Source organism: Salmo trutta, chromosome 5 (genome assembly GCF_901001165.1).
Source record: "Salmo trutta chromosome 5, fSalTru1.1, whole genome shotgun sequence".
Classification (NCBI taxonomy): domain Eukaryota; kingdom Metazoa; phylum Chordata; class Actinopteri; order Salmoniformes; family Salmonidae; genus Salmo; species Salmo trutta.
The window spans coordinates 16,564,797-16,708,975 of NC_042961.1; the positions used below are offsets into that span (position 1 = coordinate 16,564,797).

The 144,179-nt window shown below is 42.5% G+C and overlaps 4 protein-coding genes across 6 annotated transcripts in view; 1 reads left to right on the forward strand and 3 right to left on the reverse strand.

The window, feature by feature from the left end:
* The window catches only part of LOC115193756 (phosphatidylinositol 3,4,5-trisphosphate 3-phosphatase and dual-specificity protein phosphatase PTEN), an 18,442-nt gene extending 11,479 nt beyond the window's left edge, over positions 1-6,963 (reverse strand). The window contains exon 1 of one of the 2 annotated variants that reach the window (XM_029752714.1): positions 6,111-6,963. In XM_029752714.1, the coding sequence (XP_029608574.1) occupies positions 6,111-6,189 (79 nt within the window). In that variant the 5' untranslated portion in view covers positions 6,190-6,963. The remainder of the gene's footprint in view (positions 1-6,110) is intronic. The other variant, XM_029752713.1, reaches the window with a different exon arrangement.
* A 14,675-nt stretch (positions 6,964-21,638) lies between these two features.
* On the reverse strand, positions 21,639-39,510 carry LOC115193757 (bifunctional 3'-phosphoadenosine 5'-phosphosulfate synthase 2). Its single transcript, XM_029752715.1, has 12 exons — positions 39,221-39,510; positions 29,394-29,508; positions 29,010-29,245; positions 28,699-28,837; positions 28,179-28,297; positions 27,824-27,937; positions 26,307-26,418; positions 25,857-26,062; positions 25,512-25,647; positions 23,401-23,669; positions 22,942-23,171; positions 21,639-22,751 (listed from the first exon to the last, which is right to left on the reverse strand). Exons 1-12 carry the CDS (start codon positions 39,245-39,247, stop codon positions 22,610-22,612), a joined length of 1,845 nt encoding a protein of 614 aa, XP_029608575.1. The 5' UTR covers positions 39,248-39,510; the 3' UTR covers positions 21,639-22,609.
* A 141-nt stretch (positions 39,511-39,651) lies between these two features.
* LOC115193758 (multiple inositol polyphosphate phosphatase 1) lies at positions 39,652-58,277 on the reverse strand. The gene is made up of 5 exons (XM_029752717.1): positions 57,604-58,277; positions 49,674-49,868; positions 45,837-45,934; positions 43,288-43,418; positions 39,652-41,215 (listed from the first exon to the last, which is right to left on the reverse strand). The coding sequence occupies exons 1-5, from the start codon at positions 58,184-58,186 to the stop codon at positions 40,837-40,839; spliced, it is 1,386 nt and encodes a 461-aa protein (XP_029608577.1). The 5' UTR covers positions 58,187-58,277; the 3' UTR covers positions 39,652-40,836.
* An 11,251-nt stretch (positions 58,278-69,528) lies between these two features.
* LOC115193759 (phosphatidylcholine:ceramide cholinephosphotransferase 1) lies at positions 69,529-112,719 on the forward strand. 2 transcript variants are annotated; one of them, XM_029752718.1, is made up of 6 exons: positions 69,529-69,798; positions 107,137-108,000; positions 108,329-108,446; positions 110,666-110,819; positions 111,326-111,492; positions 111,596-112,719. In XM_029752718.1, the coding sequence occupies exons 2-6, from the start codon at positions 107,387-107,389 to the stop codon at positions 111,770-111,772; spliced, it is 1,230 nt and encodes a 409-aa protein (XP_029608578.1). In that variant the 5' UTR covers positions 69,529-69,798; positions 107,137-107,386; the 3' UTR covers positions 111,773-112,719. The 2 variants fall into 2 exon arrangements, with proteins under 2 accessions (XP_029608578.1, XP_029608579.1); XM_029752719.1 differs by lacking the exon at positions 69,529-69,798 and adding an exon at positions 95,998-96,505.
* The last annotated feature ends 31,460 nt before the right edge of the window (positions 112,720-144,179 follow it).

The following is a 144,179-nucleotide window of genomic DNA, read 5'->3' on the forward strand; positions in this document are numbered from 1 at the left end:
ATGAACACATTTGCCAATATCCAATGTAACTTGACCAAAATGTTAATGAAACTAGCAAGAATATGATGCCCTATGTCAGATAGGCGTAGTATCTACCAAATTCCAGCTATGGCATTAAAATTCAAGAGGAACACAATACATTGCATTAATTCAATAAAACACAGCAGCGATTTTATTATAGTATTTGCATAATGCCAAGCTACTTGCCTGTGGCCTTCAGCATATGAGCCTGTCTATTACATAGAGTAACATAATCATTTCCATTAATGCCTCAAAGACCTAATTAGGAACCAAATGCAGGCCGTTCTATACCACATAATGGGTTACAACCTCCACCTCTGCCTTTGGTCCTACTGGCAAAATCATTCCACTCAGACTATTTTAAGTGTTTTTAAAAAGCTCCAGAGCTCCTAGGGGAGCTACGGCCCAGGGCACGGGGGGCTCGGCATTCTGCAGCTAGGAGGAAACGCACATACAGGACCCCCGACGGAAGCTCCTCTAACAACCAGACATTTCAGGAACGCCTTTTCTCTCTGGCGTTTTCAGCTGTCCTGCCACAGCTCTGTGCTCTAGCTAACTCCACACGGCTGGGCAACAGAAAAAAAAGAGTAGAGGGGGAGAGAGTTGAAAAGAGAAAATGAGAGGAGCAGGCAGAGAGCAAATGATATGGGAAGGGTGGGTAAGAGTAGAGGAGAGAATGTGGGGAAGAGAGCAGGAAAGAAAGAGTGCTATGGAAAGGTGGTTGGTTAGAGAGATGGGGACTCAGGCAGCATTGCTGATACAAGATCACTGGTGCTCTATTATAAGGATTATTCCCAGAACCCTGATACTGCATTATAGGGATATAAACGGTTAACTGTTAATCGGTTAGCCGCCGAAAACACATTTGACTAGTCATGCTTATCGGTCTTTATGTTAATTTGCATAATTTAGTGGAATTAAATTGGCGCGTGTGTATTTCTGTTAGTTGTCATGCATGTTATTTATTATCCAGGCTGTATCACATCCGGCCGTGATTGGGAGTCCCATAGGGCGGCGCACAATTGGCCCAGCGTCATCTGGGTTTGGCCGGGGTAGGCAGTTATTGTAAATAAGAATTTGTTCTTAACTGACTTGCCTAGTTAAATAAAAGGTTAAATTATTTATCACACATGCACAGCATACAGAGCCTAGTTTTGAGGAGCGGAATGGCCCATCACCTGTCAGACAGCGCGAGAGCAGACCCTTTAAAAAAGCTGGTATTGGAATTAAACATGCTTTTATAAACCCAGTCATTGTGCAACAAATAATTCTCAATGCAATGGCGTGTTAAAAACTGTTTTGATGGCCACAATTAAAAAGAGCTACTATTTATATATCTCAACTCTTAATTCAAGTGCACCTCCTACTCGCATGCATAGGCTACAGTCAACGGTAGGCAGGCTATCAGCTCGTCACCCACCACATTGCAATGTGAGCTTAAGGCAGTATAATTGCTTGAAACCTGAACATTTTACTTAACTTTAAATAATGTGGAATTTCTTACTTTGCTTCAAATTAGCCTAGCCAAAATCCAACCATAGAAACACGCATGCAATTATTTGATAAATACTTCCTCATGCCATTAAGCAGCATTTCTCTCCTCTTCTATTGGTTTTCAGAACTTTCTTTCATTGTCCAGAAGCCAAAGGCACAATCCTAGTCATATTAGCAACCCATCCTAGTTGTTGCTATTAGATTCTCCCTCTTTCTAAGTTTCTAATGGAGATGTTCATCTGTCACAAATGGATCTGCTCGCATTAGGTGCGTTGCTTAGAACGGTGTTCACGCAAATTGCATTTTGACAAATGTATTAAAAATAAAGTATTATTACCTGCTTCACTACAGCTGTTGAACGTTCAATAATAACCTTTTGACTGTAAAACGGAGGGCTTGCTTTTGTTGCAAATTTTCATTAAGCTCATAATGAAATATGTCAGCTCCTTGTATGCATGCATAGTATTTTCTGTTGGTCACGTTATTTTCCTGTTTGGATGTTATTTTTTCTACAGTTTGACTGGTTAACCGAAATGTCCATCCCTACTGCATTACATAACTGCAAAGAGCTCATATTGTTTTAAGACACCATGCCAAATCCGATAAAAAAAGTTTGCGTCCAAAAGTGCCTGAATTTAGATCAGCAGAGAGGGGACTCACACTGACTGGCTGTTGCTTATCAACAGAGGAATTACTGGGGTTGAATGACACACCCCTCTCGCTCCCATGCGTCTATCTCACAAGCAGAAAACCCCACAGAAACTGACAAATCTGATATCAATATCTCAATAACAGCATCTTTACACGATTAGCCTGTTATCCATTCATCTGTGGTTTCTTCTACTGAATGGGTGCAGGGAATAATGACAAACTGAGTTGAATTTACATAAAAGCCTTTCTCCAGTGAGTGGTGTCCATTCAAAACAGAATAGTGGCATTTGACACTTTCAATGTGGGGTAAGCTTAATGCTCAGACAGTGACCAGTTTTCCTATTAGTCACATGTAAGTATCAATTTTAAAACAAGATAGAAAAGTAAAGCAAGACCCCCTTAACCTGTGCCGCAACTTACATCAATATGGTCTCTACATTATAATACTGTATAGCCTGCCACAACCAGTGGATTCAAACAGACTGTGGGACAAGTCGTTTTGATTTGCTCAGACCCACAAGTAACTGAACAAATGCCTCACTAAACCGTCACAGGTATTGCCATTAGGGTGAACACCTTCCTACCACACCATAGATAAAAAAGGACTATACAGGCCATTACAGTCCCTAGATTTTTTGCAAAGTGCACAAAAAACTGCTCCAAATAAACATTGTGCACATAATCCATGTCAGAGAAAACTATACAATTAACACAATCCCTGTATCCACTCTTCCCACCATCTCTCCCCCAAACCCATACAGTTCACTCCCTTAAACTCGTCTTCAATATCAGGGCCAGGTTGGCCAGGTATGAGATGTGCTGCAGCATGGGACTACCATTCTCACCACCAGCATACTATGGGTTAACAAAATCAGTATAGGCCTAGATCACAAATGTCACTTGTCAGAAAACATGAGGATGTTCTGAAGTTAACCTCAATAAATTAACAATATCCAATCATGCAGATTCCATTTGGACTTTATTAGCATTAGATCTTCTCAATTTAAGAATTTTCAGGAAGTGGTGCATCAGTGTGAATGTTATTTGTAAAAAGTATATAGTAATTCATTGAAAAGCTAGACGTCGAAAATTGGCATGCTGAATTAATAATTTGCATAAAGATAACATGAACTGAATTGAGGCTCTTTCGGCATTAGCAAGTTTTCAAATGTTTTTTTTTTATCCAAGGTTGCCAGATATGTTCCCTATACCCTAAGGGAACCTAATTTAGATCACGTTTGACAGCTAGCTAGCAGCACATGCTGCATGATTGCCAAAATCATGAGACCATATTTAGTTTCTCAATCTGGTTAACAGGGGTTTTCGAAAGGTGCATTGCACCGTCTTAAACATTCAAATCGATTGCTTCCCAACATGTCCAATGATTAAATCTGTGATACATTGGCCTTTGGGCCAACATCCCAGAACTGTCAGGCTGCGTTTACACAAGCAGCCAAATTCAGATATATTGCCCATAATTGGGTAAAAGATCAGAATTGGGCAGCTTATGTAAATGCAGTCTCTGTGTTCGCAAACCAAGTTTGCGGTTGATTAGCTGGCCAATAGGTTAGATAGTTTGCTAGGTAGCTAAAATTATGCCTCATGTAATCTATATTTCATCTAAAAGAAGAAAACATTGTTACAGCAGCCAACCAGCTTCCCTGCACTGTCAAATAAGTCAAGTTTTACTGTAGCAAGCAAACCAAATGTTAGTTTACATTACGGAAGGTTGGCTAACATCAGTGGTGGAAAAGGTACTCAAGTGTCATACTTGAGTAATTTTCTATCAAAGATATCATTACTTTTACTCAAGTAAAAGTCACCCAGTGAAATACTAAAGGTATAAAGGTATTTGATTTTTTAAATATAATTAAATATCAAAAGCAAATGTAATTTCTAAAATATACTTAAGTATTGAAAGTAAAAGTAAAAATAATTTCAAATTCCCTATATTAAACAAACTAGATGGCACAATTCTTGTTTTTTAAATTAGGGATTACAAGGGGCACACTCCAACACCTAGACATAATTTACAAAAGAAGCAGTGTTTAGTGAGTCTGCCAGATCAGAGGCAATAGGGATGACCAGGGATGTTCTTTTGATAAGTGCATGAATTTTACTATTTTCCTGTCCTGCTAGCCATTCAAAATGTAATAAGTACTTTTGGGTGTCAGGGAAAATGTATGGAGTAAAAAGGATATTATTTTCTTTAGGAATGTACTGAGGTAAAAGTTGTCAAATATATAAATAGTAAAGCAGATATCCCCAATAACTACTTAAGTAGTACTTTCAAGTATTTTTACATAAGTGCTTTACACCACTGGCTAACATTAGCTATCTAATAGCAAAGTAGTGTCTATATGGACAATTTGTAGCCAACAAAGTTGTGTAATAATGACTGGCTGCTAACCTGAACCTAGCTAGCAAGCTAAATTGGTCAAATAATGTGTTGGCTAATGTTACTCGTAACACAATTTACCGTGCCTTCAGAAAGTATTTATACTCATTTTGCTGTGTTACAGCCCGAATTCAACATTTATCAAATACATTTTTTTTCTTTACACAATACCCCATAATGACAAAGTGAAAACATGTTTTTAGAAATGTTTGCAAACGTATTGAAAACAAAATACAGAAATCTAATTTACATAAGTATTCACACCCACTCAATACATGTTAGAATCACCTTTGGCAGCGATTACAGTTGCGAGTCTTTCTGGGTACGTTTCTAAGAGCTTTGCACACCTGGATTGTACAATATTTGCACATTAGTTTAAAAATTCTTCAAGCTCTGTCAAGTTGGTTGTTGATCATTGCTAGACAACCATTTTCAAGTCTTGCCAAAGATTTAAGCCGATTTACATCAAAACTAACTAGGCCACTCAGGAACATTCAACGTTGTCTTGGTAAGCAACTCCAATGTACAGTTGGCCTTGCGTTTTAGGTTATTGTTCTGCTGAAAGGTGAATTTGTCTCCCAGTGTCTATTGATCAGAAAACCAGGTTTTCCTCTAGGATTTTGCCTGTGCTAATGTGTTGTTTGCCCCAAACGTAACACTTCGTATTCAGGACATAGTTCATTTCTTTGCCACATTTTTGGGATATTTAACATCAGCTTTTTTATTTGTACCCATCTACCAATAGAGGTCCTTCTTTGCAAGGCATTGTAAAACCTCCCTGGTCTTTGTGGCAGAATCTGTTTGAAATTCACTGGGTGACTTACAGATAATTGTGTGTGGGGTACAGCGATGAGGTTGTCATAAAAACGTTTGTGCACACAGAGGGAGTCCTTGCAACTTATGTAACTTAAGCAAACGTTTAATCCTGAACTTATTTAGGCTTGCCATAACAAAGGGGTTGAATACTTATTGACTCAGACACTTCAGCTTTTCATTTTTTATTAATTTGTAAACATAATTCCACTTTGACATGGGGTATTTGTGTGTAGGCCAGTGACAATCACAATGCAATACATTTTAAATTCAGGCTGTAACAAAAATGTTGAAAAAGTCGAAGGCTGTGAATACTTTGAAGGCACTGTACCTGATAATGACAACTAGCTAGCTAACTTGCTAGTAAGTGGGGCTAACTAGGTTTTTATTTATTTTTTATTTAACCTTTATTTAACCAGGTAGGCAAGTTGAGAACAAGTTCTCATTTACAATTGCGACCTGGCCAAGATAACTAGCTACTATCCAGTAACTAGCTATAAGATAGCTAGTTACTGGATGTCATACATACTTGCTTCAGACATTTCTGCGTGCTCATTTGACAGATCCACCATATTTCAAACATGCTTTCCGGCTTATCAAAAACAGCCAGTTACCTTAACTAGCTAACGTTAGCTAGCAAGCAATCATCGCTATTGAATTGATACAATATGCATACTCACGTGACTAGTTTACTGTATGATAAACTAACGTTAGTTATTTAAGAAAAGGATACACGTTAAATCCAAGTCGAACCCATCCTCCTGGAATCGCCTTTTGTTCCGGCTGACCATTAATTTTATCTTCGCAGCCATTGTAGCTAACTTAGTGACAGGAGTCTATTTATGAAAAATTATGAAAAAGTATCGTTGCTTTCGCTTGATTTGCCTCTCGATCGCCCTTTGCAGCTCCTTTCTCGCAATGACAAGCTAGCACAGCTAGCAGTGGTAGTCGTTGTGAGTAGGATTAACTAGCTAGCTAGAATGTCTTCTCTGGATCATAAAGACGGGCCTTGCTCTGCTCCTCCACGCAGGCCCAACTTCCCCAATCCTGGAATTTGTTTTCAAATCCCCCCTGAAAAATACATACAATTCTCCTCCCGCCTAACCGTATGGTATAAGAGATGGTCCGAACCTCTTGATCTACAGTAGCCGCCGTGATTGACCGGACAGCGAGGAGAGAAAACTCTCCGGCGCTCGAATTTGAAGACTAACGTTTCTCTCGGAAAGGACAGCAACAGTATCCACTCGTAGCTAACGTTAGCAAGCTACAGTATAGTAACTAACTAGCTAACGTTACCCCCTTTTTAAAAAATCCAAAAACCTCCTAGCGAATCAACATCGTCGTGAATTATTTGCTAATATACACCGGAAAAAGTGACAGGCTCCACCGTGCATTTATATTGTCTATACAGGAATCAAATTTGTGCACAGATTCGTTTGACAGATAGCTATGTCCCGGGGATCATCTTTTCGCGTTTCTCTCCAGCTGAATTCTCAAGCTTCCATCATGGCTTCCAACGGAGGAAAAAAATGTAGAGCAGGCTAGGTTTTTAAAACAAATATCCTACCGCCGCAAATATATAGTTCTAGAGCGAAATCAAAAACCCTTTCTTCCTATCAAATAAATAATTGTTGATTCTCAGAATAGCTATTTATTTGCATAAGTTTTATATCGTAGTCAGTGTATTGTCAATTTACGTTTTTTGTAGTCGGCTAGTTCTTTTGTTGGCCGCGGAAGGACACAATCAGAGCGCATGCAAGTCTCTGTCAATGTGATCACGTGTTTTTGTAATTAGGGAAGTTTCCAACATAATGTCACTTTTTTCGGTTTAAATTGGGTTATGCTATTTCAGTGTGACGGACAAGCATATTTGTTCATGTCATCATATAAAACAACTGATAGAAGTCAGATACACCATTTTAGTATATTATTTCTAATTTCCTAGTTTGCCTTATTGAATTTATCCATGGGGTCCATTAATTGACTTTGAGACAACCAATTGCCAGTGTGTGTGTGTGTGTGTGAGTGTGAGAGACAAGGGTGGGGTGTAGAAGTCTGTCAAACATTCATTAGGCACAAAAAACACCAAACATGATCTGTAAAATTCAAAGGCTCAGACCAACTCTCCCTGCCTGAAGCTTGGGATGAAAGGCCATTTGTTTGTAGTAAAACACATCTGAAGGCTAGGACTTAAGGGGAAACATCCACTTCCACTCAGTGCCATGAAAATACCAGTACAGTGCAATTAATTTTTTCCAAGACATGTTGTCACTCACCATGTGTCTTGATTTGACTGGATCAAATGGAACATACTGTTTAGTTGTTGATGACTCATATTTGATGTTTCTACTTATTTAGACAGGCTTTGGTACACATTTTGGTGTTGACCTAGATAAAAATGGTGCCCTTGAATTGAAGCATCTCCTCTTCTGAGATATCTTCTGCCTAGGCATACGTTTCATATGTCGCATACCGCCCCAACAGATCCACAGATGACGCAATCTCTATTGCACTCCACATTGCCCATTTCCACCTGGACAAGATGAACACCTACACTCCCTAGTCTTTGCCGATGACGAGCATATCCATAACATGATGCAGCCACCACCATGCTTGAAAATATGAAGAGTGGTATTCAATGATGTGTTGTGTTGGATTTGCCCCAAGCGTAATGCTTTGTGTTTAGGACAAAAAGTTAATTTCTTCACCACACTTTTTGCAGTATTACTTTAGTGCTTATTGCAAACAGTCAAGATGTTTTGGAATATTTTTATTCTGTAAAGACTTCCTTCTTTTGACTCTGTCATTTAGTATTGTGGAGTTACTACAATGTTGTTGATCCATACTCAGTTTTCTCCTATCATAGCCATTCAACTCTGTAACTGTTTTAAAATCACCATTAACCTCATGGTGAAATCCGTGAGCAGTTTCCTTCCTCTCCGGCAACTGAGGAAGGACGTCTGTATCGTTGTAGCGACTGGGTGTGTTGATACACTCTCCAAAGCGTAATTAATAACATCACCATGCTCAAAGGGATATTCAGTGTCTGCTTTTTTTTTTACCCATCTACCAATAGGTGCCCTTCTTTGCGAGGCATGGAAAACCTTGTTAAGTACATTTTTACTCATGAATGTATTTAGGCTTGCCATAACTTTGGGTTTGGAGCGAGCAGTCACACTTTGCTTCGCTCCACGGGTAATATTACACTTCATTACATTACAACAGTTTGATTTGTTTGATCTGAGCAATTTTTCTTAGCTAGCTACATAGCCGTCTTTGTATCAAAGATAATTGTGTAGTTTAGAGTAATTAGAGTATTATCGAGGTTAGTTATTTTCGTCCTAACGTAGTCAACACTGCTAGCTAGCTAATCAACACTGCTAGCTAGCCAACTAGCTAACTTCTACCGACTAGCAGCACTGTAGAAACTATTACATTACAACGGAACGACTTGATTAGTTTAGTGTTAGTGTTAGTGTTAGTTAGCTAGCTACATAGTTGTCTTTGCTGTCTTTGTATCTAAGATAATTGTGTAGTTTAGAGTAATTATCGAGGTTAGCTAGCCAGCCGCGACGCCGTTGTCCAGACTCCAGACTTAGTCATCATCAAACCCACTGCTAGCTAGCCAACCGTTACCGACTAGCAGCGCTGTAGATACTAATACATTACAACGGAACGATTTGACTAGTGCAGTGTTAGCTAGCTAGCTACATAGTTGTCTTTGTCATAGCTTGATAATTGTGTAGTTTAGTAATTATTGAGGTTAGCTAGCCAGCTATTTCCGTCCCCCGCGACGCCATTTTTCCAAAAGTAGCCAACTATTACCGACGAGCAGCACTGTAGAAACTAAATACATTACAAAGGAACGTCTTGATTAGTGTTCTGTTAGCTAGCTACAAAGTTGCTTTTGTATCATGACAAGGTGTAGTACTGAAACTATCGAGGTTACCTAGCCAGCTACACGTTCTAACAAAGTCAACAACGCAGCCACTGCTAGCTAGCCTACTCCACCAGCCAGCAGTACTGTATCATTTTCGTCACTTTAGTCAATAAGATTTTTGCAACGTAAGCTTAACTTTCTGAACATTCGAGACGTGTAGTCCACTTGTCATTCCAATCTCCTTTGCATTAGCGTAGCCTCTTCTGTAGCTTGTCAACTATGTGTCTGTCTATCCCTGTTCTCTCCCCTCTGCACAGGCCATACAAACGCTTCACACCGCGTGGCCGCTGCCACTCTAACCTGGTGGTCCCAGCGCGCACGACCCACGTGGAGTTCCAGGTCTCCGGCAGCCTCTGGAACTGCCGGTCTGCGGCCAACAAGGCTGAGTTCATCTCAGCCTATGCTACCCTCCAGTCCCTAGACTTCCTGGTGCTGACGGAAACATGGATTACCACAGATAACACTGCTACTCCTACTGCTCTCTTCTCGTCTGCCCACGTGTTCTCGCATACCCCGAGAGCATCGAGCCAGCGGGGTGGTGGCACAGGAATCCTCATCTCTCCCAAGTGGACATTCTCTCTTTCTCCCCTGACCCATCTGTCTATCTTCTCCTTTGAATTCCATGCTGTCACAGTCACCAGCCCATTCAAGCTTAACATCCTTATCATTTATCGCCCTCCAGGTTCCCTTGGAGAGTTCATCAATGAGCTTGATGCCTTCATAAGTTCCTTTCCTGAGGATGGCTCACCCCTCACAGTTCTGGGTGACTTTAACCTCCCTACGTCTACCTTTGACTCATTTCTCTCTGCCTCCTTCTTTCCACTCCTCACCTCTTTTGACCTCACCCTCTCACCGTCCCCCCCTACTCACAAGACAGGCAATACGCTTGACCTCATCTTTACTAGATGCTGTTCTTCTACTAATCTCACTGCAACTCTCCTCCAAGTCTCCGACCACTACCTTGTATCCTTTTCCCTCTCGCTCTCATCCAACACTTCTCACTCTGCCCCTACTCGGATGGTATTGCGCCGTCCCAACCTTCGCTCTCTCTCTCCCGCTACTCTCTCCTCTTCCATCCTATCATCTCTTCCCTCTGCTCAAACCTTCTCCAACCTATCTCCTGACTCTGCCTCCTCAACCCTCCTCTCCTCCCTTTCTGCATCCTTTGATTTTCTCTGTCCCCTATCCTCCAGGCCGGCTCGGTCCTCCCCTCCTGCTCCGTGGCTCGACGACTCACTGCGAGCTCACAGAACAGGGCTCCGGGCAGCCGAGCGGAAATGGAGGAAAACTCGCCTCCCTGCGGACCTGGCATCCTTTCACTCCCTCCTCTCTACATTCTCCTCTTCTGTCTCTGCTGCTAAAGCCACTTTCTACCACTCTAAATTCCAAGCATCTGCCTCTAACCCTAGGAAGCTCTTTGCTACCGTCTCCTCCCTCCTGAATCCTCCTCCCCCTCCCCCCCTCCTCCCTCTCTGCGGATGACTTCGTCAACCATTTTGAAAATTAGGTTGACGATATCCAATCCTCGTTTGCTAAGTCAAACGACACCGCTGGTCCTGCTCACACTGCCCTACCCTGTGCTTTGACCTCTTTCTCCCCTCTCTCTCCAGATGAAATCTCGCGTCTTGTGACGGCCGGCCGCCCAACAACCTGCCCACTTGACCCTATCCCCTCCTCTCTTCTCCAGACCATTTCCGGAGACCTTCTCCCCTACCTCACCTCGCTCATCAACTCATCCTTGACCGCTGGCTACGTCCCTTCCGTCTTCAAGAGAGCGAGAGTTGCACCCCTTCTGAAAAAACCTACACTCGATCCCTCCGATGTCAACAACTACAGACCAGTATCCCTTCTTTCTTTTCTCTCCAAAACTCTTGAACGTGCCGTCCTTGGCCAGCTCTCCTGCTATTCCTCTCAGAATGACCTTCTTGATCCTAATCAGTCAGGTTTCAAGACTGGGCATTCAACTGAGACTGCTCTTCTCTGTGTCACGGAGGCTCTCCGCACTGCTAAAGCTAACTCTCTCTCCTCTGCTCTCATCCTTCTAGACCTATCTGCTGCCTTTGATACTGTGAACCATCAGATCCTCCTCTCCACCCTCTCCGAGTTGGGCATCTCCGGCGCGGCCCACGCTAGGATTGCGTCCTACCTGACAGGTCGCTCCTACCAGGTGGCGTGGTGAGAATCTGTCTCCGCACCACGCGCTCTCACCACTGGTGTCCCCCAGGGCTCTGTTCTAGGCCCTCTCCTATTCTCGCTATACACCAAGTCACTTGGCTCTGTCATATCCTCACATGGTCTCTCCTATCATTGCTATGCAGACGACACACAATTAATCTTCTCCTTTCCCCCTTCTGATAACCAGGCGGCGAATCGCATCTCTGCATGTCTGGCAGACATATCAGTGTGGATGACGGATCACCACCTGAAGCTGAACCTCGGCAAGACGGAGCTGCTCTTCCTCTCGGGGAAGGACTGCCCGTTCCATGATCTCGCCATCACGGTTGACAACTCCCTTGTGTCCTCCTCCCAGAGTGCTAAGAACCTTGGCGTGATCCTGGACAACACCCTGTCGTTCTCCACTAACATCAAGGCGGTGACCCGATCCTGTAGGTTCATGCTCTACAACATTCGCAGAGTACGACCCTGCCTCACACAGGAAGCGGCGTAGGTCCTAATCCAGGCACTTGTCATCTCCCGTCTGGATTACTGCAACTCGCTGTTGGCTGGGCTCCTTGCCTGTGCCATTAAACCTCTACAACTCATCAGGAACAAAGACGATCAGTTAATTAACACAATGACTAAGCTGGATGACAAATCAGCAGAACTCACTAACCAAGTGAATGATGAGAGAACTCAAGTGATGAAGATGGAAATATTGATTTCCAAACAAATGGAGGAAATCTCATCACTGAATCTCTCGCTCCATACTCAAGACCTCTATCTGCAAACCATGACAGATAAGATTGAGACCGAAAGGAGCAAGTGCGACACTCACGTGTCTAAAATCAGTACTCTAAGCACTCAAGTTGACTCTGCAATAAAATCAGTACTTTAAGCACTCAAGTCGACTCTGCAATGCAGCAGAATACCACTCTTAGTTACAATCTGTTGGAATTCTAGAATGGTCATGCACTACAGCATGACTACCCAACCAAGCAACTGGAGCCCGGTACTCAAAGGAGTGAAGATGATAGAAGGTTTCAGACTTTGTCTCCCTCGTGTCCCTCAGTCTTCTCCTCTTGGCCATTTGGCACTGAGTAATATGGCACCTCTTTGCCAGCAAAGGCAAAGCTTGGCTTCTCCTCTTGGCCTATCGGACCCAATTTCCCCACAGGATGAAGCCAACCCTCTCTGCCCGCTTGGTGTAGAACGCCTTGACGCACTCGTCAAGAATTTCCCCACCTTTGACCCCGTTCCAGGTCAGCCAAACGATACTGAGACTACCCGAAAGCTACGGGTTCTGACAGGGTTTACCTGTTGAAGCGAACATCAAATAGACATGTGACGAGGTTTATTCGTCTACAACAGCAGCACGTGCTTAACGACTACGCTAAACTTGCCACAGCTTTGAAATGAGAATTCAGTGGTTCTGCGACTCGCAAACACGATAGATCACTGTCAAACAAGCTCGGAATGAACACCCACAAGCTTACTATCATAGGCTTCGTTCAGCTTACTTTGGCCTACTCAGTGAAACTGGAATGGAAGATCTGTTACCATTCAAACAAATATTTCTGTCGAACACCTTCATTACCTACAATGGCCCTACAGCCCATGTTGGCTTGCCTATCTTACAACTCAGAGAGCTAGCAAGCACAGCTTTTGAGGCATCAAAAGCTCACCACACTAAGAGCCCTGACCACTCGGTTTTGAAGTTTGACCAGGAGCACTCACTCCAGTTAGAGGGTGCATTATCAGGTATTAGAGCATTGAGAGATGACACACATCAACGGTTTGTACCACGAAACCACGCATCCAATAACCACCGAGGTCGAAATAACGGTAAAGTATGTCGCCGTCGAAACGACAACCGCTACAATCGACCTGTTCACTACGTTCTTGCACCCAACCCACACAGTGTCAGAACACAAGGGTAACAAAGGGTTAAAGGACAATCAAAATGTAGACCAATGTTCTCTAGAAGTTCCGCTATGTGAAGAACTAAAGTGAGAAACATTTGAGAAAAGGATAAAAGATAAGTCACAAGGACTAGACGGGGAATTGCCGGACACCAGGTCAGCAGGAATTAAAACCCTTAGCAAGGACGTAAAAATCGAATTTCTCCCACTCTCACTCGAGACCCTATCCAGGGCCCACTCGATCTTGAAACAAGCCCACAGGCTTTGTCTATAGACTCTGATACAAAAGTTGCGAAGAAAAAGGTCAAAAGCTTTGCTAAAGCCAAGCCCACTCAAAATCGAAGAAGTCGATCTGCCTTCACCTTGAACAGAAATGGCACATCACGCCGTTGGGGAATATGTCCACTAAACGCAACTCTAAACGGCCATACCTGGAAACAGTCCTGGAGGACTGCTTAACTTGTCATGCACTAATTGATTCGGGCGCGACAATATCGCTCATCTCTCAAACATTGTTCAATGATCTCAAAAGGGCTTTGCAGCCAACTAAATGTTGGTTAAAAGTGGAACAATGCGACGCTACACTTCAAGGTTTCACTCAGACTACATCGCCTCTCACATTGAGAGTCATGCTGAAACTACACTTCCAGGACGTATCGCTCTGTTCACCCTGTGTATGTTACCAGCCTCGAATCTGAACCCCTGCTACTCGGAGCAGACTTGTTGGATCGGTTACTCCCACTGATGGATTGGAAAACCAACCATGTATGGTCACAGGTCACAATGCCTTCTCCACTGACCACACTGGCTTCCCTTAACGCTAGCTGCAACGCAGTCATCCACGAGGGGTATCTGTCGAAAGCCCCCCTTGGGAAAAAGAAGTATCGAAACCTCTTGGTGTAGAATCCGATTCAAGGAGATATTACGATATCTCGACACATTCCATCAGCAAACCTGATTGACCTTTCTTTTCATGATTTAGAGCCAGCAGTCTCTGTGAATGAGCAACTTCCCTCCTCCTTGAAGTCGCGCAATACTGGTGTTGAGATGAAGTTCTCTTGCCCTTCGGACACTTCAGCAAGCACTGCGGCCATCTCAGCAAGTAAAACATCGACATGCAGAGTGTACTCTGCTTCCGATGATACATCTTCCACTTTGTGGGGGACTGTCACCCCTTTCAATGATACTAATGTAGTAAGTCCAGCAACTGACCCATATGACTCCCACTGATGAAACACTTTGCGACATCACAGACAGATATCCTCACCTCAGTTCGCAGGTACTGAAGAGGTTGCCACACGCGAACGCTGTGGTGACTGACAGGCCTCGACAGCCACTGAGCATTTTGAAGCACAGACACCAGGAGATTTGGTTGAAAGGTTACAGTCATTCTCAGAATGCTGTCGCTGACAACTCGTACATAGGGTCCGACCTTTTCGTTTGTGCCTCGGATACCAACACCCACCACTGGGAGGGGGGTCCCGAGACACAAAGAAGGGGAATACTAGCCCAGACCAATGATGAGCCTCACCGAGACCACGTGCAACACCGTACGAGGCTGACAGAGTTCAAAACAAATCTATTTGTAAACTCCCCTATGAGAACAGTGAGGAGCAGACAGGCCCCTACACAGGGGTTATCTTAGAACACATCTAAGATATTACTGAGGTGTACCCCACTGGTCGTAAAAGAAGTCCAGTGGACTTCCACCTTCAAAACAAATGGCAAAAATAGTCATGCCTTGCCATGTGTAGGTTCAACTACAATACAACTAGTAAAATGCTCTAATCATGTGTTCCTGTAGGATATCATTTCAGAATAAGTCGGTAGGACAACTGGTCCCCTTGAGTACCAGTACCAATACCACAGTCAGTCCAGCAACAATCAGTAAGAGGATTAGAGATCTCACAAGTCAAATTGCTATTGATAATAGCGACAGAGGAGTTAGTAGTCACTCAGATTGCAACATGTGTAAGGGAATCACACATGCCACTAATTTGCCTTTTGGTAGGCTGTCATTGTAAATAAGAATTTGTTCTTAACTGACTTGTCTAGTTAAATAAAGGTTAAATAAAATAAATAAATAAAAAATAATAAAGAGAACCCTCCATTCAGGAGGAAAGTTATTAGAAATCATGAACCATGATCACACCGCATTCGACTGTTTCAGTGCTTAGAGAGTACTTCCGTCGTGAGGTTAGCTCCTCCGTGGATAACATAGCTATGAAATAAACTCCTTCATACCTATCACCGCTACAATGGTGTAAGACATAGTGACGTGTAGTAAAACTACTACAGATCACCTTAACACATGTCTTGAGGTCGACATCATATATTACTGACCTCCAGGCATTGACCTGGAAATTATCTGATGACGTCAGGTTGCAACCTACTAGGATACTTGGTTCTTTCCCTTGGCATGTGCGCCAATGTAAGCATAAACGCACACGTACAATGGAACGTTTAATGAGGATTTATGCTTGGATCACTTAAGGGTCCGTACAAAATACCAGCCTTAGCAAAGTTGAAAATGTATTCTGAGGCCTTTGACTACAGCTACAGTACTCACCAGTTTCCCCACAGAGATCCGTAGGTCATCCCTGTAGACTGCCCGAAGCTGGAGCCTTACAGCTGTAGACTTATCATGTAGTTATCAACTTAGGATAGTGCCCTAAGCAACACACTGCAAATTAGGAATGCTCTAGAGATGACATTAGACAATGCCATGATAGGGTCATTTTGCTAGGACCTTGGGTGTATATAGCATACAATTAGATGATTTTGGTGTGATAACAATTTTTTTGTATATCTTTTGTTTATGCTTTCATTCCTTTTAGTTTAATTTCCTTTGACACTTAGGAAGTGATAGAGCCATAAACAAGTTCCCCAAACAACCATGACTTAGTGCCACAACACCGCTCAATTGGGAAGAAATGTAATTATATATTTTGTAAGTGTGTGTGTGTGTGTTGTTAACATCTGCTTAAGTTACTGCCCAGATCTTCTAGTTTGGACGACCAGATAACGGGTCCGGAACAGCGATCCCAATCTGGACATCCACAACCCATCCTTGTGGCGGCCTGCTCCATTTGCAGAAATCCTACCTGGGTCAACCACCAGAGGGGGACTGCAACGGCAATTACCAACCGGACATCTACTGCCCATCCTTGTGTTGGACTGCTCCGCTTTCAGAGAGCCTAACAAGGTAAACCACCAGTGGGGGATCGCAATGGCGATCACCAACCAGGACATCCCCTGGCCATTCCTGTGGTACTTTGCAGCTTCCAGGAAACCTACCAAGGTAAACCACTAGAGGGGGACCACAACGCCGATCACCAACCGGACATCCACAGCCCATCCTTGTGGTGGACTGCTCCGCTTCAGAGAGCCTACCAAGGTCAACCACCAGAGGGGGGACTGCAACAATGATCCACAACCAGGACATCACGTGGTCATTATTTTTATGTGGGTTTGCAACTTGAGGGATAATCACAAGATTCAAACCACCAGAGGGGGACTGTCATGATGTGCCCTGGGGGAAGGATCATAGTCCCCCCCCCCCTCTCTCTCTCTCTCCACAGTTTTATGACTTTACAACATGTCATAAATACCTGGTAGAAACTGCCATGCACTACTGAGAGAGTCTAAGAGAACAAAGAACCTCTATTGGCCAACTGCTAATCCCCAAAATGGGAGAATTAAACAATATTTCTACTTTTGAGAATGTGAGAATGGTCCGTGGACACTTAGGGGACAGTTATAACGAGTGTGTTTCATTTGGTGATCTCATGAGGGACAGGAAACAAACATAACTGTATCTCTTAAAGTGTACATTTCCCAGCTGTCAGGTTTACATCTAAGTATTGTGAAACGTATGTGATTAAACATGAAACTTTTTGTGAAAAGATGTAATGTGATGTTAACTTTCTAAATGAGAGTATGGGTTTTTCATATAAAGTTGACCAAATCAATGGCCACACCCACGTGAGCATAGACATTACGTAGGCGTCATGGAACCACCCTTTTCTGCTGAAATGTATAAAACCCACTCCTGATGAAATTCACACCAGACCACGCAAACCCCGGTGTAAGCTAAGGTTGCAAATGGTTGAATTTCTAAGACTAGAAAACATGCAGCTGATGCGACATGTTGAAATAGTTGGCACTACAGCTCTACCAAAGGACAAGACCATACCACATGGAGCATTGGCTACACGGCTGGAAAGGGTTAAACTCTGAGACTATCAATCACTACAGAATAAGAGCAAATCTTAGACGTAAAATTATTAGTCTGCAGCTAGAAATTACGTAAGTCTACAATGAGAATACCGACAACCGCAGAAGCAACTATTCTATGAGAACATTTCCGAATGATACTCTGAAGTATCCATTCTAACCACCGACAATCACGAAAGACATTGTGACTTCTGGGAAAGTTAACCAGAGACTCTGATGAACCCTACAGGACGATCGAGGATTCCAACAGAGAAGACAACAACGACATACGGGTGTAAATATATATACATTGCAATTATTCTCGAATGAGCGGCCATTCATGTGCAAAGGATTAGCATTGCAATTAATATAATTCTAGACTGTGTGTAGTGAATCCATTTTGTTTTTCCCGCTCTTTCTCAGTACCTACCCCTTGCCTTTGTCGACCAAGCCATCATATCGGCTTAGCCCTCTAGGGACATTTCTAGCATTGTTAGTAACCAATATCTACTGTTTGTTTGTAATGTATTTCTGTGATTATTTAGTTAGTTAGTAAATAAATAATTAGGCCAATTTGTATATTGCTGATTCATTATGGAAACTAGGGTTCGTGCAGATAACCAAGAATTTTACAACGTTCAGATGAGACTGACCGAAGGTAAAGAATAATTAATGACTGATTGATGACCGAAATGTAAGAGATCTCTAAGAGTTCATTCGGAAGACGGATCTCCTTAAATATACTTCTCCGTGGTGCCCCATGTTATTAATCTGTTTTATCTATGCATAGTCACTTTATCCATACCTACATGTACAAATTACCTTGAATAACCTGTACCCCCGCACATTGACTTGGTACCGGTACCCCCTGTATATAACCTCATTGTTGTTATTTTACTGTGTTACTTTTAAATAATATATATATATATATATGTTTTTGTTTATTTAGTAAATATTTTCTTAACTCAATTTTCTGAGCTGCATTGTTGGTTAAGGGCTTGTAAGTAAGCATTTCACAGTAAGGTTGTATTCTGCGTATGTGACAAATACAAATTGATTTGTTTTGTGATCCCGGTGTGAGTAGGAGCAGGGAGACTCTGACACATGCTTTCACATGGAAATGGAGAAGCATGTTAGCACCATTGTTAGTTATTAGTTTAGGACTACTGTTTGATGTTATTACTACTGTTTCATTTTGTTGAGAACTGATGATCCTTTGACTTCTGTCATTCCTTTATTACTGTTTTCTAACTCTGTAACAGCTGATGTTTTTAACTTTGTTGTAGTTGACGAAGGTCACTACGTTATTTGGATTTCCTCCTATTTTCTAGAACCATTTGTTGATAGAACAGCAGTGTTATCCTATTAGGATAAAAGGGTCTGTTTAGAGAAGGCTAGTTAGTTTCTCTGCTTCTGTGTTAGATGATTAATGTTGGTGTTACACCCTTATAACTGAAACAATGGCTGATCAACCATCCAGGTAATCAAACAGAATATTTCCAAAATATTGAGGAACATTCCAAACCCTTCTGGCTTGTGAACAAAACCCTGTAACACGGCATGTAGCCTAGAGTACTGTATTGCCTTCAAACTCAACTCTGGACCTTGATGCCAATTCCATTGCATTTTTTAATTGTTCCGCTCTAATCAGGGACTTATTTGGACCTGGAACACCAGGTGTGGGCAATTAATTATAAGGTAGAACAGAAAACCAGCAGGATAAGAGTTGAATATCCGTGGTATATTGGATTTTAAACGCCACTAGTTCATGGTTAGGCAACACTGGCCCTGGAATGACTCAGCCACTTCATAATTTGGATTTAACCAACCTGGAAGACCAGGTGTGTTGAATTTAGGCAATCACTGAAATTATCAATTACCTCAGTTGGTCAGGTGTGGTACCTAGTTGGAACAAAATCCTGCAGTACCTGCAGCACTCCAGTAACAGGGTTGCCCACCCCTGCTCTAGTCATTGCTGACAGCTGGGCGGGAGGATGTGGCGTTCACTATAGTTCTCACTTGGACTCGACATGATGTGCACATTTTGATGTACATGTTCTGTTCCCCTGGTTGGAAGTCTGAGGGTGCAGATCTAAATGGGGTTACCTAGGATATAGCAGATTAAACAAATCATAAGATTAAAATTTGATTTTGTCCTGTCAAATGTTTCTCAGTAAATAATGCTTGTCTATCCCCTACTCTTGCAATTAAGCTTTGGGCCACCCTGGATTTTGCCCCAAATCCAATATGTCGGCCAAAATCCAATATTACCTAAGAAAAAAAGTATGATTTTCTGGCACTGGCACTGTCTATTAAAAGGAAGGCCTTTCCTCTACATGGGAGAACACTTATCTCATAGCAACACAAGCCCTTACAGCAGCTTAATGCCAAGCATAATTAATCACTGCCTCAAGAACATTGGACCATCTCTATGAGTCTCTGGTGATTTTAAATGCGTCCAATTAATCTATTAGGTTAACTTAGTTAACTCATTGACTCAGTATTAAATCAGTTGAATCAGTTTATTGACTTTGCTTTATATAATAAGAATTCATAATGCATTTAGGATCTAAAAGAGGGTCCATAAAACCATTGCTTGTCATTGGAATTGATTAATCAGTTTAAGATACTAATATGTATTTTTCGGAGTTCTTTAGCCCACTTAATCCCCACTGGGCACACACTGGTTGAGTCAACATTGTTTCAATGAAATTACGTTGAACCAACGTGGTATAGACGTTGAATTGACATCTGTGCCCAGTGAGTCATGTTCTCATTTGCTGTTATGGATCATAAATGTGGACATGATGTCACATCAAATGTGGACCGCCTCACTGAAGAAAATGTGATTCATAACACATATAAATATAAGCAAAAAACGGATTACCTGGGTGCACGGGCCCATAGTATGATGACTGAGAAAGTTACAAACGCACAAATATAATACCCCCAAGACATGCTAACCTCTCACCATTACAATAACAGGGGAGGTTAGCATTTTTTGGGGGGAGGGGAATTATATTTGCAACTTTCTCACTCATTATTCACGATTCATTCAGGATTATCCGTAATCATGAAAGCATCCACATTAATGTAGAAGTGTGTAGAAACATATTCTGTTCTTATTTACGATAAAAGTGACTCCAAAATGAAACAATACATTATTTACCATTCCTTTCTATTGGGCACAAAATAATCTGAAACACAACCAAAAGAAACAGAAAATGCATCCAACAAATTTGTAGTCACAAGCGTGATGCAGTCATTGTGTACCATGAATATGGGACCACATAGTTCACTTTGAACTAATTTAATACAAATAAGTGAAAATGTCCCAATACTTCTGGTCCCCTAAAATGTGGGGACTATGTACATAAAGTGCTGTAATTTCTAAACAGTTCACATATGGATGAAAATACACTCAAATTAAACAGTCTGCACTTTAACGTTATAGTCATTGTATCACTTGAAATCCAAAGTGCTGGAGTACATAGCCAAAACAAAAACGTGTCACTGTCCCAATACTTTTATAGCTCACTGCATGTGGTCTCTACATGTGATAGGCAGGTACCTATCAGCATACCCCCATAAACCAATATGATATTTTACATCCCCATAAGCATTGTCAATGTTACATTTGGTCCCACCAATTACTTTTAAGGCACCTCCAAGAGTCAATGTGCAATTCAACTCACAAAACCTGATAAAATCCATAATGTAAAATGTTGAACTATTTGCAGTACAATCTCCTGCCAGCAGAGGGCATGTGTTGCAGTTTCAGTCTTGTACTCAGCATTTACATTACATTTTAGTCATTTAGCAGACGCTCTTATCCAGAGCGACTTACAGTAGTGAATGCATACATTTCATAAATTTTTTTTTCATTTTTTTTTCGTACTGTAAGCAGAGATGCAGGCTCTATTAATCCAAACGTACAAAGTACCAACCTTTCATCTTTATCTGATTGACTAACACCTTGTAAATCAAATCAAATTGTATCTGAAATTAGGAAATACAGATTAAGTGATTTTGTTGAGAATAAAATATTTATTTAAAATCTTGTCTGATACATTCATGTATGGACATATAAATTGTTTATACAGTATTCCATTTGAGACAGTTTTCTGGTTTGATGCAATAAATACAGTTTTAATTATTTTTTCTATAAAATGTCATCCTTCTATAAAATGTCATTCTTCACACAATTTCTCCACTGACATTTTGAATCTTCACATAGACTTTACAGTTGGCTTACATCTTTCATACAATAGTTATTGATGATCATAATGCTATTTATGGTTCTTCATATCAAACTTCTTAGAAACATGAAGGGACGTTTTATACAGTACAGCAGATAAACAGTGTTTACATTCTGAAGAAAAGGCACTTACGTTTGGAAGATGAAAAGCTTTGTTTGAAAATACAAGAAAAACAATGACAAATCAATAATCTGGAATAGAAATATGTAGGTAGTAAAATGTTAAAATGTAATTAAATATCACCTGCAACTTATTTACTGCATCATCATAAATGGCACGTCTTTAAATATCCAAAAATGCTTTTGGGAGGTAAAGCTATCAATAACTTCCTGTATAATGATCTCCCAAAATAAGAAGAGTGGGGGACATTTTAAAATCATGGAATACATGTTAGTCTCTAAAGATTAAATATATCTCATATATGTATAAATTCTTTAAATTCTTTAAATATAATGATTTACAGATACATAGACAAACATAGGAATGTTTTCACTGCTTAAACCCAACCACTAGCACCTCTGACATCACATGGGTTTTCCTTCAATCAAGATAGGCACACAACTCCAATCCTCCAGGACTGCTTGGTCTCACTTGATTTCAGTCATTAATGGATTCCTTACTCACCGAATCATCTACTGGGATAATGAAATTAAACCTACAACTTACAGATAACAACATCAAACTAGAACATTCCTTGAGGACTAGAGCTGTTGCCCTTCTAAGAGCTCTGGTGTTTGGGTTACTGGTCCTTCTGTATGGAGCTGTAGTACTCAGTCAGGACCTTCCAGGCCTTGGGGGCCATGAAGCCGTCTGGGGGGTTCTCCCCGCACCGCGCCAGCTTTCTCATCCTGGTGCCAGAGATGAACTCAAACTCAGCGTGTCTGGGAAAGGCAGAGGAAGGGAAGCGAGATAGATGGAGATGAGAGATAAAGAGAAAGACAGAAGGAAAATGATCAGCAGTGTCCGCTTTTGAAGATTCTTTGACAAACATTTCCCACCACAGGCCCTGTGTAAAATCATCTGTAAATATGCATTATAAAAGCCATAATCAATCTTTAACATTCCGCTCACCGGTCCTTGTCGTAGAAATCCATGGCCCTCTTGGTCTTGTTGTAGGCGGCCACTCTGAAGGGGATGATCTCTACAGAGGTGAGGCCAGGGGCCATGGTGAGGACCTTACCCCCATGGGTGGGCTCATAAATGTCCTGCTTGGTCTCGGGATGGGGCATGCCCGCTGGGTCACGACCCACAATGTAGAAGTTAGCTCCGGCGATCATCCGCGCTCTGCAGTGCCACTGGACCTGAGGGAAAAACAAATGTATGCTCACACATAAGCACACACATTATGGTCTTAAATATGTTAACCTTAGTGCTGGACTAACACAATAGGGTATTCACAGCCCTACAGTGACATCATCTGCCTAGCCAAATGGGGGTTTACTCACTGTAACTGACTAAATACTGCATCATATCCCCTGCTAAACACACAAAAACTATGAATGTGTTGATGGCTGTGTTGTTGACCCATACCTCAGTGGGTCCAGCGTACATCATGGGGGATGGGAAAATAGCCACTATGGTGCTGGTGGGGTCCAGTACCCCCTCCTCCAGTACTGCAGTGTGCTGTTTCATGCGCCAGTCCAGAGGCACGTCGTCGTCTTTGGTCCAGCCCCCCAGCGGGTGCAGCAAGAGGACGGGTCGCTTGTAGCCCCGCTCCAGGAGACGGCGCTTGGTGTCCTGCATCAACAGGGCGTGGCCATTGTGGACCGGATTCCGCAGTTGGAAGGCGAAGATGGCATCTGGTGGTCATAGAGAATAGGAGAGAGATAAGGAATTAACTTCAGTGAGGACCTTCTTACAAGTGGTTGGTAGGCGGTTGATAACAAGAGGACAAATCAAACATAATTTGTATTCAGTTCACCATTTGCATCCTGTGGTCTCATTGTGTAACTGTACAAGTGAACATAACGTCATGTTGGAGCCCATAAAACATTTAAAAATGTTTTGTATGTACTTTGCATGCCTTTTGGTATCCACATAACCTGTGGATAAATGAATTAACACTGGTCAAAAACAGTGAACACCCTTGTCAGTGCAGATATCATAGGGGGTGAAAATGTACGCAAAACAGTTGACTCATGACGAAACAGTCCTCAACGTCTCACACAGAGGAATATGTCTCCATCTAGTGCAAACAACAAATTCTACCATGCACATATAAACATTTTGTTTTTCCTTCAGAAGCACTTGACAAAGGACCAGATGCGCACAGTCAACTTTACCATGCTACTTTTTGCACCTGGTCCTTTGTCAAATGCTTCTAAAAAATATATGTTTCTCTAGCTAGACATAAACCTTAATTTATTTAGACTTAATACTTAACCCTTTACAATCGTGGGAATTGGCCTATATGGATAGGGCTAAATTGAATGTTTTTTTTACAGAAGAAATATGAAAAGCAAATGCATAACCACGGTAGCAATTGAAAGATAACAGTTTGGAGATTATGGGACATTACTAGACTAAAGGTGAGGACACAACTGTTCACCTGACACAAGACTGAATCCAAACATTACACTGTTCATTTTATGTGCATTTTACATTTACTGTACGTTTCGTGGCATTTGTTGATAATGAAAACTAAAAATACTCTGGATATATTCAGTAACATGATAATAATATTCCTGGAAAATGTGGGGTAGGTGCAACATAAGACAAAACAATTAAAAGGGTTTGAGTGAGAGGACTAACTAGTGTCTTCAAGTGGCCACACACCTCTCCAAAGTGTGCACAGTTCCTAATTAATTCCAATGCACTTTTATAACTCAAAGAACAGACTTTAACTATAAAGTTTTTTTTTTGAGCTCGCCTAGCTCTGCCATTGAGGGACTAGAGCAAGCACACTTGTAGTTGTTTTCTTTTGTTGTTTAAGCAATCGAAAAACAGTCCATTATAAATTGCAATCTGGGACAAGTGGGGATCATTTCAAAGCCTGTTCTATTGCCAGCATGACTAGCTAAGTTACAAAATACGATATTACAGTGTTAGGATTTCACAATGCAATTCAGGGAAACAGATCATCATTTTGGTGCACATAGAAAGGAGGAATTTTCTTCACAATAAACAACAACTCAGGGTGTGACACCATGTCATCTTGTTACTGTTCATCAAACACAGTGATCATAAACGTTGACACTGTATATGACATGAGTTTTATGATATGGAAATTTGAAGGGCATGGGTGTTTGGCTTGCTTGTATGACATCAAAGTGGTATTTATTATAATCCTCAACGTCTCATCTTTGAAAATACATAGAGTCCTCTTATTTACAGCTTTTTCCAAAAGTGTTCAAAAGTTGCCCAATTAGCGGGAAGGATAGGGGCAACTACTTGTCGCATGAAGTGCTCAAGTTCAGAACAGCTGTCAGTCAAAGCCCATACAGCGCGGTGAAGCGCAGAGCTTGAGCTCTGACGTCATGTACAGCATGTTACTGTACAGCCACTGGGTTCCAATTTAGACGTTTATCAGTGCCAAATCTGCCATTTTCAACCTGTATACGGGTACGAGTGTGAAGGCCAACTCAAATGTATATATGCCATGTACTGTATATTTGTACTGCCTTTAGAGGAACTCTTTTAACCTGCTTTCATTTCTTTAAACTTCTGCTTGAGCTCCCGTGGAGTAAAGCGGTACTGGTCCAGCCCATCGTTCCATCTGATTCGCTCCAGCACCTCCAGGTCGCCACCCACCAGCCAATCACCTCCCTCCATCACCATCTGTAAAAAGTGGTGGATGTTGGAGAGATATGAATGACATAATATCAAGATATTTCACGTGATGGATATGTTCAAGTGCAACTTCATTCAACTCCATTATAGCTTGGAATTGGATGCACAAGTGTGTGCACAGAGTGTTGCTTTAACACAACAAAGGACATCTATGTTTGCTAAACAACTATGAATGAATGTGTGTGGTTGGTGACAACCTTAATGTAGGGGTGCTGGGGGCAGGTGGTGCCCCACTGACGGGCACAGCGCTCCTCTTTGCGATGTTCGTAGAACTCTGGCTGTCTTAGAATGGCCACGAGTGTTCCCTGGAACTCCAGAGCTACCGCCGCACAGCCGTCCAGCCTCTGCTTGGTTTCCGTGGTAACAGGCAGGACGATGGGAATAGACTGGTTGATGGTTCCATCTGAACCAGGGAACGATAAATGTGCGTGATGATAGGGCCTGGAGTTTGTGCTAACCATGTGAACCTACCAAGGGAAACTTAGGGCCCTGGTTATTCGCTATAGTCACATGGTCAGGATAACAATTAGAAACAACCTTATATAATATCCATCCACTGTCACTCGCTCCATTATGAAGAGGGGAGAATAAGAATTAGCTGAGTAATGTTATGATGTATTATAAGGGTGTGTGTGTGTGGTTCTTACCGTCGAGGAGGTTGCCGAAATGCTGCACTTGGAGGAACTCCCTCTCCCTCATGAAGCCCTTCAGTGGGGTGGCCCAGCCTTCAGCCAGCACCTGCACCCACTGGAGGTCCAACTAAACAGGACAGACCGGGGGTAATATACATCAAACTGGTAGGGATTTAACTTACTGACTGTTAACAATGTCCCTTAACAGCTGATATGTTAGAGATATTGGATGCTATCAGGGGTGGCAGAGTCCACACGAAACCATGCTGAATGAAAAACAGCTCATGAGGAAACAGAGATAGTAAAGTAAGACTTTTCATCAAACCAATTTCATGTGATATACTGTACCTCCATGCTTCATGGTGGTATCATAAAGTTTTAGTTTCCAAGTGCACATATTATTACAGTTTTACTACAATACAGTAAGTAGCGTTGTACTAACAACTCCACTTATCGGGATACTAGGGTTTACCTATCACTATAATTCAACCATTGTCACGTCCTGACCAGTAAAAGGGGTTGTTTGTTATTGTAGTTTGGTCAGGGCGTGGCAGGGGGTGTTTGTTTAGTGTGTTTCAGGGTTTTTGGTTTATGTTCTATGTTTTCTATTTCTATGGGGTTTTTCTAGTTTTTCTATGTCTATGTTAGTTTTGTCAATGACCTCCAATCAGAGGCAGCTGTTTGTTGTTATCTCTGATTGGAGGCCATATTTAGTTGTGTGTGTTTTCACTTGTGTTTGTGGGTGGTTGTTTCCTGTTTAGTCTGAGCACCTTACGGGACTGTTTTCGTCGTTTGTTTTGTGTAAGTGTTTTGTTTTTCCTTCAATAAAAGAAGATGATAAATATACCCGCTGCATTTTGGTCTACCTACAACGACGCTTGTGACAACCATAAGTCATATCACATACAATGCAAATACTGTAGCTGCATATTTACTATGTTTGATTTGAATTGATTTTCAAACCTTGGCAATCAGCCCAATCGATTAGAACATATAATACAATCCAAAAGAGAGAGATTGTCACGTCCTGGCCAGTAAAAGGGGTTATTTGTTATTGTAGTTTGGTCAGGACGTGGCAGGGGGTGTTTGTTTTATTTGTTTCGGGGTTTTTTGGTTTATGTTCTATGTTAGTCTATTTCTATGTCTGTCTAGTTTTTCTATTTCTATGCTTAGTTTATTGGGTTGACCTTCAATTGGAGGCAGCTGTTCCTTGTTGCCTCTAATTGAAGGTCCTATTTAATAAGGGTGTTTTTTCATGGGTTTTTGTGGGTAGTTTTTCCGTGTTTAGCTGTGTGCCTTTCAGGACTGTTTTTCGTCGTTGTTTTGTTTAAGTGTTTGTTTTGGTTTTCTTCACAATAAAGAAGATGAGCATACACATTCCCGCTGTGCCTTGGTCCCATCTTTACGACGACCGTGACAGAGATCTAGAGGCAATTGTGAGCACAGCCTGCCATCCAGTCAAATATTTACCCATGGTAATTTGGGTCGTCATAAAAAATATATGGATTAGTAGTGGAGAGGTATGTTGTTACCTTGGTGATGCTGATTGTGGGAAGTGTGATAGCGTCGACCTGGACCAGCTTCAGCTTGTTCTCCGGAACAAAGAGTTCATTCACCTCCTCTGTGATTCCACTTGGAACAATACTCTGAACAATTACAGAGAGAGGACAATGTCATGTAAAGATAACATGACAGCTGGTTTGTATGCATTAGCAGTTATCACTTTAGTAGTTTTTTTCAAGCCCTTATGATAAGTTTTGTTTGGTTTTGTCTTTATATGTTTGTTATAAGCTAGGTTTGGTGTCAATTCCATTACATGCGCTTTACTTTTGTTCTAGTTTAGTGCTAGACAAGCGGTAAAAAAGGTGAGCTATCTGTCATGTTCACCTGCTCTCTAAGCAGGTCCACAACCTGCCGGATGCATTCGGTAACGGTGATCTCTCCTGTTTTCAGCACCAACTCCGGAGCCTCGGGCCGCTCGTACTCTGCATCGATCCCAGTGAAGCCTGAGAACACAGGTAGATCAGTTATTAGTACAACGTTGGGGCAGCAGGTAGCCTACTGGTTAGAGCGTTGGGCCAGTAACCGAAAGGTTGCTCGATCGAATTCCCGAGCTGACAAGGTAAAAATCTGTCGTTCTGCCCATGAACAAGGCAGTTATTAACTCACTGTTCCCCGGTAGGCCGTCATTGTAAATAAGAATTTGTTCTTAACTGACTTGCCTAGTTAAATAAAGGTTAAATAAAGGTTAAATAAAAAAATCACTTTCAAAAAGGATGTTTGATTGACTCTTTCAGATAGAAATGAAACACATAGAGGGAATAGTTATGTTCTTTCCCTTATAATAAGGAAGTTACATTTCGATGTATGGATACCAAAATGTAAACAAAGGACCAAAAGTGTGTACCTTTGATCTCTCCAGCACGGGCTTTCTTATAGAGGCCCTTCACATCCCGACTCTCACACACCTCTAGAGGAGCGTTGATGAACACCTCAAAGAAGGGTAACCCAGCACTCTCAAGGATCTTCCTCGCATCATCACGATCCTTTAGACAAAAGAGGAGAGGGAACAGGATTGTCAGAATGCTGTCTTGTCAATCGTAACACACAGAATACTTGATATACGGCATCCATTTACACCAGAACACTCTACACAAGTCAATACCACCAATACCAACAGAATTGGGTAGACAAACACTCCCAAGAATGACCCCTGACCTTGGTGTAAGGAGAGATGAAGCTGGTGATGCAGACGAGGCCAGCGTCTGCGAACAACTTGGCCACCTCAGCAATACGTCTGATGTTCTCCTCACGGTCGGTGGCTGTGAAGCCCAGGTTCTTGTTGAGGCCATGGCGGATGTTGTCCCCATCCAGTGAGTAGCAGGGGATGCCATGGGACACCAGATACTCCTCCAGGGCAAAGGCTATGGTGGTCTTCCCAGCACCAGACAAACCTGGCGGTGGACACATGGAGAATGTACAGGTGAGATTAGCCAATGCTCAACAGTATCTTTATCACTAAAGTCACTAGTAGCACTTTACTGTAATAGCAACATGTAATAGTGACAATCCATTGAGTATTGGCTATGGTGAGTAGTTTACCTGTGAGCCAGACGGTGCAACCCCTGAAGCCTCCTCTGGTGCCCACCACCTGACCTCTCTTGCTCCGGGTCACATGGTGGGCTTGAAACACTACATTGGTGGATCTGTTCAGATCCTGAAATTAAAGCAGAAGAAGACATGATAAGAAATGAGTGACTTGTGCTGATGAGTAATGCTCTAGCCTACGTTGTTTCTCTTTAATTTGCACTGAATAAAAAAACATCCATGTGAGCAAAGCTCATCAGCTTCTGATGTCGCTCTCAGGATTTAAAAATAAAGGGAAAACTTAAACAACACAATGTAACTCCAAGTCAATCACACTTCTGTGAAATCAAACTGTCCACTTAGGAAGCAACACTGATTGACAATACATTTCACATGCTGTTGTGCAAATGGAATAGACAACAGGTGGAAATTATAGGCAATTAGCAAGACACCCCCAATAAAGGAGTGGTTCTGCAGGTGGGGACCACAGACCACTTCTCAGTTCCTATGCTTCCTGGCTGATGTTTTGGTCACTTTTGAATGCTGGCGGTGCTTTCACTCTAGTGGTAGCATGAGACGGAGTCTACAACCCACACAAGTGGCTCAGGTAGTGCAGCTCATCCAGGATGGCACATCACTGCGAGCTGTGGCAAGAAGGTTTGCTGTGTCTGTCAGCGTAGTGTCCAGAGCATGGAGGCGCTACCAGGAGACAGGCCAGTACATCAGGAGATGTGGAGGATGCCGTAGGAGGGCAACAACCCAGCAGCAGGACCGCTACCTCCGCCTTTGTGCAAGGAGGAGCAGGAGAAGCACTGCCAGAGCCCTGCAAAATGACCTCCAGCAGGCCACAAATGTGCATGTGTCTGCTCAAACGGTCAGAAACAGACTCCATGAGGGTGGTATGAGGGCCCGACGTCCACAGGTGGGGGTTGTGCTTACAGCCCAACACTGTGCAGGACGTTTGGCTTTTGCCAGAGAACACCAAGATTGGCAAATTCGCCACTGGCGCCCTGTGCTCTTCACAGATGAAAGCAGGTTCACACTGAGCACATGTGACAGACGTGACAGAGTCTGGAGACGCCGTGGAGAACGTTCTGCTGCCTGCAACATCCTCCAGCATGACCGGTTTGGCGGTGGGTCAGTCATGGTGTGGAGTGGCATTTCTTTGGGGGGCATCATGTCTCGCTCCATCCACCAACGCCACGTTGCACCACAGACTGTCCAGGAGTTGGCGGATGCTTTAGTCCAGGTCTGGGAGGAGATCCCTCAGGAGACCATCCGCCACCTCATCAGGAGCATGCCCAGGTGTTGTAGGGAGGTCATACAGGCACGTGGAGGCCACACACACTACTGAGCCTCATTTTGACTTGTTTTAAGGACATTACATCAAAGTTGGATCAGCCTGTAGTGTGGTTTTCCACTTTAATTTTGAGTGTGACTCCAAATCCAGACCTCCATGGGTTCATAAATTGGATTTCCATTGATTATTTTTGTGTGATTTTGTTGTCAGCACATTCAACTATGTAAAGAAAAAAGTATTTAATAAGATTATTTCTTTCATTCAGATCTAGGATGTGTTGTTTAAGTGTTCCCTTTATTTTTTTGAGCAGTATATAATGACATCACCCTTTGGACACCTCCCCAGTCTCATGTCCCACAGGTTATGACATCAATGTGGTCTCTGGCTCAACAATGATGCACACCCACATTCTGCTCTGAAAAGCACATTTAGTACAACTTCAACTTTTCAGGGTATTTCCAGTCTTTCACAAACATTCTCATTTACATTTGACTAACTACAGTAGACTACATACAAATGCCATCTTGTCCATATGCATCTCACTTCTTTTCTCCCATTGGTCCACATATGGTATCTCATGCCAAACATACCATAATCAATTTCATTTAGTTCAGGTTTGATACGGACCATGCCTCCGGAACTACATCTAGTTTTTCCTGCAGGACTAGACATTCCAACGGCAGACTAGATTAATTATAACGTTTTTGTTATGGTTGCCTTGCAATAAATTACGTGGTTTTGCTTAAGGCCTAGTAAGTCTGTCTTTGCTTGAATGAATCAGAATTACCTTTACTCACCAAATGAATTTGCATGGACAGGAATTTTACTTGGTGAAAAGGTGCTGCCACAATAAACTGAACATGCAGACAGAAGATAAACAGGATATACAGACCAGATATGTAGAAAGCTTTGCCTTTCAAGTGGGTTATATCAACCCATCAGACTCTACTACATCCTTTCTAGGGGGAGTTTAAATACGCCAGAGGCATATTCAAATGTTCACATCATTCAGAGTGTTACAGAGCGGGATATATTTTGTAGAACAGACATGATTCTTCATTCAACCTGATAGAAAGTCAGGTCTGGTTTATAAAAAACACATTTCTATGTGAACCGTTGCGAATGTGACTTGGTGAATAGGCCCCTTCAGAGTGAGTCCGACTGAGACAGTCTCTGGCTGGGTAGACATGGCAGTGGTGACGGGATGCTGGCTGGCTCCAGGGAATGAAGGGAACAGGACCAGACAATGTGGCCAGTGTGCTGCCTGCAGCCCAGCGATGATGTGGCATCCTTTCCTCCCCTCTAGTGCCCCCCACCTTTCCTACCAGTGCCTACTCCTCATAAAACTTTCCCAGCCCTTCCACTACCCCACCCAGTGTAGGTTACGCACACAACCTCCTGTTATTAACCGTAGCAGGGCCCCCACACCCCCACCACAGACAGAGAGCCTTGTATAAACAGAGGGCACTCTCTCTGCACTCTCACCCACCATCTCCTACCAAATACCACACCACACCGGCCGGCCGACAGCCTCCACACACAGAGGTATGTTTCTGTCAGGGTTGTGGAGAGAACTCCAGGTACATACAGTACAGTCTTTCAGGTGGATAGAGGCGAGGGCAACATTTTTGCAGATTTTCCATGACTCTAGTACCTACATCACTAGTAACCTACACAGTGCCTTCAGAAAGTATTTATTCCCCTTGACTTATTCCAAGTTTTGTTGTTACAGGCTGAATTTCAAATGGATTAAATATATTAAATATCTACACACAATACCCCATAATGACTAAGTGAAAAAATGTTTTTAGAAATTGTATCAAATTTATTGAAAATTAAATACAGAAATATCGAATTTCAAATCAAATCAAATGTTATTAGTCACATACGCCAAATACAAAAGGTGTAGACCTTACAGTGAAATGCTTACTTACGAGCCCCAAACCAACAACGCAGTAAAACATTTTTTTTGATAAGAATAAGAAATAAAAGTAACAAGTAATTAAAGAGCAGCAGTAAAATAACAATAGCGAGACTATATACAGGGGGGGTACCGGTACAGAGTCAATGTGCGGGGGCACCGGTTAGTTGAGGTAATATGTACATGTAGGTAGAGTTATTAAAGTGACTATGCATAGACGATAACAACAGAAAGTAGCAGTGGTGTAAAAGGAGGGGGGGGGGCAATGCAAATAGTCTGGGTAGCCATTTGATTAGATGTTCAGGAGTCTTATGGCTTGGGGGTAGAAGCTGTTTAGAAGCCTCTTGGACCTAGACTTGGCGCTCCTGTACCGTGCCGTGCGGTAGCAGAGAGAACAGTCTATGACTAGGGTGGCTGGAGTCTTTGACAATTTTTAGGGCATTCCTCTGACACCGCCTGGTATAGAGGTCCTGGATGGCAGGAAGCTTGGCCCCAGTGATGTACTGGGCCGTTCGCACTATCCTCTGTAGTGCCTTGCGGTCGGAGGCCGAGCAGTTGCCATACCAGGCAGTGATGCAACCAGTCAGGATACTCTCTATGGTGCAGCTGTAGAACCTTTTGAGGATCTGAGGATGCCATGCCAAATCTTTTCAGTCTCCTGAGGGGGAATAGGTTTTGTCATGCCCTCTTCATGACTGTCTTGGTGTGCTTGGACCATGTTAGTTAGTTGGTGATGTGGACACCAAGGAACTTGAAGCTCTCAACCTACTCTACTGCAGCCCCGTCGATGAGAATGGGGGCGTGCTCGGTCCTCTTCTTCCTGTAGTCCACAATCATCTCCTTTGTCTTGATCACGTTGAAGGAGATGTTGTTTTCCTGGCACCACACGGCCAGTTCTTTGACCTCCTCCCTATAGGCTGTCTCGTCGTTGTCGGTGATCAGGTTGTCATCGGCAAACTTAATGATGGTGTCGGTGTTAATTTTTTATCCTGAAAAACTCCCCAGTCCTTAACGATTACAAGTATACCCCTAACATGATGCAGCCACCACTATGCTTGAAAATATGGAGACTGGAACTCAGTAATGTGTTGTATTGGATTTGACACCAACATAACACTTTGTATTCAAAACAAAAAGTGAATTGCTTTGCCACATCTTTTGCAGTATTACTTTAGTGCCTTGTTGCAGACAGGATGCATGTTTTGGAATATTTTTTATTCTGTACAGTCTTTTTTTTTCGCTCTGTGTTAGTATTGTGGAGTAACTACAATGTTGTAGATCCATCCCCAGTTTTCTCCTATCACAGCCATTAAACTATGTAACTGTTTTAAAGCCACCATTGGCCTCATGGTGAAATCCCTGAGCGGTTTCCTTCCTCTCCGGCAACTGAGTTAAGAAAGATGTCTGTATTTTTGACGTGACTGGGTGTATTCATACACCATTCAAAGTGTAATTAATAACTTCACCATGCTCAACTGCTTTTTTTTATACCTATCTACCAATAGGTGCTCTTCTTCGTGAGACATTGGAAAACATCCCTGGTCTTTGTGGTTGAATATGTGTTTGAAATTCACTGCTTGACTGAGAGACCTTACAGATAATTGTATGTGTGGGGTACAGACATGAGGTAGTCATTCAAAAATCATGCTCAACACTATTAACGCACACCGAGTGAGTCCATTTAACTTATCATATGACTTGTTAAGAACATTTTTACTTCTGAACTTATTTAGGCTTGCCATAATAAAGGGGTTGAATATTTAATGACTCAAGACATTTGAGCTTCACATTTTTTGTTAATTTGTAAACATTTCCAAAAATATGAATCCACTTTGACATTATGGAGTATTGTATATGTAGATAAGTGACAAAAAATATCAATTTAATCAATTTTACATTCAGGCTATAACACAAATTGTGGAAAAGTTCAAGGGGTGTGAAAACTTTCTGAAGCCACTGTAGTCGATTTTTCATTTACATGCAGAGAAATGCTACACAGTTGTCCATTTTTCAAAATTCCTTCTGCTTATGCTTCTGTCATGTCATTTTGGCGAACCTATCAATGGCAAACAAACTTCTTACAGTGTAATTATTACAATAATGTCAACTTGCGAAACACGCGCCATTTTTAAAGGTGATACATCTTAATTTGATGCATTTCCCCATCATCATCCACCTCTCATGCACAAACACACATATAGCGGGTGGAAAAAACAAACAGTACCGTTCAACAAACCCCGGCAGATACCCACGACCCCTTAGCCTTACTTTCAGCCCTGCCTCTCCACCCTCTTCTTCTGTCACTTCAGCAGCCCCAACCTCAATGATCCAATCACATCTCATGCTGTGCAATTCAATCTACTTTTATCACTCTGTTCTCTCCATCAATCTATCCATGATTCATTGTTTCTGTCCCTTTGCTGTAATTCTTACTCAACTTTCACTACTTCTTCTACCTTTCTTTGCCTATTTGCCTCTTCCTCCCTCCCTCTCTGTCACTATCACAAACACACTCAGCTCAATCTGTCTCTCTGTTTCTCTCTCTCTTTCATTCTCCGTAGTTTAATACATTCATCTTTTTCACTCTGCTTCCTTCTCATTTCCTTCCCCTCTTATTCCGTATGCGTTTCTAACTCTCCCTCTCTCATTCCCTCTGTGTTACCATTGCCCCTTCCAGCATACGATGGATGAGTGGTTCTTCTAAGGCCAACTACAAAAACATCCTAGTTTAAATTCCATTTTCTATATGGATACTGCGCAGTAAAACATGTGACATAGCTTCTGTTACCTATAGGAGGTGATAAACAAAATGTTCCCTACTGCCCTTATCATCATACCTAATCTGTAGAACAAAATAAACAGTTGTGCTAACTCTTGGAAACATTTACTATTCCCACACCCTAACTGCATAGTTATTCAGTCTCCATACAGAGTGGAGTGGAAATCTGACAAAGTAAGCCTACAGTACTAGGTGTATCAAAATATTGAGAAAACAATGACTTGAGTGACATTCTTTATCTTTTGTCTACAGGTTGGTTATGAAAAAACATGTAGGGTATTGGTCTATTTGTTGATACACATCAGTTCCTTACATGTGTTTGGTACAAATGTTTCCCCATACAGGTCAAGTTTAGACTGTGATTGTGTGAGCGGTACATGATAATATAAGATACCTGTGCAAAACCACATGCTAAGTATTGGAACCAGCCCCTTATCAACTTGCTGCTTTCCACACTCTTCCAACGTATACTGTGCTAACATATTGTCCACGTATAATACTGGGCTAACTCATTGTAAGTAAACCTGTTTAGAAACTATGCAGACTAAAGTGAGCTACATTTCACTGTTACAAAGCATTTGTGGCATTAGCTGGTTTACTGCCTACGCCGATTGTTTTCTGCCACACAAACCTTGTCAGTTCCTTAGCAGCGCAGAAGTAGCCTGTATCAGCTACACAACATTAAAAACAAACTTCCTACTTATAAAGGCTTCATAAATGCTTATAGCACCACTTAGATACTTCACAAATCAAATTAATCAAAGCCATTACATGAACAGTGGCATTGTCAAATGTGGCATAAACCTGTGCCACCCTTTATAAGGCTATGGTGTAACATTTGCTTATAAATGATTAGTGATTAGTAAATGATTTGTTTTTTGCACTATTGGTTAGCGCCTGTAAGAAAGCATTTCACTGTAAGGTCTACACCTGTTGTATTCGGCACACGTGACAAATAAACTTTGATTTGAAGCATATTGTAGCGATTTCGGGGAGTAGGGGCCCCAAAAAGGTCTCGAACCAACGGTCTGAACCTCTTCATGAGGTTGCTATTGTAGGTGTTGGGTTAAGGTCACTACATTACCCCCTTCCTTCGGGAGAGTGTGTCTCCATGCTTTTCTTTACCAAGCCCCGCACGTGTACACACCTCCCCCATGGCCTCATGGGCTCAATCCCAATTCTGACATCAACGTAGCGAATTCAGGGGGTAGCACCAACCGGTACTCAAACCCGTGTCCAGCGACAGTCAAGCTAACACCTTAAACGTTACACCAAGAGGTCCAAAACTCTTGATGATCGAGGTCGCTAGGTGTTGGTTTAAGGTTGCTACATTTAAGTAATAGTGCCAGAGAAGCCGGTGTTTGGATATATTGGCACGGGTGTTCAGGGCATTATCACTTTTATACAACAGGTTACCAACATATTCAAATAATGATTTACATATTTTTATTAAAAACGTTATTTTGATAAATGTATTCATACTATTTCATCCTTCCACAAGATATAGTCCCGACACAAATCTAGGGTTGCTACCCAAGCCGGCTGGTCATTCGTTCTATTGGTTCGGTTGCTAGAGACGTGACCCAGTTGTTCAGTCTTTTTGTTCTGTATCTATGGACGCGACTTAGTCGTTCGTTCTAAATGTTCCATTACCATACTGGCTGGCAACGTTCTTATCCCTTGCTTGCTTGCTAGCTAGCCAACTACAGCTAATTTACAGTCACCGTCAAACAGTGCAGCCAGAATAACAGTAAAGTAGCTACATTTGCGTTTAATTTGTTTTCTAGATACATTAATTTGGATACATCCATAACAATGAGCTAATGATGCGCGATTTCGACTGGCGTAGAAAATGTGCTCTCTCGTCAGGACACTTGTTCAGAGGAGCTAGCCAACAACACAGCTAACACATTCACTTCAAACCTAAGCTGGAAAGACAGCAAACTAACCGTACTTTGTTTAGTTTTACCTGTTAACTATTGATAGTACTTTGTATATATCCATACTAATGATGCTGATTCATGATTTTCAACTGGCTGAGAAAAGCTGCCTGCCTGTCTGTCTCATCCCAACTCCCGACAAGTTCATTACTATGGGACATCTGGAGATCAAATTTGAATACTGAAACAATGTTGCAAATGTTGGCGAGACAGACAGCAAGATTTATATAAATATCTGCTGTTGAAAACTAAATGTTAGTCTAAAAGAAATGTTAGATTTAGCTGGTGGTAACTTGTGGAATAGACACCGGCTGGAATGTGGTTTTAGCCAATCAGCATTCAGGATTAGACCCACCTGTTAAGCAATAAGGCACGAAGGGGTGTGGTATATATAAGGCACGAAGGGGTGTGGTATATGGCCAATATACCACGGCCAAGGGCTGATCTTACGCATGATGCATCACGGAGTGCCTGGACACAGCCCTTAGCCATGGTATATTGGCCATATACCACAAACCCCTGAGGTGCCTTATTGCTAATATAAACTGGTTACCAATGTAATTAGAGCAGTAAAAATAAATGTTTTGTCATACCTGTGGTATACAGTCTGATATACCACGGCTGTCAGCCAATCAGCATTTTCGAGCCCTGAATGCTGATTGGCTGACAGCCGTGGTAAATCAGACTGTATACCACGGGTATACCAAAACACTTATTTTTACTGCTCTAATTACGGGTCTTATTGCTTAAATAGACTAGGTATTATAAAGGATTTGTGAAGGCTTCAGTTATGGTTCATTCTAAGTGGGACATATAATTAATTAAATGACAAGTCGTAAATGACCATTAGGCTACTTCTCAACAACAACAAATATTATATACCATTTAACCTATATGCAGTGGTGTAAAGTACTTATGTACTTTAAAGTACTACTTAAGTAGTTTTCTTGGGTATCTGTATTTTACCATTTATATTTTTGACAACTTTTACTTTACTACATTCCCCCCAAGAATATATGTACTTTTTACTGACACCAATACATTTTTCCTGACACCCATATGTACTTGTTACATTTTGAATGCTTAGCAGGACAGAAAATTGTCCAATTCACACACTTATCAAGAGAACATCCATGGTCATCACTACTGCCTCTGATCTGGCAACTCACTAAACACAAAAGCTTTGTTTGTAAATTATGTCAGTGTGCCCCTGGTTATCCGTAAATAATAAATAAATAAAAATGGTGCCGCTTGGTTCGCTTAATATAAGGAATGTACTTTTGATACTTACATATATTTTAGCAATTACATTTGCTTTTGATACTTAAGTATATTTAAAACCAAATACTTCTACTCAAGTACTACTTTACTGGGTGACTTTCTCTTTTACTTCAGTCATTTTCTATTAAGGTATCTTTACTTTTACTCAAGTATGACAGTTGGGCACTTTTTCCACCAATGCCTATGTCAAATCAAATCAGTCCAATTTTCTACCAGAGTGAAAACGTGAAAGTAGCCTACTTCATCGTCAACAGTGACAGCGCTGATCGTATCAGACTTCTAACCATTGTTTGATGAAACAGATTTGGTGAACAAACATGTCTAGCACTTTATCCACATAATTGCTATTATGTAACTTAGCAGTTAAAGGTTTTAATTAGAATTAGGCTATAACGTTCGTTAGTTAGTTAACGAAATACACGTATAAAGGTCACCCAAAGCGCACTATACAGGAATTATTTTATACATCATTGAGGCTACACCATTTCTAGCCTAGGTAGCTCTAGCACTCTGGGCTGCGTGAGCTACAACATTTCTATACATGCTTATGCTATTAGACAACTTTCAAAATCTATTTTATATTCGAATATGATGTTTCAAATAAGTGTATGTATATCTTACCGTCTGCTGCTTTTTGACACCCAACATCGTACACTAGGCTAAGGTTAACCCCAATGGACTGTTGACCCGGAGTTTTGTTGACCCGGAGAGTATAAACTCCAATAACCGGTAGGAATGTGTCGCCTCGCTCGTGTTCCTTGACAACTTTGACGACAGTCATCTAAGAACAAGGGCTTTTGAAAGACCTCAAGACACGTAGCATTCCACTGGCCCAGCCTCCAATCCTCCTCCAGGGTTCAGAAATATGAATATTCCTGAATGCGAACCAATGTATCGAGATCACGACAGTGCGGGGCTGAGCTTCGGAAACGGTACATTTACATAGGGTTAAATTGCAAAAGTAGACGTCAACCAGACTATTGTTATGTAGTGTTTTTATAGAGATTGAGGGCAAACCAACTAAAGAACAATGACACAACGGTAAAACTGACTGAAAATGAAATACACTTTAATAAATTGAAATGTAAAGAATTTGGCATTTATTTTCCTACATTGCAAAGAAAAGGACAACCATTCACAATTCCCCATTCACACTTCCAATTCAAAAGTTTCAACAAAATAAACTAGCCTGAGTAGTTCAAATTATACTTTAATAATAATCAAGTTATACAGTAATAGAACAATTAGTAGGCCTAACTTCTGTAATGTCTAGCAGCAGGACATTATATAAGCTACATAGTCCTTGTCCAGAAAACACAATTCTGGCCTATACCTCCACAATAGGTGTACGAAATATGATAGTATCTCCACTTCATAAAAAAAAAAAAAATCATTCATAATGACTACACCTATGCGTTCTTTTCAGGTCTACACAAGAACATGGAGGATAGGTGTTGTTTCTGGAGAGGGGCAGTGTATCACCTACTATGCACAGTAACTGTCATTTTTGGTCATAAGCTGTATCCCGTTTGATTTGACAGATTCTAGTAATATTAGTAATACTTCTGTATTGGTAGCAGTGGCAAGCTTACATTAAAGTCACAGCACTTTTGGTGGATTGATCTCAACACAGGAGGTTGGTGGCACCTTCATTTTGGAGGACGGGCTCGTGGTAATTGCTGGAGTGGAATAGTATCAAATACATCAAACACATTGTTTCCATGTGTTTAATGCCATTCCATGCGCTCCATTCCAGCCATTATTATGAGCAGTCCTTCCCTAAGCAGCCTCCACTGGATCTCAATTGGTAAATTTTGTCCGCTTAATCTGTTTTGTGTCTCTAATACTACCATACATTTGAATAAATGGATGTCGTGGCCTTGAAAAGAGTGAATCATAATTCCATTCCAACATATTCAATTCCAACAATTCCATTCCGCATATTCACAGAAATTTCACTCTCAATCAAATTATCTAGCCATAGGAGTAAAGTGGCGCTCTACAACAGCAGCTCACCACATTGGTCTAACCATATCTATAATATTACAGCAAATATTTGTATATTATTTGTGTATTTGAGAAATTCTACTGCACTGTTGGAGCGAGTAACATAAGCATTTCGCTGCACCTGCTATAACACTTGCAAATCTGTGTATGCGACCAATAAACTTTGATTTGAATACACATCAGAGACACACTTTACTGATGAATGACACCTGTTGATAGCGTTGACTCCCTCATTTGGATGGGAACAGTTGGCACTCCTTCTCAAAGTCGCAGCCCTGGAGCAGTTCCCCGTAGTGGTCTCTGACATCCTGGTAGAGCGGGGCTCCCTCCTCTCCCTGGTTGGCGGCCAGGCCTGGAAAGGCCAGGGGCCTCTCGTTGAGCAGTGCCTGCAGACGGAGGTTTCCGCTGCAGTCATACAGCACAAGGACCAGGTTGGCAGCGTAGGGCATCATGCGGCTGGTGCGGAAGGCACGCTGGCCCTGGGTGACATAGTTGTTGGAGGTCAGGGGCACGCTGTCCTTGAAGAAGCCCAGCAGGGTCAGCAGAGGCAGGAGAGTGTCAGCGTGACCCACCTGGATGGTCGCTGCTTCTGTGACATTACTGCCAGATCTGAGAGACAGAATGGGAGATGTATACTTAAGGAGGGTAATTATTTATTTGCGTCAGAACAATGTGGTATGTAAGTGAACAAGAACTTTCTTAGCCTCCCGGGTGGCAGCAATGGATGATTTTTTTACTGAGTGACAATGAAGAGGTAAAAAAAGAGAAACAAACAGAAATGTACCTGTGCGACAGGCTATGATAGATTAGCAGAGACACACAAGGTTTTATCTGATGACATGGAGTCTGAGCTTGCTAAAAATTTCAAGAATTTCACAGACCAGTTTCATGGGCTTAGTAACCTCAAATGCAGAGATCTTGCCTACGAATTGGCACATCGAAACAAAATCCCTGTCCCAGACAACTGGTATGGAAATGGAAGGGTAAGCGATATTGAACAGCGATCTATATCGGAATGTAGACATACATTTAAGATATACAATATACCACACCCCCATTCTATGACCTACTAGCACCATCGCCCACTGTCACAGGACACAAGCACCCACTTACCCCAAGGCGGCTCAATTTACCCCATACCCAGGGTAAGTTGTTCCAAAAGAACACTTTTTTTGGGACAAACTATGTTTTACAAACTGTTATGTTTATATAAATTGTGTATTATTTCCAAGGATAGACAGCATCCTGAAATATGTGTAGATATCGGTTAGAAAGAATACTATATTTCCCTTCACATAGTAAGGCGGAATGTACAAAATGGCTCCATTTACCCCACTCTCCCCTACAGTGTTCCACTGACTGACAAGAAACCATGAGATTGTGTGGCAGGTACATCAATTAACTTTATTTGAAAAGTCAAATCAAATCAATTCTCCTCTTACCTTTAAAACAGAGTTGTACCACAACTCACAGATTCATATTCTTATGAGTTCTATGATCAGATGCACTGTGCGTGCAACACAGCATGACAGACACATTCATTCTGTAACAGAAACGTGTATTGACGTGTGGGTGTGGTGCGTGAACCACAAAATACAATTTCGTCACAGTCCAATGAAAAGGCACACACACACCCACACAACAGGATCCTGACGAGACAAAAAGGTCTGCAAACTTCTATGATGAGCTGCTATGGATGGGTAATTGTATTATTCATTTTAACCCTAATGAGTATTGAATAATGAGGGATGTGGATTACCCATAATCCTACCCCCATATGTATGCGCTTTGGTTAAACTTCTCTCAGTATCATGTATAAGACACTGACAGTTTGAGGACTTGGCTAAACTAGGATGTATAACAGGACACAGGGTGCAAACGAGAAGGTTCATGTGTCATATTCTATTGACACGTTGACAGGTTATTTTCTAACAGTATTTCTAACAGTTGCAATAGATACTGTACCGGGCCGTTGTTTGTATAATATTACAGTTTAGTCCTAATCGGTTTTGGAAGTATCCCTTAAAAACGACAGTTCACTCCAAAATCAAACTTTGTCAGATCTTATAGACCTCAAGTACAATACCACTTGAATTTCTGGTCCATTGCGAAACATACATTTGTCTTTTTGCGGTCTTGTTTTTCCCCAACAACCCAGACACAACCCAGACACTCACAAGAGGCTGGAAGCAGCACATGGTCAGCCACAGAGCAGCATCCATTGAGCAGGTTAGGGGATAAGTGCTTTGCTCAAGGGTACAACAACACAAAGGCAACCTCAAGGCTACTGCAGCCCTAGGCAAAGTGGTCTTGCATTGAGATACGTCCACTTCCAAGACATCTGTTGAGTAGAATGGAATCAATGGAACAGAAAAGCGCTATAATTTCCAGATTTTATTCTGTGCTTATTTTTTTCCATTCATGTGTGATATAAAGACACGGACCAACACAACCAATGGCGTGGGACAACAATTAATGTTGACATTACACTACATTTTGGGTTTGTAAACATCTGACAAACTTTGATTTTGGAGTGTCCTGTCCTTTTAAACACATATAGCCTAACATTTTTTTTTTCTTCCATTAGTTACATTTTTACCCCAAGGCCATCCACTTTTAATCCCTTTGCTATACTGGTGAATGACATGAAGACTGACATGTGAGGCTAACCAGTCCCTCACCTGATCTCATTGGCCGCTCTATCCAGACGGCTGAATACATCATGAAAGAGGATGCAGCTTGACTTGCTGTTGATGTCATGACCATAACTCCTTTTCCAGAACTGCTTCAGGTCATTTGCATATTCCAAAACCTGTTTGTGAGGTAAATGCTGTGTAAGTATAGCATGGGATTAGATGGTGTAGGCTTTGTGTGGATACCACGTTAGATAGTTTCCATATACATTAACCTGTTAGTGGGGTTATTGCTGTATAAGTACAGTGCATTCGGAAAGACCTTGACTTTTCCCACATTTTGTTACGTTACAGCCTTATTCTAAAATGGATTCCATTGTTTTTTTTCATCAATCTAAACACAATATCCCATAATGACAAAACAAAAAAGGGTTTTTAGAAATGTTTGCAAATTTATTACAAAAAAGAAACTGAAATATCACATTTACAAAAGCATTCAGATCCTTTACTCAGTACTTTGTTGAAGCACCTTTGGCAGCATTTACAGCCTCGTGTCTTCTTGGGTATGACACTACAAGCTTGGCAGACCTGTATTTGGGGAGTTTCTCCCATTCTTCTCTGCAGATCCTCTCAAGCTCTGTCAGGTTGGATGGGGAGCGTCGCTACACAGCTATTTTTAGGTCTCTTTTTTATTGAACTAGGCAAGTCAGTTAAGAACAAATTCTTATTTACAATGACAACCTACCCCGGCCAAACCCTAATCCAGACAACACTGGGCCAATTGTGGGCCTCACTATGCGACTCCCAATCACGTCCGGTTGTGATACAGCCGGGGTCTGTAGTGACGCCTCTAGCACTGAGATACAGTGCCTTAGACCGCTGCGCCACTCGCAAAATGTCCGATAGGGTTCAAGCCCGGACTCTGGCTGGGCCACTCAAGGACATTTAGAGACTTGTCCCTAAGCAACTCCTGCGTTGTCTTGGCTGTGTGCTTAGGTCGTTGTCCTGTTGGAAGGTGAATCTTCGCTCAGTCTGAGGTCCTGAGTGCTCAGGAGCAGGTTTTCATCAAGGATCTCTCTGTACTTTGCTTCCGTTCTTTCCCTTCTTTCCCTTGATCCAGACTAGTCTCCCAGTCCCTGCCGCTGAAAAACATCCCCACAGCATGATGCTGCCACCCCCATGCTTCACCGTAGGGATGGTACCAGGTTTCCTCCAGATGTGACACTTGGCATTCAGGCCAAAGAGTTCATTCTTGGTTTCATCAGACCAGAGAATCTTGTTTCTCATGGTCTGAGAGTCTTTAGGTGCCCTTTGGCAAACTCCACACGGGCTGTCATGTGCCTTTGGCAGCGATTACAGCCTCGTGTCTTACTGAGGAATGGCTTCTGTCTGGCCACTCTACTATAAAGGCCTGATTGGTGGAGTGCTGCAGAGATGGTTGTCCTTCTGGAAGGTTCTCCCATCTCCACAGACGAACTCTGGAGCTCTGTCAGTGACCATCGGGTTTCTTGGTGACCTCACTGAGCAAGGCACATCTCCCCCGATTGCTCAGTTTGGCCGGGCGGCAAGCTCTAGGAAGAGTCTTGATGGTTCCAAACTTCTTCCATTTAAGAATGATGGAGGCCACTGTGTTCTTGGGGACCTTGAATGCTGTAGACATTTTTTGGTACCCTTCCCCAGATCTGTGCCACAACGCAATTCTGTCTCGGAGCTCTACGGACAATTCCTTCAACCTCATCGCTTTGACATGCACTGTCAACTGTGGGACCTTATATAGACAGGTGTGTAAATCATGTCCAATCAATTTAATTTACTACAGGTGGACTCCAATCAAGTTGTAGAAACATCTCAAGGATGATCAATGGAAACAGGATGCACCGGAGCTCAATTTCGAGTGTCATTGCAAAGGGTCTGAATGCTAATATAAATGTGATATTTAATTGTTGTTTTTTTATTTAAATTTGCAAATGTCTAAAAAAAAAAATGTTTTGCTTTGTCATTATGGGGTATTGTGTTTTGATTGATGAGGGGAAAAAACAATTGAATACATTTTAGAATAAGGCTGTAACGTAACAAAATGTGGAAAAAGTCAAGGGGTCTGAATACTTTCCGAATGCACTGTATACCATGGCATGTAGGGTAGGCTTTGTATGAATACGTCGGTGAGTGATGCCCTCAGACAGACAATCTCTCATTGTGTAGAGTCGTGGTAGGATTTCCCCTAGGCCACCTGAGAGCTGGGCCAACTTACCTTATAACACAGGACACACCCACATAGCCCAGCTTCTTATTGACTGAATGTAAGACATCTATTCATACTGTAGATTAGGTGAGGAGATTGTAAATAATACATTCATCATGTTTTAGATTAATGTCCTATCAGCAAAAACACTTCACATAAAAAGGTCAATGGATTACTAGTTAGGCTAGATGCATCTAATTCATCTCTCTAATATTGATGAACTTCAATGTTTTTGATCACTGCTTAAAAAATCGAGTTCTCCATAAATAATAAATTACTCCATTATCACTTGAACTGGTCAATACTCTGCAATGACGTAAAATGATTACTACTGCAGGGAATACAGTTGACGTACCAGTGCATCTGCCTCATCAAAGAGTTGACACCAGGGGGAGTTGATGGTTTTGATGGCCAACTCGTAAGCACACAGGTAAAATGCAGCCTCAGCCATGTCTACAGGGGGAAAGTAATGGCAAAGTGATCACAGGAGCCATTACATTTTAGTCATTTAGCAGACACTTATCCAGAGCGACGTATGGCACAATTAGGGTTAAAGGCCCAGTGCAGTCAAAAATGAGATTTGCCTGTGTTATATAAACACAAAAGTATGTGGACACCCCGTTCAAATTAGTGGATTTGTCTATTTCAGCCACACCCGTTGGCCACAAAAGCTCACAGAATGTGAATCGCCCAACATCAGTGACCGACCTCACTAATGCTCGTGGCTGAATGAAAGCAAGTCCCCGCAGCAATGTTCCAACATTAGTGGAAAGCCTTCCCAGAAGAGTGGAGGCTGTTATAGCAGCAAAGGGGGACCAACTCCATATTATTGCCCATAACTTTGGAATGAGATGTTCGACGAGCAGGTGTCCACATACTTTTGGTTAAGTAGTGTATTTTAGAGCTGGGACAATAAACCGAAATTGATCGACACCAACCATACCGATCACATATCGCAGGCATTTTGCTGATATTGCTCATAACGATAATGTGAATTATGAAACTAAATAAGTTTGCTAATATGGGTGATTGTTAATGACACAAATGATGGCTACAACCATCACACTAGTAGTACTAGTTTAAAGGATATTTGTTTTTAAACTGTGGTTCACATTAATGTTATAAACTTATCGTTCTATTTATCGTTATCGGATCAATTCAGGCAATTTATCGCAATGTGTATTTTTGTCCATATCGCCCAGCTCTAATATATTTCCACACTATGAGGTTGGAATAATAAATGCGAAAATGATGATAATGCCCTTTCAGTGTAAGAGCTGCTTGAAAAGACCACCAGAAATATTAGCCTGTGAGTTTTGACCTGCCTGGCGGTAAATTAGTTAACAGACCAATAAGAAAGACAGATCCAAACATCTCTGGCAATAATAGCTAGTTTTCCCCTCCTAACTCCGACCACTCCCTGACAGTCCTAGCTAAATTCTTGCTTGAGAAATTGCTCTTTGCTAAGAAGCAATTTTTAAAAATCTTTTTGACTATTTTAACTGAAAGCAATTAGAGCCCGACCGGTATATAGGTTCACCGATATTATCAGATGATATTGGCCTTTAAAACGCTACATCGGTATCGGCCAATAACTCCACCGATAACCGATATTCAATAAATAGGATGAAAAAAGGGAATCTCTTGCTTACAGCGCCTTAAGAAAGTATTTACACCCCTTGACTTTTTCCACATTGTTGTGATAGCCTGAACTTAAAATTTATTAAATTGAGATTTTTATGTCACTGGCCTTCACACAATACCCTATAATGTCAAAGTGGAATGATGTTTTCATTTGTTTTTGTTTTTTACAAATGAATAAAAAATGAAAAGCTGAACTATCTTGAGTCAATAAGTAATCAACTCCTTTGTAATAGCAAGCCTAAATAAGTTCAGGAGTAAAAATGTACTTAACAAGTCACATAAGATGCATGGACTCACTGTGTGCAATACTAGTGTAGAACATGACTTTAGATGACTACCTCATCTCAGTACCCCACGCATACAATTAACTGTAAGGTCCCTCACTTGAGCAGTGATTGTCAAACACAGATTCAACCACAAAGACCAGGGAGGTTTTCCAATGCTTCGCAAAGAAGGGCACCTAAGCAGACATTGAATATCCCGTTGAGCATGGTGAAGTTATGAACTACACTTTGGATAGTGTATCAATACACCCAGTCAATACAAAGATAAAGGTGTTCTTCCTAACTCAGTTCCCGGAGAGGAAGGAAACCACTCAGGGATTTCACCATGAGGCAAATGGTAACTTTAAAACAGTTACAGAGTCTAATGGCTGTGATAGGAGAAAACTGAGGATGGATCTACAACATTGTAGTTACTCCACAATACCAACCTAATTGACAGAGTGAAAAGAAGGAACCCTGTATAGAATAAAAAATATTTAAAAACAAGCATCCTGTTTGAAACATGGCACTAAAGTAATACTGCTACAAATGTGGAAAAAAGCACGTCACTTTTTGTCCTGAATACAACGTGTTGTGTTTTACTGTATTTGCCCCAAACATATTACAGAGCACCACTCTCCATATTTTCAAACATAGTGATGGCTGCATCATGTTATGTGTATGCTTGTAATCGTTAAGGACTGGGGAGTTGTCAGGATAAAAAAATAAAACAGAATGGAGCTACGCACAGGCAAAATCCTAGAGGAAAACCTGGTTCAGTCTGCTTTCCACAAAACACTGGGAGATGAATTCACCTTTCAGCAGGACAATAAGCTAAAACACAAGGACAAATCTACCCTGGAATTGCTTACCAAGAAGACAGTGAATGTTCCTGAGTGGCCGAGTTACAGTTTCGATTTAAATCTACGACAAGACCTGAAAATGGGTTTCTAACATTGATCAACAATGAAGAATTTAAAAAAAAGAATAATGTGCAAATATTGTACAATCCAGGTTTACAAAACTCTTAACACTTACCCAGAAAGACTATCAGCTGTAATCACTGCCAAAGGTGTGTCTACAAAGTATTGATTCAGGGGTGTGAATACTTATATAAATGAGATATTTCTGTATTTAATTTTCAATAAATTAGCAAAAACGTCTAAAAACATGTTTTCGCTTTGTCATTGTGAAGTATAGTGTGTAGATAGGTGAGATTTTTTATTTTATTTAATCAATTTTGAATTCAGGCTGTAACACATCAAAATGTAGAATAAGTCAAGGGGTATGAATACTTTTTGAGGGCACTAATCTGAACACTTGCGGACATTTTCATGATGTGCCATAATGTATGGAATCAATATTTGAAGCAGTTATTGGACAATTGCTCTTTTGGATGGCAATGTATGAGAATTCAGTGTGGAAAAATGACACTAATTCCCCCACTGTAAAACAGTACATCGGCAGATATATCGTTATCGGTACGTTTTCCCTCCCAAAATACAGGAATCATATCGGACCCCAAAAAACATATAGCTCGGGCTAAAAACAATCACAGTAAGGTACTTAATTGTTACCCAGAAATAAGGCTCCATTGGAACTTTAATTGCTTTGTCGACCTGGGGATTCGAACCAGCGACCTTTTGGTTACTTGCCCAAATTTCTTAACGACTAGGCTACCTGACGCCATTCCACGTCAAAATGTAAATAATTATTACAGACCAGTAACCATATCTGTACTTTGATATAAAACAAAGTAAAAGTCATGTATGGCTTAGCATTAACAACACATTTCCCACTTTGTTTGACTTTTCAAATAATAGAAACATACAGGTATTCTTATTTCAATGTCCTCACTTCTCAGATGCTCATTGATGACATTCTGACAAAACCATTCAGCTGAGGGAATTGTATATGGGAGTGCTTAACTGTTTTGTACTGTTAGTGAGAAAACAGCCCCATCTAGTGTCTAAATATCCTGTAAAATGTTTGCAATCAAGCAGATCTGAAGCAGAGCCGTTCATTGTATAGAGAACATGAGCAACATCATGAGGATAGCCCTCTCAGTAATAATAGAATAGCTATAAAATATTTACTATCCACTGTAGAATAGACATTTTTGTTTCCCAACGCCCTGTGACAACTCACACACAAATGCACACACACACACACACACACACACACACACACACACACACACACACACACACACACACACACACACACACACACACACACACACACACACACACACACACACACACACACAGGCTAGAGATGGAGACCTGATGTAATGTGGCTGTAGGGGACCAGGAGCCGGTCTGCTATCTTCTCCTGCACCCTCCTCATCTCTGCACTGGACTTGAACTTGTCCAGCTCAGCCATGGCTGACGGGTTCTTGTCGACAGTCTCCACAAACCTGGTGCAGTTGTCAAAGAACCTCATCAGCGCATCGTTCACCTCGTAGTCAATCTCTTCATCTTTGAAATCAAACATAGAAGACACTGGTCATTCAAAGGGAGATCTTCAAAGTTTAGAAAATTATAATAATATTAAGGTCAATGAAAGTGAATGAAATGCACCAATTAAAAGCTAGTGACAAGTTCAGAAAGTTTTTTCCAGTGTTATCACTAGTGTTATAACCCTGCATGTTATGATACAGTAAGACATGTTGAATTGTTAATAATTTCAGTTCCAAAAGACTGCAGGCCAATGCAATATCATGAAAAATGTACACTTATGACAAAATATCATATCGGTATTACATTTACCTAGCGTGGGTGTTGTTTCTGCTCTCCTGCCAAACAATTTGGAGAATTGGGCTTCCAGGGAACATGTTGTCAGAGGACGCAACAGTAACCAATGGGGTCGGAGCTTAGCGAAGGGTCAATTGTTTAGCTTGCCAATGACAAATAGTGTAAGCAAACACAAACAGATCTGGGACCAGCCTAGCTGAGGAACGCTAAACTCTGTTCTCATATCTAAGTGGTTGAGTATTGATAACTGGTCGTGTGATTTATCAGTCTATACTTGTAAAAATGTCAATTCTGGAAACACTTACCTGTACCTACATTTGATCTGTACAACTGTGGTCCTTCTGTGGGGTGCTGAAATTCATACTTTTAATCAAAACTTTTATCGAATACAACCACAGATTTTTTTCCTAATTTGTGTTGCTCGACTGCAGCTGTAGCAGCCTTGAGGTACGGGACGGCAGGGTAGGCTAGTAGTTAGAGCGCTAGTAACCGAAAGGTTGCAAGTTCAAATCCCTGAGCTGACAAGGTACAAATCTGTCATTCTTCCCCTGAACAAGGCAGTTCAGTCCTAGTTAAATAAAGGTAAAATAAACACACACTGAGACTAGGAGTGTACATTTTCTTTCACAATGTGCCATCACAGGAGCATGATTTGTGACCTGTTGCCACCATTGTAAATACAACCCATATTTATATTTATTTATTTTCCCTTTTGTACATCGTTACAACACTGTATATATACATAATATGTCATTTGTAATGTCTTTATTCTTTTGGAACTTCTGTTGGTGTAATGTTTACTGTTCATTTTTATTGTTTATTTCACTTTTGTATATTATCTACTTCACTTGCTTTGGCAATGTTAACATATTGTAATGACCCGGCTGGGTCATAAAAGGAAAAGAGACGGACTCTAGGTGTGCAGGTCAGAACACAGGTTTATTCCTAAACTGGGTTATTGTTCAGGCCACAGCCCACGCCGCTAAATGCCGAACGTACACAATTATAACATGTCGAGTTAAGGGTCACTCCCATAGGGACAGATCAAGGCCCCGAACAGAAAAGAAAGAAAGATGAGACAGTAATCCCTATTTATGCATTTCCAAATCCCGCGGGATTACCCATCATACCCCCCCCAACCTTTCCCTCTGTCCTGACATATTTAACCCCTGCTAGTAGCCATGAGAACCATAACACACCCACAACACAGAACACAATACCGGGTCGTTACATAGCCCCCCCTTTCTAAAACCTAGCCCCTAGGGTTACACAACAAAATCCTTAAAACGACCCGGAGGTCGCATCAGTCTCTTGGGCCTCCCCGTGGCTCTCACCGGTGAACCCCCAGAACACTCATCTGCCCCAATGTCATTTCCAGCGCCCTCCGAAGAAGCAGCCCCCATCCCAGGCTCAGGTTGCGCTAGAGTCTCCTCGTTAGACTGTTCCCGTGGGCTCACATCAGAGACCTCACTCCCATTTCCTACCGTTTTCCTCCCTCTGTAGGGTGCCAATCGGTCCCGGTGGACCACCACCTTCCTGCTCCGTGGGGGGACCTCCACCCGGTACGTCACCTCCCCCACTCTCTCTATCACCAGACACGGCCCCACCCATGCACTGTCCAGCTTTGGGCACCGCCCCTTCTTGCGCGTGGGGTTGTGAAGCCACACACATTCTCCCGCTCCAAAGTGCCTCCCCCTAGCGCGCGAGTCGTAGTGGCGCTTTTGGCGGACCCCTGCGTTCTCGAGTTGCTCTCTTGCGAAGGTGTGAGCCGCTTCTAACCGGTTCTGCAGACGACACACATAGTTCGGGCCAGGCAAAACCCAGTCGTCATTATCAGGAGGGTGGCCAAACGTCAGTTCGGCTGGGGTGCGCAACTCACGACCTAACATTAGTAGCGCTGGGGAGCACGCAGTCGATTCTTGAACAGCCGACCTACATGCCATAAGAATAAACGGTAAGTGGGTGTCCCAATCTCTCTGGTGTTTTGAGGTAACGATGGCCAGCTGCTGTGCTAATGTTCTGTTAAATCTTTCCACCAGCCCATCACTCTGGGGGTGAAGCGGAGTAGTGCGCGTCTTCTCTGCGCCTAACCGTCTACACAACTCTGAGAACACCCGTGACTCGAAGTTTCTCCCCTGGTGGCTGTGAATAGACTGTGGCACCCCAAACCGACTGATTATTCCCCCCACCAACGCATCAGCTACTGTCGCTGCCTCCTGGTCTGGGAGAGCGTAAGCCTCCGGCCACTTGGTGAAGTAGTCCATAGCGGTTAGAATCCACCTGTTACCGCTGTCTGTGGTTGGAAACGGCCCCACTATGTCTACCCCCAGTCTCTCCATGGGCTCCCCTACTGGGAATTGTTGTAGGAGGGCGTGTGACTGAGCTGGACGTCCTTTTTTAGCAGCACACTCGCCGCACTGCCTACAAAAGTCCTCAACATCCCTCCTGTGCCTGGCCCAATAGAAGCCTTTACGCACGCGCTTTAACGTTTTGGAGACCCCAAAATGCCCTGCGCCAACTCCCCCATGAAGCTGCTGTAACACGCTCCCCTGCAGCCTTTTGGGCACCACTACCTGCCACGTAATTTCTCCAGTCGCTGGCTTTTTCCACCCCCTCTGGAGCACTCCCTCAGCCACTCTAAGGACTGTGAATTTAGCCCACAGTCCCTTGGTGACTGGTGATAGAGGGGCTACTTCCCCCCACGGCGGTCGTCTTCTCTCTTCCACCCACCGCAGAACAGGACGCAGCTCTGCGTCCTCCTCCTGGCGACGCCTCCACTCCCCAACGTCCACAGCCTCAAGCTCCCGGCACTCTGTCACACTCAGCTGACTCACCGTGGCGGTGACTCCCTCCTCCCTGCACAGTTCTCTCTCTCGCTCCACCCGTTTGGCGCAGTACCCACAGCCATCCTCAGCACACGGGCGGCGGGACAAGGCGTCTGCATTGCTGTGGCGAAGGCCGCTCTGTGCTCCACCTGGAAGTCGTAGGGTTGCAGCTCCTCCAGCCAGCGGGCAATCTGACCCTCTGGCTCCTTGAAGGAGAGAAGCCACTGCAGGGCGGAGTGGTCCGTCCGGACCACAAACGGCAGGCCCCCCAGGTAGTACTTGAAATGGCGTACTGCTGCCACGACAGCCAAAAGCTCTCTCCTTGTCACGCAGTAGCGTTTTTCAGCCTTATCAAAAGTTCTGCTGTAATAAGCTACTACGTGTTCCCCATCAGGACCACGCTGAGCCAGCACAGCCCCCAAACCCTCATTGCTTACGTCGGTGTCCAGGATGAACGGACGGTTCGGGTCTGGTGAGGCCAGGACAGGGGCCTCCATCAGGGCACGTTTGAGGGCCTCAAACGCCCGCTGGTGCTCTTCGGTCCACTGAAAAACAGTGTCCTCTTGAGAAGGTGGTTCAAAGGAGCCGCTACCCCCGCAAACCCCTTCACAAACCTACGATAGTAGGATGCCAGCCCCAGGAAGCTCTTAACCTCTTTTTTTCCCCCTGGAACTGGCCACCCCCTCACAGCCTCTACTTTGTCTGGCATCGTGCTGATGCCCTCACCACCCAGCTGATGCCCCAGGAACGCCACCTCCCTTTGCATGAAATGGCACTTTCCCAGATGTAATTTTAGCCCCGCCCCCGAGATCCTCTCCAACACTCGCCTAATTGCCCCCCAGTGCCCCCTCAAACGATGTGTCGTGCACCAATATGTCGTCTAGGTACACAACACACTCGTCTCTCGGAACCCCCGCCAGCACTCTGTCCATGAGCCTCTCAAAGGTGGCAGGAGCATTACAGAGCCCGAAGCACAGCACCTTGAACTGCCAATGGCCCCTATCTGTGGAGAAGGCCGTTTTTTCACGTGCCCCTGGCGAGAGGGGCACCTGCCAGTAGCCACTGCGCAGATCAAGGGAGGAGAACCACGAGGACCCTCTCACGTGGTCTAGCGACTCATCAATCCTCGGTAGGGGATAAGAGTCTTTAGTGGCGACAGAATTTAGGCCCCTGTAGTCAACACAAAACCTAAGTTTACCCCCTTTCTTAGGCACCATGACGACCGGCGCGGACCATGGGCTATCTGATGGCTCAATGAAATCAGCCCGCAACATGTCAACAATAGCTGTGTCTGCTGCTTCCCTCCTGGCAAGGGGAATACGACAGGGACGAATTTTAATGGGTCGGGCGTCCCCAGTGTCTATTTCGTGCTGAACTAGGTGCGTTTGTCCTACCTCATCTTCCCCCCAAGCGAAGCTATCTTTAAAGTCCAACAGCAGCTGCTTTAACTGTCTCTGTTGTCTCTCATCCAGACCCTGACAGTTCTTCAGCCACACAGCCTCGACGGCGTCGATAGCTTCCTCCTTCCCCCCGTCGGGCTGATGGGGTGAAGGAGCCAGGGTGTTTTGGGCTACTGAGCTGCCTGTGCTTGCACCATGATGGGGAGTGAAGGCCGTCGCCGCCGGAGACAGCTGCTGGAATGGCACAACGACCAAGGGAGCAGCCGGGATGACCGGTGGAGTTTCTGCAAGCTTGGAGGAAGACGGAGGGACAGCCCTACCCCCTGCTGGCCCTCCCGAAGTTGACATTCCCACTGTGGGCCCCTCCGACAGCCTCAAAGTGCCCGACGCTAAGTCCAACTGAGCCCCACAGTTTTTCAAAAAGTCCATTCCCAGTATACAGGGGTCCTGCACCGCTGCTACCCACGCCGGACACCCCACAGTTCTCCACCCCACAGTCACAGATAGCTGACACTTCCCTAACATGGGGGCTAGCTCCCCCGTGACAGTCCGTAGCTGGACAAGGGTCGGCTCCACCCGCACCCCAACAGGTAGTATGTCTGGTCTCACCAGGGTTACTGTAGAGCCCGTGTCGACCAGGGCCAAACATTCCACCCCCTCTACCTTGACGATGACATTGCAGAAGTCCCCAACGGTGGTACGTCCCACCACAACTACCGGACTAGGAAACACGGCGGCAGCTACACCCTGGGGGAGCAGGTCCCCACCCTCTTGTCTGCGCTGCTGGGTACCTCTTTTGCTTACAGTGGGTTCGGGGGCGGGGGGGTGGGTCCGCGCTGCCCCCTGCGCTGCCCCTGCGCGCCGTCGTTTCCCTGGTGACGGGGGAATCTGCCACACTCCCGCTGAATGTGGCCAGGCTGGCCACAACCCCAGCAGACAATAGGAGTTGAGCTGACACTGCGACGCTGCCTGGAACCCCTCTCCATGACAAGCGAAGCAGTCTTGACTAGCCCGCCCAACTCGTCGACCCACTCTGGTTTCGTGACCCCTGGCACCGCTGCTCTCACCTCTGGTTGACTGGTGACTTCCACTCTCACTCCCTCACCCCAGATCAGCTCCCTCTTCCTGGCTATCTCCACTGTAGCCCGCAGAGATGGTGGGTCCGCCATCTGAACATGCTTACCCAGTTCGGTGGAAGAGAGCGCTCTAATAAAACTGTCCCGTGCCAGCTCGTCTTGCACCCCAATCGGCATAGTTGCATAAGCCCGCTTGGTCAGGCTCAGAATACCACTTGCCAACGCCTTTAATGATTACCCCTGAAGTCTCTTTTTGTTACTCAGTTCAATCCGCAGCATGTTGGGCTGCGCGTCGCTGCCGAAACGGCCCCCCAATGCCTCCACTAGCGCACCGTAGTCGCCCCTCTCGTCCGGGGCTAGCGTTAACAGGCATTCCGACGCCTCCTCTGCCAGGCTCAGGGCAAGCTGTAACGCTTTCGTCTCGTCAGACCACCTCCCGGCTCTAGCCAACAACTCGAATTGAGTGAAAAAAACTTCCCATTTACCTTGTCCATTGAACTTTGGTAGTTTAGCCGCTACCATGGCTAATGGCAATAGGCCGCTGCCATCTGTTTACATACGCAGGCCCCGCCATTTCCGCACCCGGTGACGTCGATATCCCCGTCGCCGTGACGTCTGCTCTCGAGCGGTGTGAAGGAAAACCCGCCAGTTCTGCTATCTTGCTGACTGACAATTTAACTCCCGCCATGTGGCTCTCCAGCTCTTCTACGGCAGTCGCCGCCCGACCCTCTCGACCGGGTACCCCCGAGCCCACAACGGACACTTTGTCCGACTCTTCCTTAATTTTCCGCCTCGCCCCAAGCATCATGACCGTAGATGCGAGTCACGCTAAAGCCAACCCGGCCTATACTGAACAGCTAACTCGCCTAGTCTCGATCCCGTAGTTCGAAAGCACTTCTGACACCAATGTAATGACCTGGCTGGGTCATAAAAGGAAAAGAGACGGACTCTAGGTGTGCAGGTCAGAACACAGGTTTATTCCTAAACTGGGCTATTGTTCAGGCCACAGCCCAAGCCGCTAAATGCCGAACGTACACAATTATAACATGTCGAGTTAAGGGTCACTCCCATAGGGACAGATCAAGGCCCCGAACAGAAAAGAAAGATGAGACAATAATCCCTATTTATGCATTTCCAAATCCCGCGGGATTACCCATCATACCCCCCCAACCTTTCCCTCTGTCCTGACATATTTAACCCCTGCTAGTAGCCATGAGAACCATAACACACCCACAACACAGAACACAATACCGGGTCGTTACAATATGTTTCCCATGCCAATAAAGCCCATTGAATTTAATTGAATAGCGCGGATACCACGTTCAAGACAACTGGGAACTCTGAAAAAATGTTGAACAGTCATCCAACTCGGAATTCCAAGTCGGAAAAGGGGGCATCTTTCTAAAAGTCGGACATTCCGACCTGAAAATCACTGACGTCCTGATTCAACCTCGTTTTTTCCCAGTTCCCAGTTGTCTTGAAAGCACCATATGTATCAACGGCTGTTGTTGCTAGCAAAGATTATGGATATACTGACAAGATACCTCTCTAACAATGGGAGCAACAAAGCAACTCGGCCGGTTCTTTAGCTCCCGCCTATCCTTTCTTTGGATTGGTGGATTCATCGCATTATTGTAATATTTTTTAAAATATTTGATGAGGGTTGATTTCATGCCATGAATAAGCATAGCAATCTCGAGACAACTGTGAAATAAACTGTATAAAGTTGCCGGGATGTCACGTGTCCTTGTCAGTACACGCTTAACAACTTATGCATTACGAAACTTGTATTCGATAATTTACGCAAATAAGCCTTTCGTTTTTTTGTTGACCAAATTCGACTCACTGACCTCCATACAAAAACTCGCTTGGTGAGCGAAACGGAAAAAAAACGCCACCTGCTGGAGGGAAACAGATATCCCTCCGACTTGGGCCACTCTCTTCCTCTCTGTTACTAGCAAATTGACCAGTTATCGATCCTCAACCCCACCTCTTTTTAAGAACGTAGTTGAGCTTTTCTCAAATACGACCAGGCTAACATTGACCTACTTAGTAGATATGCCTTATGTCTTGCAAATAATAAATAAAGCGTTATATGCAATATGCTTGCACTTTGACACGATGCTATCATACAGACATCGAGTAGGATTATATCTACCTTCTATGGCCCAGAGCTTTGCCAGTCCTCCCTGGAAAGAAAGGGTGCTGTTCACACACCTGTGCTTAGAACTGGTCATGAACTTGATGTGGCCATCTTGTAGCTTCTCCTTAGATATCAATGATGGGAATAACTTGGACAACCTGACTGCCAAATGCCTGTGGTCGAGGACTCCCTTCTGAACGAGACGGCCATCCATCTCATCAGTGTACCACATCTTCCACTGCGTAATTTCACGCAACCAGCGCTCCTCTCCAGAGGCCTTCTGTACAACAAGATTGTGAAGTTCTCGCATCTTCTTGACGTTTTTAGTCGTCGGGTACCTTGAACCGTGCCGTATGATGGCGGTCAGATGAATTTCGCGACATTCTGCAGATGGGGGCTTTACAAGAGATTTGTTTACAGCGAGTATGTCATCTATGAGGTAAGGGTTCACTTCCTCATATCTACCTTTTGTGGTGAAATATTTGGCAATCGCTGGAATATCTGGAGTGGTCAGGACATTTCCCCATAATGAACAACACGAGATGTAACTAAAGAAGAAATGCGCAATAATAACTTTCAACGGAATGGTAAGCAGCATATTTACTTTATTTCGCCAAAAACGTATCAGAAAATTCCTACCCTCAACTCCAGGCGTGCATTACCATTCCAGGTTTGTTGTTAAATATTAATCAGCAGGCCTATTGGTATCTTTCCCGGAGTTTTCAGGTCCATGGCCTACTGTAGAGAACACTTTAGTATTTCAGTGATTCAAACTATGGATGGATAATTTGGTTCTGATGATAAATTTAAATACAAGTATGTCCAGCTGGATTGTCAGAGCTCTGTCATACCCCTGGAGCTAGACCTAGGGTCAATCTATTAAAACATATAGTCAGCAATTAAAGACATACTCCTGTACTTTGGTGACTAAGAACGTATTTTTTAAACCCCACACTTTGGGCTGGTTGCGTAAATGTGTAGTTCATACTCGCATAATCTATGACCAGAATTACTGTTTTACCTCAATTAACCACAAAATCTCTAGTTTCAAGCGACAGTTTTCTTGAAGCTGTGCAGCTACCATTTACCCTACATTTAGCCCCACATGGGCCAGCTCCCTAGTAATTCGAGTTCTAGCCTATGAGCTTCAGTCCCTCGCATTTGAGTGACGGCTTGCAAGAGGCCTGTCCAGCGCTATCCAATGAGGTTGCAGGGCGCGTCCAATGGCTCATTGGAGGGTACTATGGTGTTGAATGCTGAGCTGTAGTCAATGAACAGCATTCTTACATAGGTATTCCTTTTGGCCAGATGGGATAGGGTAGTGTGATGGCGTTGTCTGTGGACCTGTTGGGGTGGTATGCAAACAAGTGGTTCTAGGGTGGCTGGTAAGGTGGAGGTGATATGATCCTTGACCAGTCTCTCAAAGCACTTCATGATGACAGACGTGAGTGCTAGCAACCAATCATCTCACACAGCACCTTCCCGCTAACCATCCCCGTATGCACAGAACCACGCCTCATATGATTTGCAAACATTAAATGGTGACAAATACTTTACTCAATAGGTCACTCCCATAGAATTCTATGGTCACTCCCACTAAGGCCAACTTTGAGTGGTTACTGTCCCAGGTTTATATGCGCTGTTCTAACCTGCTACATAAAGTCACTTCTGTCCGTAGCTGTATACGATCTAGGCCTTTTCTCAATTGGAATTGTTCAACTCCTGCATCCTCTCTTCTCCGTTCTCTGAGGCTTCCGTTTGAAAAAGGTAAGGCAATCAAAGAGAGGGAAAATTTACGAAAATGTGCTCGTATGAAATGAGACTCCTCCAATCGTGCCTCACCAGGCAAATTACGTTTACAGGGTGGAATTTCAAAATACATTTATAAAGTCATAAAAACAAATGTAGCTAGTTGTGCAAGACATTTTCCAGATGAAAGTAGCATATCGTTTTAAATGTTCGCATGCTATTCTCCTTTGAGAAAATAATTGCTTATACAAACAGATTTCAAAACTCTTCCGCGAAAGACTCAGGTAGGATACACTTGTGCTTCCTTGCCAAAAGGAGGCTATCAACCACTTGACCACTTATCAATGAGAGGACAGAGGAGAGAGGGCGGAAGATGGACTTGCCCAAACGAGAAAAGGCCCCAGTGATAACCGAAGGAGACTTCCATAGAGCGGCGAGGGGATCAATAAACCTATCAACTTCAGAACACACTGGTGACTTGAATGATGCAATTCATGTTCACATTTAAATAATAAAACATTAAATTAAACAAATCCTCCAGTTGTTTAACAAGATGTTACAGTAAAACATTTTAATTTGGGGGGTATTTCATTTGTTTTATGTTTCGAAATCAGTCACAAACAAACACACGTCATATCATTAAGCACACCTTTCAATTAGTTTGTATGAAATTGAGCAAATTCTAAACATATATTGCTGTGCGTGTTGGGATAGCACTTCACTCTGGAGCCTGCAGCCTTGGTCGACGTGGCTATTGGAGGGTCTAATTAGTCCCTAAACCCTCAATAATTTTCACTCCCTCAGCTTTGGGACACTTGTGCATATGATGGAGGAATGCGTGAACGTGCAAATGGAGGGCCGGAGGGAATTGTATGATTTGGGATTCAGCCATACAGTATGTTGCAACACATGTACTGTAGTAGTAGCAGCACTTGGGAGAGTTTGGAGCCAAACACGCATAGCACATGCCCCTTAGATGACCCAGCTAATGGTCTGTCACCAATCTCACAGGCACACAGTTGGGTATGGAGTGTTGACAGTTTTGAGAGTACAACACACTTTATTCCAATCAAGTAACAGAAAACAGCCAGTGCATTTTGGACATCATATTGTTAGTCTAACCATGGTTGTTAGATATCAGAGCCAACTCATTTTGGCAACCTTAATTGCATTAATGTTGATAAGTGACCTCTTAAATCATGCAGACGAGCTCCGGGCCTGTCTACCCGACTGGCGCTTCTCTCCCTGTACCGTCGTCACTCCCTCCGCTACTGCCTTTCTGAACTGCATCAACACGTGTGTTGTGTTCTACTGCTCAGACGTTGCATGCGTCAACCAATGGTTGCGTGCCACGTCATTGACTGTGCCGTTGGGCACCAGATTGCAATAACATTATGTGGTCAGCTGATATACGTAAAAAACCTATCCAGGCGTCTTGACATGACCATCGCCATGTCAAGACCTGCAACTGCCAGAACCCTACATTTAGTTTTTGATTTTTAAAGTGTCTTTGAGATTGTCTTTAATGGAAAACACTATATATTAAATATATAAAATAAATCTAGTATTAATTGGCCATACTCATCTTTTCTTTTAAATAAATAGTAAAAAATTAAAACTATTGTGATAACAAAATGATTCAGGCTACTTTTTAGTAATCAAAATTAACCCACATATCAATCTTAATTTTACATTTTATCATGACAGATAACCCAGTGTTCATTGCTGGTTGGACTTCCAAATGTGCACATATTTGCCTTTACCCAAGCAGGTCACGAAACCACACCTATGTGAAGCTAGCCACAATAGTGGAATTTGAGTTTTGCCTTCAAAATAAAAGTTGCTCATTAGCTAGGTTTGCATTCAATTTACAACAGGGTTTCATGCGAATATTCTATAATCTGCATAAAATCATGTGCATTTTCCATCAAACTGACTTATTGAGGATAAAAGTATGTGCGTGATGACGTAGTGCACATAAAAACAACGTTTGTGGTTCAATTCCCATTTATTGAATGAAAAATACAAGTTAAATGGGTTTCCATCGCATGTTCAACTCTACTGATGGTTTTGTCACAAACTGTTGCGTTATATATCAACTGTGCTCACTCTGATCTTGGCATGTGTGCTCTAGCCAACAGCTCGCTGATACAGTGCGTGTAGGCTACATACATTATGAGATTATTATTATAAAAGCATCAATCATATCACCAGAATAAGACCCTTGATATTTATTGCAAAGGAGCATCTAGCTCATCACGTGCACTTTCGCCACCCTGTGAAGTTTTTTCTATTTAATCTGTAGCCTACTCAAAGCGGAGTGCCTGGATACAGCCCTAAACCGTGGTATATTGGCCATATATCACAAACCCCCAAGAAGCCTTATTGCTATTATAAACCGGTTATCAATGTAATTAGAGCAGTAAAAATACATGTTTTGGTATATGGTCTGATAAATATAGCTTTTAGCAAATCAGCATTCAGGGCTCGAACCATCCAGTTTATAATAGGCTTTATAAACTGGGTGGTTCGATCCCTGAATGCTGATTGGCATACAGCTGTGCTATATCAGATCGTATACCACGGGTATGACAAAACATGTATTTTTCCTGCTCTAATTACATTCGTAACCAGTTTATAACAGCAATAAGGCACCTCAGGGGTTTGTAATATATGGCCAATATACCACGGCTAAGGGCTGTGTCCAGGCACTCTGCAATGCATTGTGCATAAGATCAGCCCATAGCCATGGTATATTGGCCATATACCATATCTCCTCGGGCCTTATTGCTTAATTATACCATGGCATTGTTGAATACTCCTTTCTGAGTGACTTGAAGGGTTTTCTAGAGCGTGCATTATTTCCCTATAAAGCACTGTATAGTTAATTTTTACATGTTTTGTTTGAGCTGCTTTTGAAAGCAAAAGTCTAATTTTAAAACACTATTGGTATTGTTGAATTCGATTTTCATAATAGCATGCTAGGACTGATGGTTTGGCCAGCTAAACTAGCAAGTCTGTTTGATTACCATGGCAACTACTGTAGCTATCTAGAAAACTTGCTAGCTAGTTCAGTGGATGTTGAAAACATTTCTACTGGGAAATGAACACATTTCTAGTGACTTGTTAAATTATAAAAGTATAAAAGGGATAATAAACTGGGGGTTCTATGTGTTCTCTGGAAAATAATGCAACTCCGTGGAAGGTCAGTTCCACTCTGCTAGCGCGTTGTGGAACACACCTTCCATGTCATTCATTAGAACGCATAGCCGGCGGGTTTAGGGTCATTAGATATTGTGTGGATGAAGGGCAGGTAGGTGGCGGAGAGGGTTGAATAAAGATAAAATAATACCTTAAATCCATAAATGTATAATTATTTTGTCATTTATATTTATAGGCTACATTTATAGTGCATTCGGAAAGTATTCAGACCACTTCACCCTTTTCACATTTTGCAACTGTTACAGCCTTATTCTAAAATTGATCAAATAAATAAAAAAATCTCATCAATCTACACACAATACCCCATTATGACAAAGCAGAAAAAGGGTTTTAGAAATGTTAGCAAATCTATTAAATATTAAAAACAGATACCCTATTAAGATAAGTATCCAGACCCTTTGCTATGAGACTCGAAATTGAGCTCAGGTGCATCCTGTTTCCATTGATCATCCTTGAGATGTTTTTACAACTTGATTTGAGTCCATGATTTGGAAAAGCACACACCTGTCTATATAAGGTCCCATAAGTTGACAGTGTATGGCAGAGCAAAAACCAAGCCATGAGGTCGAAGGAATTGTCCGTAGAGCTCAGAGACAGGATTGCGTTGAGGCACAGATCTGGGGAAGGGTAACAAAACATTTCTGCAGCATTGAAGGTCCCCAAAAAACAATGGCCTCCATCATTCTTAAATAGAAGAAGTTTGGAACCAAACTGAGCACTCGGAGGAGAAGGGGCTTGGTCAGTGAGGTGACAAGCCAATGGTCACTCTGATGATGCTCCAGAGTTCCTCTGTGGAGATGGGAGAACCTTCCAGAAGGACAACCATCTTTGCAGCACTCCTCCAATCAGGCCTTTATGGTAGAGTGGCCAGACGGAAGCCACTTCTAGGTAAAAGGCACATGACAGCCCACTTAGAGTTTGTCAAAAAGCACCTAAAGGACTCTCAGACCAATGAGAAACAAGATTCTCTGGTCTGAAATCAAGATTGAACTCTTTGGCCTGAATGCCATGTGCCACGTCTGGAGGAAACCTGACACCATTCCTACAGTGAAGCATGGGGGTGGTAGCATCATGCTGTGGGGATATTTTTCAGCAGCAGGGACTGGGAGACTAGTCAGGATTAAGAGAAAGATGAACGGAGCAAAGTACAGAGAGATCCTTGATGAAAACCTGCTCCAGAGTGCTCAGGACCTCAGACTGGGACAAAGTTTCACCTTCCAACAGGACAACGACCCTAAACACACAGCCAAGACAATGCAGGAGTGGCTTTGGGACAAGTCTCTGAATGTCCTTGAGTGGCCCAGCCAGAGCCCGGACTTGAACCCAATCGAACATCTCTGGAGAGACCTGAAAACCATAGTACCCTCCAAGCTCATCATTAAGCTTGGGCCCTGGGTCTGAACCCCGCCCTGTGCAACTGGGTTCTGGACTTCCTGACGGGCCAACCGCAGGTGGAGAAGGTAGGAAACAACACCTTCACTTCGCTGATCCTCAACACAGGGGCCCCACAAGGGTGAGTGCTCAGCCCCCTCCTGTACTCCCTGTTCAACCATGACTGCGTGGCCACGCACGCCTCCAACTCAATCATGAAGTTTGCAGACGACACAACAGTAGTAGGCCTGATTACCAACAATGACGAGACAGCCTACAGGGAGGAGATGAGTGCCCTGGGAGTGTGAGGCCAGGAAAATAACCTCTCACTCAATGTCGACTAATCAAAGGAGCTGATCGTAGACTTCAGGAAACAGCAGAGGGAGCACGCCCCTATCCACATTGATGGGACCACAGTGGAGCAGGTGGAAAGCTTCAAGTTCCTCGGCGTACACGTCACTGACGATCTGAAATGGTCCACCCACACAGACAATGTGGTGAAGAAGCCGCAACAGCGCCTCTTCAACCTCAGGAGGCTGAAGAAATTTGGCTGGCACCTAAAACCCTCACAAACTTTTACAGATGCACAATTGAGAGCATCCCGTCAGGCTGTATCACCACCTGGTACGGCAACTACACCGCCCGCAACCGCTGGGCTCTCCAGAGGGTGGTGCAATCTGCCCAACGCATCACCCGGGGAAAACTACCTGCCCTCCAGGACACCTACAGCACCCGATGTCAGAGGAAGGCCAAAAAGATCATCAAGGACAACAACCACTTGAGCCACGGCCTGTTCACCCTGCTATCATCCAGAAGGCGAGGTCCGTACAGGTGCATCAAAGCTGGGACCGAGAGACTGAAAAACAGCTTCTATATCAAGGCCATCAGACTTAAATAGTCATCACTAGGTGGCTTCCACACGGAAGACTCTGCACCTTAGAGGCTGCTGCCCTATATACATATCACCAAATGCTTTTGGGAATGGTCAGAAAATGTTAGTCGATCCACGGAGGCAAAAAGAACTGTCGGAGTTTATTTCAATAATAGAAAAGCTGCGAAATGGAGAGTTGAAAATAAACAGAAGGGAGAGCCAGAAATGTGTGCCTAATGTTTGGGAAAGATTTGGTGAAATGGTAAAAGAGGATGATATTATGTGTGATGATTGTGAGGCGCTATACAAATTCGACAGTCACAAGACAGGAACTTCAGATAGGCCTATGGCATGTCAAGGGCACTGTAGCCTTCTGTTCAACTGGAAACTGAAATCTGGACACTGTCTGTAGGTTTATAACCTCTCACATAGCCTTAATATTAACTTCTGCAGAATTAAACATTTGTTGCAGTAAAAGTATACACTAAATGTAGACTAAATTTTGACTCGGGAACAGGAGTGGAGAAATATGATTTCTGTCTTTCAGCATCTTGAGATAATGAGTGTGCAGTTAGATACCATCTGTAGAGGTGATATCTATACTGAACAAAAATATAAATGCAACATGCAACAATTAATGATTTTACTGAGTTACAGTTCAAATTAGGAAATCAGTCAATTTAAATGAATTAATTTGACCCTAATCTATGGATTTCACATGACTGGGCAGGGGCGCAGCCATGGGTGGGCCTGGGTGGGCATATGCCCACCCACTTGAGAGCCAAGCCCACCCACTGGGGAGCCAGGCCCAACCAATCAGAATTAGTTTTTCCCCACAAAAGGGCTTTATTACAGACAGAAATACTCCTCAGTTTCATCAGCTGTCTGGTTTTTAATGGCCTTTTATTGTCCCCAGCACAAAGTGCACCTGTGTAATGATCATGCTGTTTAATCAGCCTCATGATATGCCACACCTCTCAGGTGGGTGGATTATCTTGGCAAAGGATAACTGTTCACTAATAGGGATGTAAACAAATGTGTGCACAAAATGAGAGGATATAAGGTTTTTGTGTGTGGAAAGATTCTGTGATCTTTCAACACTTTACATGTTGCATTTATATTTTTGTTCAGTGTATATATAGGCATCATACAAGCTGATAGTATTTCAACTAGGCTACATAAAATATGCATCCAAGCCGAACTTAAATCTTATCAAAACACATTAGGTCGTTTACACAGCATTCTATTTGCTTACAACCAGTCAAACTGATGTCATTTGGAAATTTTGCTATCAAAATCTTGCCCATTTCTTTAGTTATTGCATTTTCTCCTCGGTCACTAAATGTTTTGCTCCGCAAAGAATCAGATATCACAGCAGTGGCTTGTGTTCATGGATGCTAAGGAAAGCCAGGCTTCCCCCCAAAAATGTACCCAATAATTTAAAAAATATATATTTTGTCTCTCTGTGTTTTATAATTGTTTCATAATATGTGTAGGCCATCATGATGTTGTCTGATCCAAAAGAGTATGACGTTGCCGCCCGTAGCATTGAATGCAAGGGAAGCCAGTGATCATTTGGCCTCCATTGATGATTAAAAAAAAGAAAATACGGCCATTCAGCGTTGGGCTAAACTGAGGGAGCTCAACTGTGAATGGTCTTGGCACACCAAAGACAGTTTGGATATGGCTTCACTCCAATCACATCGAGAGCATATGTCACTGACAGAAACTCGTTATGCATCTCATTGTGTTGTTGTCCTCCAGTGGCTAGCTAGTTAGCTAAAATTGGCCCTTACCTAAATTAACCATGGATGGAGATAGGGATTTTAACTTGTGGTTTAACTTAATTGTCCATACTGGGCAATGATTATAATGGCGACTCTGATCAACCATAAATTCATACATTGTGCCCTTTGGCCAGAGAGGATGGAAGTTCAATATGTAGCTAGATGTAGAAGGCTAATGTTAACTAGCTAACGTTGCCCATGAAAGGAAGTTAGCCAAGCGAGCAAGATTTTTTAGACCAAAAAAATTTATGTGTAATGTATGACAGAGTGATAGACCATTTATTCAACATGAAAGAGAGGAAGATGACATTGGCGTTTCTCTGTAGGGTGAGTCTCACACACACAGAAATCATAACCATGGACAGCCACATCATATTTAGCTTAAGTTGATTGGACAAAATTGTTTTTGATATCTTTTAGTGGTCACTGTATTAGACTAAGCATAGGTGATTTCATGATGTTAAAGTTGAAACGGTGCTGGAATAGTTGAGGCAGCTCCTGTTTTCTTTGCGACTTGCGGTAACTCTGTGGTTCTAAATCAATAGGCTAGTTGTTTAGTGATCCAAAAATGTCAGAAACATTAACTTGCTTGACCATGCTGTAGGTCATGTAACTGTTTGTTACATTAAATATGCTTTGTGAACTTCACCAGACAGAGGTTGCGTTCCGGTTTTGTGATGAAACAAAGGTTTGGTTGAATTTATTCTGCCGCTGTGTCTTATTGTCTTGGCCTTAGGCCTCTAGCCTATATCACGGTTGCAACACCAAACAACAATGCATTTATCACAACACAGGTTTTAATGTGTGGCTTGGCTTCCCCAGTGATTTTTACCCATGCACCGCTACTGGATCACAGAGAACTTTACCGATGTCAACTAGATTGAAGCATTCATTCTATCAATTTATGAAATTATTCTGGTAAGCAAGAGTTGATTTGGTCTTCAAAATATTATTACATAAGAGAAGCTGCATGTTACTAATTATAGACAAGTTGACTAACAAATAGCCTACAAAATGTTGGAAATTATAAGCAGAAACATAACTAAATCTGCCAAAAAATCTTTCCGCAATCTGATTATAGCCTATACCGCATTTTCTATATTAGAGGGTTAGGGTTGGGTGCAGGCCTCAGCTTTTCACTTTATCACATATAAACACATCAGTTTGGTGGTTGCGGATGGGTTATTAGCAATTGGGTGCGGGTGAACAAACAGCTGACCCGCAACACCACCACCAAGTAGCTATCTGGTTAACTATTTAGCAGTTTATGGTAGAAGCTGTTCATGGTCCTGTTGGTTCCAGACTATGCATCTGTACCGCTTGCCATGTGGTAGCAGAAAGAAGTCTATGACTTGGGTGGATGGAGTATGACAATTTTAATAGCGCCCGACCATATGGGATTTTTGCATTGCTATATAGGGTCATTGGGACGTCCCCACCCCCCATTGAAGCGAAACGTGAATTTGGACCTGTCCCTGACAAGTGACAACCCAAACATCAAAACGTAGCTACGAGGCACTACTTTGTAACCTGGTATTCTTTTAGTGTCTCTGGAAACATTTAAATGACAGAGCTTGAGGAATAGCCTTAGCCAAAACCAAATATAACACACCAGATTTCGCGGGCTTCACTAAAGAGGCGTAACGTTAATGTTAGGACATCGTTTGAACGTTCAGCATGGCACTTGCTTTACATTTGGGCATAACATCAATTTTTTTGGTCATGACATTTCACGTAAACAGTATAAAGCCAGTGCGCATGTTTTGCACTTTGGAAACGACAGACTGTGTAGTCTATTTTAGTTTTAATGGGAACAATGAGTCCTAGTGGGCAGAGCCTAGCAAGAGTTTGCATAATTATTTTTCTGTGAAGTGCGCGTGTGCAATAACTCAATTCACCTTTACACTCCTAAACAACGCTTCTTTTTTTTTTTTTAACTTTGGCAAAATATAAAGTCTACAAACCTTTGTCCACATTGTTCGTAACATATTTTAGTTTTGGGAACAGAAAACTGTACTGAGTGGCAGAATGTCGGCCAAAATCAATCTCGTTCCATCTTCTCCCACTGCCGGCCAATGGGCCTCCTCTCACTAACATATCTGGTGGTGAGTGGAAAGGCCAAGCGGATGCTTCAGATTTACAGTGAAATATCGGTGTCATGGTTCTATCTGTGGTTATAGTGTCGAGTTTTGCTGTAGACCGCCAAGGCAAGATAGGCTTATAGCCATGCAAAGAGTGCCCTCTTCAGGACAAATAATAAAATGCAACAATAAAGTCAAATTCTATAAAGAACGGCTTTTCCCCCTAGCGTTTTCTCCACCGTTTATACCGGTCCTTTTCGGTAGATTAAATGCCAATAAAAATACATCCATAAAAGGCTAATGTCGGCCGGACTCAAATTTGTAGGGCCTTCCTCTGATACTGCCCGTTATAGGGGTCCTGGATGGCAGGGAGCTCGCCCCCAGTGATGCTCTGGGGTAACAGTCTCACCTCTGTCTGAGTAGGCTGATACCCCATTTTATGGATCCACAATCCATAGGTAAGGCTGTACAGTGATATATGAATGCCAATATGTACAATCGGCTGAATTGTGAGGTGAATTCCCACAGTTAAAGTCCCGCAATAAGAGCTACAATGCTACTATGTGTGTAAACTCTTCGCAGTTGTGTTCTGTCAGTGTCACTGAGTAGACTGATAACCCATTTCATGAATCCACAATCCATAAGTACGTGAAATATAAGTATGCCCCCAATGCAATTCTTAAATCAATACATCCACAGTGCGATTTCAACAGATTATATTTTTCGGAGGTCAAATTAACTAATTGTCATTTGTTTATATTCCAAACTTGTTCAGCTTTATCTAGTTCAATTATGTCACGATTCCGCTATTTGTATCCGTTTGCATCACTTTCAATGAGGCACTTTTTATTTTGAAGGCGAACCGCGAAGTCCACTTTTGTGGCTAGTCGTTATTGTAGCTAGCTTCACATAGGTTAAAACCACCTACTCACGAAAACAACCCCAAACCATCCCGACTAACGTTACGTTCAACGGTGTTGCATTTATATCGTCTACCCATCGGAATATAAGGGAACCTAAAACGATTTATTTCGAAATTAAGAAGAATATTTTTTTTATGTAATGTACGCCCGATAGCTACGCCACATTCCTCTGATAGCTACAAGTCGCCAATGTGATGTTATATGCGGTAAGTGTCAACTAGCTGACGTTACAAAGTAGCAAGTACAAGCAACCACAATTGATACATTATCGGGCTACACCATCTATCAACCATATATTTTGTATCAGTTGTCATGCTTGCAATTTGTCTCTTCATCTAGCTAGCTATTTAACTAGATTTGCTGCATTGCCTGACTAGCTAACATGTTATTCGAGCTAGCTAACACCCCTGTTTAATCTCTTTAACCTGATATTGTCAGTTAGCTAGCTAGCGATGTCAAACGCACCAACCGTTCGGTCAAATGTAGAACCTGTGGCCCTTTTAGCGAATGTACTCTTTGACTAAACTGAAAGCTGTTGCTGGCTGACATTTCCATTTAATATCTGGTAGCTAACAAGCTAAAGAAAGCCAGCTTATTTTAGCAAACTATAACGTGCTATTTTTAGCTGCTTAGTTTAAGCCACACAAGCAAAGACTGGAGGAAATAAATGGACACCATAAACTCGGTTACACTCAGTGGGGTGAAGTACTTAAGTAAAAATACTTTAAGTACTACTTAAGTCTGTACTTCACTATTTATATTTTTTGACAACTTTACTTAACAACATTCCTAAAGAAAATAATGTACTTTTTACTCCATACGTTTTCCCTGACACCCAAAACTACTTGTTACAATTTGAATGCTTAGCAGGACAGGAAAATTAACCAATTCACGCGCATATCAAGAGAACATCCATGGTCATTCCTACTGTCTCTGATCTGGTGGACTGACTAAACACAAATGCTTTGTTTTTAAATTGTGTCTGAGTGTTGGAGTGTGCCTGGCTAACCGTAAATAAATAAAAAAACAGAAAATGTTGCCATCTGGTTTGTTTAATATAGGGAATGACAATTGACAATTGGGTACTTTTCCCACCACTGGTTACACCATACTTGATCTAGCTACCTGCAATTATCTGTGTTGTAGTCTGGTCAATTTTACTCAGTTTGTTACCTTGCTGTGAAGGTTGAGTTAGTCTGATTTAATCAGGCTGTAATACACAATTAATTGTTATATAGGATATAGCCTGAAACTAATGCCTGCCAAATCGTGTAAATGTTCCTTACAAGCCACAATGTTTAATACAATTACATTTAAACTTACTCTACCTGTTGTCTGTGCGGGTTGTTCTTAAATGTCTCGACATTTGAGACAAAATATTCACAGTATTGTTTACCTGACTTTTCAGAGAGCTGGTAGGTTTTATATTGACTATTCGGTTCTACTTCATACCTTTCAAACCATCAGTATGAATTATATCCCTCGTGCTCCGCACAGGTCGAGTTGGTTGCTGGATCAAATCCCTGAGCTGACAAGGTACAATTCTGTTGTTCTGCCCCTGAACAAGGCAGTTAACCCACTGTTCCCCGGTAGGCCATCATTGTAAATAAGAATTTGTTCTTAACTGACTTGCCTAGTTAAATAAAGGGTTAGCTGCAGAGGCTGGGGCTTGAGGGTCATCAAGCTCTAGCCTAGCTAAGGCTGCACGCAGGACAGCGCGTAGTGAGGCAGAGCTTCCTTCTGACTCCGTGTGATCGAAATGACTCCTCTGACTCCTCTGACCCATCTTTAGCGGTGACTGTATGGGTAAACAACACTGGTTGGCACCTCCACCATGTTGGGCGTGTCATCACCCTGGTCACTAAAGTGCCGGTTAGAAGCCCGAGTGGAGAGCTGGTCATCATCACGGCTATCTGTGTCCTTTGTTGTGTCCCCCATGCTGGAGGGAGTGCTAGAGAGCCCCGACTCAGTGGGCTTGAAGGAATGCAAAAGCGTTTTAGCTTCTCTATCTCAGAAGATAAGTATTAGATCTTACGAGTGAGGCTTTTACTTTTTTACAGGTGAAGGGGGCGGGGGGAATCGGTTTCATGGGCTGTCCCTCTTTGTGGCCTTGGGTGGGTCCTGGCGAACAATGCCAGACGCTGGTAAATTATCTGTGAAAACCAGGCCCTCGACTCTGGCTAGCCGCGCTTCTCTCACCTTCACAGGCAGGATGGCACAGTTAATACAGTGGTCAGAAAGGGCCTCACGCAGGTGGTCAACACCTAGGGAGGGGGGGCACAGGTCAGACCATCTTCTACTTGTAGTTCAGCTTCACAAGAGGATCAGCCAAGCATGCCCAGCATCATGGTGATCTTGTGTTCTCAGCTCAGAATGTGTAGAAGAAAATTACAAAATATTTCTTATGCAATACTGATTAATCAAATGAACTAGTATACTAGTAACCAGAGACTGTATACAACAGCTACCACAACTCACAGTAAGAGTAGAGAGCTACAGTAATCTGGTGGGAGTTGTACAGCACTCGCAAATAATTTTGGGTGAGCCTACTGTAGTTTTGACCACAGGGCTGGAGCAGCAGCGATGCAGTACCAGTCAAAAGTTTGGACATACCTACTCATTTCAGGGTTTTTCTTTATTTGTACTATTTTCTACATTGGAGAATAATAGTGAACACATCAAAACTATGAAATAACACTTATGAAATAACACTACACTCATGTAGTAACCAAAAAAGTGTTCAACAAATCTAAATATATTTGAGATTCTTCAAAGTAGTCACCCTTTGCCTTGATGATAGCTTTGCACAATCTTGGCATTCTCTCAACCAGCTTCATGAAGTAGTCACCTGGAATGCGATTCAATTAACAGGTGTGCCTATATTTTCTTAATGCGTTGGAGCCAATCAGAGACAAGGTAGGGGTGGTATACAGAAGATAGCCCTATTTGGTAAAATACCAAGTCCATATTATGGCAAGAACAGCTCAAATAAGCAAAGAGAAATCACAGTCCATCATTACTTTAAGACATGAAGGTTAGTCAATACGGAAAATTGTGCAGTTGCAAAAACCATCAAGCGCTATGATGAACCTGGCCCTCATGAGGACCGCCACAGGAAAGGAATACCCAGAGATACCTCTGCTGCAGAGGATAAGTTCATTGGAGTTCAAGTAACAGACACATGTCAACATAAACTGTTCAGATGAGAGCGCGTGAATCAGGCCTTCATGGTTGAATTGCTACAAAGAAACCACTAAAGGACACCAATAAAAAGAGACTTGTTTCGGCCAAGAAACACGAGCAATGGACATTAGACTGGTGGAAATCTGTCCTTTGGTCTGATGAGTCCAAATGTGAGATTTGTGGTTCCAACCACCGTGTCTCTGTGAGACGCAGAGTAGGTGAACGGATGATCTCTGCATGTGTGGTTCCCACCGTGAAGCATGGAGGAGGTGGTGTGGGGGTGCTTTGCTGGTGACACTGTCTGTGATTTATTTAGAATTCAAGGCACACTTAACCAGCATGGCTACCACAGCATTCTGCAGTGACACGCCATCCCATCTGGTTTGAGCTTAGTCGGACTAGCATTTGTTTTTCAACAGGACAATGACCCAACCTGCTTCCAGGTGGTATAAGGGCTATTTGACCAAGAAGGAGAGTGATTGAGTGCTGCATCAGATGACCTGGCCTCCACAATCACCAGACCTCGACTCAATTGAGATAGTTTGGGATGAGTTGGATCGCAGAGTGAAGGAAAAGCAGCCAACAAGTGCTCAGCATATGTGGGAACTCCTTCAAGACTGTTGGAAAAGCATTCCAGGTGAAGTTGTTTGAGAGAATGCCAAGAGTGTGCAAAGCTGTCAAGGTAAGGGGTGTCTACTTTGAAGAATATAAAATATATTTTGATTTGTTTGACACTTTTTTTTAAATTACTACATGATTCCATATGTGTTATTTCATAGTTTAGTTTTGATGTCTTCGCTATTATTCTACATTGTAGAAAATAGTAAAAATGAAGAAAAACCCTGGAATGAGTAGGTGTGTCCAAAGTTTTGACTGGTACTGGACGTTTAAATGTAGGCTTCTTTATGCGAAACACACATGAATGGCTGTTGTCTGGTTAACCAAGCTGACAACAGTGGCAGCTCGGTGGAGTTGGTAAGCTAGCTGACGACACACAGTGTTAGCTAGGCTGGTTTGGTATACTAGCTAGCTAGTAGCGTGCTAGTAATACCAGGGGAGAGGGATGCCTAGGGGAGGCAATCTGAATTTCACTTCTTATAGTTGGCTAGGCTAACAACCTTCCTAGACACAGTTATCTAGGGAAGTGATCCGTTCGAGTTTTAAATAGTCAAAGGACGACTGTCTTGCCCAAGCCCCAATGTCCGATGACTCCAGACGGACGCTGAGAATGGTCCCAATAGTCCCTGGACTGCTCTTTGGCCCTGCGGCTGAGTGGGCCATCGAACATAGAAAACAGCTGAGTCAGGCTACACCGCTGTGGAGCCCAGAAACCAGGCATCAGATTGTGGCAGAGGGTTAGGCCTGATGTGCGTGAAACTCACCGTTCTCACTCGGCCCAGCCCTACACACCCCTATGGTCCTACAACCAATCCTAACACTGGTTCTCGCCAGCCCCAGACGGCGATGCAGCTGTGGTCAGCACCCCCACAAACAGGCGTAGGGGCAGAAACTGAGTGGCGGGGGTCAGCCCTTGGCATCTCACTCCTCAGACCCATGGGTGGTGATGACCCTCTCACAAGGTTACAGGCTCCAGCTCTGACACCGGCCCCCACCATTCTCAGGGATCAGAATGACTTCAGTCACAGACCCTCTGAAAGCTTGCACCCTCAACCAGGAGATTGCAGGGCGCGATCACGAGTAAAAGCATCAGAACAGCAAGATGGCTTTTACTCTACCTATTTCCTGGTTCCAAAGAAAGATGGAGGGTTCCGTCCAGTTCTGCATTTAAAATGATTAAATGTTCGCCTTCCTGGGCTGGGTATACCAGTTTGTGGTATTACCCTTCGGTCTCTCCCTGGCTCCTCGCATCTTCACAAGATGCGTAAGCGCAGTCCTGAGCTCTCTCCACCTACAGGGTAGATTCTTACTTATCTCGACGACTGGCTCATCTGCGGCCAACGGCACAGGGCTGACACTGAACCACGTCACCACACTGTGTCTTACCGTGAACAATGAAGAGGTACTTCATACCAAGCCAATTGGTCACCTTTGTCATGGCTCTGAACTCCCGCACTATGAGGGCGTGTATAACACCTCAACATGTGGCCAGCATTATTCTTCTTCCTCAACAATTACAGTTTAATAAGTTGAAGGTACGAACGTTCCAACAACTGATGGGCATGCTCGCAGTGGCCTCCATAGTGACACCGTAAAGCCTGCTGTCTCACTACAAGTGTGGTCTCGTGTGGCTCAGTTGGTAGAGCATTGTGTTTGCAACGCCAGGGTTGTGGGTTCGTTTCCAACGGGGGACCAGTACGGGAATTTTTTTTCATGAAATGTATGCATTCACTACTCGAAGTCGCTCTGGATAAGAGCGTCTGCTAAATGACTAAAATGTAAATGTAAAGTGTGGTTCAACGACCTCTGCTTGGACCCCAACCGGAACATAAACACCAAAATACGGGTGTCAAGGGTGTGCTACTCTACTCTGCGGCCGTGGAGGAAGAGAGCCTGCCTGACTACAGGTGTACTACTCAAATCAATTCCTGGGGAGCAGTCTGGCAACAGGTCTGTATGGGAAGAGTGGTGCCCATGCTGGAGGAAAGCGCACATCAACGTGCTGGAACTTCAGACAGTTTACCTAGCCCTGAATAACTTTCTGCCGGTTCTCAAACACAAACATGACCTGATAAGATCATACAATACATAGACAGTGTTCCACATCAACCATCAAGGTGATATGAGGTCTTGATATGGGCCCTACCACATCTGGCCTCCCTAAGAGCCATTCATTTCCCAGTCAAGGTGAATGAGGTGGCAGACTTCTTGTCGCAACAGAAACTGCCCCCGGGGAATGGAGACTTCGCCCACAAGTATTCAGGATGATATGTCAGCGCTATGGAACAGCACATGTGAACCTGTTCACCTCAGAGCAAACTTCCCACTGCTCCCTCTGGTTCTCTCTGGCAGAGTCAAAGAACCCCCTGGGCATAGATGCCCTAACAACACACATGGCCAGAGGGCCTACTGTATGCTTTCCTTCCAACCCCCCTGATCTTAGCAATGCTGCACAGGGTCTCTCAGGCTCAGCACAGGCTGCTGCTTGTAGCTCCCAGATAGCCAGCGAGATCCTGGTTTCCAACCCTCCTCAGTCTTCTGGTGGGAGAGCCATGGCAGCTCCCTCACAGACAGGACCTGCTCTCACAGTTGGACGGCAGGATATGGCATCTCTGACCAGACCAACTACAGCTATGGGTGTGGCCTTTGAAGAGCTTGACCCTCTACTGATCAGCCGCGACTCTATTATTATCGAGACGTTACAGAACGCCAGAGCCCCATCTACCAGGAAGATGTATGCTGGTCACTGGAAGCTCTTTATCGAATGGTGCTCTACCGGGGCAGAGTAACCAGTGTCCTGCTCTGTACCTGTTATACTGAACTTCCTTCAGAAACTATTGCACTCAGGTCACTCTGCCTCTACCTTGAAGGTGTATGCCTCAGGCATATTGGCTAACCATTTACGCATCGATGGAAAATTGTCAGGGGCCCACTACCTCATCTGCCAATTGAGGTTAGTAGTGCTATTCCTCGTGACCTTGTTGGTATGAGTCATCCGTACTTTCAAACATACTGACGAATGTAACTATGGTTCTATGAATACCTGGAAGGCCGTCAGTACTTTCCTGTCACTCCATCCTCCCCTGATTCAGAATCTACAATTTTATTGACATGGCATGCTTGGTTCAATAGCTGTTGGCGAGAGAATGGAATATCCAATGCAAATCTAACTTTACCTGGTGCCAAACCAACCATATACCGGCTGGGTTTCTAAAAAAACAAAAAAAACACTTTTATTCAACTTTCTGGTGTGTACATTTACACGATTTTGCAGGAATTGGCAATTAATTGTGTATTACAGCCTGATTAATGAGACTAAGGTTGAGTAGGCATACTAAGGAGCTACTTTTCAGTATGAACTCACTATGCCTTGTGAAAGTGTACTGATTGCAAAGAAACATCAACAAACAGATTTACAGCCATGCAGATACAGTTGAAGTCAGAAGTTTACATACACCTTAGCCAAATACATTTAAACTCAGTTTTCACAATTCCTGACATTTTCATCAGAGTAAAAACTCCGTCTTAGGTCAGTTAGGAACACCACTTTATTTTAAGAATGTGAAATGTCAGAATAATAGTAGAGAGAATTATTTATTTCAACTTTTATTTATTTCATCACATTCCCAGTGGGTCAGAAGTTTACATACACTCAATTAGTATTTGGTAGCATTGCCTTTTAAATTGTTTAATTTGGGTCAAACATTTCAGGTAGCCTTCCACAAGCTTCCCACAATAAGTTGGGTGAATTTTGTCCCATTCCTCCTGACAGAGCAAGGTTTGTAGGCCTCCTTGCTCGCACACGCTTTTTCAGTTCTGCCCACAAATGTTCTATAGGATTGAGGTCAGGGCTTTGTGATGGCCACTCCAATACCTTGACTTGTTGTCCTTAAGCCATTTTGCCACAACTTTGGAAGTATGCTTGGGGTCATTGTCCATTTGGAAGACCCATTTGCGACCAAGCTTTAACTTCCTGACTGATGTCTTGAGATGTTGCTTCAATACAGTGGGGGAAAAGTATTTGATCCCCTGCTGATTTTGTACATTTGCCACTGACACAGAAAGGATCAGTCTATAATTTTAATGGTGGGTTTATTTAAACAGTGAGAGACAGAATAACAACAAAAATATCCAGAAAAACGCATGTCAGAAATGTTATAAATTGATTTGCATTTTAATGAGGGAAATAAGTATTTGTCACCCTCTCAATCAGAAAGATTTCTGGATCCCAGGAGTCTTTTATACAGGTAACGAGCTGAGATTAGGAGCACACTCTTAAAGGGAGTGCTCCTAATCTCAGCTTGTTACCTGTATAAAAGACACCTGTCCACAGAAGCAATCAATCAATCAGATTCCAAACTCTCCACCATGGCCAAGACCAAAGAGCTCTCCAAGGATGTCAGGGACAAGATTGTAGACCTACACAAGGCTGGAATGGACTACAAGACCATCGCCTAGCAGCTTAGTGAGAAGGTGACAACATTTGGTGCGATTATTCGCAAATGGAAGAAACACAAAAGAACTGTCAATATCCCTCAGCCTGGGGCTCCATGCAAGATCTCACCTCGTGGAGTTGCAATGATCATGAGAACGGTGAGGAATCAGCCCAGAACTACACGGGTGGATCTTGTCAATGGTCTCAAGGCAGCTGGGACCATAGTCACCAAGAAAACAATTGGTAACACACTACGCCGTGAAGGACTGAAATCCTGCAGCGCCCGCAAGGTCCCCCTGCTCAAGAATACATATACAGGCCCGTCTGAAGTCTGCCAATGAACATCTGAATGATTCAGAGGACAACTGGTGAAAGTGTTGTGGTCAGATGAGACCAAAATGGAGCTCTTTGACATCAACTCAACTCGCCGTGTTTGGAGGAGGAATGCTGCCTATGACCCCAAGAACACAATCTCCACCGTCAAACATGGAGGTGGAAACATTAAGGGGACATGACAACTTCACCGCATCAAAGGGATGATGGACGGGGCCATGTACCGTCAAATCTTGGGTGAAAACCTCCTTCCCTCAGCCAGGGCATTGAAAATGGGTCGTGGATGGGTATTCCAGCATGACAATGACCCAAAACACACGGCCAAGGCAACAAAGGAGTGGCTCAAGAAGAAGCACATTAAGGTCCTGGAGTGGCCTAGCCAGTCTCCAGACCTTAATCCCATAGAAAATCTGTGGAGGGAGCTGAAGGTTCGAGTTGCCAAACGTCAGCCTCGAAACCTTAATGACTTGGAGAAGATCTGCAAAGAGGAGTGGGACAAAATCCCTCCTGAGATGTGTGCAAACCTGGTGGCCAACTACAAGAAACGTCTGACCTCTGATTGCCAACAAGGGTTTTGCCACCAAGTACTAAGTCATGTTTTGCAGAGAGGTCAAATACTTATTTCCCTCATTAAAATGCTAATCATTTTAGAACATTTTTGACATGCGTTTTTCTGGATTTTTTTGTTGTTATTCTGTCTCTCACTGTTCAAATAAACCTACTTTTAAAATTATAGGCTGATCATTTCTTTGTAAGTGGGCAAACGTACAAAATCAGCAGGGGATCAAATACTTTTTCCCCCCACTGTATATCCACATCATTTTCCTCCCTCATGAAGCCATCTATTTTGTGAAGTGCACCAGTCCCTCCTGCAGCAAAGCACCCGCACAACATGATGTGGCTACCCCGTGCTTCATGGTTGGGATGGTGTTTTTCGGCATGCAAGCCTCCCCCTTTTTCCTCCAAACATAATGATGGTCATTATGGCCAAATATTTTTATTTTTTCCCCCAAGGATGAACCAGACTTGTGGAGGTCTACAAATGTTTTTATCTGAGGTCTTGGCTGATTTATTTTCCCCATGATGTCAAGCAAAGAGGCACTGAGTTTGAAGGTGGGCCTTGAAATGCATCCACAGGTACACCTCCAATTGACTCAAATGACTTCAATTAGCCTATCAGAAGCTTCTAAAGCCATGACATCATTTTCCAAGCTTGTTAAAGGCACAGTCAACTTAGTGTATGTAAACTTCTGACCCACTGGAATTGTGATACAGTCAATTATAAGTTAAATAATCTGTCTGTATACAATTGTTGGAAAAATTACTTATCATGCACGAGTAGATGTCCTAACCGACTTGCCAAACTATAGTTTAACAAGACATTTGTGGAGTGTTTGAAAAACGAGTTTTAATGACTCCAACCTAAGTGTATGTAAACTTCCGACTTCAACTGTATATCTCACAATTCTTTGACTTGCAAGTTGCCACAGTGTTTTTTGTTTGCTCAATCTATGATCCAGTGTAATCCTGATTTGAACTGATTTGGCTGATTCTTTTCATGGTTTGAATGTAGAGAGAACATGAGGCATGTAAGTTCAGGGAGAGAGAGTGTGACCTGATTTACTATTAGTTACCATGACGCTTCTCTAAATGGTCCTCCACCTTGGGGGGAGAGGGAAGTAAACATAAACACAGATATTTTTACACATGCTTTTGAAGAGCATATAGCAGGCCATGAATGCTGCCAGGCAACCTCTGAAGTATGAAAATAAAATCAACAACAGAAAGCAGCCCTGAGGACTTCCAAACTGTGTGCAAATGTCCAGAGAAAGGGAGAGGCTAGAATGAAAATGTGAGGTTTGGTTTCAAAAAGGGGGAATGGCCATGGTGCTGTTCTTGTGAAAGCACTTACTATTACCAAAGATACTTCCTACTCTGAGGGATGATATAATGACGAATGTGTAAGGGGTCAGGGCATTATGTCAATGAACACAACAATGAATTGTTTTTTATTGTTGTCAGTATGGCCAGTTCACTTTGCAAAGGATTTTTCATTGCCAAGCCTATCTATGGACAAGCAGATGAGTTCAAAGCAGACAAGACAAGTCTGTGTTTGTGTGCTTGCAAAAACAACATTTTTGTATTTTGGATTCGAACTGAAGGCTTCTAGATTTAAGCAAACCAACATTTTCACACAGCTCTTTGACAGAGTTTTTATATCAACTTATTTTGGGAGTTATGGCTTTGCTTACTGAAAGCCTATACATTATTTCTTATGTAGGCTATGAGGTAAATGGGACCCTTCCTACCTCAGTCTGTATGCATACTCTGAACCACATGATGGCAATGACTCTTCACTCTGTTCCTCTCCATGCATAATTAGAAACGCATGAAGTTCTACCAACACTCACATGATATGCCCACATTTGCCTGGCTAGCAACTGGTCTTGGAGTTCTAGTGCACTTGGATCTATGTTGAAAGAGGATGTATCCCATCTAATGTTTACATCTGACGATCTGAGTCGTATGCACATTTAGGGCATTTCCATGTAAAAGGACCCATGCGCACCAACATGAAGTTCATTGGAATATGTGAAATTGGGTGTCAAATGAAAACGAATGCCGGGCATACAATACACGACTTTAAAATATCTAACGACGCTGAACCTCTCACATTAAACGACCGTCTTTCCTGTAGTTTTTCGTCTTGCCAACGTAGTGGTGCACACACTAAGCAATGTATCACAGATGGAGGGATTCACACACTACAAGATTCTTCAAATGGTTGTCAGGATTCTCGATACCACACTGTCTCACAAATGATGTGATTTAGATTGTTAACGTAACTACAACGAGCTGTGGCTCAAAGCAGCCTCAAACATTATCAGTCAGACGTTCACACTTGCCATACAGAGTTTAAATATCTAGCCAATAAATGTTGAATTGAAAAAGCATTGCTTGTGAACTTCAGAACTGTAATAATTTTACACTTTGTACTTGCCTTTAACAAAAGCCAAACGCATACTAGTAGTAGTCATCACTCCTTCTCGAGAGTCTACACATTCTGGGTGATACGATACAACGTCATCTTGGCTTCTTCTCTGGCGAGCTCTCATTTGGCTATTGCTGATCACTGTTCTCAACTTTTCGTTACACATCTCGAGCTCAAGAACTACAAGAGCATTGCAGATTTTGTCCCGATACATGTTTGAAAATATTGGCACGTCTTGGACAGCTCAAAGACTAGATCTGTAGTCAGATTGCGTCGCTGACCCGCTCACGTAAACGTGTGTCAGGGTCAAAATTGTCACCCCTGTTTTCAATACTCTAGCACCCACCCCTTGCGAGGATAATGACTCTAAAATGTCCTGGTAGCCTAGTTGGTGAAGTTCATGATGCTTAAGGTCAACAGAAAACTGAGGAAGATTTTACCAAAACTGTTACCAAACGTTACAGTAGCACAGTTATTCTAGTCTTATTGTAAAATGTTCAGTGGGAATTGTTAAATGGCTTGTCCTTGTTGAATGGTTTGTTCAACTTTTAAAATCAATGTTTTTTGTTTTGTAACATCAGCATAACCGTTACCATGGAAGTGCCCTTTTCTTTTTGAGACTTGGCTTCTTTTTGATTCTTGGATGACTTTAATTTGTTAATTTTGTTGAATGCTTTTTTTGTTTTGAAGAACTCCACAACAACAAAGACTTGCATTCAGAAAACGATTCTCACAATTTTATATTTTTATTTCACCATTATTTAACCAGGTAGGCCAGTTGAGAACAAGTTCTCATTTACAACTGCGACCTGGCCAAGATAAAGTAAAGCAGTGCGACAACAACAGAGTTACACATAAACAAACGTACAGTCAATGACACTAAATAAAATAAAAATCTATGTACAGTGTGTGCAAATGTAGGGAGGTAGGCAATAAATAGGCCCTAGAGGTGAAAATAATGACAATTTAGCATTAATACTGGAGTGATAGATGTGCAAGTAGAGATACTGGGGTGCAAGAGGGTAAGTAATAATATGGCGATGAGGTAGTCGGGTGTGCTATTTACAGATTGTCTGTGTACAGTGATCGGTAAGCTGCTCAGACAGCTGATGCTTAAAGTTAGAGGGAGATATAAGACTCCAGCTTCAGAGATTTTTGCAATTCGTTCCAGTCATTGGCAGCAGAGAAATGGAAGGAAAGGAGACCAAATGGAGTGTTGGCTTTGGGGATGACCAGTGAAATATACCTGCTAGAGCGCGAGCTATGGGTGGGTGTTGCTATGGTGACCAGTGATCTGAGATAAGGCGGGGCTTTACCTAGCAAAGACTTATAGATGACCTGGAGCCAGTGAGTTTGGCGACGGATATGTAGTGAGGGCCAGCCAACGAGAGCATACAGGTCGCAGTGGTGGGCAGTATGTGGGGCTATGGCGATAAAAATGGATGGCACTGTGATAGACTACATCCAGTTTGCTGAGTAGAGTGTTTGGGGCTATTTTGTAAATGACATCGCCGAAGTCAAGGATCGGTAGGACAGTCAGTTTTACGAGGGTATGTTTGGCAGCATGAGTGAAGGAGGCTTTGTTGCGAAATAGGAAGCCGATTTTCTAGATTTAATTTTGGATTGGAGATGCTTAATGTGAGTCTGGAAGGAGAGTTTACAGTCTAACCCGACACCAAGGTATTTGTAGTTGTCCACATATTCTAGGTCAGAACCGTCCAGAGTAGTGATGCTAGTCGGGCGGGAGGGTGCGGGCAGCAATCGGTTGACGAGCATGCACTTATTTTTACTAGCAATTAAAAGCAGTTGGAGGCCACAGAAGGAGTGTTGTAAAGCGTTGACGCTCGTTTGGAGGTTTGATAGCACAGTGTCCAAAGAAGGGCCAGATGTATACAGAATGGTGTCGTCTGCGTTGAGGTGGATCAGAGAATCACCAACGGCAAGAGCGACATCATTGATATATACAGAGAAAAGAGTCGGCCCAAGAATTTAACCCTGTGGCACCCCCATAGAGACTGCCAGAGGTTCGGACAACAAGCCCTCCGATTTGACACACTGATCTCTATCTGAGAAGTAGTTGGTGAACCAGGCGAGGCAGTCATTTGAGAAGAGAAGGCAATTGAGTCTGCCGATAAGAATGCGGGGATTGACAGAGTCGAAAGCCTTGACCAGGTCGATGAAGACGGCTGCACAGTACTGTCTTTTATCGATGGCGGTTATGATATCGTTTAGGACCTTGTGCCTGGCTGAGGTGCACGCATGACCAGCTCAGAAATGCATAGTGGAGAAGGTATGGTGGGATTCGAAATGGTCGGTGATCTGTTTATTAACTTGGCTTTCAAAGATTTTACAAAGGCAGGGCAGGATGGATATAGGTCTATACTGTTTGGGTCTAGAGTGTCTCCCCCTTTGAAGAGGGGGATGACTGTGGCAGCTTTCCAATCTTTGGGGATCTCAGACAATACGAAAGAGAGGTACAGCTATTCTCTCCTATTCCAACTAGACCTATTGCCTAATTGCATAGACATGCCAAATGTTTATCATCCGGAGAATGCTCAATGCAGTCCAAATTGCTTCCCCCTCTTCATTATGAGGCTTCACTAAAAATGATCTATTAAAATGGTAAGATAGTCGAGTGACCACACTAACAATGGAAATACAAGTCCTCAAAGATGGAAGGCAGGCGGGAGGATCAGGTGGGACCATTCTATCCAATGAGAGGGCAGATACGTGTGTGAACAACAGGCACAACTCTGATATTAAGTCATTTTTCTTTGTTGCTGAAATGCCATGTGTCTAACTTAGATCAGTGCATTCATAACAACCTAACCGTTTTATTCATATATATATGTGTGTGTGTAAGTTAGTTATGTTCTTATTTTTCTGAGTAAATAACTCACGGACACTAGAGAAGCTTAATCAAGTTTATTTCTTCCCAAAGGGTCGTTACAGCTGCATATCAGACAAAGAAATGGCTTCCCCCGTGGTGGTATTCATACCCCACTTTGGGTGGAGTCTCCTCCTCCTCTCTCAACATTGCATAATTCTTGCTAAGCAAGGAACTAAGTGATATGAACCTTCAATGGTTACTCCCCTTATCAGTACTGTCACATGCAATTGTTTTCCCTGCACTCCGCCCCTCCCAAGCTTCATTATGGCACCCCTCATGTCTCTTATGTTATTAATGTTCCTATACTTCTGAGTATAGCAATGTTCCAAGTTTACCCCAGAATCCAACAATATATACACAGTACCAGTCAAAAGTGTGGACACCTACTCATTCCAGGGTTTTTCTTTATTTAAAAAATGTTCTACATTTGTAGAATAATAGTGAAGACATCAAAACTATGAAATAGTAGTAACCAAAGAAGTTATACACAAATCTAAATATATTTGAGATTCTTCAAAGTAGCCACCCTTTGCCTTGATGACAGCTTTGCACACTCTTGGCATGTACAAATTACCTCATCTAACCTGTAGCCCCACTCATTGGCTCGGTACCGGTACCCCCTGTATATAGCCTCATTATTGGTATTTTATTGTAACTTTTTTTTAAACTTTGGTTTATTTCGTAAATAAACTCTATTTTCTTAATTAACTGCATTGTTGGTTAAGGGCTTGGAAGTAAGCATTTCACAGTAAGGTCAACACCTGTTGTATTCGGCGCATGTGACGAATAACATTTGATTTGATAATCTGCTCTCTACCTCCCTACATTTTGAAGAGGGGGGGAACCCCCTTTTTGAAACCAGACTTGTTTTGCCTTTGTTCGCATTCTATTCTTTGCTGGGTACAGTGGCAAACTGTGACTATTGCACCTAGGCCTTTAGTGGGGGGGGGGGAGATCTTCCAAAACTTCAACCTGAAAAATAACAAACATCACGTAAAGGTAGACTCAGCGTGAAGCGAACCCGTGCACGTGTGCAGATACTGTGTGAGAGCGAAGTCTTGCATCTCGCTCATTTCAATATCTGTGGTGTTACTCGTGGCAACGTCATTTCGCTGAGTATCTTTAATGCACAAGACATATCTAGCTTTAATGTAGGAGTAGCAATGCTTTTTGATGAAATCATGAATTAATCAAACAGGCCTGAGCTGCGCATCGGGCTGTCACTCACGCCCAGCATGGAATAATGCCATAAGCAACAACCGCTTAAACAACCTGTGGTAGCCTGTCACTGTCACCAATAGCAATGACAGCAACAGTGACACATCAAAGGTGACACGCTCGTGGTGCTGAAAGGACATCGACCGTGATCTGCGCACTCTGTGTAGGATAACTATTTTTGTAAAACACATGGAGAGCAGTCACACACAGCATACTGATAAAAGCCACCCATTTAAAATAGGCCCCCAATAACAAAAACGCAACAATTTTAAGCATTTCCAAATCAAAATGTACAACTATTACTTCCATTGCAAACATATTTTTAACACGTTCCGTACACAAATGTTTCACACGTGTTATTTTCAAAGAGGTAATTTGATACTTCTTGTTCAAAGTTAACCTTGAAGGTTGTTAACAAATTTGCAAAAACATCCTCCTTGATAACACAAAAGGTAGCTAGAGACCAGGATTATTCAGTCTTTTCTTGCCCAGGGACCCTGTAAATGAGATATCTATTTAATCCATTTTAAATTCAGGCTGTAACTCCACAAAATGTGGAAAGAGTCAGGGAGTGTGAATACTTTCTGAAGGTACTGTTTTTAGTAAACATATTAACATGCACCATTAAATGAATGTATTCAACGAAACAGGCCCCGATGTTGGAAAGCAGGAAACAACTACTGCATGTGTAAATTGCTTTGGAATAATGTTGCTCCTGACTCAGTTTCAATTGAAATGGGGAATTGGCCTACTATAGGTGTTTCCACATACTCACTTCCTCCATATTAATACAATGTTCTTCAATCTCTTATCTTCTCTCTAGGTCAACATATAGGCTTTTTGTCTTTAGGTTTTGTGCATATGCTGTACTATACTGTAAAACAGGGTTTTATGCTGTCCTGTGTGTGTGTGTGTGGACCTGACATGGTCATAATTTAATCATGAATTCACAGGTGGTTTCCTCATTAACGGGTGGCACCTGCGAGCATTTGTTATTGTGCTTTTCAGCTCTGCTCTTCAGAGTATTCAAGGCAAACGGACTCATTAGGGGTGTGCTCACTAGGAACAAAATGGAAGCAAACGGAACTAAAGTGGGAGGGACCTACCTGAACTGTTTTCCTTCTGTGCAAAATGTTTTGCTACAGTACGCAACTAATGAGTACACCCCATGTCTCATCCTGACCAGGTGACCGTATTCACGTACAAATGTGTTGTGGTAATTATTTGCCTGATAGGCTTTAATACAGGCTTATCACTGCTGAAGCATAGCTTTGTTCTGTGTTGATCCCTGGTACTTGGTTGAGAACCTAATCGGTTTGCATAGATGGGTTAGCTGACAACCTCACAATGATCATGCTTCAGTGGTGCAGAAGTCCGTGAGATGTTGTGATTCTGGATAGCCAGTTAGCTACTAACAATGAAAAGAAACTGCCATGTGGGGAATCTTGAGTGACTCTTTCAGCTAGTTTCATCTTGTTCTTGATACCATGTCTTGTTTTTGAGGTGTTTTGACTGATTTCATGTCAATGAAATGCTTATGCTAATATGGTAAATGATCTAGCTAGCTAACCAACAGCTGTAACAATGTATTTCAGACAAGTGCTCATTGGGCAAATGTATTTTTCAATAAATATTGGAGATGAAATATACACTGAACAAAAATATAAACGCAACATGCAACAATTTCAAAGATTTTCCTGAGTTACAGTTCGTATAAGGAAATCAGTCAATTTAAATAAATTCATTAGGCCGTAATCTATGGATTTCACATGACTGGGAATACAGTATCTCACAAAAGTGAGTACACCCCTCACATTTTTGTAAATATTTGAGTATATCTTTTCATGTGACAACACTGAAGAAATGACACTTTGCTACAATGTAAAGTAGTGAGTGTACAGCTTGTATAACAGTGTACATTTGCTGTCCCCTCAAAATAACACAACACACAGCCATTAATGTCTAAACCGCTGGCAACAAAAGTGAGTACACCCCTAAGTGAAAATGTCCAAATTGGGCCCAATTAGCCATTTTCCCTCCCCGGTGTAATGTGACTCATTAGTGTTACAAGGTCTCAGGTGTGAATGGGGAGCAGGTGTGTTAAATTTGGTGTCATCGCTCTCACACTCCCTCATATTGACTGGTCACTGGAAGTTCAACATGGCACCTCATGGCAAAGAATTCTCTGAGGATCTGAAAAAAAGGAATTGTTGCTCTACATAAAGATGGCCTGGGCTATAAGAAGATTGCCAAGACCCTGAAACTGAGCTGCAGCACGGTGGCCAAGACCATACAGTTTACGGTTTAACAGGACAGGTTCCACTCAGAACAGGCCTCGCCATGGTCGACCAAAGAAGTTGAGTGCACGTGCTCAGCGTCATGTCCAGAGGTTGTCTTTGGGAAATAGACGTATGATTGCTGCAGAGGTTGAAGGGGTGGGGGGTCAGCCTGTCAGTGCTCAGAGCATACGCCGCACACTGCGTCAAATTGGTCTGCATGGCTGTCGTCCCAGAAGGAAGCCTCTTCTAAAGATGATGCACAAGAAAGCCCGCAAACAGTTTGCTGAAGACAAGCAGACTAAGGACATGGATTACTGGAACCATGTCCTGTGGTCTGATGAGACCAAGATAAACGTATTTGGATCAGATGGTGTCAAGCGTGTGTGGCGGCAACCAGGTGAGGAGTACAAAGACAAGTGTGTCTTGCCTACAGTCAAGCATGGTGGTGGGAGTGTCATGGTCTGAGGCTGCATGAGTGCTGCCGGCACTGGGGAGCTACAGTTCATTGAGGGAACCATGAATGCCAACATGTACTGTGACATACTGAAGCAGAGCATGATCCCCTCCCTTCGGAGACTGGGCTGCAGGGCAGTATTCCAACATAACGACCCCAAACACACCTTCAAGACGACCACTGCCTTGCTAAAGATGCTGAGGGTAAAGGTGATGGACTGTCCAAGCATGTCTCCAGACCTAAACCCTATTGAGCATCTGTGGGGCATCCTCAAACGTAAGGTGGAGGAGTGCAAGGTCTCGAACATCCACCAGCTCCGTGATGTCGTCATGGAGGAGTGGAAGAGGACTCGTGGCAACCTGTGAAGCTCTGGTGAGGTCCATGCCCAAGAGGGTTAAGGCAGTGCTGGAAAATGATGGTGGCCACACAAAATATTAACACTTTGGGCCCAATTTGGACATTTTCACTTAGGGGTGTACTCACTTTTGTTGCCAGCGGTTTAGACATTAATGGCTGTGTGTTGTGTTATTTTGAGGGGACAGCAAATTTACAGTGTTATACAAGCTGTACACTCACTACTTTTCATTGTAGCAAAGTGTCATTTCTTCAGTGTTGTCACATGAAAAGATATACTCAAATATTTACAAAAATGTGAGGGGTGTACTCACTTTTGTGTGATACTGTACATCTGTTGGTCTGAGATACCTTAAAACAAAAAAAGTAGCGGCATGGATCAGAAAAACAGTCAGTATCTAGTGTGACCACCATTTGCCTCATGCAGTGCGACACTACTCCTTCACATAGAGTTGATCGGGCTGTTGATTGTGGCCTGTGGAATGTTGTCCCACTCCTCTTCATTGTCTGTGTGAAGTTGCTGAATATTGGCGGGAACTGGAACACGATGTACATGTCGATCCAGAGGCGAAGAAACCAGATGTGGAGGTTCTGGGCTGGCGTGGTTACACATGGTCTGCGCTTGTGAGGCTAGTTGGGCATACTGCCAAATTCTCTAAAATGACGTTGGTAGAGAAATGAACATTCCATTCTCTGGCAACAGCTCTGGTGGACATTCCTGCAGTCAGCATGCCAATTGCACGCTCCCTCAACTTGAGACATCTGTGGCATTTTAGAGTGACCTTTTTATGTCCACAGCACAAGGTGCACCTGTGTCATGATCATGCTGTTTTATCAGCTTCTTGATATGCCAAACCTGTCAGGTGGATGGATTGTCTTGGCAAAGGAGAAATGCTCATTAACAGGGATGTAAAGAAATTTGAGAGATCTACGCTTTTTGTGCATATGGACATTTTCGGGAATCTTTTATTTCAGCTCGTGAAACATGGGACCAAAACTTTACATGTTGCCTTTTTATATTTTTATTCAGTGTAGTTCACATGTTGTCAACAATCTAAGCCAACCCTGTCTGTTTTGTCCCATAGTTCCACAGGTGTTAGGTTGGTTGTTAAGAAACAAAACCATCTATACCATCTACTATTTGGGATTTTAGTCCTTGGCTTTCACCAAGGGATAGCAGCTGAATTGTCCATATAGTGTCAAGCCATACATTGATCTCCATGTGCCAATGAGTTGGCTATGATTAGTGGTTGGGGGGGAAAATCAATAGTTACATATCGGAATATAATTTTTTACAATGTATCATTTTCACAATCGCAATATTATTTTTGCTCAAATTAGCTGTACCGGCACCAAGACTCCAGTATTTTTCCTTCATAGCTCGTTCTACATCATTTTATAGGGAGCCAATTTGTTTTCAGCACTTATAACCATGTCTGAACAAAACTCCTTTTCTCATGGCTCTCTTGTCCCTTTGCAGCAGACATGTTTGAGCAATTTGTTTGGAACATCGAATCGCAATAAAATCACAGTATCGAATCGCAATACATAGAATTGTGAGAATTGCAATACACACCTAAGTATCGTCATAATATCGTATCGTAAGGTCCTTGGCAATTCCCAGCCCTAGCTAAGATGTGACCATCCAGCCACTAATTTATCTTTCAAGTTAAGCTACTACTGAAAGAAAAAATACTGTAGCAGAGACTGTTTGTTTTATAGATTCTGTCTCGCATCTACCATCGCTGCTGCTGGGGGAAATATGTTTATAGATCGTATTTGTGTGAAGGGAAGTTGTAGGCTATTCAATACATTTGACAGTCAGATTTGCATGAAACCAACCAAACAGGGTCAAGGGTTGGTATTTTCCTTGAATCTTATCTCTTTAGTGGTGAGTTCTGAGCCTGTTTATCTGCGAAGATTGAAGGTGTGATATTCCTCTGTGACATCAGCAAATACTCTTTCCCAGAGGCCAGCATGTTACCTCTGCTATCTGTAGTCAGACACCATGACACAAAACACAGATTCGTGACTTGCTGTTCCGAACCCACTGTCTTCAGCTATTAAGCCTGGCAGATTGATTAAAACCTGTTTGGGGTAGGGGGCAGTATTGAGAATTTTGGAAAAAATATGTTCCCATTTTTAACTGCCTCCTACACCAACTCAGAAGCTAGAATATGCATATTATTGTTCAGGTTTGGATAGAAATCACTCTGAATTTTCTAAAACTGTTTGAATGGTGTCTGTGAGTATAACAGAACTCCTATGGCAGGCAAAAACCTGACAAGGTTTCAAGCAGGAAGTACCCTGTCTGACAAGGAGTCGTGCATCTTGCATCTTTTTATTGAAAAGTAAGGATCTTAGCTGTAACGTGACAATTCCCAGGGCTCCAATAGGCTCTCAGAGCCCGCGAAATAACTGAAGGTTTACGAGGGAGCCTCAGGTTGAAACAGATTATCGCCTTTTGTAAGTGGATGCTCAGAGGACCTTTGAATGATGCGCGTGCATGAGTCGCTCCCGAGGAGAAATTTTATTCAGCTGTTTAGGCTCAATGCATACTCCCGGTCGGAATATTATCACTTCTCTACGACATAAATGGCATAAAAATTGGTTTTAAACAGCGGTTGACATGCTTCGAAGTACGGTAATGGAATATTTAGACATTTTTGACACGCCAATGCGCCATGCGCGAGACCGTGAAGAAGCATTCTAGAACTCACGAACAAAACGTCGCTGTTTGGATATAACGATGGATTATTTGGGACCAAACCAACATTTGTTATTGAAGTAGAAGTCCTGGCAGTGTATTCTGATGAAGAACAAGCAAGGTAAGAACATTTTTCTTATAGGAAATGTGATTTTGGTGGATGCTGACCTGGGTGGGTATCTAAATAGCTAGCCCTGTAATGCCGGGCTATGTACTTAGATTATTGCAAAATGTGCTTCATCCGAAAAGCTATTTTAAAATCGGACATATCGAGTGCATAGAGGAGTAATGTATCTATAATTCTTAAAATAATTGTTATGCTTTTTGTGAACGTTTATCGTGAGTAATTTAGCAAACTGTTAGTAAATTCAACGGAAGTTTGCCGGGGGTTATGCGTTTTCTGAACGTCACATGCTAATGCAAAAAGCTGTTTTTTGATATAAATATGAACTTGATTGAACAGACATGCATGTATTGTATAACACAATGTCCTAGGTGTGTCATCTGATGAAGATCATCAAAGGTTAGTGCTGCATTTAGCTGTGGTTTGGGTTTGTGTGACATTATATGCTAGCTTGAAAAATGGCTGTCTGATTTTTTCTGGCTGGGCACTCTGCTGACATAATCTAATGTTTTGCTTTCGTTGTAAAGCCTTTTTGAAATCGGACAGTGGGGTTAGATTAACGAGATTCTTGTCTTTAAATAGCTGTAAAATAGTCATATGTTTGAGAAATTGAAGTAATAGTATTTCTAACGATTCAAAAATCGCGCCACTGGAATTTCAGTAGCTGTTACGTAGGTGGGACGAAATCGTCCCACATACCCCAGAGAGGTTTTAAAGCACTGACGGTTCTTCCACCACTGCTTTCTGATCTCATTAGGCCATTACATCATTCATTATCGCATGTGGAAATTTCAAAAGGTTGAAGATGAACACTTCAATGTCAGTGTCCAGAGATGTTTTTTTCCTGGTACTAAGGGAGGAAGGTTAAACTGAAGTCAAGGAGAGAGAGAAATCGCATGGAAAAAGCCCCTATTGATAGGGCTGGAAGCTGTTAAAAAACAGTGGAAAATTGGCCAATTCAACTGTCGCAAGCTGTGCATGTGGAAGATGGTTAGTTAATACCACAACAGAGAAATGCTAACTAACACAAAGTATTGCTCCAATGAACTGTTCTAAATTTGAAGCTGGCTTCTAATTTGAGGAAAAAGCTTTTACTAACAAATTACTCTAGTCTTTTGGCAAACTGACCTTAGACTGGCAAATTGTACCTCTGAAAGGTCAAGGTACTTTCAGTTATCTTAGTGGATTCATTACTTCCTACAGAAGGCCCAAAGACACGTGCATTGTTTTCAGAATCCTGTAATTGACCTTAATTGCCAATTTCCCCTCAGAAACAGGATAAATGCAATCATACAGCAGATCAATTGCTCTGCAGTGGATGCAGATTTGATTTGATTGCTTATTCTCATTTGTATTGAAAACCTCAGATAATTTGACTGTATATGGGTTGTCATCTATCTTGTTTGAGTTTGTCAAAAGTACCAATGGCCTTGTGCATTATCATGAAAGGAAGCTTACTTATTTTAATGACTTACTATTTTGCAGCCAAGATGGAAACCTGTTCAGTGTTCCCTTTCCTACAAAGTAGGCTATTTTATTTATTTCTTAGAAGACTAAAAAGCTATACCCCTATCAGGCCCGTATAGTATGAATTGTAGAAATTTTCATATATCCTCTTCTTTGAAGGCTCAGTCTTCATGTATTCTATTGTGAAATTTTGACAATTGAGGGTTTGCTGAAAGACTAAAGAGACCTTATTGCACGTCTCAGTCACTGTTTCCATACATCGTGCTTGTAGACTTGCCTACATGCCTGAGACTAACTCAGTGACTTTCCTGGCTACTGAATGCTATGTAGAACTTAGATCATGAGGCTACAGTACCAATATTTCAAATGTTAATCTAATTTTGATTAATCAACTGCACATACTGTACAGAAACAATAAAAACAATTAATGCAGGTTACTGCAAACATTTTTGAATGTTAATTTAGCGTAATATTGAATGAGGTACATTTGAGTTAATGTAGGAGGCGCTAATGATGTGAGCCTCAACCCAGGGGCGAAAATCTGATATCAACTTTGGAGGGGACAATTACATGACATTTTCTCAAGAGCAATTCCTGAGGGGGACACCAAAAGTAGTGCTGTAACACATAGCCTACATTGTAATATGGTAAATGTATATTGAGGAACCAAAGAAATAAGGTGTTTGCTGTACTCCTAACTACCGGTACCCAAAACTACACAACTAATCACAACAGCAATACCATTGCCTTTAAGAAATCTTAGTTCAGTCACCAGTTTAAGTTGAGAGTGGGGGTATCCATGGCATTTTCCAATTATGTTCCTATTTTACAAGTAAAAATTTTTTAGAACCTTTCATAATGTTGCCAAACAAAGACTCAACAAACTTACCTGAGACTCCCTGTCTCTGCCAGTCTGTCCCTGCATATCTGTCCCCAACTCTGCTGTCTGTGTGCCATCTGTTGCCTGCTCTGCCTAATAACATCATTGTGAAACATTTCCATTAGAATTTCATTTCTTTCTTATGAACATTTTATCAACTAGTCTTTGAGATATTAGGCTACTAGGGTTCTTACTTTGCGTTTTGGTGTACTGAAAAATACTCTGATGTCCGTCTTTTATTTTTCTGCCATTTTTCTACCTGGCTGGCTGGCTACACACACACACACACACAGTGTGTAGGTTATTTACAGTAGGAGATGAGCTTCTATCATCTTATCTTTTATCATTCTATTTGGGCTTCGATCTAAAAGGTAGCTAGCAAATGTGAAACGGATTAAAATGACAAGAGTTGACAGCTGTATGAGTTCACCATTTACACAACATATGCTGCAACATTTTGTAATTTTAATAGTTTGTTTCATATTGGCTGGCTTCCAACAATAGCTGAATTTGCAAAGCTAGCGAGCACCAATTCCGTTTCAGTGGTGTTTGCTATAATCTTTGCTACTTGGGTTAAATAAAGGTGAAATAAAAGAAATAAATAAAAGTTCCCTTGCGACAATTTAGCTTTTGCAACGAGACCATTAAATATATTTAAGACAATGGTAGAAGAGAGTGTAGTTCTGTTCAATTTGGACTTCAGTTTATCGCTAACCTTATCACAGGAACTTTGAAGCACTAACTTCATCTGCATGCTGATCTTGGAATAAATTGACGATAGCAAAGATTCCATCTTTGACGAGGCCACATAAATGGAATAGGTACTAGCTAGCTTAATAGTTCATATTTGCGCGCTAGCTCTGCATATTCAGCTAGTGTGTGTGCGCGGTTGACTGGATTAACCTCACGTCAGTTACGTTCATTGAGTGCCTTTCAGACAGTGGATACGACCCCTCTGTTACCTTGCCAACTAAGGAACTGGCAGTGGATCAAACCATTGTGAGGCAAAGGGTGGGGGGGTCGCAATCTTTTGAAACTTAAAAACGCACTATTAAGTGTCTATAATCAGCACAATTGCTTTCATTGCGTATTATTAATATTATTTAAATTACATAGTTATGTTTCAGTGATATATTGGGGGGGACAAATCATATTTTTCCCAGGATGGGGGGGTCGTGTCCCCCCCCCCCGTCCCCCCCGGGATTTCCGCCCCTGAGTGTATTTGAAGTTTGAAAAGGCTTCTGAAGTTTGAAGTTCCACTTTGAAATTCCAGTTGATTTTCCCTTACGAAAAATGTATTAACCCCTACAAAAATGTCAAATAAGTGACAGTGTGGTTGATTCATCGACGTGTGAAAATGCTGTCAGTGTCAGTTTCCAACAAGTATGTCTAAAAGTTTGTTTTAAAAGGTGTCCTGACCATACAGCATTTAAAGAATCTGGATGTACTGTAGGCCAAAATATTTAGCCAACAGTAGTGCAAACCTCACAGTAAAGTGAAACCTGCATTGCTGATGCTAAGAATGTAATCTCTAAACTCCTACTCATTCCAAGCACCTCCTCTGCCAATCAAGTTGTCCAAAAATGTAACCGATCCCCAACATAGGCCGCTTTAGCTGGTTGCTCTCGCTCCACGGTACTGGAGAACCTTCACATAAAAAAAACCCTGAACAAAGAGACTTTGTCTCTGCTTCTATAAGTAGCTTCTGTGTTCTATGAGACTGCAGGTGTTGTCTAAAGCCTTCAAGGCAGTTTCACACTCAGGCCTACTACATACAAACGAGTAGGCCTATATCAGAATAGAATTGGGAAAACAGTCTATTATAGTAATATGAAAAGTATTCCAACACATCAGAACACTCAACCTCATGAAAGGCCTCAGGAAGCCTAGTTTGTGTGTGTGTGTGTGTGTGTGTCTGTCTGAACATCCTCTACCCAACAGTGTTAAACTGCAGCTGCTTGCTGTTAATTTTCACCCTGGTATCGCCAACTGGCCAAGCATGTTGGGTAAAATGCATTCTATGTGGCTTTGTGGGGCAGGTAGTAGGCTAGGTGATACAGGTGAGAGAATAGTGTTCACACGTTTTATTCACCATTGTTCTCAGAAGGTAACGTTCTGTAATGGAAGATTACTGTTTCAAATAAAGCATTGTCCCAGAAAAGCGAAAACACCCAGAGGGAAGGAGGAGGGGAAAGCAAACAAAAGGTTGGCCTGAATATGTTTCCATGACAATAATGTCATTTTGACATTCTTACTTGTAATGTTGGTTGTGGTGGCTTATGTTGATTCAACATGTTCAAACAAATATACTTTAGGCATAGAAAGAGGAAACATGGTACGCTCACCGTTGAAATGTGCTCTATATGCGAACAGACTGTCTATATAATGTATCTATATGGCACAAATAAGCCTAGCTTATTGGTTCAAGTTCAGTTACCTGACTAACATTTTAAGTTCCTTTGTGTGTTTGAGTCGTGGTGATAAGACTGTGTGGCCTAGGTGAGACGTTAAAACAATTAGTTCTATAACAGGAGCTGACCCGTTTTCAAATCCCCATGAGCCCTCCCCAGTGTGTTTTCTACTATGTGTATCCAGCTCCCTGCGCTATGTTTACTGTGCACTTTATCTGATTCTGGATGCCTGTGTTTCCACCACTTGACAGTGTGTCCTTTCAACAAAAAATATGAAATTTTCCAATGATATCCATTGTGCTTAAAGGATGAATAAGGTAAATGGATGGAGATCAGATCGTTTTGCGTTTTGCGGACACACGCTAGCTCAGAATGGGTGGGGTTCAGGGACTCCGTTCAAGGCAGAGAGCGATAGACAGAGAGACCAAGAGGGAAGGAGGAGGAGTCTGAGAAAGAGAGAGCCTTGTTCAGAGGAACCGCTGCAGAGCTGTTCTTTCTCTCTCAGAGCCACATGTGTTTTGTGATTAGAGCAGGTGAAGAATGAAGAGGAGGCACAGGGGAGATAGGGGTAAGTCCTATGGCACAGGTGTTTATGCTTACATAATTATTTCTATCTCTGTCCGGGAACTTTGGAACCTGGAGGAATGAATGTGACTCTTCAACATTCCAACCAATGTTATTATAGTTTATAGATTTTTTTTCCTTGAAATTCAGTTTAGTTTTAGTTAGGTTAAGATCTGATTTACTCGTTTTTAGTGTTAGGGACCGAAAGTAGCCTGTGAGAAGACATTTATGTATAGTGTTTAGATTTTTGGGGATGTAAGTTTTTGCCACTGTGGGGCAGTAATGCACAAGTTGACGGGTCAGGTCATAGGTTAGGTTCTTTTTCAAAGGGAGCTGAACGCACCGATTCCACGTGTTTTTCTGCTTCTCATTAAGAAAAATTATATTTGGGTCTTGGAGGTGTGGTTAGATGTGGGTGTGTTATGTTCGCTATATCGTACCCTGGCAATTGTTTGTCCCTCCTTGAGTCACCACATCCACAACATCATCACTACCACTTTCTCAAAATAGTCAGAATTAATCTAAGATAAACCAATAAATCTGTAATTTATTTTGATGTTTTGCAGTGGACATGTTAGTCGCACAATTTTACATCTATCTAAGATGTTTGGTGCAGTATTTCTGAAGTAAAAAGACGTGCATGGATAACCTAGTCAGTGCACTGCAGACAGTACTGAGTCCGCTTCTGCAGCCTGTGCTTAGAACTGATTTCTGAGAACAACTTTATCGGCAAGCTGTCGACCTATTGTAAATATAGCACAAGCAACACGCTGTTTCAGTGCACAAAATCACTAGCTAGCTAGCAAAGTTCCATCTGTTTGTCAATGAAACTACCTAGTAGTTGCTAGCAGGCACATTGAGCAGGCAGGCCGATCAATATATAATATATGTCTATGCGACAATGAGACAGAAGGAGGAAGTGAATAGAATGATATGATTATCAGTCAAATTAACAAATTTATAAAATATTGATTACTATGTACGGTGCCTTCAGAAAGTATTCAAACCCCTGGACTTATTCCACATTTTGTTGTTACATCCTGGAACCAAACATCTAAAATTTGGACTTGTCAGACCAAAAGACATCTTTCCAACGGTCTAATGTCCATTGTTTGTGTTTCTTGGCCCAAACAAGTCTCTTGCTTGGGCCAAGAAACAGTGGTTTTTCAGCTAGTTTTTCCTAGCCACAGTGCTTCTACACCTGCATTGCTTGCTGTTTCGGGTTTTAGGCTGGGTTTCTGTACAGCACTTTGAGATATCAGCTGATGTAAGAAGGGCTATATAAATACATTTGATTTGATTCTTCTTATTGGTGTCCTTTAGTAGTGGTTTCTTTGCAGTAATTTGACCATGAAGGCCTGATTCACACAGTCTCCTCTGACAGTTGATGTGTTTGTTACTTGAACTCTGTGAAGCATTTATTTGGGCTGCAATTTCTGAGGCTGGTAACTCTAATGCAGCAGAGGTATCTCTGGGTCTTCCTTTCCCGTGGCGGTCCTCTTGAGAGCCAGTTGCATCATAACGTTTGGTTTTTGCGACTGCACTTGAAGACACTTTAAAAGTTCTTGACATTTTTCGGATTGACTAACCTTCATGTCTTAAAGTAATGATGGACTGTCATTTCTTTTTGCTTAATTGAGCTGTTCTTGCCATAATATGGACTTGATATTTTACCAAATAGGTTTGTCTTCTGTATACCACCCCTACCTTGTCACAACACTGATTGGCTCAAACGCATTAAGAAGGAAAGAAATTCCACAAATTAACTTTTAACAAGGCACACCTGGTAATTGAAATGCATTCCAGGTGACTACCTCATGACGCTGACAAACTTTTGACTGGTTGTGTGTGTGCGCTTTTTTTTGTACAGTGTACTGTTAATTTGTCAAAGATAAGTTTCTGTATAGTTTTAGTTTTTCAAACGGGTTTGTGAATTGTTTTATTTCAGTTTACGAACGTCTTTCATTAGTAGTTTCAGTTTACTATAACCTTGCTGCCAACAACATGTTTGTCAGCGAGACTGTCTATTGTTTCTTTGTCAACCAGAGTCTGAGGAAAGTTTATATTGACAACAATCTGTAGCTCTATATTTTTGCTGTGTCTATTTGGCCTGAATTGGTTAGTCTCATCCCTGAAACATATGCTTTAGCATTGTGAATGAGTCACTCTGCTACTGGTGCCCTGCGTTTGTGTACTTGGCATGCTTTGGGGGGAAAGGTTAAACTCTGGTCACAGACACAGCCTTTTGCTTTTCTGCCTCGTTAGTTACTCAGTGGCGTAAAGAACTTACGTAAAAATACTTGAAAGTACTTAAGTTGTTTTTTGGGGTAGCTGTACTTTATATTTCTGACAACTTTTTACTTCACTACATTCCTAAAGACAATTATGTACGTTTTACTCCATACATTTTCCCTGACACCCAAAAGTACTTGTTACATTTTGAATGCTTAGCTGGACATGAAAATCGTCCAAGAAAACATCCCTTGTCGTCCCTACTGCCTATGATCTGTCAGACTCCCTAAACACAACTGCTTCGTTTGTAAATTATTTGTTGGAGTGTGCCCCTGGCTATCCGTAAAAATTGTAATAAAATACAAAATTGTGCCGTCTGGTTTGTGTGAATATAAGCAATTTTGAAATAATTTATACTTAAGTATATTTAAAACCAAATACTTTTAGACTTTTACTCGGGTAGTATTTTACTGGGTGACTTTCACTTTTACTTGAGTCATTTTCTATTAAGGTATCTTTACTTTCACTCAAGTATGACAACTGAGTACTTTTTCCACCACTGTCGTTACTCTTCCATTTCACGGCCAAACCTCGAAGGGAAGAATTTACAGCATGAAGCAGTATGGTTGGACTATGTATCATTGATGCGTTTTCCACTTGTCCTTGTTTCATTTTGTGATCCAAGTAATTTTTTCCAGCATCAGAAATGTCAGCGATCTGTCTGGTTTCTGGCCACTAGTTTTATTTATGAGGGGCTGTAGGCCTAAAAACATCCTTGTGATGTCGGGACAATACCTGCATCACAATACTTGTTAGTATTGTGGCAAGGAAACAAAACAAGAGGCCCTAATGTTGGAAACAAACATTATATTGTCATCCAGAGTAATATTGATTTATTTTCCATGCTATAGCACACACAATTTGACATACAGCTTGTTTTTAAAGGACCAAAGAGTTTGGTCTGCTTCGTGTTTTCATGGAAAAAATATACTAGAATCGTCACAACCCTAGTTGTATCTGCCATGACTTTTCATTATTGTCTGTAAGCGTGCACACAAAGCTGTGTCAGATGGTTGAGTAAGAACATACATGATTCTTCTAACACAGTTTGGTGTTCACTGTTTGTATGAGTCGGGCAGCAGGTGCTGTTATTTAGGCTGTTGCATCACTGTGAATGCCGAGCATCAGCTACAACCCTATTAAGTAAACAGATTTACACAACCCTATGAGAAGTTCAGTTACTTTGTGCTACATATTTTTTACATTTTAGTAATTTAGCAGACACTCTTATCCAGAGCGACTTAGTGAGTGCATGCATTTTCCCCTGCGGGAATCGAACTCACAACCCTGGCAGTGCAAGCGCCCTGCTATAATACCAACAGAGCTACACGGGACTATTAGATTGCTGATGTTTTGTAAGCTGTTGGAGTGATGAAATTACAGTTTCCTTTATGCCTCTCCTGCAGCTATGCACAACTATAGACATGGCATATCAACTCGCCATTGGAATAACAGTGGCATGAAGTACTCCTGAAGTCAACTGTCGAGTTAATTTCCAACTCTTTGTTCACTACACGAAAGGTGTTGTGTTCATTGCTCCCGTGATACTTCCGTTCCGAAGTTGGTTGAACAGCAGTAAACTGACCAGTTAATGCGGGTGTTCTCATGGTTTCCATAGACCAGTCTAGGGGACATGGGAGGGGTTTAAGAGGAACTAAACTATTTTATGAATTTGGTGAGATTCTTTTAACATGTGTGAAATGTTTCTGAAAGTGATTTAGCCAGTGATTTTTTGTAAAAATGTATTCCTTTGTTCAGGTGAAGGGTGACTTTGCTCATCCTCACATGTTGATGTCATATGTTTGCATCTTACATTTAAGGCTGCCTTACCCCATGTTTTAGTATGCTTCCCCAAGGGTCCATTACATCCAGTGGTGGAAAAAGTACCCAATTGTCATACTTGAGTAAAAGTAAAGAGACCTTTTTTTTAATAGAAAATAACTAAAGTAAAAGTGAGTCACCCAGTAAAATAGTAGAGTAAAAGTATTTGGTTTTAAATATACTTAAGTATCAAAAGTAAATGTCATTGCTAAAAATATACTTAAGTATTGAAAGTAAAAGTATAAATCATTTCAAATTCCCTATATTAAGCACCTTGTTTTTAACTACGGATAACCTGGGGCACACTCCAACACATATACATGATTTACAAACAAAGAATTTGTGTTTAGTTCGCAGTAGGGATGACCAGGAATGTTCTCTTGATACGTGTGTGAATTGGAGCATTTTCCTATCATGCTAGCCATTAAAATAGTAACGAGTACTTTTGAGTGTCAGGGAAAATATATGGAGTTGAAAGTACATAATTGTCTTTAGGAATGTAGTGAACTAAATGCTGTCAAAAATGTAAGTAAAGTTAAGTACAGATACCTCCAAAAATGACTTAAGTAAAAATACTTTAAAGTACTACTTAAGTACTTTACACCACTGATTACAGCTCTTGTCCCCATGCAGTGCCATTTAATTGGAATGTTGGTTATCCTTCCACAATGTCACAATGGATGGCAGAAATGTCAAGTTATGTATCACTAGATTTGATGTATTACCTGATTTAAGGGTATACTGTGCATCTTTCATACGGTCTGGATGCCTTATATGGAATACTGTACAACAAAAGGAGTCTGTATTGAAAAATGCCCACGTCAGGGGAGATACCTATTTAGGCAATCTCTAGTTGCTGGGCTGCTCAGTCCTGCCCCTGGGGGTCTGACGTACTGTTGTCACTCTGGCCTTGCTCTAACACACCTGAAACCAATAATGAATGTTTAACTAAGATCCTAAAGCTGAGTGGGGTGTGTTGGGTTGGGGCACTGGACCCCTAGGGGCAGGATGGGACGATCCAGCTATATTGTGTGCAAGTAAAAATAGCTCTACAGTACTATTAGGCCTATGATATGAATGACAGACAGTGCCCTCTGTAATTATTGGGACAGTGAAGAATTGTTTCTTATTTTGGTGCTATACTCCAAAAGTTTGGATTTGAAATCAAACAAGGACTATGAGGTTAAAGTTGGTCCCACATTCATAGCACGCAATAACTACATCAAGCTTGTGACTACAAATTTGTTGGATGTATTTGCTGTTTGTTTTGGTTGTGTTTCAGATTATTTTGTGCCCAATAGAAATGAATGGTAGATAATGTTTTGTGTTGTTTTGGAATCACTTTTATTGTAAATAATAATATGTTTCCAAACACTTCTACATTAATGTGGATGCTACCATGATTACGGATCATCCAGAATGAATCGTGAATAATGATGAGTGAGAAAGTTACAGATGCACTAATATCATACCCACCATTACAAGGGCCGGGGGTGTATGCCTTAATGAGTCGTGGTGTGATCATAACAACATACAGGAACTCAAGTCCTTTTGTTCACCTGACCTAGAATTCCTCACAATCAAATGCTGACCGCATTATCTACCAAGAGAATTCTCTTCGATTAAATTCACCCCCCCCCCCCCAAGCAGACACCTCGTCAGCCTTGAAAGAACTTCATTGGACTCAATGTAAACTGGAAACCACATATCCTGAGGCTGCATTTATTGTAGCTGGGGATTTTAACAAGGCTAATCTGAAAACAAGGCTCCCTAAATTTTATCTGAAAAATTCTGGATCATTGTTACTGTAACCTCCAACGCATACAAAGCCCTCCCTCGCCCTCCTTTCGGTAAATCTGACCACGACTCCATTTTGTTGCGCCCAGCCTATAGACAGAAACTAAAACAGGAATCGCCCGTGCTCAGGTCTGTTCAACGCTGGTCCGACCAATCTGATTCCACGCTTCAAGATTGCTTCGATCACGTGGACTGGGATATGTTCCGGATAGCGTCGAACAACAACATTGATGTATATGCTGATTCAGTGAGCGAGTTTATTAGCAAGTGCATCGGTGGTGATGTACCCACGGCGACAATTAAAACCTTCCCCAACCAGAAACCGTGGATTGATGGCAGCATTCGCTCAAAACTGAAAGTGGGAACCACTGCTTTTAATCAGGGCAAGGCGACCGGAAACATGACCGAATACATACAGTGTAGCTATTCCCTCCGCAAGGCAATCAAACAAGCTAAGCGTCAGTATAGAGACAAAGTAGAGTCGCAATTCAACGGCTCAGACACGAGAGGTATGTGGCAGGGTCTACAGTCAATCACGGACTACAAAAAGAAAACCAGCCCCATCGCGGACCCAGATGTCTTGCTCCCAGACAAACTAAACAACTTCTTTGCTCGACTTGAGGACAATACAGTGCCACTGACACTACCCACTACCAAAACCTGCGACTCTCCTTCACCGCAGCCAATGTGCGTAAAACATTTAAACGTGTTAACCCTCTCAAGGCTGCCGACCCAGACGGCATCCCTAGCCACGTCCTCAGAGCATGCGCAGACCAGCTGGCTGGTGTGTTTACTGACATATTCAATCAATCCCTATCCCAGTCTGCTGTTCCCACATGCTTCAAGATGGCCACCATTGTTCCTATTCCTGACTGAGCTAAACGACTATCGCCCCGTTGCACTCACTTCCGTCATCATGAAGTGCTTTGAGAGACTAGTCAAGGATCATATCACCTCCACCCTCCCTGACACCCTAGACTCACTCCAATTTGCTTACCGCCCCAATAGGTCCACAGATGACGTAATCACACTGCCCTAACCCATCTGGACAAGAGGAATACCTATGTAAGAATGCTGTTAAACAGCCATCACTAACATTGAGTGGCTGCTGCCAACATACTGACTCAAATCTCTAGCCACTTTAATAATAAAAAATTGGATGTAATAAATGTATCACTAGTCACTTTAAACAATGCCACTTTATATAATGTTTACCCTACATTACTCATCTCATATGTATATACTGTACTCTATACCATCTACTGCATCTTGCCTATGTACATATTCATTCCTTTACACTTGTGTGTGTATAAGGTAGTTGTTGTGAAATTGTTAGATTACTTGTTAGATATTTCTGCATGGTCGGAACTAGAAGCACAAGCATTTCTCTACACTCGCATTAACATCTGCTAACCATGTGTATGTGACCAATAACATTTGATTTGAATAACAGGGGTGGTTAGATTATTTTTGGGGGGGGGTATTGATATTTGTGCATCAAACTTTCTCACTCATTATTCAGGATTATCCATAATCATGGTAGCATCCACATTCATGTAGAAGTGTTTAGAAACGTATTATATTCTTATTTACAATAAAAGTGACCCCAAAAGGGTCATATTAGATTGTGTAGAAAGGCAGGAAATTATCTTTAGATGCCCAAAACATTCTGAGGGAGGACCCCCAGACCCTTCACCAGGTTGTCCCTCCACTTCTAAAACCACAGTTGTACCCCCGAGTTTAATACATTTGTGGTTTTCCCCTCGGCAGCATGGCTAAATTCTGCTCTGGAATTATAACACTGGCTGCCCTGTAAGATAATTCAAGGAGCAAAGGTCCACCGCACGCAGCTGACTCAGTGACGGCAAATCTCTAATCTCTCTCTCTCACACACACACACACACACTCCAGCTCTGTGGGTTACCCTTTCCCCTACTTCACTCCTGTCGTGAGTTACCTCTCACACTGTGTCAAAACAGGCTACAGCCAGCCCTTACACAGAGCATTTTATAGCTGTTCAATCTGTCATTCATCGTGGTGGGCTAACCTGTTGTTATGGACATTGTTGGAATGTTAAAATAAGTTGTACTTTTTGCTCATCAGAGTTGAAGCCTTGTCAGTTGTATTCATGAAAGCAGGCAGCTGGTGCCTATAGACCTGTATCCCAGTCTGTAGGGCGGTTGGCTGAGGTAAGGGTTGAATGGTTCTGTTGGCTGCTTGCCCTGTGACTGGGGTGGGGCCCAGGCTGAACAGAGCACTGCTGAGCACTGACCCTCAGCCTGGCTGATTTATGAGTTCCTCCCTGAGCCTCCAGCCTCCAGAAACACAGCCTTGGCCTCCAGCTGAACCATGGACTCCCTGAAACATAAGCAGGGACACTCTGTGTCCATTGCTGTCAACACCGTTTATAAACACACCCCAGCCAGCAGATGTGGATTGTTTCAGTTTACACTACAGTGGATAAAGTGAGCTGTTGCTGTTGTGCTTTAAGTTAAAGCAATAGAGGCATACCGTTGAGTGGTGGTTACTACAGCTGGAAAAACGGGAAACCGAGAGTAGTGAGGTAATATTTACAATATGTGCATACCTCACATGTGACCCGTAATAAGACTATGCAATTAATATGTTAAGTCTATTAAATAACCAAGCAATATTAATGTAGAAGTGTTTGGGGCGGCAGGTAGCCTAGTGGTTAGAGCGTTTGTCCAGTAACTGAAAGGTTGCTAGATCGAATCCCCGAGCTGACAAGGTAAAAATCTGTCATTCTGCCCCTGACCAAGGCAACCCACTGTTCCTAGGCCGTCATTGTAATTAAGAATTTGTTCTTAACGGACTTGCCTAGTTAAATAAAATAAAAATTATCTAACTCCATAAAGATTATTTAGCAATATGCAAGAGTCTATAGATTAGTAAAACTAATAGAAAGGTCTGAGAATTGTCCATATCAAAGGCAGATATTTAATACCATTGTAAAATGAACAATACATTATACAAGGCATAAAGCTTAAGTTACAAAGCATTAACAAGCTTTACAAGGCCTTATTCTGGGCATGATCAGAGAGGGAGAAAGAGAAGTCATAGCCTTAAAGGCCAGGCTCCAAGAGTCCCAGGGGCAGAGAGCAAAAGAAAGGGGGTATATCTCACCAGCACAGGTCAGGATCAAAGGGAGGGAGACGATGCATCTGAGAACCCTTTTTATAACAGTTGTTTGGATTCAAAATCTGAGTTGTTGACCAACAGCATTACTGTTGAGTTAACCTCCAATCAGATATCAGACCTACAGGATGTAAAGACAACAGAACCTCTGCTACCCAGTGAGACAGAATGGGGGTTACACCATGCCCAAACCAGATGCGCGGGTGCGTCCGCGCAAATTGATTTTGTCCCCCCACACCAAACGCGATCACGACACGCAGGTTGAAATATCAAAACAAACTCTTAACCAATTATATTAATTCAGGTTGAAAAGCATTAAACGTTTATGGCAATTTAGCTAGCTAGCTTGCAGTTGCTAGCTAATTTGTCCTATTTAGATAGCTTGCTGTTGCTAGCTAATTTGTCCTGGGATATAAACGTTGAGTTATTTTATCTGAAATGCACAAGGTCCTCTACTCTGACAATTAATCCACACATAAAACGGTCAACGGAATCTTTCTAGTCATCTCTCCTCCTTCCAGGCTTTTTCTTCATTGATCTTTATATGGCAATTGGCATCTAACTTTCATAATAAGGTGTTTTATCCCGACCAACCTCAGTTTATCTTTCAATCACCCACGTGGGTATAACCAATGAGGAGATGGCACTTGGGTATATGCTTCTATAAACCAATGAGGAGATGGGATAGACAGGACTTGCACCGCGTTCAGCGTCACAAATAGAACTGACTTCTTCTATTTTAGCGCTTGGCAACGCAGACGCTGGTTGGCTCAATGATTTGAATAACATGTATTTGTACATTTATTTTGAGCGAGAGGTGTGGTCAGCATGTTAGAGGGAGAATACAGCATTCCTAAAACAACACAAAGGAAATCCTAGCATACAGGTGATAAGAATCACTTTGGGGGCTGGGTCGCCCAACAGTAGCAATCATATTGCTTGGTCTGTAATTTGTTCAGTGGTTTTAGGTGGTAAGTGTCTAAAAGATGACTGACTTAGGTTAGTTTTAGGGTATACTGAAGCAAGTCCTGTCACTTCTGCTTATCAAAGTCTTTGATAAATCAGTATACTGTATCAAACTGTAGGGAGATTCCTAACCAGCAATATTTACCTTTTTTTTAGGGCTGTAATATACAGTATGTTGACAGTTTACAATGGGATCTCATTGTCTGTTGTGGTTTTACTGGTTTTAAATGGCTGTCAGAATATGGTACAGTCATAGATATTTCTCAGTGGCTTGGTACATAAAAAGGCTAAAGCCACACAGGATGTGTGTCCTCTGAAAGGATTGTCTACTGTAGAGATCAAAGACGGAAACGTGCTTCTATTGGGTTGTTCCTATGAGTGTTGCTGTTGTAAAAATAGCTTTTGAATGATGTGTGTAATTGATAGCATGTGTTCATCTGAAGGAAATAGAGCTTAACTGGTTTCAGTGTTGATTTCAGTGACCTACCTGTGGTACTAAAGGCCATGTTACAAGCTAATTATCCTTTTCTATAATTCAACGATTGGTCACTGTCTGCTCTAGGTTGAATCTCAAGTCTCAACCCTTTTTTTCTCCTTTCCCAGGAAAGAGACATACGGGAACCCCATTGAAGTAATGAGGTGAAGAAGCACATAGCAGGCTGAAGCAGCTGGATACTACCTACCTTCCATACTCTGCTAAGTCTTCCGGGTGTCCCCATCCAATGCTCCTGAAACGCCATGAGCCACAGCTGGGGAGGATTTACTACTCCATAGACTGCCATATCTCCTGCAGCCTTTCCCTCTCTGTCCTCGGGCCCCCCTTGGCCCCTTCCCCCCTTCCCCATTGGCCGAGATGAAGAAGGTGGGGCAGTGGTCGGCGGAGGAAGTGTCCCATTGGCTGAGCGAGGAGGGGATGCAGGAGTACGGCGACTCCCTCCAGCAGGCGGACGGCCCTGCCCTGCTGCGGCTCACCCCGAATGACTTCCTGACCCCGCCCCTCTCACTGGTCTCCTCAGACAACGGGAGGCAGCTCTTGGAACGGCTGGAGACCCTACGGATCGAGCACCACATTGAGGAGCACCAAAAAAACGGCCACGCCAATGGCCATGGGAGGCTGCCCAACGGCACTGCCAAGCCCCTGCGGAAAAGCTCGCTGGGGCTTAATGGCTTCCGGAAGGAGATGGTCCAAATCCCCATCCCCATGTTGGAGGCTGAACGCTCTGGGTTCCCCCAGGAGTGGGGCAAGACAGGCGTAGCGTTCCTCTACGCAGTCTGCTGCTTTGTCACTACCACTGTGGTCATCTCGGTGGTCCATGAGAGGGTGCCGGCCAAGGAGCATACCCCACCGCTGCCCGATAAGTTCTTTGACATTTTTGACCGGGTGGAGTGGGCCTTCTCTATCTGCGAGATCAATGGCATGCTGCTGGTGAGTCTGTGGCTGCTGCAGTGGACCCTGCTGAAGTACAGGTGAGACAACAGTAGTGTGATAAGAGTAGACCACGGGGCAGTGTTTACCTGTTTAAATTGTAACCTTCAACTTTGAACTTATTTTTCTGGGATACCCAATGGCTACATTACAGGCTGACTAAATTGCAATCGTCTGCCAGATCTCACCACGCCTGGATATGCGTTTAACATATCAGCTAACCACATATGATATAGCAATCTGATGCTCGACTTGGCAGTCAATGATGTGGCATGCAACCATAGGTTGATGCAATGCAACATCTGCAATGTAGTCAGCCTGGAATGTGACCGTAGATAACTAACCAATAACCTGTATCTCTGTGTCCAGATCAATAATCATCCGTCGGTTCTTCTTCATTGTGGGTACCCTCTACCTGTACAGATGTGTCACCATGTACATAACAACTCTGCCTGTTCCAGGGATGCACTTCCAATGCTCTCCAAAGGTTTGTTTCCTTCCAAATCCAAGCAACAGTAGGCAGTCAGTTGCTAACACTCACTGTGACCTACCAGCACCCGCATCTATTTCCATCAATGATGTGTCATTGCTGCTATAGTATTCTGATTCTCTGGGCTATTCTTGCATATAAACATTACAGTTGGATATTAAAAACAACACCCCCTAAAGACAAACTCAACAGAAAGAGATCTAGACCTTGTTTTCAGTTTAACGCCCCCCAGTCCTCTTCACGGGACATTGATCACATGAAAAAGATAAAAAAGATTCTGTTGCATGTGTACAACTTAAAATAGCTATTTTTTAAACTGCTCGAGTGCTCATCAGGCATGAGTTTCCTTTCACTGTTTTCGCTTCTCACATCCTAACCCTGTGACTAAAGAGCCAGATGAGGTCAAGTTATACTGAGGTAGCATGTGGTTTAAATGTGACTCATCTTAATACTATATAGTTCCCTATTAAAACTCTTTTGAAGTATCGAAGAATTTAAGTTTACAAAATGGTAGCTCCTCCCACCACAGAACAAAGCGGTGGGTGGGAGTTCAGTGTATAGAAACGTTCCCACTCCCTCTGTTGCCCAAGGCCATTGGGAGGGATGTGTATTGTTCCCTCGTTCCGCCCTCCAACTTTCCTCCCCTCCTCCTCTACTCTATTCCCCTCCCAGCAACAGATGAAGGTCTTTTTATGTACTGTCATGCCCTGGGCCTGGTTTCCTGTTCTAAACCTCTATCTGAATTGGAACAGGCTGTCCTCCATCACACAGACCAACTGTGAAGTGGCTTCCTCTTGTGCTTGTGTGTGTGTGTGTTTATTTGTGTGTTTATGTGTGCGTGTGCGTGCACGTGTTTATTTGTGTGTACATGTGTTTATTTGTGCGTGTGTGTGCATGGGGTTATTTTTGTGTGTGTGTTTGCGCATGCAATGTAGTGTTGGTTGAGTCACATGCTGTACCTGATCCACAAAGTTTGTCTTCTGTGTTCCCTATCTGAGTTAAACTGTAGCATACATAATGGAGAACAAAAACCTTAAGAGAGCTCATACAGACATATGACTAGCTGACTGGACATTAGAGGTCGACCGATTATGATTTTTCAATTTATATATTTTAATTTTTTTATATATTTATTTATTTATTTGTAAAAATGACAATTACAACAGTACTGAATAAACACTTATTTTAACTTAATTATAACATAATAACACACAGAAATACACAGAAATACGAGCCTTTGGTCATTAATATGGTCAAATCCGGAAACATCATATCGAAAACGAAACGTTTATTATTTCAGTGAAATACGGAACCGTTTCGTATTTTATCTAATGGGTGGCATCCCTAAGTCTAAATATTCCTGTTACATTGCACAACCTTCAATGTTATGTCATAATTATGTACAATTCTGGCAAATTAATTACGGCCTTTGTTAGGAATAAATGGACTTCACACAGTTCGCAATGAGCCAGGCGGCCCAAACTGCTGTATATACCCTGACTGCTTGCACGGAACGCAAGAGAAGTGACACAAATTCATGTTAGCAGGCAATATGAACTAAATATGCAGGTTTAAAAAGATATACTTGTGTATTGAATTTAAAGAAAGGCATTGATGTTTATGGTTAGGTACATTGGTGCAACGACAGTGCTTTTTTTGCAAATGCGCTTGTTAAATCATCACCCGTTTGTCGAAGTAGGCTGTGATTCGATGATAAATTAACTGGCACCGCATCGATTATATGCAACGCAGTTAACTAGTGATTATGTTAAGATTGATCGTTTTTTATAAGATAAGTTTAATGCTAGCTAGCAACTTACCTTGGCTTCTTGCTGCCCTCGCATAACAGGTAGTCAGCCTGCCATGCAGGCTCCTCGTGGAGTGCAATGTAAGGCAGGTGGTTAGAGCGTTGGACTAGTAACCGGAAGGTTGCAAAAACTAATCCCCGAATCCCCCCTGAACAAGGCAGTTACCCCCCATTCCGTTATTGAAAATAAGAATGTGTTCTTAATCTGACTTGCCTAGTTAAATAAAGGTGTAATAAAATTAAATAAAATACCGATTACCGATTTGTTATGAAAACTTGAAATCGGCCTTAATTAATCGGCCATTCCGATTAATCGGTCAACCTCTACTGGACATTGTTGAATGATTGACATATTGACACATAAATTGACACAATGAATTGACACATAACGGTATGTGTGTCGTTGCAGCTATTTGGGAACTGGGAGGTTCAGATGAGGAGGATCATAAAGCTGATCGCCGGCGGAGGCCTGTCAATCACCGGCTCCCACACCATGTGTGGAGACTACCTGTACAGCGGCCACACAGTCATTCTAACGCTATCATATCTCTTTATCAAAGAGTGTAAGTATTACATAGACACAACCATGCTAATGCTAACCTATCCCTTTATCAAAGGGTAAAAGTAGGCTACAGGTTTACCGTCATGCTAACACCATCACTTTACTCTATCATTATAAGCTTAGCACTTCTGTCCTTTCACCTTTTCTCTGTTCTCTTCTCTTTCACAATCTGAGATTACCAGTTGGCTGTTTTCCACTGCTCATACAAAAGGTTTTAGAATTTCAGTAAAGGTTTGCCCAAGCAATAGAGAGAGAAGCCGACTTCTTGTGTAAATTCTGTGTTAACAGTGGTGTCACATGATGTTGAACTGTACTGTTGTGACGTTAGCCATGTCTTTTATGCTGCAGTGACATCTAGTGGATGGTTGTGGAAGTCTGGTTTGAAAGACTACATAGTTTGCTTTGGAACAATGTGTTAGGTAAATGCATTTCATTGTTGATTATTGAAACAAAATAATGTCTCTCTGTATATTCCGTTAACCCTTCCCTGTCTCTCTCTGTTGTCAGATTCCCCTAAGAGGTTTTGGTGGTACCACTGGTTCTGCTGGACTCTGAGTGCAGTAGGCATCTTCTGCATCCTGCTGGCCCATGACCACTATACTGTGGACGTGGTGGTGGCTTATTTCATCACAACACGTCTCTTCTGGTGGTACCACACCATGGCCAACCAGCAGGTGGGGAGCCAACACGCCGGTCTCCATTATCTGATGTTAAATGTAGCTTATTTTAGCTTAAGTGGCATTATTCTACTTGTATTTCTCTTGTGTTTTCATTCAGGCGCTGAAAGAGACGTCCCAGAGTAACCCATTCTCCAGAGTCTGGTGGTTTCGACTGTTCCAGTACTTTGAGGAAAACGTCAAGGGCATTGTCCCTCGAAATTATCAGCTGCCGTGTTCATGGCGATCGTCTCCGTGGAGCCAGGGGGTAAAGTACAGCAAAGTGGACACCCAGTGACCCAGGTTACGTGAGGGGTGGGAGCTGAGCGAGAGACCTCCTGAAGTTGTGATCGTCTGAAGGAGATGGTGTCGTGTTGCCAAGCCAGTGCTGTTCCCTTGACTTGTTGGGCTCATATTAGAAAAATCCCAGTTCTGGCTAGCACTGTGACCATAGTCTTACACTAGCGCTAAAAATAATTTTATTTGGGGAAAGGTTTTTGAAAACTTAGCACACTACTTTGATCATGTATTTTTTGCTTGGGACACTTTGCAATGTTGCGTTGTCTACAGCAGATCTGGTTGATATTTAAATATTATATTTGTTTTGACCATGGCTGTAACAAGTAGTTTAGACTCTTTTTCTCTGCAAATAATTTGAGAAATTCTGGTCCGATAAGGTCTACCAAGTGCAAATCATGTCACTGAAATGTTTATTTGATAACCAAAATGCCATACGTTGTCTGGGGGAGTTTTAGATGCAAAACATTTTTTTTCTTTTTTTAACAAATTACTTTTTTGTCAACTACAACGTGGCAATGGTGCAAAAAAAAGTTTTTTTCTAACAATTGCAACTTTATTTTTCAAAACAAATAATGTCCCCAAAAATATTTTTAGATTTTTACCTTTTTCAAGATTGAATGCAGAAAGCAGAAGAATCTGTGGTATTTAGAATTGTTCCAGTGCCTTCCTTAGCTTGATTGTACTATGTGTCTGTGTTCCTCTGCCTCGCGCGTGTCTGTCTGACTGCCCACAAGGTCGGCATGAAGCGGTTCCAAATGATCGTTCAAGTCCTGTTCGCATGAATGTAAGAATAATAATGCCAGCCTTATATGGTAATTAGTCTTCCCAAAACCAAAAACAGTGAGATGAGTGAAATGTCCTGTCTATTTATTTATGTTTTCATATATAATATTTTTTTCCATAGCCGGTGATGTTATAGCAGTTAATGAAGGACCGTTAAATTGTTTGGTTATGTCCTAATCATTTACTGACCCTTAGCCAGTCTTGACCGTGTTCTAATCTTGTTCCAATCCTATTCCAACCATGTCCTTGCAAGATGGTCCCAGAGGGTTTTCAGTCCTCTAACATGTCATTAAGATTTTAAAGCTCATTGACTTGCTAATAATCTTGTATCAAAGGCTAGTTGCTAACTTTGAAAGAAGGATGAAAACCAGGAAACCCTCTGGACCTCAAGGACTGTACTAGAGTTGTGCAGCACACCTACAAGTCTTTGTAAGAGATACTGAATCCCTATTTTGTCAAACAGTGTTCTCGATACAGACCCAGAAAATGCATCTTACTGGCTGTTGTAGACTTGGCCAATAGAGCAGTGTGTTCCTGAATGCAGCCTGCTAGAATGTCTTACTGATAAATAGGGCCGGAAGGACACCAGTATCACAATATTTTTTCCATTGCAAAAATGAAAACCCGAAGCAGGCTAACTCTTTGGTCCTTTTAAAAACCTACTGTATGTAAAATAGTGTGCTATAGCTCCTGAGTGGCGCAGCGGTCTAAGGCACTGCATCTCAGTGCTAGAGGCGTCACTACAGACACCCTGGTTCGAATCCAGGCTGTATCACAACCGGCCGTGATTGTGAGTCCCATAGGGCGGCGCACAATTGGCCCAGCGTCGTCTGGGTTTGGCTGGTGTAGGCCGTCATTGTAAATAAGAATTTGTTCATAACTGACTTGCCTAGTTAAATAAAGGTAAATAAAAAAAATAGCTTGGAAAATAAATAAATGTGACTATAGATGACATCATAAGGATGTTTGTTTCTGACATTAGGACTGTTTTCCTAAAGAAGTTAATCCCGCTTCGTGCTTTGTTTCCCTGCCACGATACTGACGAGTATCTTGATACTGGTATCGTCCTGGCCCTACTGATAAAGACAAGCTTCTTGTGATTATTTATCTGTCTTATTGACATACATGTTGATCTTAATGCAGTTCAGTGGTGATATGCCATCTTTGAACTTTGTCAAATGTATAGGGCTTTTCAATGTTGACTTGTTTAAAAACAGAAGTTTGAGGCAAAGTTATGTTGAGGCTGAAAGGGGACGTTGGTAGTTACAATCATGTACAGTGGGGCAAAAAAGTATTTAGTCAGCCACCAATTGTGCAAGTTCTCCCACTTAAAAAGAGGAGAGAGGCCTGTAATTTTCATCATAGGTACACGTCAACTATGACAGACAAAATGAGAAAAGAAATTCCAGAAAATCACATTGTAGGATTTTTAATGAATTTATTTGCAAATTATGGTGGAAAATAAGTATTTGGTCAATAACAAAAGGTTATCTCAATACTTTGTTATATACCCTTTGTTGGCAATGACACAGGTCAAACGTTTTCTGTAAGTCTTCACAAGGTTTTCACACACTGTTGCTGGTATTTTGGCCCATTCCTCCATGCAGATCTCCTCTAGAGCAGTGATGTTTTGGGGCTGTCGCTGGGCAACATGGACTTTCAACTCCCTCCAAAGATTTTCTATGGGGTTGAGATCTGGAGACTGGCTAGGCCACTCCAGGACCTTGAAATGCTTCTTACGAAGCCACTCCTTCGTTGCCCGGGCGGTGTGTTTGGTATCATTGTCATGCTGAAAGACCCAGCCACGTTTCATCTTCAATGCCCTTGCTGATGGAAGGAGGTTTTCACTCAAAATCTCACGATACATGGCCCCATTCATTCTTTCCTTTACACGGATCAGTCGTCCTGGTCCCTTTGCAGAAAAACAGCCCCAAAGCATGATATTTCCACCCCCATGCTTCACAGTAGGTATGGTGTTCTTTGGATGCAACTCAGCATTCTTTGTCCTCCAAACACGACAAGTTGAGTTTTTACAAAAAAGTTATATTTTGGTTTCATCTGGCCATATGACATTCTCCCAATCCTCTTCTGGATCATCCAAATGCTCTCTAGCAAACTTCTGACGGGCCTGGACATGTACTGGCTTAAGCAGGGGGACACGTCTGGCACTGCAGGATTTGAGTCCCTGGCGGCGTAGTGTGTTACTGATGGTAGGCTTTGTTACTTTGGTCCCAGCTCTCTGCAGGTCATTCACTAGGTCCCCCCGTGTGCTTCTGGGATTTTTGCTCACCGTTCTTGTGATCATTTTGACCCCACGGGGTGAGATCTTGCATGGAGCCCCAGATCGAGGGAGATTATCAAGTGGTCTTGTATGTCTTCCATTTCCTAATAATTGCTCCCACAGTTGATTTCTTCAAGCCAAGCTGCTTACCTATTGCAGATTCAGTCTTCCCAGCCTGGTGCAGGTCTACAATTTTGTTTCTGGTGTCCTTTGACAGCTCTTTGGTCTTGGCCAGAGTGGAGTTTGGAGTGTGACTGTTTGAGGTTGTGGACAGGTGTCTTTTATACTGATAACAAGTTCAAACAGGTGCCATTAATACAGGTAACGAGTGGAGGACAGAGGAGCCTCTTAAAGAAGAAGTTACAGGTCTGTGAGAGCCAGAAATCTTGCTTGTTTGTAGGTGACCAAATACTTATTTTCCACCATAATTTGCAAATAAATTCATAAAAAAATCCTACAATGTGATTTTCTGGATTTTTTTTCTCATTTTGTCTGTCATAGTTGACGTGTACCTATGATGAAAATTACAGGCCTCTCTCATCTTTTTAAGTGGGAGAACTTGCACAATTGGTGGCTGACTAAATACTTTTTTGCCCCACTGTATTGGTACTGTCCTGAATTACATTGGCTGGAAAGTTTGCAATGCCAAAAATACTTTGGTCACAACTACCTACTAAAGAAGCTAACAAATTGTACAAAGCCAATGGGGTTATCAAGTGGGCGAGGGGGCCAAATGCACAGTACTGGGGATCTAATGTACGGACAAATCCACACAACAGACAACGTACTGATTACCATGAATGTGAAAATGGTCTCTAATGATCCTCGATACACTGGTGCATTAAAATGATTTGTGTTACCATTCCAACAGCACAACATGTTTTCTCTGAAGTAGAGCTGGATCGAGTCTTAAGAAATTACCTCAGTTCAGCTGTCTGACTGGAAAGACTGAACTGATGATAACATGACACTTTCTGTTATGAAAATGCAGCATGGCCCAGTTTAATAGAACTGAATGGTGAGACAGGACAGGGTAATATAATGGACCTCAATTGTATTTATTCTTTAAAAAGAGGTCTAGCCTCTAATCATTGTTGTACATTTTTATGTCATGATGTTTTTTTTTGTGTGTCCTAAAGAGTAGCAGTACTAAATCGATAATGATGACATAATTTGAATGCTGAATTGATGTGCTATTTCTTCTAATGGTGAATGTTTTGACAAATGTTATTTTGTCTCTTAGCTTGAGGAGGCAGCGGTGGTTGTCCTCTAAAGAAAAGGTTGGGACACCTTCGTTCAAGGGGTATAAGGTCGTATGTTTATGGCTATATTAAAAGTACATAAACTTTAATGAGTTTAGCATGTACCCATGTGACAGACACAATGCTGGTCTCATTGACAGCTTCGGCTATGTCAAAAATGTATGAATGTGAATGGCAGATCAGATGTCTCTATATAGGCTTATTGATGTAAACCTGAGAGGATTTTGGGGATATTCGCCTTGAGCCCCTTCAATCCAGACATTTCTCTCTTAAAAAGGAAGCCAGTAGTGGTGGAATGTTTGAACCATTTCTGAAATCCTTCGACGTTAGATGCATTAAGGGCCATATTTTCACTGAAGTGCACATGCCTAACTTAAACCGGGCAGTGAAAGTCGGAATATGTGCCCTGATAAATATATATACAGTACCAGTCAAAGGTTTGGACACCTACTCATTCAAGGGTTTTTCTTTATTTGTACTATTTTCTACATTGTAGAATAATAGTGAAGACATCAAAACTATGAAATAACACATGGAATCATGTAGTAACTAAAAAAGTGTTAAACAAATCAAAATATATTTGAGATTCTTCAAAGTAGCTAACCTTTCCCTTGATTACAGCTTTGCACACGCTTGGCATTCTCTCAACCAGCTTTATGAGGTAGTCACCTGGAATGCATTTCAATGAACAGGTGTGCCTTGTTAGAAGTTAATTTGTGGGTTTTTGTTTCCTTAATGCATTTGAGCCAATCAGTTGTGTTGTGACAAGGTAGGAGTGGTATACAGAAGATAGCCCTATTCCATATTATGGCAAGAACAGCTCAAATAAGCAAAGAGAAATGACAGTCCATCATTGATTGACCTTAATGTCTTACAGTAATCTGGAAAATGTCAAGAACTTTGAAAGTTCAGTCACAAAAACCATCAAGCGCTATGATGCAACTGACTCTCAAGAGGACCGCCACAGGAAAGGAAGACCCAGAGTTACCGCTGCTGCAGAGGATAAGTTCATTCGAGATACCAGCCTCAGAAATAAATGCTTCAGAGTTCAAGTAACAGACACATCTCAACATCAACTGTTCAGAGGAGACTGCGTGAATTACATATTTTTATTTCACCTTTATTTAACCAGGTAGGCTAGTTGAGAACAAGTTGTCATTTACAACTGCGACCTGGCCAAGATAAAGCAAAGCAGTGCGACACAAACAACAACACAGAGTTACACATGGAATAAACAAGTGTACAGTCAATAACACAATAGAAAAAATAAAGTCTATATACAGTATGTGCAAATGGCGTGAGGAGGTAAGGCAATAAATAGGCCATAGTAGCGAAGTTATTACAATTTAGCAAATTAACACTGGAGTGGTAGATGTGCAGATGATGTGCAAGTAGAAATAGTGGTGTGCAAAAGAGCAGAAAAGTAAATAAAAACGATATGGGATGAGGTAGGTAGATCAGACGAGCTATTTACAGATGGGCTATGTACAGCTGCAGCGATCGGTTAGCTGATCAGTTATTTTTTTTTGCAATTCCTTCCAGTCATTGGCAGCAGAGAACCGGAAGGAAATGCGGCCAAAGCAGATGTTGGCTTTGGGGATGACCAGTGAGATATACCTGCTGGAGCACATGCTACGGGTGGGTGTTGTTATTTGTGACCAGTGAGCTGAGATAAGGCAGAGCTTTACCTAGCATAGACTTATAGATGACCTGGAGCCGGTGGGTCTGACGAGGAATAGGTAATGAGGGCAAACCGACTAGAGCATACAGGTCGCAGTGGTGGGTGGTATATGGGGCTTTGGTGACAAAACGGATGGCACTGTGATAGACTGCATCCAGTTTGCTGAGTAGAGTGTTTGTTGGCTATTTTGTAAATGACATCGCTGAAGTCGAGGATCTGTAGGATAGTCAGTTTTACGAGGGTATGTTTGGCAGGTTGAGAAAAGGAGGCTTTGTTGCGAAGTAGGAAGCCGATTCTAGATTTTATTTTGGATTGGAGATGTTTAATATGAGTCTGGAAGGAGAGTTTACGGTCTAGCCAGACACTAGGAATTTGTAGTTGTCAACATATTCTAAGTCAGAACCGTCCAGAGTAGTGATGCTAGTCGGGTGGGCGTGTGCAAGCAGCGAACGGTTGAAAAGCATGCACTTAGTTTTACGAGCGTTTAAGAGCAGTTAGAGGCCACGGAAGGAGTGTTCTATGACATTGAAGCTCATTTGGAGGTTTATTAACACAGTGTCCAAAGAAGGGCCAAATGGAGACAGAATGGTGTCGTCTGCGTAGAGGTGGATCAGGGAATCACCCGAAGCAAGAGTGACATCATTGATATATACAGAGAAAAGAGTCGGCCCGGGAATTGAACCCTGTGGCACCCCCATAGAGACTACCAGAGGTCCGGACAACAGGCCCTCTGATTTGACACACTGAACTCTGAAAAGTAGTTGGTGAACCAGGCAAGGCAGTCATTTGAGAAACCAAGGCGGTTGAGTCTGCCGATAAGAATGCGGTGATTGACAGAGTCGAAAGCCTTGGCCATGTCGATGAAGACGGCTGTACAGTACTGTCTTTTATCGATGGCGGTTATGATATCGTTTAGTACCTTGAGCGTGGCTGAGGTGCACCCATGACCAGCTCGGAAACCGGAAACCAGGCCTTTGTGGTTGACTTGCTGCAAAGAAACCATTACTAAAGGGCAGCGATAAGAAGAACAGACTTGCTTGGGCCAAGAAACACGAGCAATGGACATTAGACCGGTGGAAATCTGTCCTTTGGTCTTATGAGTCCAAATATGAGATGTTTGGTTCCAAAAATACAGGTCTCCGCATGTGTGGTTCCCACTGTGAAGCATGGAGGAGGAGGTGTGATAGTGTGGGGGTGCATTGCTGGTGACACTGTCTGTGATTTATTTTGAATTCCAGGCACACTTAACCAGCATGGCTACCACAGCATTCTGCAGCGATACGCCATCCCATCTGGTTTGTGCTTAGGCTGTGTTAGGGCTATTTGACCAAGAAGGAGTATGATGGAGTGCTGCATTAGATGACCTCAGCATATGTGGGAACTCCTTCAAGACTGTTGGAAAATCATTTTCAAGTGAAGCTGGTTGAGAGAATGCCAAGAGTGTGCAAAGCTGTCATCAAGGCAAACGGTGGCTACTTTGAAGAATCTCAAATATAAAATATATTTTGATTTGTGTAACACTTTTTTTTTTGGTTACTACATGATTCCATATGTGTTATTTCATAGTTTTGATGTCATCACTATTATTCTACAATGTAGAAAATAGTCAAAATAAACAAAAACCTTTGAATGAGTACTGTAGGTGTGTCCAAACTTTTGACTGGTACTGTATATAACAATTTTTTTTGTTTCCTGGCCATAGTTTGGGAGAGAAGTTAGTCCATGGTTGCAAACTAAGCTGGAAAAACATTTTTATTTTAGAATAATGACAGCTAACGTAATTATGTATGTTTAATTTGTGTGAATCAACATTACAATTTTTCATGTGTTTTTTTGTGTATACCAGATGGCTGTAAGCTAGGATAAATGAATAGGACAGAGAGTTATATCTGGGAGGCTTTCAAATAAAACAATTTATTATTCAGCATTTTAGCAGTGTCCTCTGTCCATGATTGGAAGCTGTGGCTAGACGGAACCCAAGATTGCTGTGGTCTTATGTCCCACCCGGACGAAGAATGGTGTAGCACAGAGGTTCATAAACAATTTCACTCTGGGGCCCCCTTCCACATGGTGTAACACAGAGGATCATCCCCCCCCCCCCCCCCCCGTGTGTATATACACCACGTCTATTTCTATAGGCACAGGCACTGTTCACACCCCTCTTGTTGGTAAGGAGAACATTTTGCAGGTTTTAATCTTATTTCCTGCAATTCTATACATTTTGCCATGTCTATTGTGCACGCATTCATGTGATATTTGAGTGACTCAAACACTACAACCAGATCTATGGGATAAAATAAAAAAAGCTAGCAAAAAATTGTTAGCTGACATGGGCTAGTTGATCTGGACATTTCTTAGAAATTATAAATAGTTCTCCTCTAAGGTATGCAATGACATGACAAGAGAAAAACTGATGACTCACTACCCAAATTTGAAATTGCATCTTGTGCAATCTACTATTACAACTTTCAAGAGTAATTTGGTGTTTTGTTGATGGTGGTAGAAAACGCTGTCAGACGCTGCTCCAGTATCTCCTGTAAGTGTTCAATTGCGTTGATATCTGGTGACTGAGACGGCCACGCCATATGGTTTACATTGTTTTCATGCTCATCAAACCGTTTAGTGACCACTAGAGCCCTGAGGATGAGGGCATTGTCATCCTATTAGGGCATGGCCATGGTTCTACATTGGGGCATTGTCATCCTATTAGGGCATGGCCATGGCCTACATTCTAGATGATGGGGAGTTTGCATAACCTCCAGTGTAATTCTAACGGCTTGTGAAAAGCTGGAGAACCCTGAAGTTTTATTCACTGGATGAAAGAAGCTGCAGATTATATTTATCTCAAGTGCTGGGTCCTCGGCTCACTCAACTATTTACTGGCAGTCTGGAGAGATTGTGCTGGCCAGCCAAGCCTGACTCCCACTCACTACTACACAGACTTACTTCAATAATTAGGCCAGAGTGATCATGGTCTCTGGGAGTGTTGGAGAGTGAATCTACTTTAGAATGAAGGCTTGTACATTCACTCTTCTGTGTGTGCTCTATTTACTATGAACCCTATCATTAAGTTTGGGGCCCTGGGTCTGAAACTCGTCCTGTGCAACTGGGTCCTGGACTTCCTGACGGGCCACCCCCAGGTGGTGAAGGTAGGAAACAACACCTCCACTTCGCTGATCCTCAACACAGGGACCCCACAAGCGTGCGTGGTCAGCCCCCTCCTGTACTCCCTGTTCACCCATGTCTGTGTGGCCAAGCACGCCTCCATCTCAATCATCAAGTTTGCAGACGACACAACAGTAGTAGGCCTGATTACCAACAATGATGAGACAGCCTACAGGTAGGAGGTGAGTGCCCTGGTGGAGTGATGCCAGGAAAATAAACCTCTCCCTCAACGTCAACAAAATGAAGGAGCTGATAGTGAACTTCAGGAAACAGCAGAGGGCGCACGCCTCTATCCACATCGACGAGACCGTAGTGGAGCAGGTGGAAAGCTTCAAGTTCCTCGGCGTACACATCACTGACAATCTGAAATGGTCCACACAGACAGTGTGGTGAAGAAGGCGAAACAGCGCCTCTTCAACCTCAGGAGGCTGAAGAAATTTGGCTTAGCCCCTAAGACCCTGAAAAAACTTTTACTGATGCACAATTGTGAGAATCCTGTAGGGCTGTATCACTGCCTGGTACGGCAACTGCACCGCCCGCAACCGCAAGGCTCTCCAGAGGGAGGTATGTTCTTCCCAACGCATCACCGGGGGCAAACTACCTGCCCTCTAGGATACCTACAGCACCCAATGTCACAGGAAGGCAAAAAAGGTTATCAAGGACATCAACCACCCGAGCCACTGCCTGTTCACCCCGCTATCATCCAGAAGGGGAGGTCAGTACAGGTGCATCAAAGCTGGGACAGAGTGACTGAAAAACAGCTTCTATCTCAAGGCCATCAGACTGTTAAATAGCCATCACTATCTTGCTACCGCCCGGTTACTCAACCCTGCACCTTAGAGGCTGCTGCTCTATATACATAGACATGGAATCACCTGTCACTTTAGTAATGGGACACTAATCACTTTAATAATGTTTACATGCTGCTTTACTCATTTCATATGTATATACTGTATTCTATTCTACTGAATTTTAGTCAATGTCACTCTGACATTGCTCATCCTAATATTTATATATTTCTTAATTCCATTATTTTACTTTTAGATTGGTGTGTATTGTTATGAATTGTTATATACTACTGCACTGTTGGAGCTAGAAACACAAGCATTTTGCTACAGCCGCAATAAAATCTGCTAAATATGTGTATGTGACTAAAACAATTTGATTTGATTTGATATAAGCTGATCTATAGAGAGAAACTGTCCACAAGGATATTGTGTCTTTTCTGGCATGGTGCACTTTGCAGAATGGGTCAGTCTGTCTTCCAATATGGCCACTCTACGGTCCTCTGCCATCATGTCTTCTACCAACATTTAACCATCCCAAGGTTATGCTGTATGCACTCATAGTTGCAAATCATCTTGAATAATACAAAGATTACTTAAAAGTGCTCTGTAACACAGTGCTACAATCACAATATGATCAACATGTGTCACAAATTAACTACTGGTGTGTACAATTACATGACCTGAACCTGACCCTGTGACACTATCATGGCCAGAATAAACCAATACTAAAACAGCCTAGATGAAGCCATTACACTGTGATGTCAGCTCTGCCGTTCCTTTCACCAAGATGCTGCCAAGGCAAACATCACTCTGCTAGAGGAGTTCACAAAGCCATTCTATTCCAAGTAGAAGTGCATTCTCAAGACATAATACCAAACTTAGTCTGGGAGCACGTTCTTGGAGAGCAAATGGAGAACGAGATTTATTTATGGGTGACTGGAAAGAAGGTATCATGGGAAAATAGGATTTGTGGGTCCAAACCTCCATGGGGATACTTTAGTGACCATCTGCACTGTGTTCTTATTCTTTTACTGTATGTGTCTCTGTAGTCTAGAGCAGGGATGGGCAACTCAATGGGGGTAATGCAACTTGTGTACTCTACTATTCTAACTCTCAACAGTAAATTAAGACCTGACTGAGCCCCCCCCCCCCCATAAATAAACAATATATATACTCACTATATGACCAAAAGTATGTGGACATTCTGGGAAGGCATTCCACTAGATGTTGGAACTTTGCTGCAGGAACTTAGTGAGGTCGGCCACTGATGTTGGGCGATTAGGCCTGGCTCGCAGTCGGTTTTCCAATTCATACCAAAGGTGTTCGATGGGGTTGAGGTCAGGGCTCTGTGCAGGCCAGTCAAGTTCTTCCACACCGATCTTGACAACCCATTTCTGTATGGACGTTGCTATGTGCACGGGAGCATTGTCATGGGGAAACAAGAAAGGGCCTTCCCCAAACTGTTGCAACAAAGTTGTAAAGCACAGAATCGTCTAGAATGCCAATGTATGCCATGAAAAACAGATGGTAAAGCGTGATTCATCACTCCAGAGAACACGTTTTCATTGCTTCAGAGTCCAATGGCAGCGAGCTTTACACCACTCCAGCCGATGCTTGCCATTGCGCATGGTGATCTTAGGCTTGTGTGCGGCTGCTCGGCCATGGAAACCCATTTCATGAAGCTCCCGACAAACAGTTCTTGTGCTGACGTTGCTTCCAGAGGCAGTTTGTAACTCGGTAGTGAGTGTTGCAACAAGGATGATTTTTACTCGCTATGTGCTTCAGCACTCGGAGGTCCCGTTCTCTGAGCTTGTGTGGCCTACCACTTCACAACTGAGCCATTGTTGCTCCTAGACATTTCCACTTCAAATCTATTTATATAGCCCTTCTTACATCAGCTGATATCTCAAAGTGCTGTACAGAAACCCAGCCTAAAACCCCAACAGCAAGCAATGCAGGTGTAGAAGCACGGTGGCTAGGAAAAACTCCCTACAAAGGCCAAAACCTAGGAAGAAACCTAGAGAGGAACCAGGCTATGAGGGGTGGCCAGTCCTCTTCTGGCTGTGCCGGGTGGAGATTATAACAGAACATGGCCTTCACAGTAACAGCACTTACAGTTGACCAGGGCAGCTTTAACAAGGCAGACATTTGAGGAACTGACTTGTTGGAAAGGTGGCATCCTATGTAAGGGAATACCCCCCTGATTTGGACAAAATAACATGGCAACATATTGGCATAGCACGAATCATACACACGATTGCAAAAACCACCCAAAGCGGCCCATCTCCGGGCCAATCATATGGCAATTTTCCGATGGCAATTGCCAATTGTAACACCCCAAATTTCCTTTAGATGGCGAGCGCGCTCCACCTTGGATTTTCATACAGCAAATGATACCCAATTCTTACCCAAGTCTCAGATTTTGATAAAATGATTTTTTTTTTGAAAACTTAGCACCTTGTAAAAAAGTGGTTTCTGGACCGTTTTTCGAATTTTTTTCGATTGTTATGTCAATTACACATGTATAAGAGCTGTATGAACATGCTTCTGACGTTTTTTATTGATGTCGATTTTTGGGTTGCTTTTGCTTGTGCGCAAAGCATATGATTTGTGCATTTTGAATATGATTTCATAGGAAAAAAGTGACATTTTTTTTTTCATTTTTTTTGCAAAATGACATATCCAATGCTTTTTTTTGTTACTTCTGGAAGTATTGCAAGTGCCAAATTACAGCAAATATCCAAAAGATAGCTAGAGCTCTCCGCAGTGAATTTTCATATTGCAAATGTAACACAATTCAAGTCCCAAGTGTCAAATTTTGAAAAAATGACATATTTTTTGAAAACTTTTCAACCCTAAAAAAGTGGTTTCTGGACCGTTTTTCGAATTTTTTTTGATTTTTATGTCAATTACACATGTATAAGAGCTGTATGGACATACTTTTGACATATTTTATTGACATAATTTTTTGGGTTGTTTTTGCTTGTGCATAAGGCATATGTTTTGTGCATTTGGAATATGATTTCATAGGAAGTCAAAAGTGACATATTTGCTTGTGCATAAGGCATATGATTTGTGCATTTGGAATATGATTTCATAGGAAGTCAAAAGTGACAAATTTATATTTTTTGCCAAATGCCATTAGAAATGTGCAAATGAAATGTCCAATTCTTTTTTTGTCAATTATACATGTATGAAAGTATTGAATGTGCCAAATCAGTATGTTTGTCCGTTTGCCATGTACGATCATAGGAAGTCGGTTTCCAAACCCAAAAGTCAGTGAACCATGGTCCAAATGGCATTTATACTGCCCAAATGATATATATCCCTATGTTGAGCCATCAATCAACGCAGATGGTCTACTTGTCATGTATGATGAGGGAGAAGTGGGACTCTGTTGCTTTTAACATTTTTAACGAATTTGACATGCTCAGAATGCATAATTGACTGGCCCGATGATCTCGGGATGGCCGGGCAGTGACTGTGGTTCCTCTCCATCGCTCGTTGTGTTGATTTCATCATGTCAACTTTGGTGATATTTTTTGCTGTTGAATCATCTTGCAAATGCGCGTTACATTTGCAATATTGCGCGTTACGTTTGCAATATGATTCAATGGGCATTTAGCATCACAAATTTAGGCATGCTCAAAAATACTGCAGAAATGCATTATTGACTGGCTCGATGAACTCGGGATGGCCGGGCAGTGACTGTGGTTCCTCTCCATTGCTCGTCACCCAGCAGTCAGCGTCCATCAGTCAATTAGATGTCATTTTGACACCAAACTGATAGCATCTGACACCAAATCCACTTTTTCCAACTCGTATAGAAGCCAACTATCACATATGTCAGAGAAGGCCCATAATTCACAGTGCTTTCAATTTTAACCATAAAAAAACCTAAAACACATAGTTACGTTATAGCTGCGGGTCCAGCTCTGACATTATGTGTAGGCCTATGTGAGGCGACCCCGAATCCGAAGTTTCGGCTCGATAGGTCATTCGGTGCCCGAGCAATGGCCTAATTGGTGCTGAAAATCCACTTTTTCAGGGCGTTACTACGGGGTCCCTGAATGAGCTATCGGACAGAGACATTGGGGTCCGTCTCTATGGGCCGAGGCGGTTTCAATGCACCTAGTCTTGCGACTCTGGGACATTTCTACATGTCGCCATGTCCGTGATATTCAAAATGAATTGAAAATATTGCAAATGTACGAGGCGGTTTCTCGGTCAGAGAACCTTCTAGAGCCCCATAAATCACTGTGCACTATCGACTTGAGCTCTAGAACAGGTTTCTAAAATTTCGGAGCTCTAGGTCTGACGGTTCTTGAATCGTTTGAACAAAAGTAACTATTGAAGGCGGTATAAGCCTCTAAGCCCCACACTATGTACCTATGGCCAAATTGTGTGTGTGTGTTTTTGTTTTTTTTGCAAAAAGAATAGACACACGTTGTCTTTGGGGTAGGCATATACAGAATCCTGAATATGAAGTCTCTACCTTAAGAATTGACTGAGTAACAGATGGTTGAGTTGCGTGATTTTCACTATCTGCAGGTGGCAATATGACAATAGCTCTTGGGTGTTTTTAACCACTTCCGGTTGTCACAGGAAGCTCTTGCTTCACACACGTTGTCTTTGGGGTAGACATAAACAGAATCCTGAATAAGAAGTCTCTACCTTAAGAATTGACTGAGAAACAGATGGTTGAGTTGCGTGATTTTCACTATGCGCACGTAATATGACAATAGCTCTTGGGTGCTTTTAACCACTTCCGGTTGTCACAGGAAGCTCTTGCTTCACACACGTTGTCTTTGGGGTAGACATAAACAGAATCCTGAATAAGAAGTCTCTACCTTAAGAATTGACTGAGAAACAGATGGTTGAGTTGCGTGAATTTCACTATGCGCACGTAATATGACATTAGCTCTTGGGTGATTTTAACCACTTCCGGTTGTCACAGGAAGCTCTTGCTTCACACACGTTGTCTTTGGGGTAGACATAAACAGAATCCTGAATAAGAAGTCTCTACCTTAAGAATTGACTGAATAACAGATGGTTGAGTTGCGTGATTTTCACTATCTGCAGGTGGCAATATGACAATAGCTCTAGGCTATTTTAAACCACTTCCGGTTGTCACAGGAAGCTCTTGCTTCACACACGTTGTCTTTGGGGTAGACATAAACGGAATCCTGAATAAGAAGTCTCTACCTTAAGAATTGACTGAGAAACAGATGGTTGAGTTGCGTGATTTTCACTATGCGCACGTAATATGACAATAGCTCTTGGGTGATTTTAACCACTTCCGGTTGTCACAGGAAGCTCTTGCTTCACACACGTTGTCTTTGGGGTAGACATAAACGGAATCCTGAATAAGAAGTCTCTACCTTAAGAATTGACTGAGAAACAGATGGTTGAGTTGCGTGATTTTCACTATGCGCACGTAATATGACAATAGCTCTTGGGTGATTTTAACCACTTCCCGTTGTCACAGGAAGCTCTTGCTTCACACACGTTGTCTTTGGGGTAGACATAAACGGAATCCTGAATAAGAAGTCTCTACCTTAAGAATTGACTGAATAACAGATGGTTGAGTTGCGTGATTTTCACTATCTGCAGGTGGCCAAATGACAATAGCTCTTGGGTGTTTTTAACCACTTCCGGTTGTCACAGGAAGCTCTTGCTTCTCACACGTTGTCTTTGGGGTAGACATAAACGGAATCCTGAATAAGAAGTCTCTACCTTAAGAATTGACTGAATGACAGATGGTTGAGTTGCGTGATTTTCACTATATGCAGGTTGTCCATATGACAATAGCTCTAGGCTGTTTTAACCACTTCCCGTTGTCACAGGAAGTTCTTACTCAACACACGTTGTCTTTGGGGTAGACATAAACAGAATCCTGAATAAGAAGTCTCTACCTTAAGAATTGACTGAGAAACAGATGGTTGAGTTGCGTGATTTTCACTATGCGCACGTAATATGACAATAGCTCTTGGGTGATTTCAACCACTTCCGGTTGTCACAGGAAGCTCTTGCTTCACACACGTTGTCTTTGGGGTAGACATAAACAGAATCCTGAATAAGAAGTCTCTACCTTAAGAATTGACTGAGTAACAGATGGTTGAGTTGCGTGATTTTCACTATGCGCACGTAATATGACAATAGCTCGTGGGTGATTTTAACCACTTCCGGTTGTCACAGGAAGTTCTTGCTTCACACACGTTGTCTTTGGGGTAGACATAAACAGAATCCTGAATAAGAAGTCTCTACCTTAAGAATTGACTGAGTAACAGATGGTTGAGTTGCGTGATTTTCACTATATGCAGGTTGACCATATGACAATAGCTCTAGGCTGTTTTAACCACTTCCCTTTGTCACAGGAAGTTCTTACTCAACACACGTTGTCTTTGGGGTAGACATAAACAGAATCCTGAATAAGAAGTCTCTACCTTAAGAATTGACTGAGAAACAGATGGTTGAGTTGCGTGATTTTCACTATCTGCAGGTGGCAATATGACAATAGCTCTTGGGTGTTTTTAACCACTTCCGGTTGTCACAGGAAGCTGTTGCTTCACACACGTTGTCTTTGGGGTAGACATAAACAGAATCCTGAATAAGAAGTCTCTACCTTAAGAATTGACTGAGAAACAGATGGTTGAGTTGCGTGATTTTCACTATGCGCACGTAATATGACAATAGCTCTTGGGTGATTTCAACCACTTCCGGTTGTCACAGGAAGCTCTTGCTTCACACACGTTGTCTTTGGGGTAGACATAAACAGAATCCTGAATAAGAAGTCTCTACCTTAAGAATTGACTGAGTAACAGATGGTTGAGTTGCGTGATTTTCACTATGAGCACGTAATATGACAATAGCTCGTGGGTGATTTTAACCACTTCCGGTTGTCACAGGAAGTTCTTGCTTCACACACGTTGTCTTTGGGGTAGACATAAACAGAATCCTGAATAAGAAGTCTCTACCTTAAGAATTGACTGAGTAACAGATGGTTGAGTTGCGTGATTTTCACTATCTGCAGGTTGACCATATGACAATAGCTCTAGGCTGTTTTAACCACTTCCCTTTGTCACAGGAAGTTCTTACTCAACACACGTTGTCTTTGGGGTAGACATAAACAGAATCCTGAATAAGAAGTCTCTACCTTAAGAATTGACTGAGAAACAGATGGTTGAGTTGCGTGATTTTCACTATGCGCACGTAATATGACAATAGCTCTTGGGTGATTTTAACCACTTCCGGTTGTCACAGGAAGCTCTTGCTTCACACACGTTGTCTTTGGGGTAGACATAAACAGAATCCTGAATAAGAAGTCTCTACCTTAAGAATTGACTGAGTAACAGATGGTTGAGTTGCGTGATTTTCACTATATGCAGGTTGTCCATATGACAATAGCTCTAGGCTGTTTTAACCACTTCCCGTTGTCACAGGAAGTTCTTACTCAACACACGTTGTCTTTGGGGTAGACATAAACAGAATCCTGAATAAGAAGTCTCTACCTTAAGAATTGACTGAGAAACAGATGGTTGAGTTGCGTGATTTTCACTATGCGCACGTAAAATGACAATAGCTCTTGGGTGATTTTAACCACTTCCGGTTGTCACAGGAAGCTCTTGCTTCACACACGTTGTCTTTGGGGTAGACAGAAACAGAATCCTGAATAAGAAGTCTCTACCTTAAGAATTGACTGAGTAAAAGATGGTTGAGTTGCGTGATTTTCACTATGTGCAGGTTTTATGACAATAGCTCTTGGGTGGTTTTAACCACTTCCGGTTGTCACAGGAACCTTAGAATCAACACAGGTAGACCTCACAGTAGCCTGATGGATTGTTGTAGAAGACAGGTTCATAAGGCATTCATAACCCACATAGGCTTCAGGTTGAATTTTGGAGAATAGTCTATGTGTTCCTATGGGGAGAGAAGTCATTGCACACAGTTTGATCTAAACACCTTCTTTTCACTGTGAAGTGTTAATGCCACAGGGTCAAGGTTGGCTTGCACAGATCGGGAGGACCTCAGGAACACTCCTGGTTCCTCTCCATCGCTCGTTGTGTTGATTTCATCATGTCACCTTTGGAGATATTTTTTGCTGTTGAATCATATTGCAAATACACGGATGCGCATTTGCAATATGATTCAATTGGCATTTAGCATCACAACTTTGGCATGCTCAAAACCACTGCAGAAATGCATAATTGACTGTCCCGATGAACTGGGGATGGCCGTGCAGTGACTGTGGTTCCTGTCCATCGCTCGTTGTGTTGATTTCATCATGTCAACTTTGGTGACAATTTTTGCTGTTGAATCATATTACAAATACACGGATGCGTATTTGCAATATGATTCAATGGGCATTTAGCATCACAACTTTGGCATGCTCAAAACCACTGCAGAAATGCATAATTGACTGTCCCGATGAACTGGGGATGGCAATTGCAGTGACTGTGGTTCCTCTGCATCGCTCGTTGTGTTGATTTCATCATGCCAACTTTGGTGATATTTTTTGCTATTGAATCATATTACAAATACACGGATGCGCATTTGCAATATGATTCAATGGGCATTTAGCATCACAACTTTGGCATGCTCAAAACCACTGCAGAAATGCATAATTGACTGTCCCGATGAACTGGGGATGGCCGTGCAGTGACTGTGGTTCCTCTCCATCGCTCGTTGTGTTGATTTCATCATGTCAACTTTGGTGATGTTTTTTGCTGTTGAATCATGTTGCAAATGCGCGTTACATTTGCAATATTCCATGTTACGTTTGCAATATGATTCAATGGGCATTTAGCATCACAAATGTGGCATGCTCAAAACCACTGCAGAAATGCATAATTGACTGTCCCGATGAACTGGGGATGGCCGTGCAGTGACTGTGGTTCCTCTCCATGGCTTGATGGTGAGTTTTTTTTGTGATTTTTTGAAAAATGTCCAAAATGACTAGGTGCGCCCCATACTGGATGGGCACTGATGGAAGGTGCTCCCTACCCAACCGTGGACCCCTTGCACCACCCTAAAGGCATTTAAAACCCATCTAAAAAATTACTCCTGGTAACCCATTTCGGGTCACCATGTGCACTGATGCGCATTTGCAATATGATTCAATGGGCCTCAACATCACGAATTTGGCATGCTCAAAAACACTGCAGAAAGGCAAAATTAACTGTCCCGATGAACTGGTGATGGCCGGGCAGTGACTGTGGTTCCTCTCCATGGCTTGATGGTGACATGAGACAAGTGGGATTGTCGTTTTTTAGCGATTTTTTTGTGAAAAATGTCCAAAATGACTAAGGGCGCCCCATACTGGATGGGCACTGATGGAAGGTGCTCCCTACCCAACCGTGCACCCCTTGCACCACCCTAAAGGCATTTAAAACCATTCTAAAAAATTACTCCTGGTAACCCATTTCGGGTCACCATGTCCACGGATGCGCATTAGCAATATGATTCAATGGGCCTCAACATCACGAATTTGGCATGCTCAAAAACACTGCAGAAAGGCAAAATTAACTGTCCCGATGAACTGGTGATGGCCGGGCAGTGACTGTGGTACCTCTCCATGGCTTGATGGTGACATGAGACAAGTGGGATTGTCGTTTTTTAGCGATTTTTTTTTGGAAAAATGTCCAAAATGACTAAGGGCGCCCCATACTGGATGGGCACTGATGGAAGGTGCTCCCTACCCAACCGTGCACCCCTTGCACCACCCTAAAGGCATTTAAAACCCTTCTAAAAAATTACTCCTGGTAACCCATTTCGGGTCACCATGTGCACGGATGCGCATTTGCAATATGATTCAATGGGCCTCAACATCACGAATTTGGCATGCTCAAAAACACTAAAGATATGCAAAATTGACTGTCCCGATGAACTGGGGATGGCCGGGCAGTGACTGTGGTTCCTCTCTATCGCTCATTGTGTTGATTTCATCATGTCAAATTTGGTGACATTTTTTGCTGTTGAATCATATTACAAATACACGGATGCGCATTTGCAATATGATTCAATGGGCATTTAGCATCACAACTTTGGCATGCTCAAAACCACTGCAGAAATGCATAATTGACTGGCCCGATGAACTCGGGATGGCCGGGCAGTGACTGTGGTTCCTCTCTGTCGCTCATTGTGTTGATTTCATCATGTCAACTTTGGTGATATTTTCTGCTGTTGAATCATATTGCAAACGCACGTTACGTTTGCAATATAGCGCGTTACGTTTGCAACATGATTTAATGGGCATTTAGCATTACAAATTTAGGCATGCTCAAAAATCCTGCAGAAATGCATAATTGACTGGCCTGATGAACTCGGGATGGCCGGGCAGTGACTGTGGTTCCTCTCTGTCGCTCATTGTGTTGATTTCATCATGTCAACTTTGGTGATATTTTCTGCTGTTGAATCATATTGCAAACGCACGTTACGTTTGCAATATAGCGCGTTACGTTTGCAACATGATTTAATGGGCATTTAGCATTACAAATTTAGGCATGCTCAAAAATCCTGCAGAAATGCATAATTGACTGGCCCGATGAACTCGGGATGGCCGGGCAGTGACTGTGGTTAATCTCCATTGCTCGTCACCCAGCAGTCAGCGTCCATCAGTCAATTAGTTGTCATTCTGACACCAAACTGATAGCATCTGACACCAAATCCACTTTTTCCAACTCGTATAGAAGCCAACTATCACATATGTCAGAGAAGGCCCATAATTCACAGTGCTTTCAATTTTAACCATAAAAAAACATAAAACACATAGTTACGTTATAGCTGCGGGTCCAGCTCTGACATTATGTGTAGGCCTATGTGAGGCGACCCCGAATCCCAAGTTTCGGCTCGATAGGTCATTCGGTGCTCGAGCAATGGCCTTAATTGGTGCTGAAAATCCACTTTTTCAGGGCGTTACTACGGGGTCCCTGAATGAGCTATCGGACAGAGACATTGGGGTCCGTCTCTATGGGCCGAGGCGGTTTCAATGCACCTAGTCTTGTGACTCTGGGACATTTCTACATGACGCCATGTACGTGATATTCAAAATGAATTGAAAATATTGCAAATGTACGAGGCGGTTTCTCGGTCAGAGAACCTTCTAGAGCCCCATAAATCACTGTGCACTATCGACTTGAGCTCTAGAACAGGTTTCTAAAATTTCGGAGCTCTAGGTCTGACGGTTCTTGAATCGTTTGAACGAAAGTAACTATTGAAGGCGGTATAAGACTCTAAGCCCCACACTATGTCCCTATGGCCAAATTGTGTGTGTGTGTTTTTGTTTTTTTTGCAAAAAGAATAGACACACGTTGTCTTTGGGGTAGGCATATACAGAATCCTCAATATGAAGTCTCTACCTAAAGAATTGGCTGGATGACATAGGGTTGAGTTGCGTGATTTTCACTATATGCAGGTTGACCATATGACAATAGCTCTTGGCTGTTTTTAACAACTTCCGGTTGTCACAGGAAGCTCTTACTCAACACACGTTGTCTTTGGGTTAGACATAAACATAATCCTGAATATGAAGTCTCTACCTTAAGAATTGACTGAATAACAGATGGTTGAGTTGCGTGATTTTCACTATATGCAGGTTGACCATATGACAATAGCTCTTGGCTGTTTTTAACCACTTCCGATTGCTCCAGGAATCTTAGAATCGACACAGGTAGACCTCACAGTAGCCTGATGGATTGTTATAGAAGACAGGTTCATAAGGCATTCATAACCCACATAGACTTCAGGTTGAATTTAGGAGAATTGTCAATGTATTCCTATGGGGAGAGAAGTCATTGCACACAGTTTGATCTAAACACCTTCTTTTCACTGTGAAGGGTTAATGCCACAGGGTCAAGGTTAGGCTTGCACAGATCGGGAGGACCTCAGGAACGCTCCTGAGGTTGAATTGTGCTTCTAACCCTAATGGTTCTCTCACTGTCACCCATAAGCCCTTGACATATTGGTGCAGGCCTCATTTTGGGCCTAGTTTTCTCACGGTCACTGCGCTCATACCGAGCAAGCTACGGTCAAGCGGGGCGTCTCATTGAACTCGTCTCAGCCTAGAGATAATGGTAATGCCATTGCAGGCTCTTTGTGTCTTTAAGCACCGCACTGTGTCACTCCGTCCTTGCTGTGTGTGTGTTTGAGAGAGCTTTTCTTTGACATCTGATGGGATAAATGACTGATTTACAGTTCATGAGGGTTGCCTAGTCACACATATGAAGTTGTGGAAAGATCTGACCTTTTTAACCCTTCAAAACAGCCCCTATGACACCATTATAAGGCATTTCTGGTTGACACAGGAATCTGAACGTTAGGCTCTTATAGAATATTGAGTTTTAAGTGTTTCTGTTAAGAACTGACTTATTTACAGAGGGTTGAACAAGTGTGTGTTGTTTCAGAAAATCACAGAAAATCACAGAAATCTCGCAGAGCTCCGAAACCTGCCTTAACGGACTCATCTGAACACGCTGCAACTGGATATGTAACTTTTTTGGAAAAAAAACCTCTTGTTGTTGAATATCACCAATGTGTCATTGTACAATTTCTCTGAAATGAACATTGGTAAATGCATGGTTCCTTTTCTCCTGACACCGTAGGCTCATGTAGTTTGATGTGAAGCGGTCAAATCAGCACTCTATTTTCCTCTTTGACTTTCAATCCCAGAAAAATAGCCTTAACTCGAAAAGCGTCGAGGCCTCGACTCCATCCTGTTCGGGGCCAACTGCCCATTATGCCAAACCCACGCAGACCGAGTTTCGTCTTCGAATTATCTTCCGTTTAGGAGAAAAAGCCGTGTCGCGATTGGTGATATATGTTACATTTGCAATATGATTCCATACGCCCTCTCGTGGAATAATCCGGGACTGCAAGGAAATGACCAAAATTTGAACATTTAATTAAACGGAAACCGAAGGTCCGAGAGACTCCGTTCGATGACTTCCTGGAAGATCCGGCCCCCGCGAGCGGCCTGACGCCGTCCGCGGATTTATCGGACGTGGTCGGACGTCTAGTAAGGGAGGGTACATTTGCAACATGGACTTTCTCACTAACCATACGGATGGCGCACGCGACGTCCCTTCATGTATGACAGTGCCATGTTGAGTCACTGAGCTCTTATTAAGTAAGGCCATTCTACTGCCAATGTTTTTCTATGGAGATTGCATGGCTGTGTGCTTGATTTTATACACCAAATAGCCAAATCAATTTATTTTGAGGGGTGTCCACATACTTTTGTATAATATATATATACTGCTAAAAAAAATAAAGGGAACACTTAAACAACACATAACTCCAAGTCAATCACACTTCTGTGAAATCAAACTGTCCACTTAGGAAGCAACACTGATTGACAATACATTTCACATGCTGTTGTGCAAATGGAATAGACAACAGGTGGAAATTATAGGCAATTAGCAAGACACCCCCAATAAAGGAGTGGTTCTGCAGGTGGTAACCACAGACCACTTCTCAGTTCCTATGCTTCCTGGCTGATGTTTTGTTCACTTTTGAATGCTGGCGGTGCTTTCACTCTAGTGGTAGCATGAGACGGAGTCTACAACCCACACAAGTGGCTCAGGTAGTGCTGCTCATCCAGGATGGCACATCAATGCGAGCTGTGGCAAGAAGGTTTGCTGTGTCTGTCAGCGTAGTGTCCAGAGCATGGAGGCGCTACCAGGAGACAGGCCAGTACATCAGGAGACGTGGAGGAGGCCGTAGGAGGTCAACAACCCAGCAGCAGGACAGCTACTTCCACCTTTGTGCAAGGAGGAGCAGGAGGAGCACTGCCAGAGCCCTGCAAAATGACCTCCAGCAGGCCACAAATGTGCATGTGTCTGCTCAAATGGTCAGAAACAGACTCCATGAGGGTGGTATGAGGGCCCGACGTCCACAGGTGGGGGTTGTGCTTACAGCCCAACACCGTGCAGGACGTTTGGCATTTGCCAGAGAACACCAAGATTGGCAAATTCCCCACTGGCGCCCTGTGCTCTTCACAGATGAAAGCAGGTTCACACTGAGCACATGTGACAGTCTGGAGACGCCGTGGAGAACGTTCTGCTGCCTGCAACATCCTCCAGCATGACCGGTTTGGTGGTGGGTCATACATGGTGTGGGGTGGCATTTCTTTGGGGGGCCGCACAGCCCTCCATGTGCTCGCCAGAGGTAGCCTGACTGCCATTAGGTACCGAGATGAAATCCTCAGACCCCTTGTGAGACCATATGCTGGTGCGGTTGGCCCTGGGTTCCTCCTAATGCAAGTCAATGCTAGACCTCATGTGGCTGGAGTGTGTCAGCAGTTCCTGCAAGAGGAAGGCATTGATGCTATGGACTGGCCCGCCCGTTCCCCAGACCTGAATCCAATTGAGCACATCTGGGACATCATGTCTCGCTCCATCCACCAACGCCACGTTGCACCACAGACTGTCCAGGAGTTGGCGGATGCTTTAGTCCAGGTCTGGGAGGAGATCCCTCAGGAGACCATCCGCCACCTCATCAGGAGCATGCCCAGGCGTTGTAGGGAGGTCATGCAGGCACGTGGAGGCCACACACACTACTGAGCCTCATTTTGTCTTGTTTTAAGGACATTACATCAAAGTTGGATCAGCCTGTAGTGTGGTTTTCCACTTTAATTTTGAGCGTGACTCCAAATCCAGACCTCCATGGGTTGATAAATTGGATTTCCATTGATTATTTTTGTGTGATTTTGTTGTCAGCACATTCAACTATGTAAAAAAAAAAGTATTTAATAAAATTATTTCATTCGTTCAGATCTAGGATGTGTTATTTTAGTGTTCCCTTTATTTTTTTGAGCAGTGTATATTAAAATTAATAATCATCCGCATATGTCACTTATGCCTGGACAGAGTAAGTAGAAAGTCTTATAGTAGAGACACTTTTACCTTGTAGATTCTCAGCATCAGTGAAACTACACATGCTCCTGTCCTCCACAATCTTATGGTGCCAAGGAAAGTGACTTCCTCCATATATCATCCTTTACCCAGAAGGCTACTTTCATCTTCAGCTCTGGGTTTCATCTCTGGCTGTTAGCCGGTTTCTTTTGGTTGGGGGAGGGTGGAAATGGGAAATGTTTGTGACCGTGTCTGAGCAGATGTCAGAATGTCTGTCTGGTCTCCATTGACGCCTGTCAGAGCGTGTTTGTCAGAGTGTCACCTAGATAATGCAGCTTAGTCTATAATGAAATGCTCTCTAACTCAATGTGTCATAGTAGCTGTAGCTGGCTGCTCTTCTTCACAGTCATATGGATTATTGTGGCAACTACAATTGACACATCTGTCTCATGCTGTATGTACTGTATGTACTGTATATAATGGGCAGTTTGATTAATGATCTAGTTTAGTTAGCTAAGTGCTCAATCCGCAGTGGCTCTCAACATGTGGTCTCAGACCCAGACATTGGCCCTTAGGCAGTTCCAAGAGATCCATGATTAAAAAAAATGTGCAAAGCTGTCATCAAGGCAAAGGGTGGCTACTTTGAATAATCTCAAATATAACATATATTTGTTGAACATTTTTTTGGTTACTACATGGTTCCATATGTGTTATTTCATAGTTTTGATGTCTTCACTATTATTCTACAATGTAGAAAATAGTACAAATAAAGAAAAACCCTTGAATGAGTAGGTGTTCTAAAACTTTTGACTGGTAGTGTATATTTCTGAAATAAATCATGTTGATTTTCTAGTGGGTATGACAATGCCCAGTGGGTCAGTGTTGAAAGTATTTTAGCTCTTACTGGGATTAGAACCATCACATTAGAAATCAAGGTATTTCATACTCTTATGAGGATCCTTCAACAAAAACTCTTAAAGCTCTAGAGCTGTGCAACATTCAATTACCCTCAAGAGTTATACAGATGTAGGATCTTAATATTGTTTGCTACAGAAGGAAAATCATTCTGCAGCAACAGGAAATGTGAATTATTATGTGGATTATAATTAATTGACTTTTTTGTGGTGGTTGATACATTTTTCAGTCTGAAATTTCAAAGTGGAAACTACAAACTTCAGAAGCCTATTTAAGCCTCAAATACACTAGAAGTTTTACATTTCCAGCATTGCGGGAAAGTTCTCCTGCAACAGGGTGGTCAAAGTAAGATCCTACATCTGTATGTTTCATATAGAAATAAGAATAACAACCCAACATACAGTAATCATATTGGCAGAGAGCAGGTTCATTGTTTTATGTATGTAGGCCATTGGTTTATTGATGTCTCTAGGGTCAATGGACCAAAGAATCATCATATATCATTTAATCTCTGACGTGAAAATATCTAATGAAACGCTATACTCTGTAACCTACAGAGCTGCTGGCTCTTACCAATGGTTAACTGGAGGTTAGAATTTCTCATACAGAACCAGTAAGACCCAATGAAGTCTTTAACTTTATTGGAGTTGAAGCTGATTTATCTACTGAACCCCTCCACTGACTGCAATGAGTTGTCAATTTTGAATGATGGGAGTTGTTTGCTGTGGGAGAATAACCTTTTGCTCCGATAAAATGTTGCAATTGCACATGTAATCGCAGCCCTGGAATAATAATAAAACTCTTGTGACATAGCTGTGGACTAGTGAGGTCATGCCAGTAGAAACTACACACAAGGAGGATAGACATTCTTTTTAAATGGATGTAGGAGCCTATAACTGTTTATGATCATGAAGCTACCAGGTCCATTAGGCCAATGCTTAGAGGCTTTGCAATAAGCCTGCTTAAACCTTTGAATCCATATACCACCCTTTGTACTAGTATTCCCCATACTGTATTACACAACTTTACTGTGAGACATCTCTTCGGTCACCCTCTAGGACATCACGAGTGCCATTCTGAACAAATTCAATGTGAGTGTATTATGCAATACATGAACAAATTACCCAAGCAACTCAAAGGAATCTCCCTATCTCTTCTCTCCCTCCCTCCCTCTCTTCTCCCCCGTCCTCCGTCTCTCCATCCGTGATATCAGTGGTAGAGATGTCGGCATTGCCAGTCCAATTTCCGCGAATCACATAAGCGAGCAGTTGTCTCTGAAGGCCTGTTATGTTATTCCAGGTGAGCTTTGCTGGCACCGTGTGAAGTCAAATGAAGAGGCCACCCCTGGCTCCTAGGCAACTGCAATGAGGCGCAAATCAGAAAACAATGTGAGGGGAATTACTGATACCCCGACCACTATCTCTGACAAGAACAATCAGCTTTTCGTTTTTGCATGCCTGTGTGGGTAATTACATTTGCACTTGATTAGCAAGGAAGCATGCAGCTTCATCTCCCATAGGAGGATTTCTTGAGATATCAAGGTCGGGGCTGATGTGTACAGTAGAGCAAACACAACTGTAATATGCATTGTCTAAATTCAAGTGATAATAGTTGACTGATAGAGAGTAGTTGCAATTGCTCTCTATGACATTTACTGACAGTGATTGCTTGTCAAGAGTAGTCAATGCAATGCTTTGAGGTTTAGACATTGACTCATAAACTAGACTGACCATCCTCCTGAGGCGGGCAGATTCACCCAAACACTCTCACTCTCACTCTCTCTTTCTCTCTCTCTCTCTCTCTCTCGCTCTCTCTCTGTGTCTCTCTCTGTCTCTGTCTCTCTCTCTCTCTCTCTGTCTCTCTCTGTCTCTCTCTCTCTCTCTCTCTCTCTCTGTCTCTCTCTCTCTCTCTCTGTCTGTTTCTCTCTCTCTCGCTCTCTTTCTTTCTCTCTCTCTCTCTCTCTCTCTCTCTCTCTCTCTCTCTCTCTCTCTCTCTCTCTCTCTCTGTCTGTTTCTCTCTCTCGCTCTCTTTCTCTCTCTCTCTCTCTCTCTCTCTCACTCTCTCTCTGTCTGTTTCTCTCTCTCGCTCTCTTTCTCTCTCTCACTCACTCACTCACTCACTCACTCACTCACTCACTCACTCACTCACTCACTCACTCACTCACTCACTCACATACATACATACATACATACATACATACATACATACATACATACATACATACATACATACATATATATAAAGAAGACGCCATGTCTCCAACTGCTCTCATCATCTTGTATCACACACTATCTCAGGCCGGGAAACATAATTCTTGTTTTTAGGATGAGGATAGAAACATGAGGAGTAGAACACAGTGTGACATCTCATCACAGATCACATTATGCAGGATTTGTCTGTATTTCAGGTTATTTTATTCATATTTTTCTTTAGTGCTATCTCTCCCCACCTGTCTTCTCCCCAGGTTTCTCCCCACCTGGCTCTCTGTTTCTCTGGCACCTCTATCTGTTTCTATCTCTTCCCTATCTTTATCTCTTCTCCTGTCTTACATTTTCTATCTTGCTTCCCAGTCCTTGTCCTTCTCCCTCTACTTCTCCTGGCCTTCCTCTGACTCTCTTAATTTCCCCCTGTCTATAAATCACCCTCTCTCTCTCTCTCTCTCTCTCTCTTTCTCTCATTGTACTGTATGTTAAATACTATCAGTCTCACAGTCTTATCCCTCTCTTTTCAAATATTGAAGAAATTTCAGTTAACTATCACATTTTCCCCTTTGTATTTTCTGGCATGTATATAACTGCTACCAGTTAGAAGTGGTAGTAAATGCAGAGGGGAAAAAGTTAACCCTGGGTAGTTAACTTCTGGGTTGTTGACACCGTGCAGGTGGTGGCCTGCTGAGTGTCAAGCTAACGCAGGAATGTGGATACCCTCTGGGCATGGGATAGCTGAGATCAACTTCACAGCCTGGGACAGGAAGGGGGATAGGGAAGCGTTACTAAAACACAGTGTTTACTTTACATACATCCACACTTGGCACAGGACCGAGACAGAAAAGGACAACTAAAATAAATATTGTAATGTCTATTCCGTTCACTATTTCCAGGCCCAACAACTGATGTTCAATTCAGCTTTCAGCAATGTAAACACAACATTTCGAAGTGCAAACACAATGTTTCGACAGACGTATTTGTAAGAGAACTAGCCCATATAACCCAACACACATACAGTAAATACAGTCCACCTGTACAGTCCCTGCAGAAGTCCACGCTGAAATAAGTTCACTGGGGACAGAGAAACATTAGAGCAAAGCTATGGCCTCTGTTCAGCAGTAGAAAAGAGGTACACGTAAGCGCCTGGGTTGTAGCTACAGACTGGTTGAAGAGACGGGGTTCACTTTAGCAGAGGTTGGAGGTCAGTGGAAGACTCTCCCCCATATACAAGTCCTTCCCAGCAGCAGCAGGGGCCTTCTGATTTACGTCTGTCCCTTAGACTGCCTGCGTCTATCTTTAGCCAGGCAGACTTTTATGAGAGTGTTTAAGTGAAGGCCTGCTGTGGCAGAGATGGCAAGCAGGCCTGACCCCAGCTGCTCGCAACAGGGCCTCTGCCGTGACTGACGTAATTTCGTACCTTTGCATAAACATACCCGGGATGCCTGCTTCTTAACAGTGTCATGGTGGGCATGTTTGGCTGGTCGGAGGGAGGCGTGCTCGGAATGAAAGGCGACCAACAGAGATAGGCATGCGCTGGAGTGGAACAGAACTACTTTCATTAGTCTTATGTTTTGAAATGCAATATTTCTTCCTGCTTTTGCAAGAATACCTGCAATTGACTACAACTGAAATGGAATTCCGCCTACTGCAACCCAGGTGTTCAGTGATCATGTCGTGTACTCCACGTATACAGTGTTTATCTTCAACAGAGATTCCTCCATCAACCATAGCAAACACGCAGAACACAGCATGGTACCTAATGCTCCATGAGTCACCCGGTGTGTTTACGTCCCTATTACGTAACAGCATCTCTGGAGAAGAGAAGTATTCCCCACCAGTGTTGCCACATGTTTCCTTCTCCCAGTAAAATACACAGCAACTTCTCTTCCCTGACAGCTTCGTTCTCTGAGACTAAAACAGTATGGTATGGGTGGTGACCTTTTCAAACGGCTGCTTACCCTACCCAGACAAATGTTTACACACACACGCACGCGCGCACACACACACACACTCTGTCTGTCCACCCCATCAGTCTGTATGAGAATCCAATATTACATTGGGTTTCCTGAAGCAGCCAAACAGAACAACCAACAAAGTATTCAGATAGAACAGATATAAGAAATAGTAATAGTAAAATCATAGAATTAGGACAACACATTTCGATAAATAAATTCCCATGTATTAGCCCAACAGTGCAGTCATAAAGGTCTGCTACATATCCATTTAAGAGTGCTGTTTTTGAGAGAACAACTTAGCAGAAGCAGATGGACAAAGACCAATATTAGGACCATAGATAGAGCAGTTGAAGAATAGAGCTATTTGAAAACACTGCTTTTACGACAGCATGGAAAATATGATGAAAAAGCATGTTGGAGTACAGTAAAAAGTACCCTGAAAGGACACTGAAACCAAATGATTGTCCTGAAGAAACCCAGTAAATTACCTTGAAAAGGACACAGAACGATGAACGTCCTTCCACCCCTATCAACAACATGGATATACTGGAGTGCCCTAAATGAATGCACCGGACATTTGCCAGTGGGCTGAAGGGTACAGTTAGGATCTAATCTATGATTGATTGATCTACGATGCCCAAGGCACTGTTCCAGTCATGACCCTGTCACCCAGAACCAGATCATATCCACCATATCAAGCCTATTGACACAGCTTTACCACACGTAGTGAAGGCTGAATGTCTGTAAAGATGTGCCCTTCAAGCCAAGAGCATTTCTCCTGTGGCCAAGGTCTCAAGCATGTCACAAAATTATCTCTTGCACAGCATATCAAAAGGTACTGCTCTTCAAAGCATAGACTATTTCAGTGCAATTCATTTGAAGTACTTTCTCCTCACTTTGAAAATGAAAACATTAGGGATTGGAATTCTAATTTAAAAGGAAAAGTGATGAGCAAAGATGTCTATGTCTGTGGTAGTAGTTGGAAAGCAGCCTACCTTTCCTTTCACTTGCATTACTTTTGAGCCACCCAGACTCTATGGACTTGGGAAGGAGAGTAGGAAAACAGGGGCATAAAACTATGAACTCCACTTGCAAATGATGGATCCCCTGGCACTATTTTTAACTCAGAATATTAATAAAACATTCCCCCTGCAGCCCAAGTGGCTCTTTGAATGAAAAAGAAACAGAATGACACTGCAGTGTACCATTGCCCCGATGGAGCCGTGTCAGACAGTTTTGGACAGGTAGGAAAAGCAATTGAGGAATAATTGGAGAAGCAGGGCCCAAAATAATCCTGTTTCAGCTCAGCGGACACAGAGAGGAAACTCTCGCCTCTCCTCAAAAAGAAGACGATATGTGAATAACTTGGGGCTGAGTGGAGAGAATGACAGTGCAGAATCAGACTGATGAGGCTGCCACTTCATATTACCCCTCTGAGGTTACGCTGAAGAACCCTATGTCCTCATCAGAGGACAGCACCAATACTGAGGCTGACTACATACAGCAGTGGCAAAGGGAAATCACGTGTCTATTTTTGGTATGAGAATCGAAGTTACAGACTTTACTTCACTTCTTACTGTAATATTCGCAAATGCCTCCCAAACATGATGTTTTTAAGCAGCTAATTGGTAGAGCGGTCATAACATTGTGTTGCAGTGATGTGAGGTCGGTGGCTGTGTAAGCATGGGCTATTATCAAAGCCAGATTTACTCACAAATAAACCTTGATGAAGCCCAATTTCACCATACAACAGGTAGGTCCAACAATCAGAGTGACATAGACTATTAACTGAAACGGACAATAAAAGAATTGTGAATGTAAATACCAATGTAGACTAGATACACATTAGCCTTTGATGGAGGCATATATCATTTAATCTGACAAAATGACACACTGCTCAACTCGGCTCAGCCATAGGCCAATGCAGCATCCACAGCTACAACCAATAGGTGGCACTAAAATACCAACATTTAAATAATTCGCATCGCAAACGCCATAGGCTTTACAATAGATTTACAATTCTTCCAATGCACAAACACACACACACACATAATAGCATTATTATGTGAAATATCATTACACAAACATATTTAACAAAGAAGTTTTCGAACTGTCCATATCAACAATCAAAATGACTGAAAAATGCAGTTCAAAACGTCAAAAAAAGTGTCTCATCAAAATGAAATTCTAGCTTGGTAAATCAAAAGCATTCAATGGGTTGTTGTCTATTCCCATTATTCAAAAGTAGCCTAACTCGCAAATTGCTAAGGAAAATGCATTTAGGCCTACCTTTACTTGTAAATTAAGTCAATTTGTCTGTCCCTCCCTCTCGGTGAAAGCGTTGTAGAAGTCACAGCAGAACCCCATGTCCATTACTGTATTCTGCATGCACACAGCAGGGCAGCCATGCACATAGAATGGTTGTAGTGCAGATAGGCACATTCATCTTGTGTAAGCCAAGGCTAGGGCCTGCATTGAGGGACAGAAGAAGCCCCTATCCCACTACGTTCACAAAGCAA

What these genes read in the sequence shown, in the direction of transcription:
- LOC115193757 (XM_029752715.1), bottom strand. Translation starts at nt 39,247, where the DNA reads ATGTTGGGTGTCAAAAAGCAGCAGACG. An exon ending in TGGACCTGCTTAGAGAGCAG is followed by an intron (nt 27,938 to 28,178) that starts GTGAACATGACA and finishes GTAATTGTTCAG; the next exon opens with AGTATTGTTCCAAGTGGAAT. An exon ending in CCACAATCAGCATCACCAAG is followed by an intron (nt 26,419 to 27,823) that starts GTAACAACATAC and finishes TGTCCTGTTTAG; the next exon opens with TTGGACCTCCAGTGGGTGCA.
- LOC115193758 (XM_029752717.1), bottom strand. Translation starts at nt 58,186, where the DNA reads ATGCTGCTTACCATTCCGTTGAAAGTTATTATTGCGCATTTCTTCTTT. An exon ending in TTGATGAGGCAGATGCACTG is followed by an intron (nt 43,419 to 45,836) that starts GTACGTCAACTG and finishes CCTCACAAACAG; the next exon opens with GTTTTGGAATATGCAAATGA. An exon ending in AGAGCGGCCAATGAGATCAG is followed by an intron (nt 41,216 to 43,287) that starts GTGAGGGACTGG and finishes TCTGTCTCTCAG; the next exon opens with ATCTGGCAGTAATGTCACAG.
- LOC115193759 (XM_029752718.1), top strand. Translation starts at nt 107,387, where the DNA reads ATGAAGAAGGTGGGGCAGTGGTCGGCGGAGGAAGTGTCCCATTGGCTG. An exon ending in TGGACCCTGCTGAAGTACAG is followed by an intron (nt 108,001 to 108,328) that starts GTGAGACAACAG and finishes CTCTGTGTCCAG; the next exon opens with ATCAATAATCATCCGTCGGT. An exon ending in ACTTCCAATGCTCTCCAAAG is followed by an intron (nt 108,447 to 110,665) that starts GTTTGTTTCCTT and finishes GTGTCGTTGCAG; the next exon opens with CTATTTGGGAACTGGGAGGT.